The following is a 144,179-nucleotide window of genomic DNA, read 5'->3' as shown; positions in this document are numbered from 1 at the left end:
TACAATGCTTGTATAGAATTCTTGACACGTGGTACCGAAAAGGGAATTTCCCCTATAGTTGTCTGGATTTGATTTACGCCCTTCTTAGTGCAATGGATGGAGTATAGCTGTAGCTCAATGTTAAGACAGTTATTCTTTGTTCCAGATTTTTCACTGTATGTAGGTGTAATGATATCTTCACTGCTTCGGCTGCATATTTCCAAAGTTTCACAAATTTTTGATCTACTCCATGTGCCTTGTGGTTTTTGAGCTCTGTCAGAACTTTGTAGACTTGATTATGGGTGGGTTTACATTTTCTGCTGGTGTTTTAATAGCGGCATCTGTGTTTATTTGAAGGAGTTACAGGGGATCTTTGCAATTTACTACATTTTTCTGCTAAAATTTCTGTATTTTTTGTGCTGCTATGGGCCATCTTCCTATTTTTATCCTTTAACATCAAAGTTGTAGTAATCCTTTGTGTTTGTTCTCTCACTATTTGTTTCTATCTTTAGATATATGTCTTTTTGATTCAGGCATTTAACCCTTCTTATTATTGTTTGAGTTATCTTCTTTTTTTCTGTGAGTTCCCCATGTGATTCTTCTGTTTTATGACTCTGATGTCTTAACTAGGCTTGGTGTCTATTTACCACTTTTTATCACCTCATTGTTCCACCACTGGTATTTTTTCCTTGGATTTATTAGGCTACCAGTTCAACTATTTGTTTCAACTGGGGAACTAGATTATCTGCTATTTTTACATTCTTTGTTTGTTCTTCACATTACTCATTACTTATCAGTGTATTAAGGTCACTGGTTCTCTTCTTTTTGGGGTGGGATTTTTTTCTTTGTCGATGGGGTGAATTTAATTTTTATTTTTATCGTGTAATTATCTGATGCAGTATCTGTCCCTCTCAGGACTTTCACATTGCAGATTTCCCTGTGGTAATTTGTATCCATACAGTCATGGTCCATTTGCCATTCTCCTTTTTTACAGTCTGGATGTTTCCAAGTTTTGAGCTTGTTTGGTCTTCTCCTGAAATATGTTGACTTTTAGATCAAGTCATTGTTTCTGCTGAATTCCTCCAGTCTCATGCCATTCCTGTTTGTATTTCTTTGTGCTGGCCATTTCCCTATTACATCTCTATATCTTTTTTCTATTCATAACTGGGTGTTAAAATCTCCAATTAAAATTTTGGTATGATATCTATTTATGTTTGTTGTTGTCTGATCTAAAAGCTCCCACAATTCATCCACATCTTCTCTTTGTTCTTTCTTACAATTTTTATCATTAGTTGGGGCATGGACATTTATTATTGTATATATTTATTTGCTGCTTTTATAGTTAAATTCTGTTATGGATTCAGTTACTCTGAGACTGACCACAAATCCTATTCCGAATTGTGGACATTGCTTCATTACTCTTTTTCCTGACATTCCCATATAAATTCTATATCATTTTGATTCTATTGGTACCTGATCAGTGCTTCTCGTTTCTAGTAATCCAGTTATTAGAATCCCTTTGCAGTCTATTTTATCTGTCAAAATTTCGAGTTTCGCTGGTTGTACGATGGTGTTTATGTTGCGTGTTGCAACGTAATCTATCATGTCTTGAGCCTAAATTTTGATCTTCTGTCACTGTTGGGTATTTTCAGCTGCTCTGACACATATAAGTAATCTTTCAAGTGACTGTCCACCTTATCTGAGTGTGGTCTTCACTGTCCATTGCAAAACGATGCATTTTACCGTAAAAAAATTTCCTTCCATGTTTGACTTTCAAAGGTGGTCAGCCTTGTATGGGGCAAGCTCTGAGTTATAGCTACAGTTGTTAACTATAGAGGTTGTTGTGTGTTTGGCCTGTGAGAGCCATTTCATTTCGTTCAAGACCACCAGGTAGTTGGTGATGGCCCCCTTATCTGCCACCTGGGACATGCCACATTGGAGTATCACATTTCTTCCTGCTACAACAGCGTAGTGGGTTCACAGAATTATGTTATTACTTTTATTATTATTATTGTTATTATTATTAATATTATTATCAGACCGTAAAATAATAAAAAATTGTCAACCTATGCAAACTGACACATGTGAAATGTTAATGTAAGGGATCTTAGGGTGGCAGCACACTTCCTAAATGTCCTGTGCTAATTAAATAGTAGAGTGACTGAATAAGAAAAATATATGTAATATATGCACAGTCCTCAAAGAAATATTCATTTTCAGTATGGGGGAAGTAAAATAAAAAAAAAATTCCACAGTATTATAAAAAGCACTGGCATTGAACTACACCTTTGCGAATGTCATTACACATATTGTTGAAGGATGTAGAAAAGAGAGCCAGTGAGAATGTATGAATGGTAGAGTGGTATTTTAGAGAAAATAATTTATTGATCAACAAGATGGAAACAATGTGTACAAAATGTGAAACAAGCAGATCTAATATCTAAGAGGACTTTATTCTGAATACTGGGGATGCAGATTTAGAAGATATGCATAGTAATAGGTTTCTTGGAATAGAGGTGGACAAATTTCTGACATAGGAAAACTACATTGATAAGATCTTATAATGTTCTGCTCACATCATTACATTTAACATGACTTTCTATTGCCTCGAGTTCATTTGATGAAAGAATATAACAGTTTCTAACTTCACAAAATTTATTGACATCTGAACTGCATACTCATCATGTTAACAAAAACACTGACTGACATACTGCACAGATCTCTTTGACAGAGTTAATTCAAAGGATATTAATTACAGAGGAGGACATAAAAATAGATAACAAATGAAGATACATCACTTGGTAATAACTTTTAAGCAGGTTCTCAAGATAATGATGTTCACTGTGTCAACCCACCAATCAACTGCAATTAAGGTAATTAGAGGTGTCAACCACTTATGCCAACACTTCCACAGCCTCTTAATATTTGCCACCAGATATTTAACACTTCAATTTCTTGATTAAACATCTAACTCAGCACCTGTACATAAATTTGTTAATGACAACAATCCCCTGCCAATCATGTTAATATAAGTCCTTCCAGAACATTCTACATGCTTTCACAAGTCTTTTAGCAAACTGGACAGAATGATATTTATAAAGATACACATACAAGCCCCTAGGAAGCACTGACTCGTCCGACAGCCACCCGGATGCACACAAAAAAAAGTGGTATAAGTCTCTTCATTAGAGTCTTGGGGAAGGCTGTATCGTTATAATCTGTCAAAAAATAATTGAAATACATTCTTAATGAAAAATTTGTGCTATATAATGGACACAGAACCCTTGCTAAAATGTACTATGGACTTATCTATGCACGCATATTGTACTGTACACCAATATGGGGAGGAGCAGATTACAGATTAAAAGAATTTTAAGACTTCAAAAGAAAGCTTCAAATGCTTAGCAAAACTAATGCCACAGGAACCATGTAAAAATAAATTCAAAAAATTTTAGATATTAACTGTACTAAGTTTGCACATTTTGAGACAATACTCCTTTTTATGATAAATATGACCCAGTGAAGTAAATGATACAGCTTCTCTAAACAGAGATCTTCATGACTGCAATACAAGAACTAGAGAAAATTACCACATCTACAGCAAGAGATTGAAAATGACTGATACAGACCTTACAGATGCAGACAGCTTATTTTATAACATACTGCCAGTTAGCATAACGGAACTGAGCACCTTCAAATAAAAACTGAAGGAATATTTCATCTCTGGATGTTGGTTTAAGGTGAAGCAGTACTTGTAGGCAAATCAATAGAAAAATGTAAATATAAAGTTGGAAATGGAGTAAAAGACTTCCTTTTCCATGTGGAAACAAATTACCTGAAAGAAGGAAAACAAAACAAACTGTGATGCTGGAACTACAGTAGAGAACATATAGATTAAGTACATTAGTGCAAACATGGTTTAAATGAGTTTCCAGTATGTATAAATGTCTAAATATTATCTGCAGTATGGCTGAGATACATGACCTAAACATCAGTTTTTAGTTTGTAAAAAAAGTATTAGTATTGTCAGTAATAGTAGCTTTATTCATCTGTAGATCTCTTTTTACAAGGATATAGGACATGCCAAAGTATTTACAAGTTTAGACCAATTTAAAATAAGCTAATTCATATACACATATATTTACAGACTTCTAGTTAGAGACAATTATTAGATTTTACTCCTGGTATACAATACTTTTTTTTACAAATAACTTATTAAATAATGTAATGCCACACTGTTCAATCATAACAGTTCACTCACTACACACACACACACACACACACACACACACACATACACTGGTGATCCCTGAGCCATTTTCTGTACCGCAACTTCCCATATGCTATCCTGAAAAACTGAGTGAGCATCCCTTCATAATGAGTAAGATGTCGAGCTCAGAAAGGGGAAGAGGTGTTAGTATTGTGCTATGCATAGCTTGAGGGGAGAGTGTTTCTAGAAAGGAAAAAAGAAGGAAAAAAAACACAAAGTGAAGGTGTTATGTGGAATGTTGGATGTATTACAATCATTATTATTATTATTTATTTGTGCAACATTTTTTTTCAACCCCCTACTCTGTTTTATCTAAGTAACCCTTTGATGTATAAAATGTATTGCATAACACATACTTTTTAGCTGCCTTTTTAAATAAGTGTAATTTTTAAATTTCTTTAATCTCTTTTGGTAATTTATTGTACAGTTTTATTCCTTGGTAGAAAATGCTGTTTTGAGTTTTATGTTTATTTTTTCTTGGTAAATGTAAGTTGAGTCTGTCTCTTGTTGCATGGTCATGGACAGAGCTGTCTGTGCAGTAATTACCAATGTTATTTTTGATTTGGAAAATGGTAAATGTATTCACATGGAGCAGTTTAAATCCCCAGTGTTTTGAACAGATCTGTACAATGTACTCGACTAGTATTTTTGGTTATTATTCTTATGGCTCTTTTCTGGAGTTTGAAAATTGTGTTCCTATTTTGTGCATTTGTTCCCTAAAAAAGAATGCCATAGCTAAGAAATGAGTGTACATATGAATAATATGTAACTAAAAGACACTGAATGTTGCACACTGATGATAGGATTCTGAGGGCATAACATGCTGATGACATTTTCTTTGCAAGGACCTTTGTGTGTTCACACCACTTCAACTGAGAATCAATACTCATTCCTAGAAATTTTACATTTGTTACACAGTCTATAGAGGTGCCATCTACATTTAATTTAACATTGTCATTTTTCCTCTTCAAACTGAAATTCATGGCATTAGTTTTCTTTATGTTCAATGTCACTTTTTTGCTTATTGACCAATCGTAAACTTCCTTGAGAGTTTCATTTGGTTTCTCAGCAAGGAGTTCTCTTGTTTTCTGAGTGGCTATAATATTACTGTCATCAACAAAGAGAATTTTTCCACCATGAGTAACACTACTGGGAAAGTCATTGATGTATATCGGGAATAGTATTGGTCCTAATATGGTACTTTACAGAACCGCTATATTAATGTATTTTGGGTCTGATAAGTGTTTAACTAAATGTTTACATCTATTTGAAGTATGTGTTATCTCTGCTCTTTGTAGCCTATCTGCTAGGTATGATCAAAACCAGTCATTAGCTACCCCTCTTATTCCTAATGCTTCTAATTTATTTAATAGAATCTCGTGGTTGACTGTATCAAATGCCTTAGAAAGATCCAAAAATATGCCTGTAACACACTCTTCTTTATCAAGAGCATCAGGTACAACTTTTGTGAATTCTACTATGGCTAATTCTGTATATTTGACACTTTGGAAACCAAACTGTGATTCACTTAAAAGATTGTATTTATTCAGGTAATTCATTAATCTGTCTTTCATAATTGCTTCTATTATTTTTGAGAATGCTGACAGCAGGGAAATGGGCTGGTAATTTTCTATGTCTTCTGCATTACCCTTCTTAAGCAAAGGTACAACTCTTGCCTGTTTTAGCTGCTCTGGAAATGTCCCTGATGTGAAGGATTCATTTATTATATTTGTTAAGGGGCCTCATTTAATTCATATGCATTGTTTCAATAGAAGGTGTCTCCTGGAACTGCAGAGTATGCAGTAGGAACTTTTTGATTGGGAACAGGAAAGGAAAATCTATGCCCTTCAGGCACAGTTGAAGGAAGCAAGGAAGGAACTGATAAGGATCAAGGGAAATAGGGGGGAGGACGGGGGTTGGGAACTGGCAGCTGGTAGGAGGGTAGGAAGAAAGAGCGCACGATCTGACAGTTTTATCATCAACACCAAAAACAGGTATCTACCACTGCCAGAGTTAAGTGGAGAAGAGCCTCAGGTAGAACAAGGAGCAGGAAATGTGCAGCACACTTCAACCAAGGCCAAGAAGCCTAGGAATGTACAGCGTGTTAGGAAGAAGAAAGTGATGCTTCTAGGTTTTAGCCATGGGCAATGTGTAGGCCCTCAGTTACAGGAAAGTTTAGTGGCAGTGTACCAGGCCACCAGTATCTTCAAGCCAAATGCAGGGCTAAGTCATGTAATAGAAGACCTAGGCTCTTCATGTAAGGACCATGTAGTGATAGTGGGTGGGATGGGAAACAGTTTGGACAGCGATGGGGCATATGACATAGGTGGTGACCTGGACAAGATAGCTTCCCTGACTCATGGCACCAACGTACACTTTGTTGAGCTGTTCTGGCATCATGATTGACCATACCTTGATGTAGCTGTGAGGCGAATCAGTGTGGGGTTGGGGATGGCTCTGAGGACAGCCAACTTTGCTCATGTTTCTCTGGTGTCCATCAGGCATGGGTTTCACTAGGCATGGTCAACACATAAACAGGACTGATAAGGGAAGATTGGTACAACTGATTCATGAAAGTATAGGGGGTGGATCTCGGGCCACACATGGTCAAATACCTGTTGTCATAGGTAGGAAAAGTAGGTCTTTTTTAGGATAAATCCAGACAATTGGTTCTCCTGCCTAAAGAGTATCTCCAACAGCTGAAGAAATACTGAAACAATCATCACTAGACAGATTTTAACACTTCAAATATCACACATACCAGATGTCACAAGGAAGAACAAACCATTGGAAAGAGTAACATGGGGCATTTCACAGACTTAAAAATCTTCCATAAAAACATGCAATCAATAAAAAATAAAATAAAACTATTAGAAGTTGAGCTCCAATCTTTGAACTGCACAGCAGTTTGTATTACTGAGCACTGGTTTAGAGAGACAGAAATCCAACATGTAGTACTATCATTGTACGAAAGGGCAAACTCTTACTGCAGAACTACTTCAAGGAATGGAGGATCATGCATTTATATCAGAAAAGGAACACCGTTCAAATCAAGACATGACCTCAGTACAATAAGTGAAGACAAACACTTTGAAATATGAGCTATTGAATTAACAGGACTTGATATCATCAAGAAATTAATCATTTCGTGTGTGTATAGATCTCCCAGTGGTAGTGTGGGCACTTTTTTCAATAAATTGACGGAAGTTGTTGATAAAGTCCCAAGTACAAAGGTCAATGTAATTCTGTGTGGGGACATTAACATCAACACTAATACCATAAATGAATCCAGCAGCACCTTCATAAACATCCTTCAAAGTTTAGCATGTCCCTATTGGTTAATAGTGCAACAAGAGTTACCACAATGACTGCATTAGTAATTGACCATGTGGCCACAAATATGCACAGCGAAAAATGTGATATAGCTGTAAAAGATCTTGGACTATCAGACCATCTCTGTCAAATAACAACAGTAAAATCAGGCATCGAATCATACCCTAAACTACATGCCTACAAACAACATCTATCAGAAATCAAAATAAAAGATTTTTCAAAAGAACTAGAAAACAAAGCTGGGATGACGTGTATAAGGAAACCAATGTGAATATGAAATTCTCTAAATTCTCCACATTGTTTAAACTGAACTTTGAAAAGGTGTTCCTGTCTGTATCAACATCTCACAAAAACAGGTAGATAACAGCAGGTATTAAGAAGTCCTCCCAAACACTTAAACACCTTAGATCCATGAAAAAGATTTGCAATGATCCAGAATTCTTAAATTTCTAACATAGATACAAAATGACAAAATAATATATAATGCAGAGAACAAAAGCAAAGCAGTCTTGGATGTTATAAAAATGGAAACAGGGAGAGGCAAACTGTGGTGTCACCGCCAGACACCACACTTGCTAGGTGGTAGTTTAAATCGGCCGCGGTCCATGTAGTACATGTCGGACCCGCGTGTCGCCACTGTGATCGCAGACCTAGCGCCACCACCTAGGCAGGTCTCGTGATACGAGAGTGGACTCGGCCCCAGTTGTACGAGAACCAAGCTACCGCCCAGTTGTACGCGAACCTAGCTATCGCCCAGTTGTACGAAGCCTTTCTCTCTCATTAGCCGAGAGACATAATAGCCATCAGCTAAGTTAATGGCTACGAACTAGCAAGGAGCCATTTGTATCAGTGCCTATAGCGTACGAGTATTCAAGAGAGATGTATTACAAGGAATTAATAAAAGTTAAGTAAAAAGCATCTACATACTTTTCTTCTTATTCATTCATAAGTTCTCATGTTCCAGACTTCACGCCCGTCTGCTTATTGCCGTTCGTGCACCATCGGCCACAGCGTTAGTTTAGCATTCCTTTTCAGCAATCCACATCACGGTGTCGGTCCAGCTACCGACACTACACAAACACATGCAGAATAACATACTGCTAAGGGAGGGGGATAAGGTAATAAATGATCCACAACACTTAGCAAACTATGTAAATGAGCATTTTTCAAGTATTGCACAGAAGTTACAGCAAAAATTCCCCCAAACAAATATAACACCTGTAAATAATGTTGCACTAAATACAATAATGTTACTTCCAACCATGGAGAATGAAGTCAATTAAACTGTTCAAAAACTAAAAAATAAAAAGTCAGTAGGCTTAGATGAAGTACCAGTAGCATGGCAAAAACACCTAACGTTGTAGACATTCTATATATACATCTACATTTATACTCTGCAAGCCACCCAATGGTGTGTGGCAGAGGGCACTTTATGTGCCACTGTCATTACCTACCTTTCCTGTTCCAGTCGCGTATGGTTCGCGGGAAGAATGGCTGCTGGAAAGCCTCCGTGCGAGCTCGAATCTCTCTAATTTTACATTTGTGATCTCCTCAGGAGGTATAAGTAGGGGGAAGCAATATATTCGATACCTCATCCAGAAACGCACCCTCTCGAAACCTGGACAGCAAGCTACACCATGATGCAGAGCGCCTCTCTTGCAGAGTCTGCCACTTGAGTTTGCTAAACATCTCCGTAATGCTATCATGCTTACCAAATAACCCTGTGATGAAACGCGCCACTCTTCTTTGGATCTTCTCTATCTCCTCTGTCAACCCGACCTGGTATGGATCCCACACTGATGAGCAATACTTGAGTACAGGTCAAACGAGTGTTTTGTAAGCCACCTCCTTTGTTGATGGACTACATTTTTTAAGGACTCTCCCAATGAATCTCAACCTGTTTATCCTTATGTTTGTAAGACTGTTGCATAATTTAATGCAAACTATTAATGTGTGCTCATAACTGTCTATTATTATTGATTATTGGTTAGCATTATTATTACAAAACAACTATTTTATGTATCAATGACAAATTTCTAAAAACATTGTTTATTCTGTATAAAACTGGCAACATGACACGTCTAATGTTGTTGTTGTATGGAGATTGGCTTGATGCAAGTCTCCATGCTACTCTATCTCGTGCAATCCTCTCCATCTCCAAATGACTACTGCAACTTACATCCTTCTGAATCAGTTTACTGTATTCATGTCTTGGTCTTCCTCTACAATTTTTACCCTCTGCACTTCCCTCCAATATTAAATTGGTGATCCGTTGATGTCTCACAATGTGTCCTCTCAACCCATCTTCTTCTAGTCAGACTGGTAAAACTGTAGTGTACCACAAATTTCTTTTCTCCTCAGTTCTGTTCAGTACCCCCTCATTATTTATCTCGTCTACTCATCTAATCTTCAGCATTCTTCTGTAGCATCATATTTCAAAAGCTTCTATTCTCTCCCTGTACATACTGTTTCTCATCCATGTTTCATTTCCATACATGACTACACTCCATAAAAATATTTTCAGAAAAGATTTCCTAACACTTATATTTATATTTGATGTTAGAAAATGTCTCTTCTTCAGTAGTACTTTTTTTTCCATTCCCAGTCTACATTTTATGTCCTCTCTACTTTGGTCATTCTCAGTTATGTTGCTGCCCAGATAACAAAACTCTACTACTTTCAGTATCTCATTTCCTACCTAATTTCCTCAGCATTATTTGATTTAATTTGACTAAATTCCATTATCCTTGTTTTGATTTTGTTGCTGTCCATCTTTTAACCTCTTTTCTGGACTCTGTCCATTCCATTCAACTGCCATTCTGAGTCCTTTGCTGCCTCTGACAGAATTACAGTGCCATCAACAAACCCCAGAGTTTTTTATTTCTTCTCCCTGAAGTTTAATTCCTACTCCAGATTTTGCTTTGGTTTCATTTACTGCTTGCTCAATGCACAGATTGAATAACATTAGTGACAGGCTACAAATCTGTCTCACTTCCTTCTTCACCACTGCTTCCCTTTCACGGCTCTCAACTCTTATAACTTTGACCTGGTTTATTTACAACTTGTAAATAGCCTTTTGCTCACTGTATGTTACTGTGGTATAGTCAATGCCCACACCATGGTGCCTGCAGCTGTGTGGCCACAGTATTTATATCATACAGCCAATGGCCAGCATGCTCTCCTTATGCACAGCTCTGCACAGCTGTACAGTGCAGGCGCGGGCCTCACACACTGAGTGCCTCCACACTGTCATGGCAACCTTGGCCGGCGTCCTCCCGAGAGATAGTTACGAGAGGCCGCGCCACCAGTCATAACAGGATACAAAAAGTGGACTCGGTTACGGCGGGCGTATTCCTCCACCACTTGCCCTATATAGCTGCATATGCCACCACACCTGGCAGTCTTGTGTTGGGCTACCTACGTGCTATGTCGACGTCTCACCCAGGAATGACGCTACACTGTGCTACGACTGTTTACCAGCCCAGTCACTGCTCTTGATCAAGCACCAAGTTTTGTTAGCATTGTGGAACTGTTGGCAATAAACAGAATTTGGAACTCATGCCAATTGTTATTTGTTGTTTCTCCAATTACGGATACAACAAATTAGTGGCGACAGAGGCTGGTTCTGATTTTACTTCAGTAGCCGCATCCTGCGGCACCATTGTCTTTCAATCTACACTGCCGGTACGGCAGTGTCACGTATCTCAGTGCACCTCTGTATCTCATCACCTCCTTTGAGGGGTATTGTCTCTTCTCTGATTTTAGGAGCGGACAGTGATAACTTTGTGGTTTGGGAGTTCCTCTTTTGTTGTTTTTTGTGTACCTTGGTGCTCCTTTGGTTTTGCCATGTCTACCTCACAGACAGAGGAACCAGTATCATTACATGATATTTTTAAGTTTCAGGTGCTGCAGTTTCCACAACTGATGGAGACAGTGAAACAGCTGTTGGAGGATCATCACATACTGCAGCAGGCCTTGATTCAGCAAGCCACTAAGGCAGCAGACAGCAGCTACCAGCAGTGATCAGCACCTCCCTTCCACAAGTTCAATGCTACCACAGAGGAATGGATTGAGTACAAGTTGCAGCTGTTTCAACATTTTGCAGCCTACAACATCTCAGGTGATATCCACAAATCATATTTTTTTTCGTGGGTTGGCGTAGATATTTTGCGCATCTGTATCAAGTTGTTCCCCCACACGCAGCCTGAATTAGTCCCCTTCCCAGAAGTTATTGCTGCGTTAGACAAGTATTTCGACTCACAGGTCCTGATGGCGGCTGCGCAATATAAGTTCTTTCGAACAAAGTGCCAACCCAGTCAGTCATATAGGCAATGGCTCATGGAACTTCACATGACTCGTGCCTGCTGGTTTGAATGCACCTGTGGCGAGTCCTATGCGGACGCCTTGTTGTGTGATGCCATAGTCCAGAATGTTGCGGATTCCAGACTTTGGGCAGAAGTTCTCAAATTGTCTGATCCCTCGCTCAAGGATGTCATTTGAGTAATTGAGGCACAGGAGTTGTTTGACACTGCAGAGATGTAAATGTCACCACCTGTGGTGGCCACCACTACCAATCGCCACTCTACTTTGCACCGGGCTACTGGTCCCACTGGGCATTGTAAGCAGCAGACAGTATGCTCGCAGCAGCAACGTAGTAGTTGGAAATTGCAGTCCTGTGCTAAGTGTTACATCTCCCATGATCGAGACGACTGTCAGTTTCACAGAACGAAATGGTTATTTTGTAAAAAGATTGGTCATATACAGTCTGTGTGTTCCAAGAAACTACGGGGCCAACCCACAAACATGGCTAACAGCTGTTCTGAACCAATGGATGTCAGTCAGGTCGATTTTGACGATGCCGTGCTCCTACACCAGTCAGTTTCTGATGAGCCCGTAACAGTTCAAACCTGTTATAGCATTTCTGCCATCAACAAGCCCTCACAGCCCATCAGGTGCCCCAGCGGCCCTCTAAACTTGTATGTGAGCCAAAGAAACTTTTCATTCAGCTTAAAGTTGCGGACCAGACTGTGAAATTCCAGCTGGACACTGGGGCCTCTGTTACCTTGATCAATAGGCACACCTTCGAGACACTTGGCTCCCACAACTTCAACCTCCCACACAGGCCCTCAGTACCTACAATGGGGATCACATCGCCATCTTGGGCACATGCCTTCTACAGATGCAGTACCAATCTACGACCAAGGCAATTCCTGTCACAGTCCTGCAAACTTATGACAACCCCAAAATTTTTGGTCTCAATGCCTTCGATATTTTCGACCTCCAGATCTCCAATGATGTGTCAATAATCACTTCCCATGTTCTGCAGGAGAGCATCAGGAAACTATGTGACAAATATCACCATCTTTTTGAGGACACCTTAGGCAAAGCCGACGATTTTTTTGCACACATCACCCTGAAAGAGAATGAACGGCCAAGGTTCATAAAAGCACAAGATGTTCCTCATGCAATTCGGGATGAGGTTGCCACCGAACTAAGATGTATGCAGGAACTGGGTGTCATTGAGCCCATAGCTGCCAGTCAGTGGGCATCACATCTCATCACGGTCAGGAAACCCAATGGGAAGTTATGTCTTAGCGCTGATTTTAAATCCACAGTTAACGCACAGTGTGTCGTGGACTCGTGCCCACTCCCTCAGCCAGAACGGTTAATGGACAAGTTGCAAGGGGGTGTTTTCTTCTCAAAGAGAGATCTTAAGGATGCCTATCTACAACTTCCCTTAGATGATGCTACAAAATCCTTCATTGTCATCAATACTCATATCAGGCTGTTCCAATATCAGCAATTGCCTTTCGGCAGCACTTCAGTACCAGCCATCCTCCAGAGGTTTTTAGAGCAACTCATGTCCAAGGTCCCCTCTTGCACCAACTATCTGGATGACATCATCATATTGGGCAGCTCCTTTGAGGAGCACCTCCACAACCTGGAATGCCTCTTCCAAACCCTCACTGACGCTGGACTCAAATGCAACAGCAAAAAATGCAAATTCTTCTGTCATCAGATAGAGTACCTGGGTCATGTCATCAACTCCAGTGGTGTTTGACCATCTTCCAAGCACTTGGATGCTATCCGGAAGTTACCTGCTCCCAGGAACCTCACCGAACTGCAAGCTGTCCTTGGCAAGATTTCATATTATCTATGGTTCCTACCAAATGCGGCTCAGATTGCAGTGCCATTACATTTTCTTTGATGGAAACATGTTCCATTTCGGTGGTCAGACCAGCAAGAAACAGCATTCCAGACATTAAAAAAATGTCCTGCTGAGTGCCAGATGTCTCATCCACTTTGATCCAGTGAAATCTGTGGTCCTCACAGTAGATGCTTCCTTATATGGCATTGGCACAGTTCTGTCTCAAAATGTTGGTTCCACAGACAGGCCAATTGCGTTCACATCGAAGTTGCTCAACAAGGCTCAAGTAAACCACAGCCAATTGGAAAGAGAGGTGTTAGCTATCATTTATGGCATTTCCAAGTTCCACCAGTACCTGTATGGAAGAAAATTTTTTCTACTAACGGACCACAGGCCTCTCACCAGCCTATTGCATCCAGCCAACCAGTACCCACCCAAACTGCTCAAAAGCTCCAATGATGGGCACTTATCCTGGCCAGTTATAATTACGAGATCATCTACCACCCCACGACTCATCACGCCAATGCTGATACTCTATCAGATCTCCCTGTCGGACTGGACACGACTTTTGACTCTTCCGAGGATGCCTGCTTCCATATTGGCCAGAGGGATGAGGCATCACTATCTTCCTTCCCAATTGATCATCATCGCATCACCACCACCACAGGGCAAGTTGACATCCTGCTACCCCTTCGCCGGGTTATTTTAACAGGCTGGTCTGAAGATAAGACGCAACTTCCCAATGAGTCTCTACGACGTTGGTACCCACTGCGAGATGCCTTTACTGTCCAAATTGGAGTGGTGCTCTTGCATACACCCAATGATCAAACTCAGGTTGTGATTCCTATGCCTCTGCAGAAGCAAGGGCTCAAATTACTTCATAGAGGACATTGGGGCATTGTCCAGATGAAGCAGTTGGTCAGGTGCCATTGCACTTGGCTTGGGATGGACAAGGATATAGAACAAATGGTCACACATTGCAAGGAATGTGTAGAACACCAACCTGCCCCTCATCAACAGTTTTTCAGTTGGCCTCAACCAGCGGCTCCTTGGCAAAGTCTTCATATTGACTTTGCAGGGCCGTTCTGGGGTTCAAGGTGGCTGATCGTTGTGGACGCTTTTTCCAAATTTCCTTTTGTCCTTACTATGACTTCCACAACTTCAGCCAATACAATCGGGGCTCTGGAAACAATCTTTAACCGAGAAGGGTTGCCAACCACCATAGTGTCTGATAATGGTCCACAATTAACGTCATCAGAATTTGCTTCCTTCTGTAAGGCCAACTGCATCACACACATGTCGGCGCCATTCTCCCCCCAATCAAATGGAGAAGCTGAACGGTTTGTGCGTGCTTTCAAGGCACAGATGACAAAGCTGCAACAGTCTCACTCTAAAGAGAATGCTCTCCTCCTGTTCTTATCAACATACCGCACAACACCCCAAGGCGACATGTCACCGGCTGAACTTCTACGTGCTAGGTCTCACCGGACAACATTGCATCTTCTTCATCCTCAGCAATCTCCAGCTGCTTCTGCACCTTCAACCAAATTCTCTGCACATGCCAAAGTGTATTTCAGGATCTTCAATAAGAATCATGCTTTGGAACCTGGAATTGTCATCAATCCTTTGGGCAGGGCGAACTATATCATTCGGGACAGATCAGGGCACACCCACCACAGACACCAGAATCAGCTATGCTCCCGTGTAATTCCTGATCCTGCCATGGACCTTTTGGTTCCAGGGGCTGTTCCTGCAGAGGGCATCCCAACCAGCAGTCCACAGTGGCGGGATATGTGCCAGCTCTCAGGCGCCTCCTGCAGTGCACCCACGTTCCAGCCACGGCCTCCACAGCCTCGGGTGGTACAATCTTCCCCATCACGGTCCAGGTCGCCACCGCCACCAGAGATGCCTCGGATGCTGCAGATCCTGTTGCCACAGCCACAGCCGCTGCCTTCATCGCTATCAGCTACACCCATGAAATTGGACACCCTGACTCCAGCAGCAGATTATTCGGAGTATGCTGGGCAGGAGGCACATTCGACCTCCGGCTGTTCTTCCAGTCTCACTGGGACACCCCCCACAGCACCTGCGGGAATGCGGCTTAACACTGTTTGGACCAAGTTTCTGAATGGCCCCTGTCACCCAGACTCCGGCCTCGACCTCCCCATCGTCACCGTGGCCCATCTCAATCCACCATCACGGCGAGGCATTTTGGGGGGGGGGGGGGGGGGGAAGAGTGTGGTATAGTCAATGCCCACACCGTGGTGCCTGCAGCTGTGTGGCCACGGCCTTTACGTCATACAGCCAATGGCCGGCACGCCCCGCTTATGCACAGCACAGGCGTGGGCCTCACACACTGAGTGCCTCCACACTGTCATGGCAACCTTGTTCGGCGACCTCCCAAGAGATAGTTACGAGAGGCTGATGCCGCCATGCCTGGCAGTCTTGTGTTGGGCTACGTCGACATTGCACCCAGGAATGATGCTACGCTGTGCTATGACTGTTTACCATACCGGACTTGGACTCTGCAGCCCAGTCACTGCTCTTGATCAAGCACCAACTTGTGTTAGTATTGTGGAACTGTTGGCAATAAACAGAATTTGGAACTCACGCCAATCGTTATTTGTTGTTTCTCCAATTACGGATACAACAGTTACCTTTACTACCTTTAGGATTTCAGAGAGAGAATTCCAGTCAACATTGTTGAAAGCTTTCTGTATGTACAAATGATGTAAACTTAGGATTGACTTTCCTTAATCTATTTTCTAAGATAAGTCATAGGGTCAGTACTGGCTTGCATGTTCCTGCATTTCTCCAGAATCCAAACTGATCTTCCTGAGGTCTGCTTCTACCAGCTTTTCCATTCCTCTGTAAAGAAATCGTGTTAGTATTTTGCAATTATGACATATTAAACTAATAGTTCAGTAATATTGACACCTATCAGCAGCGGCTTTCTTAGGAATTGGAATTATTACATTGTTTTTTATGGTGTTTCACCTGCCGCATACATCTTGCTCACCTGATGGAAGAGTTTTGTTGTGGTGGGCTCTTCCAAGGCTATAAGTAGTTCTGACAGAACATTGTCTACTATCGGCACCTTGTTTTGACTTAGGTCTTTCAGTGCACTGTCAAATTCTTCTTGCAATATCTTATCTCCCATCTCAATTTCATCAATGTCCTCTTCCATTTCTATAATATTGCCTTCAAATTCATCTCCCTTGTATTGACCATCTACATAGTACTCCCAACTTTCAGCTTTCCCATCTTTTGTGAGGACTGGTTTTCCATCTGAGCTCCTGATATTGTACAGTTGCTTCTCTTTTCCCCAAAGGTTTCTTTAATTTTCCTGTAGGCAGTATCTATCTTTCTCCTAGTGAAATGTGCTTCTAAATCCTTACATTTGTCCCCTAGCCATTCCTGCTTAATGATTCTGCACTTCATGTCAGTCTCATTATTTAGATGTTTGTACTCCCTTTTGCCTCCTTCATTTGCTGCATTTTTCTATTTTCTCCTTTAAATGATTAAATTCAGCATTTCCTGTGTTATCCATGGATTTCTACTAGGCCTTGTCTTTTTAACTATTTGATCCTCAGCTGTCTCCACTATTTCATTTCTGAAAGCTACCCATTCTTCTTCTACTGTATTCCTTTTCCTTGTTATAGTCAGTCACTGCGTAAAGCTCCATCTGTAAGTCTCAACTACCTCTGGTTCTTTCAACTTATCCAGATTCCATTTAATTAATTTCCTACCTTTTTGCAATTTCTTTAATTTCACTGTACAGATCATAACCAATAAATTGTGGTCAGAGTCCACATCTGTCCCTGGAATGTCTTACAATTTAAAATCGGGTTCCAAAATCTCTGTCTTGCCATTATATAATCAATCTGAAGTTTTCTGGTATCTTCAGGTCTTTTCTGTGTATTCAACCTTCTTTCAGGATTCTTAAACCAAGAGTTAGCAATGATTAAATTATGCACTGTGCAAAAGTCTGAATAATTTCTTTCATCTCACCATACATTTCGTCAACCTCTTCACCATCAGTGGAGCTTATACTAGTGTGGTGAGTGTTGGGTTTGTGTCTGCCTTGGCTATTATAATGCATTCATTATGCTGTTTAGAGTAGCTTACCCACATTCCTATTTTCTTATTCATCATTAAACTTACTCTTGCAATCCCCCTATTTCATTTTGTATCTATTACTCCATATTTGCCTGACCAGAAGTATCGTTCCTCCTGCCACCAAACTTCACTAAGTCCCATTACATTTAACTTCAACCTACCCATTTTCCTTTTTAAATGTTCTAACATACTCATGAAATTAAGGGATCTAACATTCCATGCTCTGATGCACAGAACACCAGTTTTGTTTCTCCTTATGACAACATGCTTCTGGGTAGATCTGCCTGGAGATCCAAGTGGGGGACCATTTTACCTCCAGAATATTTTCACAAAAGAATGCCATCATCATTTAACCATGAAGTATAGCTACATGCCCTTGGGAAAAATTACAGTTGTAGTCCCCCCTCAGCCATTCACAGTACTATCACAGTGAGGCCAGATCACTCAATCATTAAGACTGGTGCTCCTGCAACTACTGATGAGACTGCTGCCCCTCTTCAGAAACCACATGTTTGTTTGGCCTCTCAACAGACACCCCTCTTTTTTTTTGGACAACATGGTTGTGAAGAGAAGAAGCTATTAGTATGATGAATCAATAATTCAAGAACAGTCTTAATCGCATTTATTATTGTTATAATACCGCCAACCGGTTTCAACCCGACGTAGAGGTCATCTTCTGGGCGTTTACACCATTGGTCGACTGCTGATGGTGTCACTCCTGTCTACATAATGTAGGGTTGAAACTGGTTGGCAGTATTATAACAATAATAAATGCGATTAAGACTGTTCTTGAATTATAGACACCCCTTTGTTGTGGTTAGATCTGGAGTACGGCTATATGCACACAAGCCACCCTACCAATGGTAAGATCTGTGGTTCATAGAGGTTGTGTCTAATATCATTGTAAAATATAAGGTATGAAAAAATAAGCTATACTATACTATTAGTTTCAAAACTAATATTAGTTTTGGATAAAATTTGCTTAGTCTTAGATCTGCCTGATATTCACCAGTTTTGTATCCAAGCTGTTGTACTTGCCCAGTAGACATTGAGATAGAATTTTGGATAGCTCAGGAAGAAGAGAAATCATAAATTATTATAATCAGTTCTGTTTCTTTCTTATATAATGGATATATCTATGCAGTTTTTGTCATCCAGTATTTTCTTAGTTTCCTAATGTGCAGAGTATTTTGAAAGATTCTTATGTATATTTTGGTTTTCAACAGTCTAATTTCCAAAATACATGGTGCCCTCATCTGGCAATCTTGTTTCTTGCATGGATAATTTACTAATATTTCATTCTTTACATGTTTCTTCTATATTATAGAATCTTTACAGGCTTTAGGATGGAATTAATGTTGGCTGTGCCAAAAAGCTGTTGGTTTTTGGCTTAAGTAGGACTCAGAGGATTCAGATTTCACCTCATTTGGGATATATCTCTTCAAGTGAATGAGGTAGGTCAAGTTCCCACTCTCACTACTATTCTCAGTTGTTGATTTCATGTTAGTAGCAGGCACTGAATGCTTTGTATAGAAAGTTGGCCAACACCAGAAATAAATAATGCCAATGTCATAAATTCTGAATAGAATTAGTACCAACAAGAAGGGTTGAATACCATGAATGGTAACATATTTAATGCAGTGGAGAACACAGTAAACCCTAATAAATAAAGAGTCATGATGCTAGATAATATGAGTGAAGACAATCATTGAGGCAGGCCCAAAATTGTAACCATATATTTGTTTAGACTATGCACATGAAGTTTTGAAGTGGTGCAATAGTGAAAAATAAATATTGGCAAATATTGTGAGTATTTTCCCTAATCATGCAAGATTAATAAGGAATACTTCACTCTGCTAGATGTATATTAGGAAACATACGCACTTTGAATCGAAGGCAGGGACCAAGATTCTTGTGATATACTAAATACATTTACCACAAGTTACTTTGAGCAGGTTCTTAGGTAACCCATTTCTGAGGGAAAGTAGTTACGTATTTAAACAATATATGTGCCCAAACCTGATGATTCAATGAGCACAGAGTTACAACCAGCAACCTCAATGCTACTAAATGCATTATTGAATTAAAACAACTGCTGGGTGGTCCTTGGTGCATGGGTACATGCTGCAATACATGTCCCCAACACATATAACATGTGCTTGAGGGGATTTAAGTTGGGAGAATGTGCAGGCCAGTCCATTTGCTGAATGTTCTCTCGTTCCAAGCGCTCGTCTAGCTGTGCAGTTTGATGCAGTCACACAACGGCATCCATAAATGTGAAGTCAGAGCTGAATGCACCCTGAAAAGTCACACATGGGTAAGGAGTGTCACAATAATGTTGATCACTATGTGTACTATGTTCAAAAATTTGGAGCTTAGTATGCCCATGAAACATTATGCCTTCCTTACCATAACACCTAGACCACCATAATGATTATGTTTGACAATGCTCATGGGTGCATTATGTGTTCCCACCTCTTGCTGCATAAGGGTGAATCCAGAATCACTACCCAGACCAAGTCTGATCTCAACAGAGAAGTACATGTGATCCCACTCCTTCACTCCTTGTTGGCCCAGTCTTTATGCTCTTGGCACCACTACAAATGGTGTTGTCAATATGTGGGTGTCAATGGAACACATTATCTTGGTCATCAGGTAAAGAGACCACTGTGATGCAGTTGCTGTGACACTGTGTAACATGAGATTGTGTGCCTTGCAGTCATGTTAGATGTAGTTGCAATTGCACCTTCTGTTTGATGTGAGTCTCTTCTTGTCTGTGGCACAATGTAGTGGTCATCTGTAGCTGTAGCTGACCATGGCTGACAAGCTCCTCTCCTTCAGGCAGTAACCCCTATGGTTTAGAACACTCCCTATGCACATGAAACATTTCTCTGAGCAGTATCAAACTCCTGGGCTACACCCGCTACACCTCATCTGTCATCCAGTTTCCTGATGATCCTTCCCCATATGAAGTCATCCAGACATTGTCTGCACACCACCACTGTGCATTGTAACTGCTTGCTAATTGACACACACTGTATTTTCCTGTTCCTTCAACTGCCTTGTGTTGCAGAGCCAGTCCCATCTGGCACTATAGTCATGCTGCCCTCAAGCCATGTGACATTCAACTTTCTGTGCATTACTGGGAGACTTCTAGATATTTACTCCCACAATTTCAAACTTTCACACTTTCATTGGTTTCCACCAAGTAGTTAATATGTTAAGTTACATTTTCTAGCTTGTCCTTAAGTTTGACAGAGCAGTGTATTTCTACTAAGAGCAACAGTATAATGGTTACAAAGTACCTGAACAGCCAACTGCAAATGTTCAGCTTTGGATTCAGGAGTGTGTGCATTCTGTGGCACAAATTCAGAAGTATTGTAGGCTGCATATTTGTGTTGTGGAAGATAGTAAGGCATGAATAGGTCCCATGATACACTGCTGACCATTAAAATTGCAACAAGGGAGCATGCAACAAATGTCAAATTGGAATGCAGTGTACTAAATATTGGATATGCAAATTGCTGGAATTCGGCATTGGCAGCAACTCTCGTAATACCAAGGGGAGGGGGTGTATGGGGAGGGGTACTTTGTGTCCACTTTCTGAAATTTTTGTAATCTAGTCTGGTACTTTATATTTTAAAATTATGAAAAAAAATTATTGTCTTTAATGATCTCTATATCAAATTCCATAATTGTTTTAAATTTTTAAGCAAAATTAAGCCAAAATTTAAGTCTTAGTATTCAATATGATTTTTTGCAACAAATATCATACTTATATTTTCAGATTCTGGATCCTTCTTACACATCTGTATAACATTAAAAAGTATGTTTTGAATGAAACTGAGTGACAAGTTATGAAATTTGTATTTTTAAAAATTTTTTGTGGTGGTGATAAAGTACCATTCACTCAGTGTAAACATTATGGTAAATGTGTTGGTGTTTCTAAGATTGTACAAAAAGGTATGTTCAGGTTCTCTACCCTACTAGTACATCAGAGCCTATTTATAATGTATGTTGTTAATAAAGTTCAGTACATTTAATGGATTCTTTTTTTTAGCTTTTTTTAATGGAGGGCACAATGTACCACCCACACTATTATGAGTTATGAAAAATGCATTGGTATAGCTAGGATTAAACAACAGCATTCATTTTTCTGTTTTGTTGACTTATTACAATGTTGTAACTATAGCCACATCTATATCTACATCCATACTATGCAAACCACTGTGAAGTGTACAGCAGAGGGCCTTTTAAATTGTACCATTTATTACAGCTTCTTCCTGTTCCATTCATATGAGAAGCACAAAAAGAATGATTACTTAAATGCATCTCAGTGCACTGTAATTAGTATAATCCTTTTCTTATGATTCCTATGGGAGTGATATGTGGGAGTTTGTAAGATATTCCTAGCGTTGTCATTTAAAGGTGATTCTTGAAATTTGATAAGAAGGCTTTCTCAGAACAGTTTGCATCTATCTACAAGTAATTGCCTGTTCAATTTCTTCAGCATGTGCATGATAATCTTCCTCAGGTGAAACAAACCTGGGAAGATATACACTGACGTTTTCTGTACATATTCAGTATTCTCTGTTAGTCCCATTTGGTATGAACCTCGCACACATGAACAATGCTCTACAATGGGTTGCACAAATATTTTGTAAATAAAACAATGGTAGCTCCTGGTGGTAATATCAACAACATGAGGAAAAGGATAGATTGCTACTCACTGTAAAGATGACCCACTGAATAGCAGACAGGCACACTGAAAAGTCTGTTACACATTACTGCTTTCAGCCAAAACCTTCTTCAGCAAAGAAGACACAACACATGCAAATTCACACATGCAAGCAAGCTCACTGAAATTCATTCTGGCCAGAACTGCCAGTGGTAGCAGTCATATATGTGTCTTTCTGTTGTGCCTACCTGCAAGTCAATGGGTTATCTTTATGGTGAGTAGCAATGCAGCCTTTTCTTAATATTGTTGTTTTGTAAATAATCTCCTTTGCTAATTCTACCAATGCCACCTGCCACCTGCTTTACCTATGACTGAGTCTTTGTGATCATAGCATTTTGTATCCATACCAATTTTTACACCAAGATAATTGTATGAATTGACTGATTCCAGTTGTGACCTGTTGATATTGTAGTCAAAGAATACTACAATTTTTTTGTTTTGTGAACTGCGCAATTTTGCATTTCTGAATGCTTAAACCAAGTTGCTTTTCTTTTGGACCGCTTTCATATTTTGTCATGATCTGATTGAACATTTGTACAGCCTTTCTCAGGCAGTATTTCATTACAAATAACTGCATCATCTTTGAAATGTTTGAGGTTACTGCTAATATTGTCTACAAGTTCATTAACACACAACATGAACATCAAGAATCCCAACACATTTCCCTGAGTCACACCTGAAGTTACTTTTACATCTGCCCATGACTCACCATCGAAATTACATGCTGTGTCATCCCTACCAAGAAATTCCCAATCCAGTCACAAATTTTGCTTGATATACAATATGATTGTGCTTCCAACAATAACCATAGTTGTAGTACTGAGTCAAATGCTTTTCAGAAATCAAGAAATACTGCATGTGCCTGACTGCCTAGATCCATGGATTCAGGAGGACATGTGGGAAAAGTACTAGTTGACAGTATTATGAAAAGAATAGTTTCTATTCACCATATAGCAGAGATGCTGAGTTGCATATAGGTAGAACAAAAAGACTGTCAGAAATTGATCTTTTGACCAAGGCCTTCATTGAAAATAGACAATATACACAGACACACACACACTGCGAGCGGCAGCAGCAGATGATGGAAGAGGCAACCAGATGGTGGGGGTAAGGAGAAGACTTGGGGGTTGGGGGGTGGGGGGTGAGGGGCTGGGTAGGGGTGAGGGATAGCAGGGTATGGCTGGGGGACACTAAAATGGTGCATGCAAGAGCGTACATGGATGAAGTGGATAGAGGGTAATGACAATGAATAACAAAGGCTGAGGCCAGGAGGGTTACAAGAATGCAGGATGTATTGCAGGGAGAGATCCCACGTTGGCAATTCAGAAAAGCTAGTGTTGGTGGGAAGGATCCATATGGCACAGGTTATGAAGCAATCACTGAAATGAAGAAGGTGTTGGGCAGCATGCTCAGTAACAGCATTGTCCAGCTGTTTCTTGGCCTCTGTTCATCGGTGGTCAATCATGCGAACAGACAGCTTATTGGTTGTCATGCCCATGAAGAATGCAGCACGGTTGTTGCAGCTTAGCTTGTAGATCACATGACCGCTTTCACAGGCAGCCCTGCCATTGATGGGATATATGATGCTCGTGATCAGATTGGAGTAGGTGGTGGGTGCTGGTGGGAGGGGTGTATGGGCCAGGTCTTGCATCTATGTCTATTACAGTGATATGAGCCATGAGGAAATGGACTGGGAAAAGGGGTTGTGTAGGAATACCACTGTGGGAGGGGTGGGGAAGGTGATGGGTAGGACATTCTCCATTTCAGGGCACTACAAGAGGTACTCTGCAGGAGAACATGTGTGTGTGTGTGTGTGTGTGTGTGTGTGTGTGTGTGTGTGTGTGTGTGTGTGTGCGTGCGCACGTGTGTGTGTTTTGATGAAGGACTTAGCTGAAAGCTCACTTTCTGATGATCTTTTTGCTGTGCCTATCTGCAGCTCAGCATCTCCACTATATGATGAGTAGCACTACACTTTTCATAGTACTGTTACATTCCATCCTGGATTTTCCATTGTTAGAAGTACTAGTTGAGCTGCACATGATCAGTGTTTTTGGAATTGATGTTGGTTGGTGTGAAGGATCTCACCCTGTTCAAAGTGCCTCATTATTTTTATTATTTTTGAGCTTGAATATGTACTAAGGTCATACAACAAATTGATTCCACAGATACTGGATTGTAGTTCTATGGATGACTTTTGCTACCCTTCTTGTAGATGAGTGTGACTTGTGCATTCTTCCAACTAGTGGTAACTGTTTTTTGTTTGAGGGGTCTATGGTATATTATAGTTAAAAACAGGAGATAACTCAGCCTCAAAATCAGTATAGAATCTGACAGGGATTCCATCCAGGGTTGTTTGTTTAGAGGTTTCAACTCATCTTTACAGTGCAGGAAGATTTAAATTATGGTAATATTCCTGGATTTTTTTGTAAAGGAACATTTGAGAATCATGGTCACCATTTCTGTTTTTGCTTCACTGCGCTTAATTTCAGTTTCTATCTCATCCATGAATTTTGGAAACATGAACAGGCCTTACCTATGATAAGAGCTTCTATAGGCTTTGTGAGAGATTTTTTGATAATATTCTGCTGCAGCAGTCATTGGAGGCTTCACACAGTGCCATGTTGACAGCCAAATGCTTACAGTCAATTTATAGCCATATGATTTGTTTTACATCTATTATAGAGTAGCCTCCTTTCCTTTAGAAGTTTATTTACTGTGGCTGTATACAATGGAAGTGTCTCTCATTGTAAACTGTTGTACTAGGTACATATCTATCAAGTACAGTGTCAGGTATTCTTTTAAACCCAAGCCACAGTTCTACATGCTCATTTCTAGATCTAAATGTTTCAAATTTGTTACTGGGATGTGGTGCTATTGGCTCTATATCTATTTTGCTGAAAATATAGATACTTCTACTTGTTTTAGTTGCATTTTAAAGTCTGATAATCATTGTTGCTACAACTGCCAAATGGCCACTGATACCTGGTACATTGTGGGCATTCTCAATGAAATCAGGTCTATTTGTTGCCATTAGAGGCAATATGTTTCCCTTATGTGTTGTCTCCTGAACTATCTGTTCTAGGTGGTTGTCAAAGAAGGCATTCAACACCTTCAAGAATTACTATAGATGCACAGACATCTATTGGCTATGTTCCCACAAACAAAAGAAGAGAAAATACACATAACCACCATAGAAGACCAAACAATTGGTCACAGAGCCCTTACTATGGAAACTGACATAGCACATGTAGACACAACAAACACTGAAACTTTTATACAAGGTGCATCTGAAGGGTTCAGTGAATGACCCCATATTTTACAGACCATGCTAGTTAGGATGAAGCATATCAACAACCATTCCCTATCACGAAAATTACCAAAGTGAAGCAGTGGTGCAAGCTGTAACAAAACTAATGGAGTCAGTGTGAGAACTTGTGTCATTGCGAAACTGAGTGCAAAGTGGACCACTGCATAACATGAATATTTGCCTCAAACATGGAAAATAGCAAATGGAGACTCATGGAATGTTAATGCAAGTGTATGGTGTTGAAAAGGCGAGTAAAAAAAGTGTGTTTTAGTGGTTTAAATGCTTTAGAAACAGAAAGGAAGGTATTGAGGTTGAGCTGTGTTCAGGTCAGCCTTCAACAAGCACAATCCCAGACAACACGAGGCAAGTGCAATGGATGCTTGTGGATGATCAGTGTTTGTCTTAGAGAATGATAGGAGAAGAGCAGAAGATAAGCAAAGACTGTGTAAGTAGTGTTATTCTTGAACATTTGAAGACAGAAGATTTTCGAGTAGTTCGTACCGTACATGCTGACAGATAAGCAGAAGAAAACTTGCATGTAAATGTCTGGAGATTTCATCGACATGCCTGAGCAAAATCCACAGTTTTTGGAAACCTTCATTACAGGAGATTACACCTGGTGCCACCAATACGGCCTGGAGACATAGCAACAGTCAATGGCATCTTCATCACCTCCGAAAATAGTCATGTGACAAAATTTAAGATTAAGACAATGCTGATGGCCTTTTTTGACAGTAAAAACTACTATCCAATGGTCAAACTGTCAATGTGGAAGTTTACAAAGGAGCTTTGAAATGCTGCTGCAATGAATTTGGTGGTTATGGCCAGAACTGTATTGAACTGTACAGGAAAATTTGGTCCTCAATAGTGCTCATCCACACACTACAATCTGCAAGCTCAACTTTCTCACTCCATGTGAGGTGGCTGTTCTTATTTCTCTTTTGGTGCTGGCAGACTTCCTTTCGCTTATCCATTCCACATTAGCCCTGAAAGGTGTAAGTTTCACAGACATTGTGGATAACTAACAATGTGTGACCATGGTGCTTTGAGTGATTCTGTTAGAAGCAATTGCTGACACTTTCCAACAGCTTTTCAGCCCATATCAGATGCATTGTAGCTAATAGTGACTACTTTGAAAGCCAGTAAAGGTATTTTGTTTGTAACTTTTGTTTCCTTTATTTTCTGAGACTGTTCACCACACTTTTCAGGTGCACCTTGTATGCAAAAGAAAATTTAATTTAGAGTAAAAGAAGTCTTTACTGAATGACAAATGAGAACCAGTATACAATGATGTATAGAAGTTTCATAAGCTATTGAAGGAAACCTTACACCAAACATTTTGTTGTTGTTGCCATCTGCAGTATGAAAACTCATTGGATGAAGCTCTCAATAGTAATCTGTCCTGTGCAAGGCTCTTCATCTCCGCATAACTGATGCAACATACATCCATTTGAATCTGCAGTAAAGCGTTGGTCTCCCTCTACAGTTTCTACCCTTCACACTTCCTTTTATTACCAAATTGACCATTCCTTGATGTCTCAGGACATGTCTTTTCAGCTAATCCCTTCACTTAGAAGAGTTGTTCCTTAATTTTTTCCCAATTCGATTCACTATCTCCTCAGCAGTTATTTAATTTACTCATTCAATTTTCAGCATTCTTCTACAGTACCACATTTCAAAAGTGTCTGCTATCTTCTTATTTTAATTACCTATTGTCCATGTTTCACTTTCATACAAGGATTTGTTTTAGACAAATGCCTTATGGAAACATTACCTAACACATACATTTATATTAGATTTCAACAAATTCTTCTTTTTCATAATTTCTTTTCTTGCTATTTCTGGTCTGTGTTTTAGATCTTCCCTACCCTGGTCTTCATCAATTGTTTTTCTGCCCAAACACCACAATTCATCTACTAACTTCATCACTTGTTTCTGAATCTAATTCCCTCAACACTGCCTGATTTAAATTGATTATAATTAATTACCCTTGTTTTACTTTTGTTGATATTCAACTCCTATTCTCTTTTCAAGATGTTGTTCATTCCGTTCAACTGTTCTACCAAGAACTTAGCTCTCAATTAAGAATTACAATGCCGTCAGCAAAACAAAACATTTTTATTTTCCTCCACATTTTTCCATGGTTTCCTTTACAGCTAGCTCTATGTACAGATTGAACAACAAAGGTGCTATGTTACCACCCTTTCTCATTTCCTTCTCAACTGCTGCTTCTCTTTCATATACTCTAGCTTTTATAACTCCATTCTGGCTCTTGTACAAGTTACAAATAATCTGTTGGTCCCTGTATTTTATCCTTGGTACCTTCAAAACTCCAAAGAGTGTAGATGACTTCACATGTAAGTATACTATATGCGATTTTAACATCAGTTTCTTAAGTACTAGTACAGGAAGAGAGAACTTTCTTAATGTCATCAAAATCACAACCTAAATGTAAAAACAAACTCCCAACCTGTGTAACAAAAACTAGTGTCATTGTACCTGACCAAGTCTGTGTAAATGTGGATAGGTACTCAGCTCAGACATTCAACACAAGATATAGTGATCATTGGGCACAGCTGCTGACTGTGCCCCTTAGTTGCTGTTCTTCTGTGGATGAATCCATTGTACATAAGAGGATCTTGTAATCTACCCTTCCCTCACATCATTTATGATTTTCACTGTCTTTATTGTTAAGTCTTTTAATAAGTTTTGAGAGGAGTAAGATTTACAATAAACTTTTTACTTACCTACTTTTCTCATCGTTGGCTCCAGCAATATCTTAAGTGAAACTGACAATTACTCCAAGATTTCAGTTATCTTCTTAGATTTAACATAGGCTTTTGATGTTATAGATCATTCAATTTTCTTAAAAAAAAATTTAATGTTATGGTGTGCAAAGTGCACTGAACAAGTGGTTGACATCCTACTTAAATAATTGATCTTATGCTACAGAAGTCAAACACAGACATGCTAGCACTACAGAATGCTATCTTTGGGTGGCATTCTCACTGTCACCTAGTGTATACATGAATCATCTGCACTCTTGTGTTAATAATCTTCCCTTGTGTAAAGAATGCAAAACAGCACTACTTGCAGGTGATACCAGTCTGCTTACTAAAGTGAAAAATAGTAAAGATCTTAATACTGCTGCCTCTGTCATTGCAGACAAAATTTCACAATGGCTCTATAGGAATAGGCTTGTCTTAAATCCACAAAAAAACTGTTACTCTACACTTACAGGCCCAGCAAAATAAATACACTGAAAAACCAGCAATTCACATGAAAAACAATGAAATTCAGAAAGTCACAGTGACAAAGTTTCTAGACCTTTGCCTACAAGAAAATCTGAAATGGAAGACCTACATATCATCCTCAAACTCCCAACTCTCTAAACTAACATATCTAATCAGAGTGCAATGCAATTCTTGAAACTATAAAAACTGTGTATTTTTCTTGGACACACCCACTGTTCAGATATGGTGTTATCTTTTGGAGAAAATATTCTCCTGCCATAACAACATTCAGGAAGCAAAAGAGAATAATCCAAATAATAAAAAGGTAAACAACAGAAATTTGTGTAAGCCTTTGTTAGAGATTTAAATATTCTCCTTTCTAACTGCATTTACCTAGAAATAATGCTCTGGAAAAACAGAGAGAGAGAGAGAGAGACAGAGAGAAATTTCTTTATCCAAAACACTGCTGTGCATGAGTATCATACTAAGATAAGAGAAAACATTCCTGTGAGTTATCCCCACACAAGTCTAAGATGGAGTACCCAAAAAACTGGAATTGTTTTTTAAAAGCTATATTTTTCAAATTGCTTACAAAACAACCTTATCCCTTTCAAAATACTCTCTATCACAACTCATGCATTTGTCCACCATCCTTCCTCAGTTCAAAACAATTTTTTAGGCATCTTTAGAAATGGCTGACTGTATCTCCCTCCCTTTTTCCTTGACTTCTACAATGTTGTCAAATTGATGTTCTTTCATGTCCCTTTTCATGCATGGAATTAAAAAAAGACACACAGAGCCAGGTCATATGAGCAAGGTGCATGGGGCAGTGGAAACATACCATTTTTAGCCAAAAACTGTGTAACAGAGATGGCTGTGTGTGAGCACATTTTCGTAGTAGAAGAACAAGTCTCCAGTCTGCCACAAGTCGAGTCTTTTTTGGTGAACTAATCTCTGATGGTTGATCATTTGTCTGTTGATGGTCTGTGAGCACAAGCTGTTGTGCAGTTGATGGATGTCCAGAATGAGATTTGTCATCAATCAACATGTTGCCATTTTTAAATTGAGGGAACCACTCATGCACTTGAGTTTTTCCCATAGTGTCATCTTGGTGAGCTGTTTTCAGCATTAAACAGTTTCAGTAGCATTCTTACCTAGTGGAAAACAAACTTTCACAGCTGCACCTAGTTCACTTAAACTCCCCATCATAAAAATGAAACAAGAACAAACCAGCACTAGCAAAAACAATCACTGCAGATGAACAGAACAAGCCAGGTTGACAACACAGGCGCCACTAAACTGGCAATGAGTTGCGCTACACACACCTAATGGCAGATATGCGTAATACATGAGCTCTGGCTACGGCATTGTTATTCAAGTTTTTTTTTTTTTTAGTACTTCCTCATATCCCAAAAGGGAGCTTATCACTTTAGTGTAACAATTTGCAAGAAGCTGCCAGAAATTATGAAGAATACCTCATATATAAATGCATTCCAAAAAGCTGCTGAAACTTTTTTATTAAAGAATTGTTCTACAGTTTGGCAGATAATATGAGTAACAAACTATAATAGTTGCCTAATGCTATTGGACTGTAAAATATGTTCAACATCAATAATATGTTGTATGTATATAAGATTTACTGCACCAATAACTAAGTAAACCTGCAATTACTAGATTGTACCCAGTGTCTCAGTAGTGGAAATTCATCACGCTGCTGTAAACTGGTTTTATGATAGATTCTAAAATAGACAAAACACAGTATTTAAATTACTTTCGCCATTTTGTGCATTTATTAACACTTGAAGCAACATGCTGACCAGTCTCGGTTCTGACACAAGTAATTGAGCACAGGTAGACACACAGAATAACTTCCAAACCACTCCAACAGTGACTAAATGTTTACAGCACACTATGAAATATTTAGGAATAAAGGAGATGACTTACCAAAAGGCAGAAGTGCTGCATCATTGATAGGCTTGTTTGTATACCTGTCAATGATGCAGGGCTTCTGCCGTTCAGTGAGTCATCTCCTTTGTATTTCTTTTGCCTACTTCATTACTTCATTTGTAGCAGTTTTATATTTTCTCCTTTCACCAAATAAATTCAATATCTCCTGAGTTTCCCAGCAATTTTTATTAGGCATTATCTTTTTGCTTATGTGATTCTCTACTGCCTTCCATATTTCATCTCTCAAAGCTACCAATTCATCTTTTGTTGTTCCCTTTCCCCTGTTTCAGTCCAGCACTGGGTAATGTTCTCTTAAACTCTCAACAATGTCTGGTTCCTTCAATTTATCTAGGCCCCATCTTCTTAATTTCTTACCTTTATGCAATTTCTTCAGTTGTGGTCTATAGTTCATAGCCAATAAATTATGCTCAGAGTCAACATCTGCCACTAGAAATATTTTACAGTTTAAAATCTGCCTTACTATTATATAATCCACAGATTTTTTCCAGCCTTTGTAGCCAAAGTCTGGCTTTTGCCAAAATCTTAGTGTGTAACAATCATTTTGCTCTGCAACTCAGTGTGTCATCTTTATGGCTGATATTCCAACCGCAACTTTCCATTGTTTTAAATACTTCCTTCTGCCATGGAGTACCCCTGATCTCTTGAAAATCACTGAAAATCTACCACTGCACAAAGAGGGAATAAAAATGACACATAAAACTACAGACCAATATTGTTAGCATCATCTCGTGATAAGTTGCTTAAGAAAGTGATAGTAATTCAAATTGAGGCACATTTCAACAAATATAATCTTTTAAACAATCAATATCAAGGTTTTAGAAAAGAAAAATGTACCACAACAGAAGTAGCAACATGTTTATAAAAAATATTCAACAAAGTGGATAAAGTGACACTTTTCTGGGTATAAGGCAGTAAACAGTGAGTTAATTTTTAAAAGGAATGCACAGTTGCTAACACATAAACCAACTTACAGGATACTTCAATATGGCATACCTCAAGGGAATATATTAGGATCTTTTCTGTTCCTTGTGTGTGTTAATGACTTCAGTGAACCCCAAAACTGCTGGGTCATAAGCTATCCAAATAACACATATGTTTGTCAGCTGGGTCTTTGACATGCAAACTGATACCAATAGTAATAGAATCAGTTACAACTGAGGCTGGTAATTGTGCTGAAGCCAGCTGCAACAAATTCTGTGGGGTGGAAGGACTGGACCTTAGGTTATTTGAAACATCATTCATCATTAAAATCAGCAACACCTTTATTTCACACTCAGAATTTAAAAAGATTGATAGTAACCATTTCAGACTTTAACAAAGATAACAGCTTAAAAGTTGCTTTCTAAATTGCAAAATGAACAATGGCAAAAGCCAAAGCAGAAGCAACTGCAAAACATCTACTGAGAGATTACCCCCATATGATCTGCCAACTTCTCAATACAAAACAATTTACCTTACAGCTAGCCAAGAGGTAAATCATTCACCAGGGTGAAGGCAGAACCGAATCAGCTTCCACAACATGCCAATGCTCGAGAAGGCACTATGACACAACCACCACAATCCTGAGCACTGGCCAAGCAAATACCAAATCTAACTGCCTGGCCATATGGAGAAGCATTCCATGTCTCTACTAACTTTTTGTCCACTTTCTCAATAGCTGCCTGTACTTGCCACAACAACCACATGCTGCTGCACACCACATAGGTGACTCAAGCAGCTGGAAATCAAAGAGCATGGCTCCTACTATAAAAAAAACTGATAAGAGCCATCACAGCTCAACAATATTCATTCAATGTGCCTTATTCCTAATAAGTTACTTGTGACAATGCATTTCCTGCTTAGATATAATCTAAATATAAATACTACTCCATTCATACTATCACTGGCACTCTGACATACAAGTAAACACAAAGTTTTATGAGTAACTGTGGATGGTCACCTGTCATGGAAAGGGCATATAGATCATACGCATAACCAAATCAATACTAATATAGATCTCGGCTTTTCTGAACCATGGTATCTTAAGGCAGATATATTTTGGATTGATAAATCTGCATCTTCAGCATGGTATTGAGATCTGGGATGGGTCACCAACAGTCTATACAGAGATGAATTTTAGAACAAAAGGCAGAGAGCCTTATAGATATATTTTCAGAAAATATAAAGTAATTTGGTAATTTATTTGAGTGAAACGTAATTAAATACATAGCAATTGGTAATACAATAGATACAACATTTTACAATACAAATTTATTTTATAATAAATGCTAAAGTATATAGTCTAAACTATTTTACATAATAATAAATTAGATTTTAGTTTCCATGGTAGGCTATGGTAGCACTGCTCAATGAGCACTGGCTTGAGGTGTTTTTAAATTTTTCAGTAGTTAACAGTTTCAATTTCCTAGTTACTGCATTGAAATATTTTGCTCCTTTAACGTATGGATTGTTTGCAGTTTTTTTCAGTCACCTGTTTGCCATTGAGTAGTATCGTGATTAAAAAATGTAATAAGGAATTAGTCAAAATAATCACCCACCTGGTAAGCTGCAGTATCAGAGAACATACATTTCCAAATGTATTGAAATGGAGCACAGTTAAACCAGTGCATAAAAAAGGATCCAAGGAAGAGGTTTCAAATTTCAGGCGCAATTTGTTGTGTTCATAATAGTTTGCTGTCTAGCGTATACTTAAGAATTTACACTCACTGCAGATTTGCTCTAATACAGTACTAACTTGTGATTCAACACAATTTTGCAAATCACCAACACTGAAAGAAATTATATTTGTTTTTTGAAGTTGACTTTAACATTGACATTTTCAAACTTTGCCTTTGCCATATCTATAAATATTTTTACCTCTATGTGTACATTAAATGTATCAGTTCCCCAACAAAGGCCTGAATGTCATATGCATACATTGTAATGAAATGTATTTGGGAGGTCACTGACATAGCATATAAAAAGGAATGAACCAATTATTGATCCTTGAGGCACACCAAGTTGAATATTCCTGCCCCTTGATGTGTAAATTTTTAATGTTTCTCTATTATTTTGTGGGACTGCAGTACACTGTCTTCTTTTTTTTTTTTTAAATAGGATGCAATGTGATGCAAAAGTTTTCCACTGATGACACCTCTCGCCAGTTCTGACAGGAGTACGTCATGATCTACCCTATCAAAACCCTCTGATAAATCCAGGAAAACTCCAGCTGCTTGCATGCCTTCATCAATTTTGTCAAGAACTTTCAGCATAAATTGTAGCGGCGCTGTTATGGTGCTATGGCCATTCCTAAAACCAAGCTGAAAATCTCCCAGGAGTCTGTGCATTTTATAACGCTCTATCATGTATTTCAGAATAATTTTTTCAATTAAATAACTAAAAATGCCCCCCCATGAACCATGGACCTTGCCGTTGGTGGGGAGGCTTGCGTGCCTCAACGATACCGATAGCCGTACCGTAGGTGCAACCACAGTGGAGGGGTATCTGTTGAGAGGCCAGACAAACATGTGGTTCCTGAAGAGGGGCAGCAGCCTTTTCAGTAGTTGCAGGGGCAACGGTCTGGAGGATTGATTGCTCTGGCCTTGTAACATTAACCAAAACGGCCTTGCTGTTGTGGTACTGCAAACGGCTGAAAGCAAGAGGAAACTACAGCCTTAATTTTTCCTGAGGGCATGCAGCTTTACTGTATGGTTAAATGATGATGGCGTCCTCTTGGGTAAAATATTCTGGAGGTAAAATAGTCCCCCATTCAGATCTCCGGGTGGGGACTACTCAGGAGGATGTCGTTATCAGGAGAAAGAAAACTGGCATTCTAGGGATCGGAGCGTGGAATGTCAGATCCCTTAATCGGGCAGGCAGGTTAGAAAATTTAAAAAGGGAAATGGATAGGTTAAAGTTAGATATAGTGGGAATTAGTGAAGTTCGGTGGCAGGAGGAACAATACTTCTGGTCAGGTGAATACAGGGCTATAAATACAAAATCAAATAGGGGTAATGCAGGAGTAGGTTTAATAATGAATAAAAAAATAGGAGTGCGGGTAAGCTACTACAAACAGCATAGTGAACACATTATTGTGGCCAAGATAGACATGAAGCCCACACCTGCTACAGTAGTACAAGTTTATATGCCAACTAGCTCTGCAGATGATGAAGAAATTGATGAAATGTATGATGAGATAAAAGAAATTATTCAGGTAGTGAAGGGAGACGAAAATTTAATAGTCATGGGTGACTGGAATTCGAGAGTAGGAAAAGGGAGAGAAGGAAACATAATAGGTGAATATGGATTTGGGGAAAGAAATGAAAGAGGAAGCCATCTGGTAGAATTTTGCACAGAGCATAACTTAATCATAGCTAACACTTGGTTCAAGAATCATAAAAGAAGGTTGTACACATGGAAGAACCCTGAAGGTACTAAAAGGTATCAGATAGATTATATAATGGTAAGACAGAGATTTAGGAACCAGGTATTAAATTGTAAGACATTTCCAGGGGCAGATGTGGACTCTGATCACAATCTATTGGTTATGAACTGTAGATTAAAACTGAAAAAACTGCAGAAAGGTGGGAATTTAAGGAGATGGGACCTGGACAAACTGATTAAACTAGAGGTTGTACAGAGTTTCAGGGAGAGCATAAGGGAACAATTGTCACAAATGGGGGAAAAAAATACAGTGGAAGAAGAATGGGTAGCTCCGAGGGATGAAGTAGTGAAGGGAGCAGAGGATCAAGTAGGTAGAAAGACGAGGTCTAGTAGAAATCCTTGGATAACAGAAGAAATATTGAATTTAATTGATGAAAGGAGAAAATATAAAAATGCAGTAAATGGAGCACACAAAAAGGAATACAAACGTCTCAAAAATGAGATCGACAGGAAGTGCAAAATGCCTAAGCAGGGATGGCTAGAGGACAAATGTAAGGATGTAGAGGCTTATCTCACTAGGGGTAAGATAGATACTGCCTACAGGAAAATTAAAGAGACCTTTGGAGAAAAGAGAACGACTTGTATCAATATCAAGAGCTCAGATGGAAACCCAGTTCTAAGCAAAGAAGGGAAAGCAGAAAGGTGGAAGGAGTATATAGAGGGTCTATACAAGGGTGATGTACTTGAGGACAATATTCTGGAAATGGAAGAGGATGTAGATGAAGATGAAATGGGAGATACGATACTGTGTGAAGAGTTTGACAGAGCACTGAAAGACATGAGTCGAAACATGGCCCCGGGAGTAGACAACATTCCATTAGAACTACTGACGGCCATGGGAGAGCCAGTCCTGACAAAACTCTACCATCTGGTGAGCAAGATGAATGAGACAGGCAAAATACTCTCAGACTTCAAGAAGAATATAAAAATTCCAATCCCAAAGAAAGCAGGAGTTGACAGATGTGAAAATTACCGAACTATCAGTTTAATAAGTCACAGCTGCAAAATACTAACACAAATTATTTACAGATGAATGGAAAAACTGGTAGAAGCCGACCTCGGGGAAGATCAGTTCGGATTCCGCAGAAATGTTGGAACACGCGAGGCAATACTGACCCTACGACTTATCTTAGAAGAAAGATTAAGGAAAAGCAAACCTACATTTCTAGCATTTGTAGGCTTAGAGAAAGCTTTTGACAATGTTGACTGGAATACCCTCTTTCAATTTCTAAAAGTGGCAGGGGTAAAATATAGGGAGCGAAAGGCTATTTACAATTTGTACAGAAACCAGATGGCAGTTATAAGAGCTGAGGGACATGAAAGGGAAGCAGTGGTTGGGAAGGGAGTGAGACAGGGTTGTAGCCTATCCCTGATGTTATTCAATCTGTATATTGAGCAAACAGTAAAGGAAACAAAAGAAAAATTTGGGGTAAGTATTAAAATCCAGGGAGAAGAAATAAAAACTTTGAGGTTTGCCGATGACATTGTAATTCTGTCAGAGACAGCAAAGGACTTGGAAGAGCAGTTGAATGGAATGGACAGTGTCGTGAAAGGAGGATATAAGGGGAACATCAACAAAAGCGAAACAAGGATAATCGAATGTAGTTGAATTAAGTTGGGTGATGCTGAGGGAATTAGATTAGGAAATGAGACACTTAAAGTAGTAAAGGAGTTTTGCTATTTGGGGAGCAAAATAACTGATGATGGTTGAAGTAGAGAGGATATAAAATGTAGACTGGTAATGGCAAGGAAAGCGTTTCTGAAGAAGAGAAATTTGTTAACATCGAGTATAGATTTAAGTGTCAGGAAGTCGTTTCTGAAAGTATTTGTATGGAGTGTAGCCATGTATGGAAGTGAAACATGGACAATAAATAGTTTGGACAAGAAGAGAATAGAAGCTTTCGAAATGTGGTGCTACAGAAGAATGTTGAAGATTAGGTGGGTAGATCTCGTAACAAATGAGGAGGTATTGAACAGGATTGGGGAGAAGAGAAGTTTGTGGCACAACTTGACTAGAAGAAGGGATCAATTGGTAGGACATGTCCTGAGGCATTAAGGGATCACAAATTTAGCATTGGAGGGCAGCGTGGAGGGTAAAAATCATAGAAGGAGACCATGAGATGAATACACTAAGCAGATTCAGAAGGATGTAGGTTGCAGTAGGTACTGGGAGATGAAGAAGCTTGCACAAGATAGATTAGCATGGAGAGCTGCATCAAACCAGTCTCAAGACTGAAGACCACAACAACAACAACAACTAAAAATGGAAGATTAAGTGAGTGGTCTGTAATTTTCTACAAATTGTTCATCACAGTTTTGGAGAGAGGTTAATCAATTGCTAATTTTAATATATTGAGGAACACTCCTTCTTTAAGAACACAGTATCAAAGGATGTTCTAGATTATGTTGGCTTTGTTTAAGTACAAATGGAGAAGGTTCATCCCAGCCAGAAGATTTTTTTGTTTTTGCATTCTCTGATGAGCTGCAAAACATCCTTGATTCAACTTCAGGGAGCTGATCAGGTTCGTTTCCAACATTTACTTTATCTACAGTACAAAAGTCAGTATCCTGAGTATTGGTGACAATATTGTTATTAGATATATGTATGTTGATGTTATTTTTTAGTTTTGTTTTATTGTCTATTATTTCATTTACTATGGACCAGCAGGTCTTTGAGTTGCAATATGAGCTTTGTATTTTTCAATTAATCTTTTCAGCCTTCAATCTTTTGAAATGCTCACTAAACTGGTACTTATATTATTTGTATTTATCCCTGTCCTCCTTGTCTTTTGTCTCTCTTTGTATCATATACATTTCTTCCAACTTTTCTTTCAGTTGTCTCATAAAATTATCATATTCTATGGGTCTTGACTGTAGTGCCTTATTCTTATATATATTTATCTTTCTGATAGGAATGGTCTCATTTAGATGAAAAGATAATGAATCTAGGAAGGCATCCAATTTACTATTTACTCCTTAGGCTTGTAATACTTAATGCCAAAGTTCCTGATTAAGGCTCTCTCTCAGTTTGGCAATGTTGGTAAACTACCATCTGCTATGTGTAAACCCTGCAGGCAATAATTTCTGTGAAGAACATACGGTAATGAATAGTGATATACGTAAGTATGAAACATGGGAAGAGAAAACTTTCACACAATTAAAAATTATGTTCTGTACAACAATAGAATCACACCAGCAATTGATATAGCACATAAGCAGGAGTCAGTAAATAGGGCAGAATGCTTCAAATTTTTGGGTGTACATATTGATGAATACTTGAACTGGAGGAAGCATATTACTGAGCTTCTCAAGCAGTTAAGTTGCTCTTCATATAACTGCTAATCTTGGAAGCAAGTGTACTTACCTCCAGACATATTTTGCATATTTCCACTCAGTAATATGATTTGGAATAATTTTCTGGGGTAATTCATCATTTAGGAAGAAAGTACTGATTCCACAAAAACAAGCAGTAAGAATAATATGTTGCATTCACTAAGGACATCATGTAATTATCGCTTCAAGAATCTAGATGTTTCATCTGCATCATCACGATACATATTTTCTCTAATGAAATTCATCATAAATAATCCATCGCAATTTGAGAAGAACAGTGATATACATACCTACAACACTGAAGGGAAAAATAACCTTTGTTACCTGTTGTTAAAGCTGTCAGTGGCTCCGAGAGGAGTTCGATACACAGCAATAAAAATTTTTGATCATTTGCTCAATAACGTAAAATGTGTGACAGGTAATGAAGCAAGTTTTCAATCTAATTTAAAATAATTTCTCCTGGATGTTAACACTAACCATGTATACATAGCCTGTAAACTGACTTGTTCCACATCATTTTGACAAAAGAACCATTCAAATGATTTGTGGAACATGGAACTAACTAAATATTAAATGGCTCCAGACTGCAGTACTCACATAATAGCCACGATTGTTTTACAGTAGACCATCCTCAGATTTTAAGACTGCTAATTATAATACATTTAAGAATAAACTGAAACTTGCCTTAATAGAGAAATACTGATCTTAATAGAGAAATACTCGAATTCAACAGAAAATTACAAATTGTAATGTCTCCTTGTAAACTGTTTGTGTATGTGGCCAAAACAGAAGTGCAGTTAGGGCAACCTTGCATCTCAATATACTTAAGGATGAGCTAGAAGTGGAAGGGTACAGAAGAGTGGGAGCACATTACCACAGGTCTCCCAGTGTTGCACTGTAATTTGGATGTCACACAGTGTGAGTTCAATGAGACTATAGTGTCAAATGGGGCTGGCCTCACAACTTGAGGCATTTTAAAGAACATGTAAAGGACAGTGTGTGTCACTCAGCAAGTAGTTATGGTGGACTATGGCAATATTGTACATTACAATTTAGCATGGAGATGACATTCGGATGACTTTGCTTGGTCAAGAATTATCAGAGAACTTTAAGAAGGACAAAATGTGACAAGTGTAACACAGGAGTTTGGTACTGCTCATAGTACTCTACAATGTGCATGTTCTGAATCACAGGCAGTGCTGCCTGAAGGACTGTAGGCAGCTGACCATGGTCAACTACAGCAGCAGAATGTGCAGAAGGCAAGACAGAACCATGTCAAACAGTGGGTGCAGTTGCAACAACATCTAACAGAACTGCAAGGCATGCAGTCTCACACTCCACAGTTGGACAGTGGCTGCATGGAGTTGGTCTCTTCACCTTAAGATGAGTACATTGCATTCTATTGACACCCACACATTGGCAGCGGTGTTTCTAATGGTGACATGTGCATTGGGGCTGGATCAACAAGGAGTTGGGTGGTATCCTCTTTTTGGATGAGAGCAGATTCAGTCTGAGTATTGATTCTAGACGTATACTCATATAGTGAGAGCCTGGAACAAGTAATGGATCCAGGAACACTGTTAACCATGATTGTTTTGGTGGCCCAGGTGTTATGGTGTGGGGAGGTATTATGTTACATAGGTGTATCGAGTAGTACACTCACCAGTCAGTGTTACTGTGACACTGTATTTCCTCCTGTAAAAAATCCCTATGTTTCACAATTTAAGGAATCAAATCATTGTGTTTAAAGCAGACTTATATCTTTGAAATCAAATAATATCTATTTTTGATTTTTGTTCATCTTCTGTTTTTGTAAAAATTAGTCTTCTTCTTGCTGTCTTTTGTCTCCACACCACAAAGCTGTAAGGTCCTGTGTCTTTTATTATCTGTAATTTGGTTTGAATGACTAAAATAATTAAGCTTATCTGCATTTTCATTTGATAATACCCTGGTTAATTCCATCTCCTAATAATATTTAAAACTTGTATCTGTGTTTTAGTGAGCTAAATAAGTTGGTAGTGATTGGTTTGGTGACGCATAATGTGCTTTGCTGTACAAAATGTATGATCTACAAGACCAATAAACAAATAAAACAAAATAAAATAATGCACAGAACCAACAGTGACTATCATGACTCTGACACAAGATCAGAACATGACTTGCATGTGGATGGAAAACTTGAGCCTAGTATAAAAAGGTGTACACTACTTAAGCAAAAAGGTCTTTAATGCACTTCCTATGAACATAAAAAATTTTACTAATGTAATACCACATTTTCAAAGTAAATTTAAAGAATATCTTCAGAAGTGTTCTTTTTTACTCTATTGATGAGTTCTTTGACATAAACACTTCTATATTCTAAGTCAGATATGACACATTGACTTGTAATAGTTGTGTTACCACTTTGTAACTGAACATGATGATCTATGTCAGAATAACAATGTACTTGGCTTCTAGAAAAGTTATAACTTAATATGGAATAATTGTGATTTATTATTGAATTGTTTTATTCCTCTGTTTTACTTTAGGAAGTGCCTAGGCTTGTAAATGTTAACATAATTTGTTCCTTTACACACATTCCAATTTGTATCTGTTAGCCTCTGTAAGTAGGCTACTGTTCTCATGTATAATTATGACTTGCTCCACATCCATACAATTCTCTTGTATACATGGAAGAACCCTGGAGATACTAGAAGGTTTCAGATAGATTATATAATGGTAAGACAGAGATTTAGTAACCAGGTTTTAAATTGTAAGACATATCCAGGGGCAGATGTGGACTCTGACCACAATCTGTTATGAACTGTAGATTAAAACTGAAGAAACTGCAAAAAGGTGGGAATTTAAGGAGATGGGACCTGGATAAACTGAAAGAACCAGAGATTGTACAGAGTTTCAGGGAGAGCATAAGGGAACAACTGTCACAAATGGGGGAAAAAATACAGTAGAAGAAGAATGGGTAGCTTTGAAGGATGAAATAGTGAAGGCAGCAGAGGCTCAAATAGGTAAAAAGACAAGGGCTAGTAGAAACCCTTGGGTAACAGAAGAAATATTGAATTTAATCGATGAAAGGAGAAAATATAAAAATGCAGTAAATGAAGCAGGCAAAAAGAAATACAAACGTCTCAAAAATGATATTGACAGGAAGTGCAAAATGGCTAAGCAGGGATGGCTAGAGGACAAATGTAAGGATGTAGAGGCTTATCTCACTAGGGGTAAGATAGATACTGCCTACAAGAAAATTAAAGAGAACTTTGGAGAAAGGAGAACTACTTGCTTGAATATCAAGAGCTTTGATGGAAACCCAGTTCTAAGCATAGAAGGGAAAGCAGAAAGGTGGAAGGAGTATATAGAGGGTCTATACGAGGGCGATGTACTTGAGGACAATATTATGGAAATGGAAGAAGATGATGTAGATGAAGATGAAATGGGAGATATGATATTGCGTGAAGAGTTTGACAGAGCACTGAAAGACTTGAGTCGAAACAAGGCCCCCGGAGTAGATAACATTCCATTAGAACTACTGACAACCTTGGGAGAGCCAGCCCTGACAAAACTATACCATCTGGTGAGCAAAATGTATGAGACAGGCGAAATACCCTCAGACTTCAAGAAGAATATAATAATCCCAATCCCAAAGAAAGCAGGTGTTGACAGATGTGAAAATTACTGAACTATCAGTTTAATAAGTCACAGCTGCAAAATACTAACGCAAAATATTTACAGACGAATGGAAAAACTGATAGAAGCCGACCTCGGGGAAGATCAGTTTGGATTCCGTAGAAATGTTGGAACACGTGAGGCAATACTGACCCTACGACTTATCTTAGAAGAAAGATTAAGGAAAGGCAAACCTAATTTTCTAGCATTTGTAGACTTAGAGAAAGCTTTTGACAATGTTGATTGGTATACCCTCTTTCAAATTCTGAAGATGGCAGGGATAAAATACAGAGAGCGAAAGGCTATTTACAATTTGTACAGAAAGCAGATGGCAGTTATAAGAGTCGAGGGGTATGAAAGGGAAGCACTGATTGGGAAGGGAGTGAGACAGGGTTGTCAATCTGTATATTGAGCAAGCAATAAAGGAAACAAAAGAATAATTCAGAGTAGGTATTAAAATCCATGGAGAAGAAATAAAAACTTTGAGGTTCGCCAATGACATTGTAATTCTGTCAGAGACAGCAAAGGACTTGGAAGAGCAATTGAATGGAATGGACAGTGTCTTGAAAGGAGGGTATAAGATGAACATCAACAAAAGCAAAACGAGGATAATGGAATGTAGTCGAATTAAGTCGGGTGATGCTGAGGGAATTAGATTAGGAAATGAGACACTTAAAGTAGTAAAGGAGTTTTGCTATTTGGGGAGCAAAATAACTGATGATGGTCGAAGTAGAAAGGATATAAAATGTAGACTGGCAATGGCAAGGAAAGCGTTTCTGAAGAAGAGAAATTTGTTAACATCGAGTATAGATTTATGTGTCAGGAAGTCGTTTCTGAAAGTATTTGTATGGAGTGTAGAGATGTATGGAAGTGAAACATGGATGATAAATAGCTTAGACAATAAGAGAATAGAAGCTTTCGAAATGTGGTGCTACAGAAGAATGCTGAAGATTAGATGGGCAGATCACATAAGTAATGAGGGGGTATTGAATAGAATTGGGGAGAAGAGGAGCTTGTGGCACAACTTGACTAGAAGAAGGGATCGGTTGGTAGGACATGTTCTGAGACATTGAGGGATCACCAATTTAATATTGGAGGGCTGCATGGAGGGTAAAAATCGTAGAGGGAGACCAAGAGATGAATACGCTAAACAGATTCAGAAGGATGTAGGTTGCAGCAGGTACTGGGAGATGAAGAAGCTTGCACAGGATAGAGTAGCATGGAGAGCTGCAGCAAACCAGTCTCAGGACTGAAGACCACAACAACAACAACAACAACTGTATCTGATGAACACGAATAAATTCATAAATAAAATTACAGCTTTGTATGTCAGCTTTATGATGATGTCCCATCATTTTGTTAATGGTCATAGTTATTGTGATACTTGCATTTAAATAGGACACTGCATGAAATGCAAAAAAGTTTCCAATGAGAAATAGAGGTCACTAGGATTTTGCATTTGGTCCACACTACGTAATATGTTGCTGTGTATGAAATTTATCTGACATACTGAATTTTTCTTCAGACTTGGGTAGAGGTCTCTATCTGTCACAAATCTCAAGAAAATTTATCTTATTTAGCTCACTCATTTGTGATTATGAGTGCCAGTGATAAAGCCAGAATGAAATATCTATAACATGCCTCATATCTCATAAATGGTTTGAGATATCAAAAATGAGATTTTGGCAAATGATAACATGTAATGAGGAGGTACTTTGCCATATTGTTATCAAGCAAAACTTCTTATGTACCATGTTCCACTAACTACAGACTTTTTTGATGAAAGAATGTAATTTTTAAGCCCATCAATAGCTGGTGAAACAAGAAATGCTGCAGGTTTTGGAACAACATAAGTGAAGAAATTACATGTTTATTTGAGTACCAGTTGTGTGCTTTTTCATAAACTATTGATCTTATTTGTCCTCAGTTCTTCACTTAATAAACTAAATAAAGCACTGCTTCAGGATTGTCTTGCAATGGCATCTGCATGACGTGTTAATGACATGACACTTGTAAAGCCCTTGCACAGAAGCAAATTTTACCATGTTATCAAGAGAAATGTAGATTTTATTCAAAATTTTGCCACCTACGATGCTTCTCTGAGAGCTACAAATGGTTAATAACTCTGGGAAAAATAAATTACAATTTTTTTGCATTTTTATGGAATTCTTTTTAGATAACAGCCAAAGCAGAGGTGACAGTAGATATTTTTGGATAGTGACTATGACAGTGTGCGAGTGGAGGGGCTTCACTTAATGGGCATAGGCTTCAATTTAGAAAGGCAATTCCCTTCCAGTGCTTGGCATTTCCCCTACAGTGTGCTGACTGCCTGCCCATAACCCCCACCGATAGTGCTCTCCCCACATTTGTGGATCCACCAGGTATGTTATTCTGTGCCCACTTTACAATAACTGGAATGAGACAAAACACACTTGCACAAAGATAATGTGCAAAACTGTAGGACTGAAGGAAACTGGAGGTGGTAGAATCCTGCTATGAATATCATTGCAGCAGTGGAAGAACCCTGCCCCACAACATCAGAAACAACAAACTTAGTTGGCCCCCTTGTGCCCTTAAATGTTGGCTGTAGGGTGGAAAGCGGTCCAGTTGCACTGCTGTCACTAAGTGCTCAGCATGTCAAATGTGGCCCACCAAGTGTTATTAAGATAAGGAAGGATGGTAACAAATATCAAACCAGTTACCATCGTGTCAGACAAGGACAATACAAAGATACAATAATTGAAATTAACAAAACACACTTCCACGAAGATCATGTACAAAGCTGTATGACTGAAGCAAACTGGTGATCACAGGACCTTGAATATTTTTGAGGTGGTGGAAGAAATCTGTCTCACAACATCAAATACAACAAACTACATTCAGCAACATTGTGCTCTCAAATTTGGCCATGGGCTGGACTGGGGGCAAGTAAAGTAACTCCGTAAATCTATTGCAATACATAAATGATATGGACATTACGGAATAATTAATGACTGACCATTACAAATGCCATGATCATAGTAAAGAAATTATTGAATCTACTGTACCTGCTATTATAGAGAAAGTACCAATTACAATTGTTTTAGAAATGAGATCTAGGATGAATGTTACATCACCCAATTTTTTTAGTAATATTCATAAGGTCTCAAAGTACATACATTTCATCTACAGAATTGTAAGATTATTGGAACTATTGGTGTTAAGTCCCAAAATATCAAAACGAAAACACAGATGGAACTTGGAATAGGATATGTGGTTATCAAATATCCAATGCTAATAGTAAATGGGTTGATTGTAGAATGCATTTTTGGTATTGATTTCCTAAGGGAAAAAGACACAATGATCAACTTCTCCTCAGCCAAATACTGATGGCCAAAATATAGTCGTTGACTTAGTAAAAACAAAGATAGAGGGTGGTAAATAGTGCCTGGGCTTAAAGGTAAAGCTCCTTAAAATGTAGACAGCATGCATTGGTAGTACACCTTCACACAGCAGTGCAATTAAGATTACTCAAAATCGAGTAAAAGATAAGGTTATACAGCTTACAACCATTGACTTCTTGAGCAAGCAGGGTTAAATAAATTGCTTTTTAAGTATGTAGCTGTATTTGAGGAAAAACCTGGTAAAATTAACACGTATCAATACCAAATGGAAATTTGCTGCCATGAGGTACACTTTCAGAATGCATACTCCATATCATGGACCAAGAGAGCAGTGGTCATCTATGAAATAAGGCAAATAAAGTGTGTTAAATCATATGCTACAAAGTCAACTATAGCAGGTCCAATCATTGTAAATAATTGCATACCCACGGCTGGCAAGCATGCCAACTTGCTGTCAGGCAATGCATCATTTGTTGACTGTGGGAAACATTTCTATATGAATATGAAATTAAACAAATTAGTAATATCATGATTTCACTGAAAAGAAAGCCCCACATTGCTTGTGGGATAGAATAGCTAGAGTTATTTGAACAGAATGCAAACAATTTGACACTGTACGCAGCACAATTCATTCCAGCTGAACTAGTATACAAGACAGAAGAGAAGAATGAATGGACCAACCCACTCCCACATCTTCAGAGAGAAGAATCCAGCCTTTTCACTCTCCATTGATGACTTTTGTGTCTGATGCAAGTCACATGTAATTCAACATGTACCAGTATTAATCAAATTTCAGACTATTACACAAAGCAGCAGAAATTTAATTCCATAAATTAATTTCAAAGCCTATGATCTTTTTCATAATAATATTATTCTCTTGCTACCCTTAATGTGATGCACCCTTATTTGGCAAACGATTATGAAATTCGCACAGGTGTGAGTACAATGTAGCACTATATGCATTCTCAGGAGTGTGTTTGGCCCTCACTTTATTTTTAACTATGTTAATGCACAACCATATTAAACAGTGCAGGTGGAGGAGCTCTTGGCATGAGAGAATATTCAGGAAATTGACTGGACTGGCCATTCCCCTCTTAAATTCCATTAAGCACATGTGGGATGCATTGGGGAGATGTACTGCAGTAAGTTCAGATGCACCAGTAACCTCCAACAGTTGTCAGTTGAGCTGATGGTGGAATGACACACCCTGCACAACAGCTCCTTGTCAACCTTGCCATGTAATGAGCCACATTGGCTCGAACATTGGTTATTCCATCAAAGTGTTGTCCCTCATGTGAATTTCTGCACTTTATTTTGTGGTATGTTCGTATTGATAATACCAAGTCCCATCACCCATTATAATTTCTTACACAAAAGAATTGTCTACATTTTGCATTTCAATCAAGTCACAGGTGTCCATGCATCATTGTTTTTGTTTGATCGTTAAAGTGTGTGGGACAAACTTTGCACACACTTTTCTCTTCTTCAAAACATTGTGGAGAGTATTTTTAATGCTTCATTTACAGAAGTTGCTTCATTCTGATTTGCAATACAACAATGTTAACACACTGTGGCTGCAGATCCACTACTTAACACTGCCTGCTCACAACTGACAAGTTGAATTAATATTTGTTGCTTATAGTTGTTAGTTCATAGTTACACCATAGTCACTGTGCAGACTCACATATACACCAGGAATAAAATCAGTCTCTTTGGACCAATTGCATACCCATGAGTGGAGACTCTGAGGAGACCAAGATTGCCAGATTGCATTCATAACCCAGTTCGTGATGTGTTGGTCTGTGGTGACTCTAGGTTCACAACACAATCACCTTTGGCTTGCGTAGCTAGTAACTAGGACAGCAACAATTGCGTGTTGATCATGGTGACTGTGCCCTGTCTTTAAGGTCTCTGTGATGATATTTTTCAATAAGATTGAGCAACACTGAATGTGAAAAGGAAAGGAGGAGATGGACAGAGGGTGTGGGGTGGAGGAGATGATCAGAGAGAAGAGGAGGAGATGGATAGAGAGAGAGGAAAGGAGGAAATGGACTAATGGAAAGTTGTAATAAATACATACCTAGGCAATGCTGATTACTGAGCTTTTCAGTAAATAAAACGCAGGCTACGAACTGTGGGTTTTCAGCAGCCCATGTCTCAACAGGCTTTGGTTTCTGGACTTATCATTAACAGAAATTTTTCCTCTAGTTTTTGTCAATACTATCTCTGCCAGAGTATGTGACACCTTTGCACACACTGTATAAGCTCCTAACAGATCAAAACGAAAATTTCTGTTCCGACACTGACAATGTTGAGTGTTTATGGAAAAAGTTCAAGGCAATCGTAAAATGCGTTTTAGACAGGTACGTGCCGAGTAAAACTGTGAGGGACGGGAAAAACCTACCGTGATTCAACAACAAAGTTAGGAAACTACTGCGAAAGCAAAGAGAGTTTCACTCCAAGTGTAAACGCAGCCAAAACCTCTCAGACAAACAGAAGCTAAACGATGTCAAAGTTAGCATAAGGAGGGCTATGCGTGAAGCGTTCAGTGAATTCGAAAGTAAAATTCTATGTACCGACTTGACAGAAAATCCTAGGAAGTTCTGGTCTTACGTTAAATCAGTAAGTGGCTCGAAACAGTATATCCAGACACTCCGGGATGATGATGGCATTGAAACAGAGCATGACACGCGTAAAGCTGAAATACTAAACACCTTTTTCCAAAGCTGTTTCACAGAGGAAGACCGCACTGCAGTTCCTTCTCTAAATCCTCGCACAAACGAAAAAATGGCTGACATCGAAATAAGTGTCCAAGGAATAGAAAAGCAACTGGAATCACTCAACAGAGGAAAGTCCACTGGACCTGACGGGATACCAATTCGATTCTACACAGAGTACGCGAAAGAACTTGCCCCCCTTCTAACAGCCACGTACCGCAAGTCTCTAGAGGAACGGAAGGTTCAAAATGATTGGAAAAGAGCACAGGTAGTCCCAGTCTTCAAGAAGGGTCGTCGAGCAGATGTGCAAAACTATCTCTGACGTCGATCTGTTGTAGGATTTTAGAACATGTTTTTTGCTCGAGTATCATGTCGTTTTTGGAAACCCAGAATCTGCTATGTAGGAATCAACATGGATTCCGGAAACAGCGATCGTGTGAGACCCAACTCGCTTTATTTGTTCATGAGACCCAGAAAATATTAGATACAGGCTCCCAGGTAGATGTTTTCTTGACTTCCGGAAGGCGTTCGATACAGTTCCGCACTGTCGCCTGATAAACAAAGTAAGAGCCTACGGAATATCAGACCAGCTGTGTGGCTGGATTGAAGAGTTTTTAGCAAACAGAACACAGCATGTTGTTATCAATGGAGAGACGTCTACAGACGTTAAAGTAACCTCTGGCGTGCCACAGGGGAGTGTTATGGGACCATTGCTTTTCACAATATATATAAATGACCTAGTAGATAGTGTCGGAAGTCCCATGCGGCTTTTCGCGGATAATGCTGTAGTATACAGAGAAATTGCATCATTAGAAAATTGTAGCGAAATGCAGGAAGATCTGCAGCGGATAGGCACTTGGTGCAGGGAGTGGAAACTGACCCTTAACATAGACAAATCTAATGTATTGTGAATACATAGAAAGAAGGATCCTTTATTGTATGATTATATGATAGCGGAACAAACACTGGTAGCACTTACTTCTGTAAAATATCTGGGAGTATGCGTGCGGAACGATTTGAAGTGGAATGAGCATATAAAATTAATTGTTGGTAAGGCGGGTACCAGGTTGAGATTCATTGGGAGAGTCCTTAGAAAATGTAGTCCATCAACAAAGGAGGTGGCTTACAAAACACTCGTTCGACCTATACTTGAGTATTGCTCATCAGTGTGGGATCCGTACCAGATCGGGTTGACGGAGGAGATAGAGAAGATCCAAAGAAGAGCGGCGCGTTTCGTCACAGGGTTATTTGGTAACCGTGATAGCGTTACGGAGATGTTTAACAAACTCAAGTGGCACTCTCTGCAAGAGAGGCGCTCTGCATCGCGGTGTAGCTTGCTCGCCAGGTTTCGAGAGGGTGCGTTTCTGGATGAGGTATCGAATATATTGCTTCCCCCTACTTATACCTCCCGAGGGGATCACGAATGTAAAATTAGAGAGATTAGAGCGAGCACGGAGGCTTTCAGACAGTCGTTCTTCCCGCGAACCATACGCGACTGGAACAGGAAAGGGAGGTAATGACAGTGGCACGTAAAGTGCCCTCCGCCACACACCGTTGGGTGGCTTGCGGAGTATAAATGTAGATGTAGATGTAGAACCTGTGTGTAGCGGGGGTGAGGGGGTCAGTGAAGGGGGTTGAATTGTCCACAGTTGTATTAATGCTTCATCGTGGCCCAAAAGGGCTCTTCATAGCAGTAGCTCCCACAACATGTGTTTCTCGACACCTCTTATGATTGCAGAATGTGCACCCTGTAAGTGCACCATAGTTACTGGGAACAAGCCCTTTGGGAGACGAAAATTTGCATTGGTGACGACGCAAAGTTCTGGAATTCGAAAATGAAAGCATTTTCATTTAGTCAGTGCAAGGCTGAGTCTAGCTGTGACATGCAGAATTTTGAGGAACAGTGTTACATCAAACATTATTGAACATAAAATGTGAACATCATGTACACTATGTGATCAAAAGTATCCAGCCACCATCAAAAACATACGTTTTTCATATTGGGTGCATTGTACTGCCACCTATTGCCAGGTACTCCATATCAGAGACCTCAATAGTCATTAGAAAACGTGAGACAGCAGAATGGGGCGCTCCACGGAACTCACAGACTTCGAACGTGGTCAGGTGATTACGTGTCACAAGTGTCATACGACTGTACGCGAGATTTCCACCCTTCTAAACATCAATAGGTTCACTGTTTCCGATGTGATAGTGAAGTGGAAATGTGAAGGGACATGTACAGCACAAAAGCATACAGGCCGACCTCATCTGTTGACCGAGACAGCTGACAGTTGAAGAGGGTCGTAATGTAGAAGAGCCAGACATCTACCCAGACCATCACACGGGAATTCCAAACTGCATCAGGATCCAGTGCAAGTACTATGGCAGTTAGGCGGGAGCTGAGGAAACTTGGATTTCATGGTCGAGCGGTTGCTCACAAGCCACACATCACGCCGGTAAATGCAAACGACGTCTCTCTTGGTGTAAGGAGCGTAAACATTGGGCGATTGAACAGTGGAAAAACGTTGTGTGGAGTGACGAATGACAGTACACAATGTGGCGATCCAATGGTAGGGTGTGAGTATGGCGAATGCGTGGTGAACGTCATCTGCCAGCGTGTGTAGTGCCAACAGAAAAAGTCGGAAGCTGTGTTGTTTTGGTGTGGTAGTGTTTTTCTTGGAGGGGGCTTGTATCCCTTGTTGTTTTGCGTGGCACTATCACGGCACAGGCCTACATTGATGTTTTAAGCACCTTCTTGCTTCCCACTGTTGAAGAGCAATTTTAGGAAGGCGATTGCATCTTTCAACACAATCGAGCACCTGTGCATAATGTACGACCTGTGGCGGAGTGGTCCCTGTAATGGACTGGTCTGCACAGAGTCTAGACCTGAAACTTATAGAACACCTTTGGGTGTTTTGGAACGCCGACTTCATGGCATGCCTCTCCGACCGACATCGACACCTCTCCTCAGTGCAGCACTCGGTGAACAATGGGCTGCCATTCCCCAAGAAACCTTCCACCACCTGATTGAACGTATGCCTGCGAGAGTGGAAGCTGTCATCAAGGCTAAGGGTGGGCCAACACCATATTGAATTCCAGCATTACCGATGGAGGGCACCATGAACTTGTATGTCATTTTCAGCCAGGTGTCCGGATACCTTTGACCACATAGTATAAATGATAGATAATCAGTGCAAATTGTAGGGTGGAAGAACGTTAACTGACAATAAAGAGGAGACGTTGGTAGTGTTCGAGTTTAACGTTAATGACCGCATGTGAGTGTCAGGAAACAGTAACTGTCCTATTAGATGTTTCGCCTAAACTCTGCTGATTTTCATGGGGAAGATTCTGGAATGGGTTTAATCAGAGTGAGGATGTTATTGTAAAAATTGTGACTAAGTTGAGCCCGAAGTGAGGCTGTGGGGGGATAAATGCTTCTTAAATAAACACTTTATGTACGGACTTGGCTCCTTCTTTGTTACTGAATACAAACGATGTGCATACTGTCATCTATTCAACTGCCACCAATAATAATGAAATTGCATTAAAACTGAAACAACTAAATAACTTTAGATGATCTCTAATTAAATTTATGAAGGCCTATGTCCATGAAATATAGGACAAAGAGTAGATAGAAGCTTACAGTCTCGATAGGAATAGGAGTGAACTGTTCTTTGCATTTTCATTTGTTGCATTAGATGGCTGCGTCATGATACCACACACAAAGTATTTATATTGCTCATTTACAACCTGAACACAGGCTTCAAGATTGCCTTTGTAGAGAATTCCCAATATACTCAAAAGCGCTCCTGTATACTGCTTCACATGTTTGCATAAACCTCGTCAGTATAGATGATTCATTATTGATAAGTTGCATTTGACATGAACGGATTTATGCCAGATGCGTAAGGAAGCACATAGTATACCTTTGTCGACTTACTGCTGGTGGTATGTCAGCCATTAGCCATGTCTTGTGTGGGAAACTTTCAGAGTTTGCCCCTGAAGAGTCATTTCGCACTACTTGGGGTCATGCCTCATAGCTCAGAAACTAACCATTTCAAGATTTACATTGATGAGACAAAACGTTATGACCACTGCCCATTCCTGTATCAAATGTTGGGCGCATGACGTGGTAAGAAAAGTACTGTATATAAGCAGAGCAGAGACAATGAGGAATCTTTCATTCTAGCAACAAGACGTGCTGTAAGTAGGGAAATCTAGTGATATAAGCGACTGTGATAATGGGCAGATTCTTGCTATGATCCGGTGCATAGGACTAGCACCTCAGAAAGGGCAACGCTGCTCAGTTCGCATGTTACTATCGTGAGAATCTACGGAAAGTGGATGGAAGGTTGTAAAACCTCAAGTACATGAGCAAGTACATGACAAAGTGTCGGATGCCCTCACTTCTTGGTAGAATATGGAGGTCGAAGGCTTAGCTGCTCTGTAAATGGGAATAGACGGCGATCTTTGGCAGGTCTGATGGCAGAGTAGAAAGCTGGTGCAGACTCAAGTCTTTGGAGCAGACCGTTCAGTGCACATGGTTTGACATGTGGGCTCACAGCAAATAAACCCTAAGTATTTCCACTGTGACCCAAAGAAATCGTCAAGTACATTTGTAGTCGTCATGTAAACATCGACACTGGAACATGTATCAATCGAAAAGTGTCGCCTGGTCAGATGGAACACGTTTCTCTTTTCTTGTTACACAACGTTGTTGGTAGTGTCCAGATACACCATCATCCAGGTGAGCGACTGGTCAGGCTGGTGGGGGTTGTATTATGCTTAGTGTTCACTTGGGCTTGCATGGGATCTGCGTTAGTATGAGGCATGTTCAGAAAGTAAATGTAGGCCTACTATATATATATATATATATATATATATATATATATATATATTTGCATGGGATCTGTGTTAGTATGAGGCATGTTCAGAAAGTGTAGGCCTACTACATTTTTATATTTTTTTAGAAACAAATGAATGTATTTGAATTGAATTACATGATATTGTTGATAAACTTGTTGCCTACTTTTTCACATAATCGCTATTCCGTTCAGTGCAGGTGCTTCTTTGTGCCCTCCTTGAAGAACTTTCCTGCTAGCTCCTTCCCCTACTTCTGGACTCTTGTTGCACCTGCTCTTCGGTTGAAAATTTAATTCCAGGGAGGTGAAAAGACGATAATCTGAAGACGCCAAGTCAGGGGAATACGGGAGGGTGGAGGTTCGAAGCATTCCTACCAAATGAATCCATAGCGCCCTGGTGGCTAAGGCTGTGTGAGGAAGTGTTGTCGTGCAACAACCACAATCCTCTCATCAGCATTCTCCTCCTCTTGTTTCCAGCGCTCCTTTTGAGTTTTTTAGGGTCTCACAATACCATTGCCCATTGATGATCTTCCCATAACGTAGAAATTCGCCCAGAACGACTCTGTTTCGATCCCGAAACAAGGAGGCCACGGTTTTTTTGCCCAAAATTGTGGTTTTGAATATTTTGTTAGTCGAGGAATTTTTGTGACGATTTTGTTTTTATCTCAGGCGTGTAATGAGACGCCCAAGTTTCATCTCGTCACAACAGAGCTCAGAAAATCCTCACCTTGCACTTCAAGTTGCTCAAGAAACTCGCAGGGGTTGTTGACCCGATTTTTCCTGTGCTGCTCTGTCAGCTGTTTTTGAATCCATCTTACGCACAGTTTCCGGCATCCCAGCGTTTCTCTGAGTCTCACTTCAACATACTAGCCCTGTTTATAACATGTTAGTCGTCAACCGTTTTGATCAGCGCAAATATTTTGGGACGTGTTATTCCTTCCCCGAGTAGGAAACGGGTCACGACACATGGGTCGCACTTGGCGGCATTTCTCACAGACGTTCACGCAATTGGACACTACGAAGTGAATTTACGTACTACCGTGTGCCTGCGATGCTCGCTGTGGTCAGGGAATCCTCCCCCCCCCCCCCCCCCCCCCTCTGCCACTCACCCTTACGACTCAGAGTTGCCAACTCCCAAAAATGCTACAGCTTGTTATGGTCACAGTACACTTACTTTCTGAACATGCCTCGTAATCGAAGGAACCAAGACAACAGTGGCGTATGTGAACATTACTGCGGACTGCCTGCTTGATGTTTTCCTCGATGGCTGTCACAACGTCCTGTAGGATTAATGTACCTGTCTCAATGCCACAAACTTGCTATAGTGGTTTGAGAAAAATGATAATCAACTCATGTTGACTTCTTGGTCACTGATTCACCTGATCTCAAACTTGATGGAACGTACCTGGGACGCGTTCGCGCGCCAGCAAACCACCGGCTCGTAATTTCTGGAAATTGTGTGTAATCGCAGAATCGCTGCTGTACTGCGTTCCAGAAGTGACCAAAAAGCTGTTAAGCAGGTAGTCGTAATGTTTTGGCTCATGTGTGTGTGTGTGTGTGTGTGTGTGTGTTGACATTGCCTTTTCTTCCTATTTTTACGTGAGGCATTCGGTCCTTAACTATTGGCTACTGCTCCTGAAACGCACTGCACGACGCCAGCGCTGTGCATGTAGGCTGAACGGGTGCTGATGGAGTCGCCGTTGCAACACCAGCTTGCCGGCCGAGACAAGCTAATGCGTTGCCTGTACAGCGTGCCAGATGAGCTGTAGCGCTACGGGTTCCGTCCTGCGACCGGGGAAGCACCATCTGTCGGGGGAACCCAGGCTGTGCCAGGGCCAGCGATACTGTTTGCACCACACTTACTGCCGCTCTTCAAGCTTGAGGCGTAAGGCGGACAAAGAGGTTTAGTGGACCTCCAGTCGCATTCCGCACTGGCGTGTTCCCTTGCCTAGCCAACTCTCTTGAAACTGAGTTGCGCTAAAAACTACCAAGTCAGGTCTCTCACAATGAAATAGTTACGTAAAAATGAAGAAATTTCCATGTATCTTTTTCATGAAATTCAATGTCTCGTTGTCGTGTTTTAACATGCAGTGGTGTGAAATATTTTTCGTAAAGGAGAAAACAATCTTTTAGATGAGCAAATGCAGTTCTCGACCTCACTGAAATTTTGACACAATGTTACATTCAAATATGCTCGTGTTTTTATGTACCTATTCTTTTACATACTTTAAGTACATAAATAAGTATGCAGTATATATAAGGGACAGATTTTACTAAAAATCTCTAAGGTTTTACATGATACTCTAATGAATATACAAACAGAAGTAGGCTATATATATATTTAATATGGTTAATAAGTAAGTAATATATAAAGAGGATACATTTTCTTGCCCAATATGTCAAAAAGTACCAGGTGGTTACAATCAAAGTGCAGCTATTGATGAAGTTGCAGTGTAAGCTGTAATTATCAAATGGCAGCGAAACTTGGTAGATATGCTAATGCATTAATGTTGTTGTTGTTGTCGTCTTCAGTTCAGACACTGGTTTGATGCGGCGCTCCATGCTACTCTATCCTGTGCAAGCTTCTTCATCTCCCAGTACCTACTGCAACCTACATCCTTCTGAATCTGTCTAGTGTATTCATCTCTTGGTCTCCCTCTACGATTTTTACCCTCCACGCTGCCCTCCAATACTAAATTGGTGATCCCTTGATGCCTCAGAATATGCCCTACCAACCGGTCCTTTTTTCTAGTCAAGTTGTGCCACAAATTTCTCTTCTCTCCAATTCTACTCAATACCTCCTCATTAGTTACGTGATCTACCCATCTAATTTTCAGCATTCTTCTGTAGCACCACATTTCAAAAACTTCTATTCTCTTCTTGTCCAAACTATTAGTCGTCCACGTTTCACTTCCATAAATGGCTACATTCCATACAAATACTTTCAGAAACGACTTCCTGACACTTAAATCTATACTCGATGTTAACAAATTTCTCATCTTCAGAAACACTTTCCTTGCTATTGCCAGTCTACATTTTATATCCTCTCTACTTCGACCATCATCAATTATTTTGCTCCCCAAATAGCAAAACTCATTTACTACTTTAAGCATCTCATTTTCTAATCTAATTCCCGCATCACCCGATTTAATTCGACTACATTCTATTATTCTCCTTTTGCTTTTGTTGATGTTCATCTTATATCCTCCTTTCAAGACACTGTCTATTCTGCTCAACTGCTCTTCCATGTCCTTTGCTGTCTCTGACAGAATTACAATGTCATCGGCAAACCTCAAAGTTTTTATTTCTTCTCTATGGATTTTAATACCTACTCCGAATGTTTCTTTTGTTTCCTTTACTGCTTGCTCAATATACAGATTGAATAACATTGGGGTTAGGCTACAACCCTGTCTCCCTCCCTTCCCAATCACTGCTTCCCTTTCGTGCCCCTCGACTCTTATAACTGCCATCTGGTTTCTGTACAAATTGTAAATAGCCTTTCGCTCCCTATATTTTACCCCCGCCGCCTTCAGAATTTGAAGGAGAGTATTCCTGTCAACATTATCAAAAGCTTTCCCTAAGTCTACAAATGCTAGAAACGTAGGTTTGCCTTTCCTTAATCTAGCTTCTAAGATAAGTCGTAGGGTCAGTATTGCCTCACGTGTTCCAACATTTCTACTGAATCCAAACTGATCTTCCCCGAAGTCGGCTTCTACCAGTTTTTCCATTCATCTGTAAATAATTCGCGTTAGTAATTTGCTTCTGTGACTTATTAAAGTGATTGTTCGGTAATTTTCACATCTGTCAGCATCTGCTTTCTTTGGGATTGGAATTATAATATTCTTCTTGAAGTCTGAGGGTATTTCGCCTGTCTCATACATCTTGCTCACCAAATGCTACAGTTTTGTCAGGACTGGCTCTCCCAAGTCCGTCAGTAGTTCTAATGGAATGTTGTCTACTCCTGGGGCTTTGTTTCGACTCAGGTCTTTCAGTGCTCTGTCAAACTCTTCACTCAGTATCGTATTTCCCATTTCATCTTCATCTACATCCTCTTCCATTTCCATAATATTGTCCTCAAATACATCGCCCTCGTATAGACCCTCTGTATACTCCTTCCACCTTTCTGCTTTCCCTTCTTTGCTTAGAACTGGGTTTCCATCTGAGCTCTTGATATTCGTACAAGTGGTTTTCTTTTCTCCAAAGGTCTCTTTAATTTTCCTGTAGGCAGTATCCATCTTACCCCTAGTGAGATATGCCTCTACGTCCTTACATTTGTCCTCCAGCGGTCCTTGCTTAGCCATTTTGCACTTCCTGTCGATCTTGTTTTTGAGACGTTTGTATTCCTTTTTGCCTGCTTCATTTACTGCATTTTGATATTTTCTCCTTTCATCAATTAAATTCAGTATCTCTTCTGTTACCCAAGGATTTCTATTAGCCCTCGTCTTTTTACCTTCTTGGTCCTCTGCTACCTTCACTAATTCATCTCTCTAAGCTACCCATTCTTCTTCTACTGTATTTCTTTCCCCCAATCTTGTCAATCGTTCCCTAATGCTCTCCCTGAAGCTCTCTACAACCTCTGGTTCTTTCAGTTTATCCAGGTCCAGTCTCCTCAAATTCCCACTTTTTTTTTTTTTTTGCAGTTTCTTCAGTTTTAATTTACAGTTCATAACCAAAAGACTGTGCTCAGAGTCCATATCTGCCCCTGGAAATGTCTTACAATTTAAAACCTGGTTCCCGAATCTGTCTTACCATTATATAATCTATCTGAGACCTTCCAGGATCTCCAGGCTTCTTCCACGTATACAACCATCTTTTATGATTCTTGAACCAAGTGTTAGCTATGATTAAGTTACGCTCTGTGCAAAATTCTACCAGGAGGCTTCCTCTTTCATTCCTTACTCCCATTCCATATTGACCTACTACGTTTCCTTCTCTTCCTTTTCCTACTATCGATTTCAATCACCCATAACTATTAAACTTTCGTCTCCCTTCACTACCTGAATAATTTCTTTTATCTCATCATAAACTTCATCAATCTCTTCGTCGTCTGCGGAGCTAGTTGGCTTGTGACAGCCAGAGCGAGAGCACCAGCAGCAGCGAGTACTGTTTGTATAAAGCGTTTATTTTGCATTTTGTTTACGACCTTCCACTAAGGAAGGGATTCTATTTGTGTTTATCTGCTCTGCATAGTAACTAACAGTTCTTGATAAAACTTTACGTAGTTTTCGTGTTAGATTTCTTAGTGTTTTCTTGATCGTTTAGAACAGAAAGCGCCCTAAAACCGTCTTTTGTTTGTTTCGCGGCCGTTAGCTACTAGTCACTTGAATCAGCAGTTGTCTTGTAACAGCCAGAGCAAGAGCACCAGCAGCAGCGAGTACTGTTTGTATAAAGCGTTTTTGTACTTATTTGCTGCGCTTAGCTTTTAAATAGTTTTTCTGGGAAAACCTAGCGTAGTTTTCGCGTCTCGTATTTCAGTGAGTGTTTCTTGATTATCAGAGTAGCTCATCAGAAGATTATCTTGGGAATTTGTCACCGTACAGAGTAGGGTAAACATAGTCATGTGTAGGGACTGTGGTTGTTGTGAGCGGACGCAAGGAGAATTGGCCACTCTTCGGGGGCAGGTGGAGGCTTTGTCTGTTAGGCTCATCGAGCTCGAGGCGCAGGCGTCGGCTCGTAGTGGCGTTGGGGCAACTGTGGTGAGACCTATGCCTACTTCGGTGGCCTTGGAATCACATGGAACCCCTGATGTCGCTGCGTCTTCCGGCAGTGAGCATCTTACCGGTCAGCCATCACTCCAGGGTGAATGGCGAACAGTGGTGGGCTCGCGCGTGCCTGGCCGAAAGGCGAAGGTGGGATCTGGCCGCGTGGCAGCTGCCTTACCCCTTTCCAACAGGTACGGTGTGCTTCCTAGTGGTGATGACATCGTTTCCGAGCCACCACAGGATGCCTCGCCTGTTGGGCCAGTGGCCGATTCTCCGGCAAGGTCCCGACAGTCACAGAGGGCGGGCCTATTAGTTATAGGGAGCTCCAACGTTAGGCGGGTTATGGAGCCCCTCAGGAAAATAGCGGGTAGGTCGGGGAAGAATGCCAGTGTGCACTCGGTGTGCTTGCCGGGGGGTCTCGTCCGTAATGTGGAGGAGGCCCTTCCGGCAGCTATTGAACGCACTGGGTGTGACCGGCTGCAGATAGTAGCACATGTCGGAACGAATGACGCCTGCCGCTTGGGTTCTGAGGCCATCCTTGGTTCCTTCCGGCGGCTGGCTGATTTGGTGAAGACAACCAGCATCGCACGCGGAGTGCAAGCTGAGCTTAATATCTGCAGCATAGTGCCCAGAGTCGATCGCGGTCCTCTGGTTTGGAGCCGTGTGGAGGGTCTAAACCAGAGGCTCAGACGACTCTGCGACTATAATGGTTGCAAATTCATCGACCTCCGTTATTGGGTGGAGAACTGTAGGGCCCCCCTAGACAGGTCAGGCGTGCACTACACACCGGAAGCAGCTACTAGGGTAGCAGAGTACGTGTGGCGTGCACACGGGGGTTTTTTAGGTTAGAGGGACCCCCCCTTGGGCGAAACGATAAAATACCTGACGGCTTACCAGAGAGGACATTATCATCGTTGATAAAGAACGTCCGTCCTCAGAGACCAAAAACAGGAAAAGTTAACGTAATATTGGTAAACTGCAGGAGTATCCAGGGCAAGGTTCCTGAATTAGTATCTCTTATTGAAGGAAATAGTGCGCATATAGTATTAGGAACGGAAAGTTGGTTAAAACCGGAAGTGAACAGTAACGAAATCCTAGACACAGAATGGAATATATACCGCAAGGATAGGATAAACGCCAATGGTGGAGGAGTATTTATAGCAGTAAAGAATTCAATAATATCCAGTGAAGTTATTAGCGAATGCGAATGTGAAATAATCTGGGTTAAGTTAAGTATCAAAGGTGGGTCAGATATGATAGTCGGATGCTTCTATAGACCACCTGCATCAGCAACCGTAGTAGTTGAGCGCCTCAGAGAGAACCTGCAGAACGTCGTGAAGAAGTTTCGTGATCATACTATTGTAATAGGGGGAGACTTCAATCTACCAGGTATAGAATGGGATAGTCACACAATCAGAACTGGAGCCAGGGACAGAGACTCTTGTGACATTATCCTGACTGCCTTGTCCGAGAATTACTTCGAGCAGATAGTTAGAGAACCAACTCGTGAAGCTAACGTTTTAGACCTCATAGCAACAAATAGACCGGAACTTTTCGACTCCGTGAATGTAGAAGAGGGTATCAGTGATCATAAGTCAGTGGTTGCATCAATGACTACAAGTGTAATAAGAAATGCCAAGAAAGGAAGGAAAATATATTTGCTTAACAAGAGTGATAGGGCACAAATCGCGGAATATCTGAGTGACCACCATCAAACGTTCATTTCTGAGGAAGAGGATGTGGAACAAAAATGGAAAAAATTCAGAAACATCGTCCAGTACGCCTTAGATAAGTTCGTACCGACTAAGGTCCAAAGCGAGGGGAAAGATCCACCGTGGTATAACAATCATGTACGAAAGGTACTACGGAAACAAAGAAAGCTTCATCATAGGTTTAAGAGTAGTCGAATCATAGCTGATAAGGAAAAGCTGAACGAAGCGAAAAAGAGCGTAAAGAGAGCAATGAGAGAAGCATTCAACGAATTCGAACATAAAACATTGGCAAACAATCTAAACAAGAACCCTAAAAAGTTTTGGTCATATGTAAAATCGGTAAGCGGATCTAAATCCCCTATTCAGTCACTCGTTGACCACGATGGCACCGAAACAGAGGACGACCGAAGAAAGGCAGAAATACTGAATTCAGTGTTCCGAAACTGTTTCACTGCGGAAAATCGTAACACGGTCCCTGACTTCAGCCGTCGCACGGACGCCAAAATGGAAAATATTGAAATAAACGATATCGGAATTGAAAAACAACTGCTATCACTTAGTAGCGGAAAAGCATCCGGACCAGACGAGATACCCTTAAGATTCTACAGTGATTATGCTAAAGAACTTGCCCCCTTTCTATCAGCAATTTATCGTAGATCGCTGGAAGAACGTAAAGTACCTAGCGACTGGAAGAAAGCGCAGGTCGTTCCCATTTTCAAGAAGGGTCATAAATCAGATGCGAATAATTATAGGCCTATTTCGCTTACGTCAATCTGTTGTAGAATAATGGAACATGTTTTGTGTTCTCGTATTATGACGTTCTTAGATAATACAAATCTCCTTCATCATAACCAACATGGATTCCGCAAACAGAGATCATGTGAAACTCAGCTCGCCCTATTTGCCCAAGAAATTCACAGTGCCGTAGACACTGGCGAGCAGATTGATGCCGTATTCCTGGACTTCAGGAAGGCATTTGATACGGTTCCGCACTTACGTTTAGTGAAAAAAATACGAGCTTACGGAATATCGGACCAGGTTTGTGATTGGATTCAGGATTTCCTAGAAGAAAGAACACAACATGTCATTCTTAACGGTTCAAAATCTGCAGATGTAGAGGTAATTTCGGGAGTACCGCAGGGAAGCGTGATAGGACCTTTATTGTTTACAATATACATAAATGACTTAGTTGACAACATCGGTAGCTCCGTGAGGCTATTTGCAGATGACACGGTTGTCTACAAGAAAGTAGCAACATCAGAAGACTCGTACGTACTCCAGGAGGACCTGCAGAGGATTAATGCATGTTGCGACAGCTGGCAGCTTTCCCTAAACGTAGATAAATGTAATATAATGCGCATACATAGGGGCAGAAATCCATTCCAGTACGATTATGCCATAGGTGGTAAATCATTGGAAGCGGTAACGACCGTAAAATATTTAGGAGTTACTATCCGGAGCGATCTGAAGTGGAATGATCACATAAAACAAATAGTGGGAAAAGCAGGCGCCAGGTTGAGATTCATAGGAAGAATTCTAAGAAAATGTGACTCATCGACGAAAGAAGTAGCTTACAAAACGCTTGTTCGTCCGATTCTTGAGTATTGCTCATCAGTATGGGACCCTTACCAGGTTGGATTAATAGAAGAGATAGACATGATCCAGCGAAAAGCAGCGCGATTCGTCATGGGGACATTTAGTCAGCGCGAGAGCATTACGGAGATGCTGAACAAGCTCCAGTGGCGGACACTTCAAGAAAGGCGTTACGCAATACGGAGAGGTTTATTATCGAAATTACGAGAGAGCACATTCGGGGAAGAGATGGGCAACATATTACTACCGCCCACATATATCTCGCGTAATGATCACAACGAAAAGATCCGAGAAATTAGAGCAAATACGGATACTTACAAGCAGTCGTTCTTCCCACGCACAATTCGTGAATGGAACAGGGAAGGGGGGATCAGATAGTGGTACAATAAGTACCCTCCGCCACACACCGTAAGGTGGCTCGCGGAGTATAGATGTAGATGTAGATGTAGATAAACTTGTACTATTGTGGTATGCGTGGGCTTCGTATCTATCTTGGCCACAATAATGCGTTCACTATGCTGTTTGTAGTAGCTTACCCGCATTCCCATTTTCCTATTAATTATTAAACCTACTCCTGCATTACCCCTATTTGATTTGTATTTATAATCCTGTATTCACCTGACCAGAAGTCTTGTTCCTCCCGTCACCGAACTTCACTAATTCCCACTATATCTAACTTTAACCTATCCATTTTCCTTTTCAAATTTTCTAACCTACCTGCCCGATTAAGGGATCTGACATTCCACGCTCCGATCCGTAGAACGCCAGTTTTCTTTCTCCTGATAACAACGTACTCCTGAGTAGTCCCCGCCTGGAGATCCGAATTGGGGACTATTTTACCTCCGGAATATTTTTCCCAAGAGGACGCCATCGTCATTTAACCATGCAGTAAAGCTGCATGCCCTCAGGAAAAATTACAGCTGTAGTTTCCCCTTGCTTTCAGCCGTTCGCAGTACCAGCACAGCAAGGCCGTTTTGGTTAGTGTTACAAGGCCAGATGCATTAATATGAAATTGATTTACCCTGGGGAAAATTATTTAAACTTTGGCTGCAAAGTGCAAATCCATTATGCCTTTCTCACTTGTTTGACCTTTTCCTCCCACGTCCCATTCCTAATCCATTACTGGTGTAGGTGGAAACATTTCTACACACTTGCTTGCATTCAGAACGTCAAATTTGCACCTGGTGGCCAAAATTGGAACTATTTTTTTGCAGCATAAACGGTTCCGCATTAACACATTAGAATATTTATCTCGTTTCACGTCCATACTACAGTTACAGCCCACATTGGACCACTGCGAATAGCTGGACTTTAATTATAACCACTCAGTACTCGACGATTTACTTCAAATTTTTACATGTTTCTGTCATAAATGTTTTGACATATGTAGACTGTATATTTTAATATATATAGTTATAAATAAAAATATGTAACAGTGAAATATTGTTAGCAAACAGAATAGTTGCATTTATGGTTTGTTGACTTGTTATTAGAATACTACTAATATTACTCAATCTAAGTTTGCAATAGTAGTAAGCAAGGCTGCAGATCAGAGAGAGGGGGAAAGGGGATATTAACAGAGGAGTGGTAGCAAATGGACATGGAGAGCGGAAAGGAGGAGATGGACAGAGAGAGAGGGCAGGAGGTGATAGAGAGAGAGAGAGGGAGGGAGGAGAAGACAGAGAAAGGGGAGGAGGTGATTGACAGAGAGGGGGGAGAGAGGGCCAGGAGAATATGGAGAGAGAGGAGGAGGAGATGGACAGAGATAGGCGGAAGGAGGTGGACAGAGAGAGGGGAGGACAAGATGAGAGGTGGAGGGGGAGGGAGGAGGAGATGGCCAAAGGAAGTGGGAGAATGAGATGGATAGATAAAGGGGGGAAGAAGGAGATCAGGATATCTATCTATCTATATATATATATATAAACCAGAATGACCCACAACAATGCGTGGCCAGGTACAGTTCGTTTCATATAAAACGTATGTCCTACCCCCCAATTAAGTTGCGATACTTGTCTCATAAAGAACACCTTATGGCCATTGATGATGAGCAGCAGCTCTGACCATAGGTACTGGGGAAACGGTCCTAATGATTGGCAGATTCGGCAGTCTCAATATTAGCCAACACAGCGTCGCTATGTTGTTACTGCGCCACGGCCGAAGGCAAGAGGAAACTACAGACGTTAAATTTCGGGACGACGCGTAGCTTGGTCCTGTAATGGCACCCGACTGTGTAAAATATTCCGAAGTTTCAAGTAGCATTTCCGTCGCATCTATGGTGGGACCTGGTAATGGAGATGCCGTCAGAAAAGATAGCAAACCTGGAGTAGGGCGGGTCGGAGTGTGAAGTGTTAGTTCTCCTAATCGAGTATCCAGGCTAGACAACTTGATAAGAGATGTATATAGAATGAAATTCGGTGTAGTGGGCATTAGCGAAGTGTGTTAGCAGGAAGAATAGGAGTCATCGCGAAATAAGTACAGGATTATCAACAGAAAATCACATGGCAGAAATGCAGGAGTTGGTGTAGTAATGAACAAGACAAATGAGAAAACGGCTGAGGTAATACGAAAAGCACACTGAACGGAACGACCCACCGCAGATTATGATGAAATTGAAACTTTCTGGCAGATTGAAACTGTGTGCCGGAACGAGACTCGAACTCGGGACCTTTGCATTTCGCGGGCAAGTGCTGCAAGTTCTGCAAGGTTTGCAGGAGAGCTCCTGCAAAGTTTGGAAGGTAGGAGACGAGGCACTGGCAGAAGTAAAGCTGTGAGGACGGGGTGTATGTCGTGCTTGGGTAGCTCAGTTGGTCAGCCGGCACGGTAGCTCAGCGTGTTCGGTCAGAGGGCTAGGTGCCCTCTGTAATAAAAAAACTGAGTTAATGGATCAACAACGAACTGAAACTGATGTCTTTCGACGTCCGCCCAGAGCAGATACAACGAACAAAATGAGATTAAAAAAAAAAAAAAAAAAAAAAAAAAAGTTGGTAGAGCACTTGCCCGCGAAAGGGAAAGGTCCCGAGTTCGAGTCTCGGCCCGGCACACAGTTTTAATGTGCCAAGTAGTTTCATATCAGCGCACACTCCGCTGCAGAGTGAAAATCGCATTCTGATGATGAAATTGTCTGTTCGTTAATAAAAACGGAAATTTAATTGTTTTGGGTGACTGGAGTTCTATAAGAGTACAAGGAGGAGTTGAAGAAATAGAAGATTATGGACTGGGGGAGAGGTTTACAGTTGGACGTCACCTTGTAGAAATATCCACATCAGCACAAATAATAATTAGTAACATTTCATTTAAGAATCATGAGGGAAGGTTGTTCGTGTGGAAAGACCTAGAGACAGCGGAAGGTTGCAAATAAATTTGAGGGCGTTACCATTTCTTTCAGTTTGGCAGCTTTGTGGCTAAAAAAAAAAAAAAAAAAAAAAAAAAAAAAAAAAAAAAAAAGAAACGTCAACACTTGACAGCGAAGTGTTGCTTGGGTTACAGTGGCTGTCTCCACTTCCGAAGCTCTTCCGACAATTTCCTGAGTGCGTGGAGAGTCCCTGTCTGGAGGCATCACCTGTTACGAAGGACGCCATAGTAGCGACCCTTTTGCTTAATGGCACCACTGACGTCCGAGCGGAATCGTCCGCGTTGACGAACAAGCGGCGTAGCGGCTGATTACACACGCATTAAGACGGGGACGTACTGGAGAGGCGACAGCAAGAGCAGTGGCACATCAGGCTTTGATGGGTCTTGGTAACAGATGATCAATGAGAGTGGCCTTACTAACGGCGTACCTCTTACAAGCATGTAAGGCATTTTTGGTAACTTAAAAATGTTTAGACTGGTTTGATGTTGCCCTACGTCTCTTCTTATCGTGGGGTAATCTAGTTGCACTGATGGAGATGTTATTCAGTAAGCACCTTTATCGAACGCTATCAAATTGATACTCCAGTTTTTTTCTTCTTGTGGGATATGCTGTTGTTGTTGTGATCTTCAAACCGAAGACTGGTTTGATGCAGCTCTCCATGCTACTCTATTCTGTGCAAGCCTCTTCGTCTCTGAATAACTACTGCCAACCCACATCCTTTGTAACCTGCTTGCTTATTGTACTCACCTCTTGGTCATCATCTACGACTTTTACCCCCCCCCCCCCCCCTCACACTTTCTTCCAGGGCTAAATTAGTGATTCTTTTATATCTCAGAATGTGGCCTTTCAACTGATCCCTTGGTTTAGTCAAGTTTGCCACAAATTTCTTTTCACCCCATTTCTATTCAGTACCTCCTCATCCGTTAAGCGATCTAATAAGCGTTCTTCTGTGGCACCACATTTCAAAATCTTTTCATCTTGTCTAAACTGTTTGTCGTCAGATATACTCGTAAAATGCAGGTTGGCAAAGGCATGAAAAGAGTTTCCGAAGAAGAGAAAAGTGTTATCATCGAATATAGATTTAAGTATTAGGAAAACGTTCCTGAAGGTATATGTCTGGAGTGTGGCCATATATGGAAGTGAAACATGGACGACAAACAAAAAATAGCTCTAAGCACTATGGGACTTAACATCTGAGGTCATCAGTCCCCTAGACCTAGAACTACTTAAACCTAACTAACCTAAGGACATCACACACATCCATGCCCGAGGCAGGAATCGAACCTGCGACCTTAGCAGCACGCGGTTCCGGACTGAAGCGTCTAGAACCGCTCGGCCACTAGGGGTGATTGAATCACACTGTGTACTCCATTCATCTCTTAGCTTTCCGTTCGTTGCTTAGTACTGCATTTCATCCTAATAAGGAGTTATTTTCAGTAGATTTAGTCCAGAAAAAAACCATTCCTGCAGATGAAGATGGTGTGAGTACATATTGGCTACTGGGTCCTTCTGACGTTACTGGAACTTCTCAGGAAATTGCAACACGTCTTTCGGACTTTGCGAACGGTCGAATCATTAGCATTAGCCGACAGATCGCAAGTGGACGTTGTACAGTGACTGTTGAACGGTTGGTGATCAGATGGACTCAGGACACCAGCGTGGCAACAATAATAGGCACGAGTCCATCCAGACGGACTACATCAAAAGAAGATGGTGGAATTGCTCGACTGGTTCTCACAAAAAGACGAACGACAACAAACAGAAATCCAGACAAAACCTACAGTCGCCAAAAAATAACAGGATCACATTACTGGAAGTTGGGTTGAGATCTCAGGTTGTCTTGGGTCGTTTACTGCTGGCACCATAGCACAGACATTTGCATGGGGTGGAGTCAGAGACCATTGGGACACTGAGTGGCATTCTGTGGTGTTCAGCGATGAGTCTCGCTTCTGTTCGTCGACGTCAGATTGACGCCGATGTTTCTGTAGACGACCCAATGAAAGGTCACAGGATGCAGTGGTTCTCCAGACCTACACCTCTGCACGCTCTGGAAGAATGATGTGGAGGGCTAGGGGATATGACAAGATAACTGATTTATTAGATAAATTATATGTTGCAGAGGCCCGCCAGGTTAGCCGAGAGCGCTAATGGGCTGCTTCCTGGACTCGGGTAGGCGTGCCGGCCTCGGATCGAATCCACCCAGCGGTTTAACGACGAGGGCCGGTATGCTGGCCAGCCTTGATGTGGTTTTTAGGCGATTTTCCACATCCCGCTATGTGAATACCGGGCTGGTCCCCACGTTCTGCCTTAGTTACATGACTCGCAGACATTTGAAAACGTTCGCACTATTTCATGGCTTACACTATGTGCAAACAGCTGGGATACACTACTTCCGTCCCAGGGGGTTGGGGTGGCGACAGGAAGGGCATCTGGCCACCCTCGGACACTAACATTGCCAGATCCATAGTAACAAAGCCGACCCCGCGTTGAAGTGGGACAAAGGCCCAATGAAAATGATGATATGTTGCAGAGACATTTTTAGTCTCAGCCTTATGTATGATAATGAATAGAGGCCGAAACAATGAATTAAAATTTGTCCCAAGGCAGGGTTTCCTGATCACTACGCAGATGCACTAACCACAGCGCCATCTTGGCACTGCACCTAACACAGCTGCACAGATTATCCTACTATGTCTACCTCCAATTCACGCCTCAGCCCATCTTGATGTTCTCCTTCCTGCACTTTGTGTGTATCTTTGTGTGTATATAATACACTGAAGGTCGTTCCGTTAGCTGGCCGTCTTGTGCGCATGTGTTTACTACAGCTCCTTCCAAATGGAGGTACATGGGAGGAACGACCTTTGCTTTAGCACGGTTGATTGGCGCCCGTCTGTCTGGCGAAGACAGCTGATAGGAACATTCTCTGAGGATAGTGAGGTAAAAGTCCACTGTGTGTGTGTGTGTCATGCAGCTGCTTCTGAGGGCCAGTTGCGTACAGTCAATCCAACATCCTAGGGCTGAAGGGTAAAAACCGCAACGGAAGACACACAGTGTACTTATACCAACTTGGAATAACTAAAAGCAATAAAGAAAGAGGTGTACGTAACCAAAGGCGTAAATATTGCCAGAAGTCTCTAAATTAAAATTCGCCTCCATGGTTTAGTATTTGCTGATGATACTGCACCCTATCCAGTAACAGACCAGAACTAATCGAGACACTATAGAACCTCCATGAAATAGCGGCAAAAACTGGGCTCCAATTTTCATAAGAGAAGACGTACTATATGGAAAGGGCCAGGTCAAGAGTCAGCAATCTACATCAAATTCGGCAAGTTCTCCCAAGGGCACAAATTCAAGTGTCCACGAGAAGCTGATGAACTGGCATTGTCACAATCGGAAAGTTAACAAAGAAAGAATTTCTATGTTACAAAGCGCATATAAACTCACTTGGAACAGACGCAACAAAAAGTCTGTATGACAAAAAGGAAAATTATAGCATTACAACACTGTTGTTAAAACAGCAGCTCTTTTCGCATTCGAATCCATGATAATTAATGGAAGATACGAAATAAAAATCGTTACGAAACAAGAAAGGAAACTTCTCACAAAAATCTGAGGGTCAAAATGCGACAATGAAATTTGGTTGGAAAAAAAATCGTAGGAGAACAATCAGGCTGCAGAGAAATCATAGATAACATCAGGAAAATGAGATCACAGTTCTATGGTCACCTATACAGAATAGACAACACCATCACAAAGAAAATTCTGAACTTAGCCTTATTGATGAAAAATCACAACAAATGACTGAAAGAATGTAGTGACAGCGTTAAAGGAATTAGTATTCATGAAGAAATCATCCAATATAGGACGATATAAGGAACCCTAATTCATGAAGACAAATTAGATTTCAATGTGGTGCGAAGCTTGGCAACTTACTTTAAATGTTGAGAGCCGTAAAATTATGTGCTTCACAAAAAGAAAAAAAAATTGGAGTATTTTATGATTATATTAACAATGATCAGCATTTGGAATCATTGGAGTCATACAAATGTCTGGGTGTAACATTGTGTAAGTACATCAAACGGAAGATTAAACAGGGTCAGTCGTAGGTGGACGACTTCGGTTCAGTGGTAGAATACTATGGAAATGCAATCAGTGTACAGAGGAGATTGTCTACTTGTGTTATCCATCCTAGAATATTGCTCAAGTGTCTTGGATTCATACCAAACAGGACTAGCGAATGGTGCTAAACGTATACAGAGAAGGGCAGCACAAAAATCACAGAGATGCCGAAGAAACTGCTCAAGTGGACGTTTAAAGACATGCTATCACAACGAAGTCTACTTACAACGTTTCAGGAATCGGTTTTATAAGATGCATCTAGGAATATACTACAACCCTCTAGCTATTGGTCGCGTAGGGATCGTGAGGAAAAGATTAGACTAATTACTGCGCGTACACAGGTGTTTAAACAGTTATTCGTTCCACATTCCATAGGTGAATGGAATGGGAAAAATCCCTAGTGTGTGGTACAGTGGGACGTAGCACATGCCATGTCCTTCAAAGTGGTTTGCATAGTATGGATTCCCGCGTCCGGCCGTCCTGATTTAGGTTTTCCGTGATTTCCCTAAATCACTCAGGCAAACGCCGGGATGGTTCCATTGAAGGGGCACGGCCGACATCCTTCCCTAATCTGATGAGACCAATGACCTCGCTGTCTGGACTCCTCACTCAAGCAACCCAAACCCATAGTATGGATGTAGATGTACTCGTAGATTTGCTGAGTGATCTACCCGACAAAATGTAGGATGGCCAGAAGAACGTAAAAAGAAAAAAAAAAGAGACACGGGGGGCGGGGGGGGGGGGGGGGGGGGGATGGGAAAATGTGGTAAATAAGTTCAGACGCAGTCCGTAGTTGGGCACAATGAATAATACACAGTCCAGTGGCATTCTTGTGACCACCCCGTGCGTTCGAGGTCAACGTGCAATAACCATGCACAGACGGGAGGTGGCAGCACTAACAATGGAGGATGTATAAAGCTAGTCGGAGGATGAGGAAAACAGTCTAATGCTGAAATGGAGGGATTTATTTGACGCCCAAAAGCACATGGTCACTAGCTTTCGGTCCAATGTTGGAAGTACACTACTGGCCACTAAAATTGCTACACGTCGAAGATGGCGAGCTACAGACGCGAAATTTAACCGACAGGAAGCAGATGCTGTGATATGCAAATGATTAGCTTTTCAGAGCATTGACACAAGGTTGGCGCCGGGTGGCGATACCTACAACGTGCTGTCATGAGGAAAGTTTTCAATCGATTTCTAATACACAAACAGCAGTTGACCGGTGTTGCCTGGTGAAACGTTGTTGTGATGCCTCATGTAAGGAGGAGAAATGCCTACCATCACGTTTCCGACTTTGATAAAGGTCGGATTGTAGTTTATCGCGACTGCGGTTTATCGTATCGAGACATTGCTGCTCGCGTTGGTCGAGGTCCAATGACTGTTAGCAGAATAGGGAATCGGTGGGTTCAGGAGGGTAATACGGAACGCCGAGCTGGATCCCAACGGCCTCGTATCACTAGCAGTCGAGATTACAGGCTCTTATCCGTATGGCTGTAACGGATCGTGCAGACACGCCTCTATCCCTGAATCAACAGATGGGGACGTTTGCAAGACAACAACTATCTGCACGAACAGTTCGACGACGTTTGCAGCTGCATGGACTCTCAGCTCGGAGACCATGGCTGTGGTTACCCTTGACGCTGCATCACAGACAGGAGCGCTTGCGGTGGTGTACTCAACGACGAGCCTGGGTGCACGAATGGCAAAATGTCATTTTTTCGGATGAATCCAGGTTCTGTTTACAGCATCATGATGGTCGCATCGGTGTTTGGAGACATCGCGGTGAACGCACATTGGAAGCGTGTATTCGTCATCACCATACCGGTGTATCACCTGGCGTGATGGAATGGGGTGCCATTGGTTACACGTCTCGGTCACCTCTTGTTCACATTGACGGCACTTTGAACAGTGGACGTTACATTTCAGATGTGTTACGACCCGTGGCTCTACCCTTCATTCGATCCCTACGAAATCCTACATTTCAGCAGAATAATGCGCGACCCGAATGTTGCAGGTCGCGTACGGGCCTTTCTGGATACAGAAAATGTTCGACTGCTGCCCTGGCCAGCACATTCTCCAGATCTCTCACCAACTGAAAACGTCTGGTCAACGGTGGCCAAGCAACTGGCTCGTCACAATACGCCAGTCACTACTCTTGATGAACAGCGGTATGGTGTTGAAGCTGCATGGGCTGCTGTACCTGTACACGCCATCCAAGCTCTGTTTGACTCAATGCCCAGGCGTATTAAGGCCGTTATTACGGCCAGAGGTGGTTGTTCTGGGTACTGATTTCTCAGGATCTATGCACCCAAATTGCGTGAAAATGCAATCACATGTCAGTTCTAGTATAATATATTTGTCCAATGAATACCCGTTTATCATCTGCATTTCTTCCTTGTGTAGCAATATTAATGGCCAGTAGTGTATTTCCAAAACGGCTAAGTTTGTAATGTTCACATGCTGCCACGGTTAAAGTACACCATGCATGGCAAAATGATGGAATCCAAAACCGGCGCTGAGGCAACTGTGGTGCACCATGAGCCATAGATGACAGGGATGAACGACGGCTGCAGAGATGTGTATGGGCTACTATTGAGCAACTGGCCGCCCAGATGAGCCAAGGGGCTACCATCGGTGTCTCCTCAGCAAGCGTTGCTGCGTGTGGGCCTCCGTAGCAGGCCCCTCGTTAATGCACCCGTGCTGATTGCTGTTCATCAAAGACGAAGGCTGGAATACGTACGCCAATACCGCAACTGGACGACTTCTGAGGGGGCGACAGGTGGCCTTCTCAGATGAATCACGTGTCCATTGGACAGATGGCTGTTGATGTGGATTGCCCTGCAACAACCGTCGGAAGCATCCAGACCGGAGGAGGTTGCGTTTTGATCTGCAGAACATTTTCGTGGCATTCTCTGGGTGATCTCGTCATTCTGGAAGGGACAATGGATCAACACAAGTATGTATTTATCCTTGGAGACCATGTCGACCCTTACATGCTGTCTGTTTTTCCTCGGCACAATGGCACACGCAAAGTGTTGATGTCGCAGTCTTGGTGGCCAACTAAGTGCATTGAAATGTTTATGCCTAGCAGCTGGCTTATGTTGATACTTCCCTGTGCTTGAGCAATATCGGGCCTTAGGGATCTCCCATTCACTTACTATATTAGTGCATAACAATAGGTATGAGTCACTCTTACCGTTGGAAAGCTAAGAGCAAGGAATAAGCACTCGAGATAAGAATGCAGCTGCTTATAATTTTTCAATAGAGAAAATAGGAGTGGTTGATCATAAGGCAAACATGAAAACTATACTTTAAAAAACCGTTGCAGCTGTAATTAGAATGCTCTGTTCTACCTGCTTTGCACTTACAGGGGATTGCAAGTATACCTCCAGTCAGTGCTGTTCTGTTCCAAGATCTTTTGTGGCAGTGTAGATAAAATTAAAAAAAAAAGAATGATAGGGAAGAGTGCAGTCAGAATACTGTACTTTCTCAACTCAGTGGCCGGGTGCACTTCTTTCAATTGAACACCACTTCAGTGACTTATGTGTTCCTAACTACCCCAATAATTCAACCGAGAAAAGGGGACCTGCAGTTTAACGTGAAATCCGAACATCGTGTCAAGCTTGGCGACTCCTCACATTCTCGAGACATGAAGGCCAGACTGAAAATTTCTGTAGGCTGACTAGGATTCAATACTTTGACCGCTAGTACGCCAGGCACGCACTTCACCGTTTGACCACCAGGCCCAAATGTCAAGTTACAAAGGAACATCTTGCAACACTGGTTTTTACACTTCGTGGATTTTTAAACTTACGAGTCTTATACATTTACTCCCTACCGGAATACGTTCTTCATAACAAGGTGATCTGTATAATTCATCATCGCAATGCTAAAAGTAAAACCTTCCACGTAGACTATGAATCCCTACGTAACCTTCAAAATGGTGCCTTTCAAGTATTTATCAGCTTACTACACTACTGGCCATTAAAATTGCTACACCAGGAAGAAATGCAGATGATAAACGGGTATTCGTTGGACAAATGTATTATACAAGAACTGACATGTGATTACATTTTTACGCAATTTGGGTGCATAGATCCTGAGAAATCAGTACCCAAAACAACCACCTCTGGCCGTAATAACGGACTTGATACGCCTGGGCATTGAGTCAGAGCTTGGATGGCGTGTACAGGTACAGCTGTCCATGCAGCTTCAACAAGATACCACAGTTCATCAAGAGTAGTGACTGGCGTATTGCGAAGAGCCAGTTGCTCGGCCACCATTGACCAGACGTTTTCAATTGGTGCGATATCTGGAGAATGTGCTGGCCAGGGCAGCAGTCGAACATTTTCTGTATCCAGAAAGGCCCGTACAGGAACTGCAACATGCGGTCGTGCATTATCCTGCGGAAATGTATGGTTTCGCAGGGATCGAATGAAGGGTGGAGCCACGGGTCGTAACACATCTGAAATGTAACGTCCACTGTTCAAAGTGCTGTCAATGCGAACAAGAGGTGACCGAGACGTGTAACCAATGGCACCCCATACCAATACGCCGGGTGATACGCCGGTATGACGGTGACGAATACACGCTTCCATTGTGCGTTCACTGCGATGTCGCCAAACACCGATGCGACCATCATGATGCTGTAAACAGAACCTGGATTCATCCGAAAAAATGACGTTTTGCCATTCGTGCACCCAGGCTCGTCGTTGAGTACACCATCGCAGGCGCTCCTGTCTGTGATGCAGCGTCAAGGGTAACCGGAGCGATGGTCTCCGAGCTGATAGTCCATGCTGCTGCAAACGTCGTCGAACTGTTGTTGTCTTGCAAACGTCCCCATCTGTTGACTCAGGGATCGAGACGTGGCTGCACGATCCGTTACAGCCATGCGGATAAGATGCCTGTTATCTCGACTGCTAGTGATATGAGGCCGTTGGGATCCAGCACGGCGTTCCGTATTACCCTCCTGAACCCACCGATTCCCTATTCTGCTAACAGTCATTGGATCTCGACCAACGCGAGCAGCAATGTCGCGATACGAGAAACCACAGTCGCTATAGACTACAATCCGACCTTTATCAAAGTCGGAAACGTGATGGTAGGCATTTCTCCTCCTTACACGAGGCATCACAACAACGTTTCACCAGGCAACGCCTGTCAACTACTGTTTGTGTATGAGAAATCGGTTGGAAACTTTCCTCATGTCAGCACGTTATAGGTGTCGCCACCGGCGCCAACCTTGTGTGAATGCTCTGAAAAGCTAATCATTTGCGTATCACAGCATCTTCTTCCTGTTGGTTAAATTTCGCGTCCGTAGCACCTCATCTTCGTGGTGTAGCAGTTTTAATGGCCAGTAGTGTAGTAACCTTCAGGCAGGGAACAGAATATCTCCAGATAATAAAAAATAAACCAAAAGATGCCTTTCATATGAGTATATGTTGTCTATTCTTTCAGACATGTCTGAAAGATGGAACATCTCTTGGGATCTGCAGTTTTGATCCATCTTATGCAAATTAATCGTGGAAGTGGGAGAAAGGAAAGGATAGAAATGATGATATCAGCTACATCAGGAGTTTATGTCATATCAGCAGCAACGAGTGAAAATGCGTGCTGGACCAGGACGGGAACCAGGGATCTCCTGCTTACTAAGCAATTGCGTCAACCACTGCGCCACCCGCACAGTATGTTAATCCCACCTCCACAGTCTATCTTGGTTCGCTCTCTGGCCGACCCAAATTACCACCTAGCTCCACCACTTACTCGCAATCCCTGTCCATGTCTTCCGTGCTCTCTACTTTTAGATTCCCGCTGGAGCTTCAGCGTAAATATGCGTCTGTACTAATGCTCGTAAATTCATAGCCCATCGAAATATATCAGTTATATGAGTGCATGCTGTCTGTTCTGGGTGGTGCTGTGGTTAACACAACTGTCTAGTAAGAAGGAGGTCCTGTGTTCCAACTGTGGTCTGGCACGCATTTTCACTCGTCGCTGCTGATTCTACATAAAGCTCTGTTGCACTGGATATTATCAGTTCCTTCCCTTTCTCTTCCTCCCCCCCCCCCCCCCCCTGCCACCTCCATCTCAATTTACATAAAAGATAGCTCATTGGCCACTGCTACAACTTATTAGAATAAGGTCTAAAATGTAAAAATATTATCTGTAATTTGCCACTATTGATATATTATGAGGGTGAGTCAAATGAAAACCTTAAATTTGTAATAACAAATCGAAATTTCGCGCCGTTATCCTGTAAGTTGGCAAGAGTGCTACAAATAGTGCGCAGAATGGCCTGTAGGTGGCAGCATAGTGCAGCTGCACACATACAAAAATGGTTCAAATGGCTCTGAGCACTATGGGACTTATCTATGGTCATCAGTCCCCTAGAGCTCAGAACTACTTAAACCTAACTAACCTAAGGACATCACACAACACCCAGTCATCAAGAGGCAGAGAACATCCCTGACCCCGCCGGGAATCGAACCCGGGAAGCCGGGCGCGGGAAGCGAGAACGCTACCGCACGACCACGAGCTGCGGATTGCACACATACCGTCGCAGTATCAGTATAAAGATGGCTGCCCTACTTGCGACTTGGACCAGGGAAGAACAGCGTTCTGTTGTTCGGTTTTTGCGTAGTGAAGAGGTGAAACCTATTGAAATTCATCGATGAATGGAGGTTCAGTACGGTAACGCGTATTCGTCACAGCAGCAAGTCTACGAATGGAGTAGAAGTTTGCAAATGGCGTGACTTCAGTGGAAGATGCTCCTCGTCCAGGTCAGGCACGAGTTGTGACTGCACAGAACATTGCAGCAGTTGAAGCCATAGTGAAGGAAAACCGCAGAATGACACTGAATGACATTGCAACATGTTTACAGATTAGTCATGGGTCAGCACACCACATTGTGCATGATGTGCTCCAGTTTCACAAAGTGTGTGCAAGATGGGAGGCACAGCAGCTGACTCCTGAAGTGAGAGAACGACGTGTTAATGCTTGTGAAGAACTTCATCGGCGCTTTGAACGAGAAGGTGATGGCTTCCTTGCAAGAATCGTTACTGGGGACGAAACCTGGGTTCACTTCCACCAACCGGAAACGAAGAGAACGAGAGAGAAATGGCGCCATTCCTCATCACCAAAACCAAAAAAGTGTCTAACAGAACCATCAGCAAGGAAAGTTATGCTGACTCTCTTTTGGGACGAAAAGGCTTAATTTTGGAGCATTACATGCCTAGAGGGACCACTGTCACCAGAGTATCATACACATATCTCCTAAAAAATCATCTGCGGCCTGCAATCAAGTCAAAGCGACGTGGATTGCTGTCAGCAGGTGTCCTTTTGCAACATGACAATGCAAGGCCCCACACTGCCCGTACAACAGTTGCAACAATCACAGACCTGCATTTTGAGTGTCTTCCTCATCCACCATCCACCACACCTTGCCCCAAGTGATTTCCATATGTTTGGACCACTCAGAGACGCAATGGGAGGAAAGAAGTTCCGTTCTGATGAAGAGGTACGCCACGCGGTGCATGAGTGGTTGCGCGCACTACCAAAAGAATTTTTTTCTAAAGGAATTTATGCACTTTGTAAGCGCTGGAGGACTGGGATTGAGCGTGGGAGAGATTATGTTGAAAAGTGATACAACTTTGTACCACTTCTGCTCAATAAATAATATTAAAAAAATATTTAAGGTTTTCATTTGACTCACCCTCGTACATGAATGAGGTGCTTTATTTGCCTTCCTGTAACTTCTTCAGGACAATATACGATAGCTTCGTACATGTCGCGTATAAGTGCTTGTTTGGACGTTGCTGTCGAAAATATTCTGAATTCTTGTAATTTCCTCCTCTTACCAGGAACCGCTGCGTCACTATCAGACGTTCATGTGAAAATGCTCTGCTCAAACAAGTATTTTGCCGTATTGTACGAGGAGCTAAGAGCGTCAATAGAGGATTTATCTGTCTCCCTGTCCATTCGCGAAGTAAAAATCACAACCGTTTAAGAAGCCACTGTCTAGACCATGTAGATAGTCTCCCCACCTCAAACCCTGAATTAGCGTTTTTTTTTTTTGAAATCTAGTTGCGAAAAGAGACTACAGCAGTATTTCAAGCACTACAAGATAGGGTTGTGACGTGAATTATCCTTTGTGAGAGTGTAGCCCACAGCGACCATCGTCTTATCTACTAACAGGCATCCTAGTGTAGCCGCCTGTCGCTAAAAGTTTCTTACTAGACTGACAAATGACGGGTTAGAGGTAGATTGAATCTGTTGCGAGGACGCTCCAGATTTGCGGTGGTTTACTAATTTGCACAGTCATCTGCGCAGATACCGGATGATTATAATTAAACTTTCACTACTCGAGCAGATCCCCACGAAAAACGAGTGAACGTAAGGCAATGAAACTTTGTGGAAAGATTTGTAAAGGCATACGGAAGAGTAGTAACGAATAAACGATCGTACGAAAATTTTAATTTCTTCATTAACATTTGTTAATTGCGTACCATGCTTATGGTCCACAGTACAAGCGTTGGTCAGTGTGACGACCATCTTCATCCACGACAGCGCGGAACTGAACTAGATGTGAATGTTGGCTACCTCCCTCGCTATGCTAATCTTCAACCTTCAGCGTGTGTTAGTACAAGTCCAGGTGAGGTTGGTTAGTGCCCCGTTGATAACCACTATCCTTTGGGTAACCCCACAGCCAGAAACCACACGTGTTTAAATCTGGTGAGCTTGGTCGCCACGCAGTTTGGACTCATCGGTAATTAGAACTACCGAATCTGCTGAAAATAAATTTCTCCGTATTCCTCTAATGCATCGATACTCGGGAAGAGCAGCAGCACTATTGCTGTTGTTTTGATAAAACATTTTCACGGGTAAAGTCCTGCTAACCTTTCTGGAACTGTGTGAGCGCTACAGTCGCAGGTTCGAATCCTGCCTCGGGCATGGATGTGTGTGATGTCCTTAAGTTAGTTAGGTTTAAGTAGTTCTAAGTTGTAGGGGACTGATAACCTTAGATGTTAAGTCCCATAGTGCTCAGTGCTAACCTTTTTCCAGACCCATTTGTCTGCCTGCAACTGTAAACTACGCTGGTGCTTGTGTTTCAACCCTAAGCCGCTGCATCAAGAACGGTGCCTGACGACAGGTCACCACACTAACACTACTAATACCGCTGATCCTGCAGCGCACAATCTGAACATCATTCCTATAATGTTGGGTATCCGTATGGTAAATAGTTATCTGTCTACACTGGCTCGAGTTTAATTATAACCATCCTGCTTCGACAGAGCTTCGTGTGCAGACCAGACTTTAGGGAACTGTAGCAACAATTTATTGGTTATGAACTGTAGATTAAAACTGAAGAAACTACAATAAGGTGGGAGTTTAAAAGAGATGGCAACTGGCTAAATTGAAAGAACCAGAGGTTGCAGAGAGTTCCAGAGACAGTATTAGTTAACGATTGACAAGAACAGGGGAAATAAATACAGTAGAAGAAGAATGAGTACCTTTGAGAGATGATATAGTGAAGGCAGTAGAGGATCAAGTAGGTAAAAAGACGAGGGCTATTAGAAGCCCTTGGATAACAGAGGAGAAATTGAATTTAATTGATGATCGGAGTAAATAAAAAATGCTGTAAATGAAGCAGGCGAAAAGGAATACAAACGTCTCAAAAATGAGATCGACAGGAAGCGCAAAATGGCTAAGCAGGGACGGCCAGAGGACAAATGTTAGGATATTGAAGCATATATCACTAGAGTTAAGATAGATGCTGCCTATAGGAAAATTAAAGAGACCTTTGGAGAAAAGACAACCATCTGTATGAATATCAAGAGCTTAGAGGGAAAACCAGTTCTAAGCAAACAAAAGAAAGCAGGAAGGTGGAAGGAGTATATAGAGGGCCTATAAAATGAGGGCAATGTTACAGAAATGGAAGAGGACGTAGATGAAGACGAAATGGGAGATACGATACGGTGTGAAGAATTTCACAGAGCACTGAAAGACCTAAGTCGAAACAAGGCCCCGGGAGTAGACAACACTCCATTACAACTACTGATAGCCTTGGGAGATTCAGCCATGGGAAAACTCGTCCATCTTGTGAACAAGATATATGAGACAGGCGAAATACCCTCAGACTTCAAAAAAATACAATAATTCCAACCCTAAAGAAAGCAGGTTTTGACAGGTGTGAAAATTACTGAACTATCAGTTTTATAAATCATTTTTGTAAAATACTAACACGAACTCTTTACAAACGAATGGAAAAACCTGGTAGAAGACGACCTCGAGAAAGATCAGTTAGGATTCCATACAGATGTTTGAACACACGAGGCAATACTGACCCTACGAATTATCTTAGAAGATAGGTTAACGAAAGGCAAACCTACGTTGCTAGAATTTGTAGACTTAAAAAGCTTTAGACAATGTTGACTGTAATGGTTCAAATGGCTCTGAGCACTATGGGACTTAACATCTGACGTCATCAGTCTCCTAGACTTAGAACTACTTAAACCTAACTAACCTAAGGTCATCACAAACATCCATGCCCGCGGCAGAATTCGAACCTGCGACTGCAGCAGCAGCGCGGCTCCGGACTGGAGCGCCTAAAACCGCTCGGCCACAACGGCCGGCTGTTGACTGTAATACCCTCTTTCAAATTCTAAAGGTAGGGGAGGTAAAATACAGTGTGCGAATATTTATTTACAGTTTGTAAAGAAACCAGATGGCATTTTTAAGAGTCGAGTGGCATGTAAGGGAAGCAGTCGTTGAGAAGGGAGTGGTACAGGGGTGTAGCCTATCCCCCCGATGTTAATCAATCTGTATATTGAGCAAGCAGTAAAGGAAACAAAAGAAAAGTTTGGAGTAGGAAATAAAATCCATGGAGAAGAAATAAAAACTTTGAGGTTTGCCGACAGCATTGTAATTCTATCTGAGACAGCAAAGGACCTGGAAGAGCAGCTGAACGGAGTGGACAGCGTCTTGAAAGAACGATATAAGATGAACATCAACAAAAGAAAAACGAGGATAATGGAATATAGTCGAATTAAGTCGGGTGATGCTGAGTGAATTAGATTAGGAAATGAGACACTTAAAGTAGTAAAGGAGTTTTGCTATCTGGAAAGCAAAATAACTGATGATGTTCGAAGTAGAGATGATATAAAAAGTAGACTAGCTATGGCAAGAAAGCGTTTCTGAAGAAGAGAAATTTGTTGACATCGAGTTTTGATTTAAGTATCAGGAAGTCCTTTCTGAAAGTATTTGTATGGAATGTATCTATGAATGGAAGTGAAACATGGATGATAAACAGTTTAGGCAAGAAGAGAACAGAAAGTTTTGAAATATGAGGCTACAGAATTATGCTGAAGATTAGATGGGTATATCACTTAAGTAATGAGCAGGTACTGAATCGAACTGGGGAGGAGAGGAATTTGTGGCACAGCTCGACTAGAAGAAGGGATCGGTTGGTGGAACACGTTCTGAGGCATCAACGGATCAGCAGTTTAGTATTGGAGGGCAGCATGGAGGATAAAAGTCGTAGAGGGAGACCAAGAGATGAATACAGCGAGCAATTCAGAAGGACGTAGGTTGCAGTAGTTATTCGGAGATGAAGTGTCTTGCACAGGATAGAGTAGCATGGAGAGCTGCATGAAATCAGTCTCTGGACTAAAGACCACAACAACAACGGCCACTAATAATTATTGTGAGGAAAGACACACCTGTGTCGCTTAGTATATTTCACTAGGATAACCGGTTTCTACATTTGATACAGGTCACTCTCAAATTCAAACATGCAGTTTGATGCACGGATCTGTTATAAAGCACACCTAGTGATCGAGGTGGTGACTTTCCTCACTATAACTTCTCAGAAGCATGGAGCATTCCAATGCCTTTCCTTGCACGCGGTGTAACGTTTTGTCGCTGCACGGTGCTGCTCCAGTGAGCGATCGTGGCGCCACCGGCAGTGGATTCAGAGCGTCCGCGTGGCTGTTCACGCTACGCCCTGAAACTGTGCCAGTGACGTCACAGCCCGGGCGTCAGCTCTTATTTAACCGTCGCACGCACGCAGGCTCGGGTCTCCGGGGATTCCCTTCGACGCCAAGATGGTAATAGCGGAGATAATGCACGCCTGAGTCACGTCGACGGTTTCTTTCTGCCTCCAGCTTTCCGTCTGAATGGCGTCAAACTGGCGTAGCCCGGTGCGAGAGTTCATTGGCTTGACAATACCAGTGCGACTACAGGAGGTGAACAGGGAGATATTTTTTCTACATGTTCTGAAGCTACGGGATTCAACGTGACGCAAAATATTTATCTTCCTGTGCTTGCGCGCGTCCTGCTGCGGTTAAGAGGAAAGTTTCGACAGTGATATTCGGCAACTTCCCAATCTTAGTTTCGGTTCAGTTTCCTGCGAACCCATATCTGCTGGTTACATCATATGTACCGTCCCTGTCGGGCTTCGCTGATGAAACAGTTAATAATTCATTTTGTTTCTTGCTGCAGAGCGCTGCAAAGGCGAATCTGATCCAGCGGCGGCTAGTGCTTCGCACGTTAGTCGAAGAGCTAGCAGGAAAGAAAAATACATGTACCTGAATTTACACAAGCTTATCATGATAATTCAGCTTTTCTATTTCTTGTACACCAAATCAATTCTTCCGTCCTTTAAGGCTGCAAAATTGTCGGTGACGTAATAGATTGCCTTTGTTTTTATTAATTGCGCTGGAATTTCTTTCTGAATTGAAATATTCGTTGAGAATCTTTGTTCTGAAATTGCGTTCCTGAGTTATACCTTAACACTTAAGACACGAAAGGCTTCGTACTCAGCGGCGCCGAGTTATAAAAAATATTATGGAGGGGGGCATACTGGGGGGTCTTGCCCCTTGAAATTTTCTAAATTTTAAATGAAAAATAGTGAGTTTTAAAGTTTTTTTAATCATTTTATAGTGATATGATCAACATTAGGACCCTGAAAACTGGACTCTCGATAACTCGACACTCCGGGAAACTCGAAACGCCTGACATTTTTTGGCTTTGAAAAAAGAAACAAAACATAAACACGCACAGTATAGTCGTAAAAAGCTAATTTAATTTACAGTAATAATCATGCTTATACACTATTACAGAGCAGTGAATATAGAGCTCTGAAAAGGCTGAAATTATATTTAAATAAATACTAAACTATCATTAAAAGAATAAAACAAAAATATTGCTGTAGCACAGTAACCGCACTTTGATTAATAAGTGAAATAGTTAATTTACGCTTGCTTTGGATAAGGTTCAGGGTTCATTAAATAAAAACAATATCTCAAAGTTAATGCTTTAAAACAGTTAACAAAGTTAATACAGAATGCCTAACACTTTCAGTCAAAAAGAAAGTAAATAGCGGGCTTCAATTGGGTCTTACACCCTAAAAATATCTAAGTATTTAAAAATAAATAATACAGTACTTTAGTAGTATTATGGTAGTACAGTACTAAACTAGTACTAATATTTCGAAACTGAAAATTTAACATTACTTATGTATTTAATTCTCTATTTCATAAAGATTTTTTATGTTGCTCTAAATGCCATTATTAGGGCTAGAGTGTCTTTGGAAAGGTGCAAATGTCGACCGTCTGACTGGATTACTGAATATGAAGTCGTTGATGACTGGTCGGATACCCATTTCATCCAAAACATCTCGGAGGGCATGAAGATCAGCCAAGTTGTTCAATCGCTTCTGTCCCAATGTTGATCGGAGATATGACTTCAGACGTGTAAGTACACTAAATGACCGTTCTGCTGTTGCTGGCCGGCCGGAGTGGCCGAGCGGTTCTAGGCGCTACAGTCTGGAACCGCGCGACCGCTACAGTCGCAGGTTCGAATCCTGCCTCGGGCATGGATGTGTGTGATGTCCTTAGGTTAGTTAGGTTTAATTAGTTCTAAGTTCTAGGGGACTAATGACCTCAGAAGTTGAGTCTCATAGTGCTCAGAGCCATTTTGAACTAGTTTTCAGTTAACCTGCTTATTACTGTAGTAATTATTTGTTTTAACTCATTATTGAATGTGTTTTAAAAGATAACTGTCGTCAAACAAGGAAAACAAAAATTCCACCATAATTATGTGATTTTACAAAGCATGTTGTTGTTGTTGTGGTCTTCAGTCCAGAGACTGGTTTTACGCAGCTCTCCATGCTACTCTATCCTGTGCAAGATTCTTCATCTCCCAGTACCTACTGCAACCTACATCCTCCTGAATCTGCTTAGTGTATTCATCTGTTGGTCACCCTCTACGATTTTTATCCACCATGTCCACCATGTCCTACCAACCGATCCACAAATTTCTCTTCTCCCTAATTCTATTCAATACCTCCTCATTAGTTATGTGATCTACTCATCTAATATTCAGCTTACAAAGCATAATATAACCAATAATTTTCTTGAATTATTGTGAGGTGGGGGGGGGGGGGGGGCTCCGCCCACCCAAAAGAATTTTTGAGGGGCTCGGGCCTCCTCAGGCCCCATAGAGTCGGTGCCTGTGTTCATTCCACAGCAGCTGTACTGTTGTACAAGAGATGGACAGAATAAGGGAGAACAGTTTATACAAACCCGTAAAAATGACTATCCGTAAAAGTGGATTTGCTCTCAGTCAGCATTTCTAACATCTTTCCGGCAGAAAGCTTTCTGTACGTCTCATCGGCACACAAAATTCATAGTTCGTTACTTACAAGTTGTGTTTTAGAAAATATAAGTCCAAAGAAATTTTGCAGGTTTTTAAGTGCACTAGAATGGAAACATATGTGGTAGTCTCCAAATTGTTTGGTATCGGCAAGGCAAACTGGGTGAATTTTTTCACAATCGCGAAGCTATCATCTATTTCCATCAAAAAGTGGTACAAAATGGTTCGAATGGCACTGAGCACTGTGGAACTTACAACATCAGAGGTCATCAGTCCCCTAGACTTAGAACTACTTAAACCCAACTAACCTAAGGACAGCACACACATCCATGTCCGAGGCAGGATTCGAACCTGCGACCGTAGCAGTCTCGCGGTTCTGGACTGAAGCGCCTAGAACCGCTCGGTCACAACGGCCGGCAAAAAAAGTGATTCAAAATTTCGTAATACAAGACTTGATAGAACGTGAGAATGGTGTTTATAATAAGATACGCACTACATCATAAGTAGAATTTATATTTGAATCATACAGTGCTAAACACACAACAGATAGAAGCGTGCTCCACACACCTCTACGACCATTATTTTACAGTGTGTCGCCTGTAACTGGAAGTAGCCAGGAATAAAATCTCAATCTACCACGCCTTATGCCCCTCCACAGACAAATTGAAGCTGATTACTTCACGGTTGCTATAGTAACCATACAGTTATCTCGGCCTGCAGCTCCGCACATGTGGCTGAGGTGCGAGAAAGGGAAGGAGGCTACCTCGCATCGTTGAAGTAACCGCGCGCTCGCTGCTACAAAAAATTCCGCGCGGCACAAAATGGGAAATACGTTTGGATTAAAGGCTAGCATACGCACAACAAACTATGGCAGCATGAACTATTGGAGAAGTGCCACCTCTCCTACAACTCCTCAATAAATCCATGATTACAAACGAAGACACAAACAGAAAGACGTACTACAGTCTGTCTTCACCGAACGAAGACGGAAACAAACACGTACTATACAACTTGTCTTCACCGATTGTTTCCAAATCGATGGATTGGACGAAGGAGACCTCTACGCTGGATGGCCCATTCAAAACTATGGCAGCATGAACTATTGGTGAAGTGCCACCTCTCCTACAACTCCTCCATAAATCCATGATTACAAACGAAGACACAAACAGAAAGACGCACTACAGCCTGTCTTCACCGAACGAAGACGGAAACAAACACGTACTATACAACTTGTCTTCACCGATTGTTTCCAAATCGATGGATTGGACGAAGGAGACCTGTACGCTGGATGGCCCATTCAATGGAGTTGACCTCCGTTGACCTTTCCCTCTAGAGGAACCTATAAAGCACTCTTTAGGATATACCACTACACCAAATGATATGAACTGCTGAGAAATTTCTGATGAAATGCTAGAAAGTGTGTATCAGTCTTTACGTGGCAGACTTGAAACCTGTATTGATGCTGGTAGTCGGCATTTTGGACACCCCCTTTTCTCTTTCAGAAGTTAAAGTATTTGTTTATCACTTTTTTCCTTACGTCAGAGCAGCTATTAGATGGAGCAATGAAGTGTATTTACGACTTTGAAACTGCGACTACTCGTGAACCAGTTGTATTAGAATCCTGAAAGAAAAACCACTGTCAACAGTCTGATTTACTTTAGTTTCTGTACATTTTTTAATATGAATGGCCATTGTCCTATTTAAAATTAAATTGATTTTCTGGATACATACAGCTTTGAGAGAAGGTGTTTCGGAGACATGTTCTCACGATCATATGGCAGTGTATGAACCTACAATAAATGGAATTCACATTAGAGTATTTAAGCGACAGTGGAATTCTGAGGTGATATGATCCGGACTTTTCTTCCTTGGTTGGATTCGAACTATAAGTTTTAGTGCATGGCAAACTGAATGGAAGTATTTATTGAACTATTTCAGACAATGCTATTCAGCTTTGGTGTATCACTTCTATGTTTTCAATAAAATTTGTAGTATCTGAATCTGTCCATATTTTAGGCGGCAGATATTTCCCTAACATTGCGGCACCTAGCTCCAGCATATAATCTTTGGTTTTATGTATCTCATACCCATAAAATTATTGGTTTTTCACTTTTTGCGTGTTATGTTCCTCAAAGAAAGACTGAGAATCTGACAAAATAAAAGCTCTTCATTCGACGTAACATCTTCAAGTCAACAAATGAAATATTTATATTCAATTTTTTGCGCTGTATAAAGTCAAAATTAGGGCGAGTTGCTTTCACGATCTAAGTTAATTCAAATGGCAAACAACATTTCAAAATAGAATGCAAATGGCAGCTAACAAGTAAAATATGTTTAGTTTAATAAATTGAAAATACTCTTTTTTGTTTTATAATTATAGAGTATTTAAATAGTGATCATTGGGAATGAGAACATAATTGCCATGATAACGGCAGTACCTTCTTGCATCAGCTGGCTGACGGCTAAATGTGTCGTTCTGACCGTTCACTATCGTGCTCCTGTCTCCGCTAGTTCAACCTGAACGAGAAATAAAACAACCGCTTTGTAATTCTTTCCAAATAATAACTGGCAGAAATTCATTAAATACATTACATGAGCTATTACGTCACTCAGGCGGCACAGATAGCAGTATGAACGAAAATTCTGTCACACAATTGATTTTTTTTAATTGTCATCGCCTTCTCTCTCCTACTCCAAATCGTTGCGGTGTTAGGTGTGCCTTATCTCCACAGTATTTACTAGCAGACAGTAAACTACATGCCTATTACCATAGTTCCTGTAGGCACTCGTTACCCCTATTCATGCTTCTTTCGAACCAGATGTTCCTCATTTCCCAGTATTGTTAGCTGCGCAGTTCCCTTAAATTTCTTTTCCCCAGAAAACAAAATTGTGTAAACCTGTAAACACTTTTTATATCTGCCACTTTAATAATAATTATTATTATTATTAGTGGTGGCAGCAGCAGTAGTAGTAGTAGAAGTAATTCCTGTATTAATTTTATTAGTCCGCAGTCAGTGTTATTTACTCATGTTATCACAATTGCTGCTCAAACCATTTTAAGTCTGTTTGTCATAATAAAATTGTTTCTTAGGTGACTATGATGTAAAAAAGGTACTTTATGTGTGAAACCCTGGTCCTATGTAAGAGAAATCACAATAACCCTAACCAGATCAGGGTAAATAAATAAATAAAATACTAAGTTTCGTTGAACTTTATTTAGATACTTCACAGTTATGCTTATGCGTCACTTCATTTCCTCCCCTACCCCCATCAGGCATTAAAAAGGGTTCCAAAACTGAACTCTTTAAGTCCACAGAGGATAGCGGAGTTAGCCAGACTATGTGCAGATCCTTCAGGAGCTTGTAGTAAATTGCAGGCTCTACATGAGAAAAGGAAATCAAAAGTTCGGAGACTTATCAGTTGAGTCATTTACCTTAAAAGCAACAGTATCTCTTGAATCTCTTGGAACACGCCAACACAGTCTTTTTAGTACTTTTCTCTCTACCCTTAAAGGTACAGCACGCTAATCTAGCTATGACTCGCTGAACAGTAAATTCACAGGCAAGTACTACACGAGTGAGTCCCGATGGGGAATATTTGGGAGGGGATATCCAGCACTGGCACTTCGCTTCACAACCAAGGCGAGATTTGGGGGATTGGAACTACTTTTAATTTGAATCTGGAACGACATGTAGTGATGTAAAAATATGAAGCCTAGTGTATTTGTTCATGGGTATACTGAGTAAAGATGAAGATGTTCTAGAAATGTAGAATCGCTCGAAACGTAAAGTGTGTGACACAAAAATATGGAGCCTAGTGTAGCCTGGTAACATTAAGAATGCAACGAGAATTCCACTGCTAAACACAGCGGAAAGAACAGGCATTTAGGAAGAGTACGCTGAAAGCCTCTATGAATGTTAGGGCTTGTCTGACGACCTAATAGAAGAAGAAACTGGAGTTTCTAAAGAAGACTCAGGGGGGTCAGTATTACACTTTTTAAAATAGCTTTGGAAGTCCTAAAATCAAATAACTAAGGAAAGACAGATAACATTCCGTCGGAATTTCTAAAATCATTGGGGGGGGGGGGGGGGGGGGGAGGAAGTGGCAACCAAACGACTATTCAAGCTGGTATGCAGAATCTATAAAACTGGTGAAGTACCATCAGATTTTCGCAAAAATGTCATTCACACATTTCCGAAGATAGCAAGGGCAGATAGATGCGAAAACTACCGCCCGATCAGCTTGACAGCTCATGAATTCAAGCTGCTGAGAAGAACAGTACACAGAAGAATGGAAAAGAAAATTAAGGATCTGTCAGATGACGATAAGTTTGTCTGTAGGAAGATAAAGGCACCAGAAAGGTAGTTGCGACTTTGCGCTTGGTAAATGAAACAAGATCGAAGGAAAATGAACATACGCTGCTACGACTTACAGATCTAGACAATGTGTTCGACAGTGTGCAACGCTGCAAGGTGTTCAAAGTTCTGAGAGAAACAGGGGCAAGCTATAGGCAAAGACTGGTAATGCGCAATGCATACAACAACCAAGAGGGAACAGTAAGATTGGAAGACCAAGAACGAACTGCTCGGGCTAAAAAGGACGTAAGACAGGGACTGTTCAGCCTATACTCGAAGAAGCACTGATAAAATAAAAGAAAGTTTAAAGAGTGGAATTAATAACCACCGTGAAATGACATCAATGATAAGATTTGCTGATGACATTAGCATCCTCGCTGGAAGTGAAGCAGAATTACAGGATCTATTGAATAAAATGAACAGTGTAATGAGTACGGCAAACGGTTTGGGAGTAAACCGGAAAAAGACAAAAGTATGAGAAGTGGCAGAAACAAATAGCGAGAAATTTAAAATAAAATTTTGTGGTTAGGAAGTAGGTGAAGTTGAGGAATTCTGCTATCTTGGATGCAAAATAACTCTTGACAAACGAAGCAAGCAGGACATAAAAAGCAGTCTAGTACAGGCAAAGAGGTCATTCCTGCCTAAGAGAAGTTTGGTAGCATCAAACGTAGGCCTTAATTTGATAAAGGAATTTCTAAAGCTATACGTTTGAAGCACATCATTCAAGCATTGTATGATAGTGAAACATGGACAGTGGGAAAACCTGAAGAGAATCCAAGCGTTTGAGATCTGGTGCTGCAGCTGAATGATGAAAATTAAATGGACCGATAGGATAAGGATGGACGAGGTTCTCTGCAGATTCGGCGAAGAAAGGAAACTATGGAAAACACTGACAAGAAGAAAGGGCAGGATGATAGGTCATGTGTTAAGTCATCAGGGAAAAATCTCCATGGTACTATAGGGGACAGTAGAATTAAAAAACGTAGGATAAGACAGAGACTGGATTGGAGTCAGCAAATAATTGAGTACGTACGGTGCCAGTGCTGCTCTGAAATGAAGAGGTTGGCGGGCGGCATCAAGCCCGTCAGAAGACTGATGACTTATCAGAAGACTGAGGACCTAAAAAATAAAGTTTTTTATTCATGTATTCACGTCTGTTCAAAAAATTACGAAATATTCGTAATTTCGCGCCAATGGTATGTTGGAGCGAAATGCAGTTGGCATCTCTGCACACCCCTGTGTTTAAAGCGTAACTGCAGGAAGTTTCATTGTTGTATACCTGTTAGTGTTCAGTGCTGTGTTGAGTAGAACATTGTGTCGTACAGTTTGCGAATTTCTAGATGGCAGAGTTAGAGGAGCAGTGCGTCTGCATTGAATTTCGCTTGAAACTCAAAAAAACACACAGACACACCAAATGATTCAGGAAGCCTACGGCGCTGTCTGCTAAAGCCATACCTGGTGTTACGAGTGTTTAAAAACGACCGGACGGAAGTTAAAGATGATCCTCGTTCAGAACGCCCTTCGACGCTCATGTCAGGAGCGTCAACGAAATTGTGCGACCAATCAAAGACTGACTGTCCGAGAGATTGCGGAAGAATGTAACACTTCAGTTGGGTCAAGTCATGAAATCCTGACACAGTATCTTGGAATGCATATTGATGCCGCCGGGTTGATAACACGGCTCATGAGTCAAGACCAGAAAGACCGTCTCTCCGCAATCCGTGAAGAACTTTTCGATCGCGCAAATGAGAACGAGATGTTCCTATAGAGGATCATAACAGGTGCTGAGATGTGGGTCAAGGGTATGTGGGTCAACGGTTATGATGCTGAGACGCTGAAAGGACGAAGATTTGCAGCGATAGACGAGATAAAAGAAAATTGGTAGACAGCCCTTCGCGCAATGCAGTGAAAGGGGTGTACCAAGGCTCCTTCTGGAAAGGCAATCGGGGTTGGGAGCGGTGTATCAATTGCGGAGAAGAGTATTTCGAAGGAGACCATGCACAATAAGTAAAAGACAAGCGTAGAAAAATGTTGTGGACAAAGTTCTAGAATTTTTTGACAGTCCTCGTATACTGAGAAAGCCGATAGCGTTCTTGAAATGTGGGTTGAGAATAATATTTAGTTTAAATATGTGACGATATCTCTAGGACTAGTCTGGTCCTGTTCATATATAATGATAGCCAACGCACAGCTGCGAGTATTATTTGTTTCAAAGTCTGAAGTAAACCTTTAAATGAACTGCATTTAAAACAGTAATAAAAGTTCCCTCCACTTTTTAGAAATTTATTGTAAGTTCATCCTCGTAGGGTAACTGTGCAAAGTTAATTGCCTATTGGATGACATAAATAATGCCTTCATTCAGCAAAATCACCTGTGTATGGTTAAAAAACTGATTTACTGTTACATGTGTGTTACTGGTATATTAATTTCTAGAATAGTTTGACATGTTCTTAGAATCTGACACTGCAGACAAACACTATGAACGCGGAAAATAAGTTCCAGAAACGAAACCCGGAATGTGTAGTGTGGGACTGATCCATTGCTTCAGCCCCGAATGAGAACACGAGCTTTCCTTCGCAGAATTCTGTGGCAGGAACAGGAAATGACCTCAGTGCGTAGGATGAGTCATCGCAGTCAACTTCCGCGAGCTGCGGTACCGAATCCTTCGCGGTTCGTCCGCAAAATGAAGAGTCTCTTGTTTACAAACAGCACTCCGAAATGTAGGCTAACCACGGCGTTGTGCTCCGGGTAATTTGTTTCAACTTTTAGTGGTACTGTGTTCATGATTTTCATAACGTATTCATCTCCTGTTCTTGGGTCTGGTGGATGTAGCCTCATTGTTACGCTTGTTAGTCTCTTATCTGTAGATAATATTTTTTTTTCCTTTTCATGCGTTACAGTTAACTTTGGCGTGTTTCGTTTCTTCGTTACTTTTGCCGTGACGCCGATAGTTGGTTGTTGCCACCATAGAAGATGGTCTATCACTGTACCTGAAATCTACACTGAGGTTGCAAAAGTCATGGGACAGCGATATACACATATACATATGGCGGTAGTATAGCGTGCACAACGTGTAAAAGGGCAGTGTATTGGCGGAGCTGTCATTTGTACTCAGGTGATTCATGTGATAAGGTTTTCGACATGATTGTGGTTCAAATGGCTCTGAGCACTGTGCGACTTAACTTCTGAGGTCATCAGTCGCCTAGAACTTAGAACTACTTAAACCTAACTAACCTAAGGACATCACACACATCCACGCCCGAGGCAGGATTCGAACCTGCTTTATATGTCAGGTTGATGACGATGTGCCCATCATTTCGTTAGTGGTCATTGTTATTGAGATATTTATTTGAAAATAAGACACTGCACGAAATTCACAAAAGTATGAAATGAAAAATAGAGGTCGTTATGATTTTGTGTTTGGTGCATATTACATAATATGTTGGTGCGTATGAAATTTAGCTAACACATTGAATTTTTCTTAGGACGTAGGTAGAGGTAACTAATGAGGAGGTATTGAATAGAATTGGGGAGAAGAGGAGTTTGTGGCACAACTTGACAAGAAGAAGGGATCGGTTGGTAGGACATATTCTGAGGCATCAAGGGATCACAAATTTGGCAGCGTAGAGGGAAAAAATCGTAGAGGGAGACCAAGAGATGAATATACTAAGCAGATTCAGAAGGATGTAGGTTGCAGTAAGTACTGGGAGATGAAGAAGCTTGCATAAGATAGAGTAGCATGGAGAGCTGCATCAAACCAGTCTCAGGACTGTCACCAATCTCAAGAAAATACATCTGATGTAGCACACTCATTTGCGATCGCGCTGCGTCAGTGATAAGGCCAGAGTGAAATATCAACAATTCTCATATTTTGTAAACGGGTTCAGATATCGAAATGAGATTTTGGTAAATGATAGCATGCAAAGAGGAGAGTATTTTACCATACGTTTATTATGCAAAACTTCATTATCTGCCGTGTTATTCCAATAACTACAAAGAAAGAATGTAATTTTTAAGAGCCCTCGATAGCTGGTGAAATGAAAAATACTATGGATTTTGGAACAACATACGTGAAAAAGTTACACATTTCTCTTGTGTCAAGGACGTGCTACTTCATAACCTACTGACTTCGCTTTTCCCCAGTTCCTCACTTAATAAACTTAATAAATCACTGTTTCAGAATTCTCTCGTATTTGTGTCTGCACAACATGTTAGTGAGGTGAGACAGTTAAACTCCGCTGTGTTTTGGCAAAAGAAGCAAATTTAGATTTGGCAACCAGAGAAATGTGTAGGTTTTACTCATAATTTGCCACTCACAACATTTATCTAAAAGTTACAAATAGTTAACAAGCCAGGCGAAAATAAAGCACTGCACTTCTGGTGAAATTCTTTTTAAATATTAACGAAAGCAGAGGTGACTGTAGATCTTTTGGAATGGTCACCATGCAAGTGTGGGCGTGGAGGGACCCCACTTAATACAGGGTGTTTATAAATGATTATCGGGGTTTTAGCGCTTTATATTTATTTTATTAAAATTACAGTTATAAATGATATGTCAAATTAAATACTAACTCAAACAGTTTTACCAAGAACCTTATAAATGTTCAATGTGAGCGCTTTTTGTCACACGGCACACATGAAGTCTATACCCCAGCGCTGGATAGGCCGCAAGATCTTGCTTGCTTTGCATGGCCTCCACGTTCACCCGACCTAACGCCATGCGATTTGTTTCCTTTGGGGCTTCATCAAGGATCGTGTGTACGTGCCTCCGCTACCAGCAGACCTCCCTGACTTAAGAAACAGGATTGAAACAGCTGTTGCTACAATCACTGAAGACACACTTACCAACGTTTGGGAAGAACTCGGCTATAGACTTGACAGTATTAACCAAAGAAGAAGTAGAAGGTCTGGAAGAGTTTGGAAACTTCTAGAGACCATCAGCTTCCTTTGTGAACCACACAAAGAGAAAACGTCTTGTAAATCATTGAAAATATTATTGAAATAGTTGTTGCATGAATAATGCATAGTGACAAACGATACTCGAAACACTCCAGATCTCTCACAGAGAATGCAACCCCGCAGTCCTCTTGAGATTTCACCACAGTCTAATGTATTTTAATTCCTTACTGAAATTTACGCATTACTGATGTCGTTGCTATCATAGGATCGCTTCTTGCAGCTCAGTCACTTTTGTACTCCTAGAGAGGCAGCCAGTTTTTTGGAACTTCCATATACCAGGGTAGCTTGATAAGTCAAGTAAGAAAACAAGAAAAACTGTTTCGTCAACTCATCTTACTTCCCGACATAGTCCCTATGAGGGATTTACATTTGGTTCAGGGATCCTCCACCTTTATTATCCCATCGGGAAATTAGGTTCTGTCAGACTGTGCAAAATACTCATTGACTGCAACTGTCACTTCTTCATTTGATGACAAACTTCCCAGCAAGCCAAAGTTCAAGTCACAGAACAGGAAGAAGACACTTGGGGCTAAGTTTGAGGAGTAGCCTGGATGAGGTGCCAATTCAAAGCCCAGGTCATCCACTTTTACTATTGTTATCGATGATGCGTGGAATGGTGCGTCATGCTAGTGAAAGAACACTTTTTTGCCAACCTTGGTCTTTTTTCAACCAACGCAATTTCCAAACGATCCAAAAATGAAGGGTACAATTATAGTTCTGTCTTTTTCCAAGTAAACAGTGAGGATTATTCCTTGAGAATCCCAAAAGGTAGTTGTCATCACCTACATATCATCTGTCAAAATGGTCTTTTTTCTTCTTTGGTGCTCTTTCATCAGTATCGGTCAATTGTTTTCACTGCCGTTTGGATTCTGGTGTGTAAAGATGAATCCAGATTTAATCAAAGGTCACAAATCAGCGTAAAAAATCTTGAAGATTGAGATTAATGATCTTCAGAGAGTTAGTTGCAATACTGTGCTGGATAAGTTTTTGTCGACTGTGAGCTAAAGCGTCACCCATTTCGCACACAGTTCCTTCATAGCGCTCTTTCATTAACATAATATCATGGATTCTGTCAATGGTTTCTTATGTGGTTACGTCAGTTGGACGACCAGTGCACGTTTCGTCTTCGGTGTTTAAATCCATTACTCCATATGTAAATGGTCTTCAGTGATGGTGTAGAGCCTGCGTGAACTTCATCCAGTTCTGTTTTGATCTGGGTGGCAGTCCAACCCTTCAATTCAGAATATTTCTTAACAACACGAAAACCAATTTTCTCAATTTTCAATCACAGATGACACACTGTCCACTTCAGAAGGCTATCAACAATAAACTGTACGCTGTACATCGTTGAAATTCCTTATACGACATTTGGAATAATCATGCTTACCAACCATGCAGGTACAACAAAAATGTTCCATTCTTTCATGGAAATTTACGACTTCTAAAAACACTCTCATATGTATCATATAGCTTCGGTATTATCAGAGGTATAATTTTATTTCGTCGGAGCGAGCGTATGTTCAGCGGAAAAATCACCTCGACTGATTACTGGAAACTTCGAAATTTCTCATTGGCATACTGCTTCTTGTATGTGGAGTTTGTCAACTGGGAGATGTCTACAAGCTCTTTGTAATGATTTAGACACTGCACCAGGTCGTGAGAATTTATGAAAGGATTGCTATTGACACTGCGCCATCTAAAGTGTTACAAGTTATTTAAATGGTTCCGAAATACTCCCAAAAATAAATTTATTAATATAGTAACTTTGATAAACTGTTTACGGGATTTTGGACGATTTAGTGAGATTTCAAAAGGGATATAATGGGAAATTATGCTGTAAAGATGGAAACACTCTGATAGAAGCGGCAGTTTGAGAGCACGGATTCGTAGTCGCTATTTTCGTAACATTTGTTGTGAAAATCTTGTTCGTCACGGTTGAAATACACGCTTCTGATTGTGTCTTAGCGTATTTCCAAAATGCCTCGTAAGTGTTGTATGCCCAGTTGTAGGGAAAATTATTACAACGGTCCTAAAGCTAGTGTGTTTACTTTTACATCTGATAAAGCCTTAAGACGTTAATGAATCTCAGCAGTCACAGGAAAGAGTGGGTCACCAGTAAATAGCTCGTTGTAAGTACACTATGTGATCAAAAGTATCCGGACACCCCCAAAAACATACGTTTTCATATTAGGTGCATTGTGCTACCACCTACTGCCAGGTACACCATATCAGCGGCGTCAGTAGTCACTAGACATCGTGAGAGAGCAGAATGGGACGCTCCGTGGAACTCACGGACTTCTAACGCGGTCAGGTGACTGGGTGTCACTTGTGTCACACGTCTGTACGCGAGATTTCCACCCTCCTAAACATCACTAGGTTTACTGTTTCCGATGTGATAGTGAAGTGGAAATGTGAAGGGACATGTACAGCACGAAAACATACAGGCCGACCTCATCTGTTGACTGACAGAGACCGCAGACAGTGAAGAGTGTCGTAATGTGCAAGAGCCTGACATCTACCCAGACCATCACACAGGAATTCCAACTGCATCAGGACCCACTGCAAGTATTGGGACAGTTAGGCGGGAGGTGAGAAAACTTGGATTTCATGGTCGAGCGGCTGCTCATAAAACACATCACGATCACGCCGGTAAATGCCGAACGACGCCTCGCTTGGTGTAAAGAGCGTAAACAATGGACGATTGAACAGTGGAAAAACTTTGTGTGGAGTGACGAATCACAGTACACAAAGTGGCGATCAGACAGCACGGTGTGGGTATGGCGAACGTCATCTGCCAGCGTTCAAAAATGGTTCAAATGGCTCTGGGCACTATGCGACTTAACTTCTGAGGTCATCAGTCGCCTAGAACTTAGAACTAATTAAACCTAACTAACCTAAGGACATCACACACATCCATGCCCGAGGCAGGATTCGAACCTGCGACCGTAGCGGTCGCCCGGTTCCAGACTGTAGCGCCTACAACCGCACGGCCACTCCGGCCGGCAGCGTGTGTAGTGTTATCAGTAAAATTCGGAGGTAGTGGTGTTATGGTGTGGTTGTGTTTTCATTGATGGGACTTGCACCTCTTGTTGTTTTACGTGGCACTGTCACAGCACTGACCTACATAGGCACCTTCTTGCTTCCCACTGTTTAAAAGCAATTCGAGGATGGCGGCTACATCTTTCAACACCTTCGAGCACCTGTTCATAATGCACGGCCTGTGGCGGACTGGTCCCTGTGAGGGACTGGTCTGCACAGAGTCCAGACCTGATTGCTATAGAACACCTTTGGGTGTTTTGGAGCGCCGACTTCGTGCCAGGCCTCACCGGCCGACATCGATACCTCTCCTCAGTGCAGCACTCCGTGAAGAATGGGCTGCCATTCCTCAAGAAACTTTCCAGCACCTGATTGAACGTATGCCTGCGAGAGTGGAAGCTGTCATCAAAGCTAAGGGTGGGCCAACACCATACTGAATTCCAGTGTTACCGAACTTGCAAGTCCTTTTTCAGCCAGGTGTCCGGATACTTTGGGTCACATACTGTATCTGTACATTTATCTTGAATAATATGTGTGGTTACTGTTTTTAATAATATAATGTTGCAAAACTGAAAATAGTAGCCAATAGGCCAACTATAATGAAGCATTAAAAACATTTTGTGCAGTTTTGAGTGAGTTTGCCTTTGTCGTTTCGCGTCCTATCTCTAGATCAACAGTATCATGTGTCCTCCTTTTTAGACATGCAAACTGCATTTCAATGCAGATGGCATTTTAAGGTGTACGAACGCTTATGAACAACTAACTAGAGTACTCATTACAGCATTTTTGGCCCGTCCATGTTTGAAGAAAGGTGGGTGAAAATTTATTTTGTACTTAGCAGGAAATACTTGTAAACATTAAAAAAAAATCATAATTGAAGTACCAATTCGTTAATTTTGTTCCGATGTTGACAGTGATCCCGCACAGACAAGTACCGTACATTATAAAAATTGCTGTATTAATGTCATGGTTATCTCTTTATTAAAGATGCTATCCCATTAAATTTGAAAGTATGCCGTACTTATTTGTTTTTGAAGCAGACACCTGCTCGAGCAACTCAGATAGTTATTGAGAACTTTGGGAAACAGGGCCCTCGAGATAGACACTCAGCAGAGTGCATAATCGCAGTGAAAAATGATTGGAACGATTTCATTTAATACGTTGAAGAACAAAAACCTAAATTGTGTGATTGTGAAAAGCACAGTGACTGAGCTGTGATAAAAAAATCAAACAGTTAGCGTCTTGTTGTTGAAGGCTGATCCTTATCCAAGGGTTGTGTGTTATGTAGTTAGAAATGCTGCCTTAATGATTCTCAAAGTATGCTGGAAAGATGAAGTGATATTCATGAATTTAATAATGTTCTGCGAGAAACGTATGTGGTGTCTGAGGCCCCCATTGTGGCGAGTTTGTCCCTTACTGAAGTCATTTTCAATAAACTGTTAAAAAGGTTACCTGGAAGAAAAGATGAAGTTAAATTTTTGAAGGAAGAAGTTTCATTTCTGATATGTAAAAGTTCAACATAGTTTAGGCATGGAAGTGATTTAACAGTTTTGTGGTTACTAATGTATTTAATCAGTCCATATGTGTGCAGGTTTTTGATAATTTCTTGCAGTTTTTCAATGCCAAGTCCAAATAATTTATCAAGACTGTGTAGAAAGCTTTCAACAAACCCAACCATTGAACTGCAGAATGACCACAACAACGATAAAGACTTATCTGTAAATGACAAAATTATTCTCCTATTGATTGATGAGATCCATTTGAAGTCCCAACTAGTCTATAAAGGTGGAAACGTTGTAGATGGTGCTTTTAACACTGTTAGGTTTTTGTGGACAACCAGTGGCTGTGTTTTTATGATACAGAGCATGAATTCAGTTTACAAAGATGTTACGCATATTCTCCAAGTTCACACAATTCAAGCTGATGTTCTTTTTTCAGTCATTAAAAATATAATTATTAAACTAGAAGCAGTTGGATTTGAGGTGGTGGGAGTAGTAGCTGATAATAATGCATTTAATAAGAAAGCTATTTCATACTTTTCTGACTCACCTAGTGTTAAGATAAAAAATGTTTAACCTGTGTAGTCTTCTGCAGACCACCCACTTTTCTATTTTGTGAATACTGTTCACATTTTAAAATGAATCTGCAATAACTGGTTTAACCAAAAGGATCAAAATCTGCTCTTTGCTGCCTTTAGTGATAGCTTGAATGGAGATTATACTTCTGTCTCTGCACTTAAGGAACTACATTTAATAGTAAAAGATGAACTGTTGTAATATGACAGAATTTTAACACTTAAATCCTTATATCCAAATTCAATTGAAGGGCAAAGTGTGAAGTTAGCATTGATTGTTTTTAACAACATGACAGTTGTTGCTTTACATCAGTTAGGCTCAAGGAAAGAAATTGAAAACTACAACAGTACTGCTACATTTATAAAACTATCAAGTCAGTGGTGGGATACTGTTAAATGTTAAAACATTGATTAGAGGTCAAAGGTTAAAGAATGATTTCCAGGAAACTGTAACTGTCAATTCATAACATGTTAATAATTTTTTGAGAATCTTTCTGTCATGGTTGCGTGCGTAGAAAGATTTTGCGGATGTAAGGAAATTGACCATAGAAACACACTTTGCTCTCAGATACACTAATGCAACCTTGATTGATTTTAGTAATTACTGGCTGTGTGAGACAAACTGAACGTATTTGCTTTTGGGGAAAATACAGACAGTTTAGAGGACAGGTTTGGGAAATACCAACAACTAAGGTGAGGAAATTACCACATCTCTTTAAGGCAAGTATTTGAAGCAGAAGGAAAACTAAGGGCACAGCATATGTTTTCTCTTGTAATAAAGTCCAGAGCGTTTGGTGATGTTATAAGGACTTTTGATGTTGATGCTCCTGGTTGTTGAATCCCGGACCTTAAAGATACAGCTACCCCAGAGCTTTTACATTTAGTAGTAGATGATAAACTTGGTCATTGCTTCATTATGTATCATGTTAGCGTTCTCACCAAGAGCTTAAAAAAGTTCATTGTACATACTGTAAAGAGTTTCTCTTACCTCAAGAAACTAAAGGAGCAGATGATTTAATTGTTATAATGGAAATAAGAGAGGTCTAACATATCCAAGCAATGATGTGCTCAGATGTCTTTTATATGTTTATTTAACTCTTTAAAAAATCCTCAAGGAAAATGAAACTTTGTTACTACAGCAAGCACATCAAAGAGGTGTGCTTGTAAAAGTAGCAGTCAATAATAAGCCCAACATTTGGTTCTTGCTTTTCATTTTATCTATCAAAAGTTGATTTGCAGTGCAGTGCAAATATTTTGTTAAATAGTTTTACAAAGCGAAAAAATGTAAATGTCACCAAATATACAGTTATTATTGCATAATTATGATTTCAAAGATTTGAGTTCAGAGTTACCTAATCGTAAACTCGAATCTGCAGCAATCAAATGCCTTAAGTCCTTAAAACACAATGCTGGATACATTGCCTTTGAAGACACATGGTGCTGGCTAACTCTCTTCATTTGATCATGTTAAAGGGATTTTTTATCTTTTACAAACCAGTCCAAGAGAGTACACAGTACTAGCATAGTTGTCGAAGGTCTCCTCGTTTCCATTCATGTCTGTCTTTCGTTCAACAGTGTTGAATCATCGTCTCCTTGCGTTTCTGGGAGTTTTGTTTTACAGTCAGCTGCAGAGCATGACGTCCAGTGTTGCCAATAGGGAAATAAAATTTTCCAATAAAAATCTTATTCTAAATCAGCAGAACCCAATACATTTTTACATGCATTTAATAAAACCACTAGAGTGCTACTTTTTAAAGCACTGAATATGTTGAGTAGCCAAAAAGTGAGGCAATTTGTTTTATTCCTTATGGTTAACGCTATAACAGTATTATGATACGTGTCACAGTGACCTTAGAGAAAAAGAACAGCTGCCGATCATCGACAACTTCCTCGACAGAAGGTTCAACACAAAAGGCAGGGGCAGTAGTGGATGGAGTACATTCAGATGTTTTATATGCTGTAGCAGTCCGTATCTGTTGGCATCTCGTAATTGTGCGAACAATGCTCCTTCTTTCTCATTCCGCTCAAATTGAAGGTAGCGAATTCATCATTTCTGAGTTCATCCTTTTAGTTTAATAAAACGTTTATCTTTGATACAAAGTCTTTTCACTTGGGCATTCGACCATGGTACACAAGTCTCCAATTCGTGGAATGGGTTGTTGTCACTTGCAGCTTTATATTTAGCTTCACACCAGAAATTAATAGTGTCTGTATCTTCGGACCATTTGACAAGAGTTAAATTGTGTCACTGAAAATCAATTTTTTTTATTGTAACAGAACCAATATTACACCTTTCAAGGATGGGAATCAATGGCTGTTTAACAATCCGAGGAGTATTGGAGACTGGAAGAAGTGAAATTTTCCTGAAAATTTCATTACTATCTGAAAGTCTGCCGACAAACTGGATGCATCTCTTATGTAGGGCGTGTTCTTACCTTGGGTGTAACTGAGATTTTCTCAATTCATCAATCTTTTTTTTCGAATTCATATACTAGATGTGGTTTGAGATCAAAGTGCTTCTCATGGTCTAAATGTAATTTATTTTGCACACAGGTCATGTGGGGAAACAACTTTCCTCATTAATATTTCTACTAACATAACAAAGTCATTTAACGGCTAGCATAGATCTCCTCTGCTGGATTCAAAGTGTTTATTAATCATCTGCAAATCTCAAAAAATCGGCTTTAAAAATATTAAATACGCCAAACTGCAGATATCAGAACACATTGCATAAAGCATTTCGCCAGTGTCTTTGTCTTGTCTTTGGCTCGAGTTATTTCAAAGTGCGTTCTTAGCTGTCCCCCCCCCCATGAACCATGGACCTTGCCGTTGGTGGGGAGGCTTGCGTGCCTCAGCGATACAGATAGCCGTACCGTAGGTGCAACCACAACGGAGGGGTATCTGTTGAGAGGCCAGACAAACGTGTGGTTCCTGAAGAGGGGCAGCAGCCTTTTCAGTAGTTGCAAGGGCAACAGTCTGGATGATTGACTGATCTGGCCTTGTAACAATAACCAAAACGGCCTTGCTGTGCTGGTACTGCGAACGGCTGAAAGCAAGGGGAAACTACAGCCGTAATTTTTCCCGAGGGCATGCAGCTTTACTGTATGATTACATGATGATGGCGTCCTCTTGGGTAAAATATTCCGGAGGTAAAATAGTCCCCCATTCGGATCTCCGGGCGGGGACTACTCAAGAGGATGTCGTTATCAGGAGAAAGAAAACTGGCGTTCTACAGATCGGAGCGTGGAATGTCAGATCCCTTAATCGGGCAGGTAGGTTAGAAAATTTAAAAAGGGAAATGGATAGGTTGACGTTAGATATAGTGGGAATTAGTGAAGTTCGGTGGCAGGAGGAACAAGACTTCTGGTCAGGTGACTACAGGGTTATAAACACAAAGTCAAATAGGGGTAATGCAGGAGTAGGTTTAATAATGAATAGGAAAATAGGAATGCGGGTAAGCTACTACAAACAGCATAGTGAACGCATTATTGTGGCCAAGATAGATACGAAGCCCACGCCTACTACAGTAGTACAAGTTTATATGCCAACTAGCTCTGCAGATGACGAAGAAATTGAAGAAATGTATGATGAAATAAAAGAAATTATTCAGATTGTGAAGGGAGACGAAAATTTAATAGTCATGGGTGACTGGAATTCGAGTGTAGGAAAAGGGAGAGAAGGAAACATAGTAGGTGAATATGGATTGGGGGACAGAAATGAAAGAGGAAGCCGCCTGGTCGAATTTTGCACAGAGCACAACATAATCATAACTAACACTTGGTTTAAGAATCATGAAAGAAGGTTGTATACATGGAAGAACCCTGAAGATACTAAAAGGTTTCAGATAGATTATATAATGGTAAGACAGAGATTTAGGAACCAGGTTTTAAATTGTAAGACATTTCCAGGGGCAGATGTGGACTCTGACCACAATCTATTGGTTATGACCTGTAGATTAAAACTGAAGAAACTGCAAAAAGGTGGGAATTTAAGGAGATGGGACCTGGATAAACTAAAAGAACCAGGGGTTGTACAGAGATTCAGGGAGAGCATAAGGGAACAATTGACAGGAATGGGGGAAATAAATACAGTAGAAGAAGAATGGGTAGCTTTGAGGGATGAAGTAGTGAAGGCAGCAGAGGATCAAGTAGGTAAAAAGACGAGGGCTAGTAGAAATCCTTGGGTAACAGAAGAAATATTGAATTTAATTGATGAAAGGAGAAAATATAAAAATGCAGTAAGTGAAACAGGCAAAAAGGAATACAAACGTCTCAAAAATGAGATCGACAGGAAGTGCAAAATGGCTAAACAGGGATGGCTAGAGGACAAATGTAAGGATGTAGAGGCCTATCTCAATAGGGGTAAGATAGATACCGCCTACAGGAAAATTAAAGAGACCTTTGGAGATAAGAGAACAACTTGTATGAATATCAAGAGCTCAGATGGAAACCCAGTTCTAAGCAAAGAAGGGAAAGCAGAAAGGTGGAAGGAGTATATAGAGGGTCTATACAAGGGCGATGTACTTGAGGACAATATTATGGAAATGGAAGAGGATGTAGATGAAGATGAAATGGGAGATATGATACTGCGTGAAGAGTTTGACAGAGCACTGAAAGACCTGAGTCGAAACAAGGCCCCCGGAGTTGACAATATTCCATTGGAACTACTGACGGCCGTGGGAGAGCCAGTCCTGACAAAACTCTACCATCTGGTGAGCAAGATGTATGAAACAGGCGAAATACCCTCAGACTTCAAGAAGAATATTATAATTCCAATCCCAAAGAAAGCAGGTGTTGACAGATGTGAAAATTACCGAACTATCAGCTTAGTAAGTCACAGCTGCAAAATACTAACACGAATTCTTTACAGACGAATGGAAAAACTAGTAGAAGCCAACCTCGGGGAAGATCAGTTTGGATTCCGTAGAAACACTGGAACACGTGAGGCAATACTGACCTTACGACTTATCTTAGAAGAAAGATTAAGGAAAGGCAAACCTACGTTTCTAGCATTTGTAGACTTAGAGAAAGCTTTTGACAATGTTGACTGGAATACTCTCTTTCACATTTTAAAGGTGGCAGGGGTAAAATACAGGGAGCGAAAGGCTATTTACAATTTGTACAGAAACCAGATGGCAGTTATAAGAGTCGAGGGACATGAAAGGGAAGCAGTGGTTGGGAAGGGAGTAAGACAGGGTTGTAGCCTCTCCCCGATGTTGTTCAATCTGTATATTGAGCAAGCAGTAAAGGAAACAAAAGAAAAATTCGGAGTAGGTATTAAAATTCATGGAGAAGAAATAAAAACTTTGAGGTTCGCCGATGACATTGTAATTCTGTCAGAGACAGCAAAGGACTTGCAAGAGCAGTTGATTGGAATGGACAGTGTCTTGAAAGGAGGATATAAGATGAACATCAACAAAAGTAAAACAAGGATAATGGAATGTAGTCTAATTAAGTCGGGTGATGCTGAGGGAATTAGATTAGGAAATGAGGCACTTAGAGTAGTAAAGGAGTTTTGCTATTTGGGGAGCAAAATAACTGATGATGGTCGAAGTAGTGGGGATATAAAATGTAGGCTGGCAATGGCAAGGAAAGCGTTTCTGAAGAAGAGAAATTTGTTAACATCCAGTATTGATTTAAGTGTCAGGAAGTCATTTCTGAAAGTATTCGTATGGAGTGTAGCCATGTATGGAAGTGAAACATGGACGATAAATAGTTTGGACAAGAAGAGAATAGAAGCTTTCGAAATGTGGTGCTACATAAGAATGCTGAAGATTAGATGGGTAGATCACATAACTAATGAGGAAGTATTGAATAGGATTGGGGAGAAGAGAAGTTTGTGGCACAACTTGACCAGAAGAAGGGATCGGTTGGTAGGACATGTTCTGAGGCATCAAGGGATCACCAATTTAGTATTGGAGGGCAGCGTGGAGGGTAAAAATCGTAGAGGGAGACCAAGAGATGAATACACTAAGCAGATTCAGAAGGATGTAGGTTGCAGTAGGTACTGGGAGATGAAAAAGCTTGCACAGGATAGAGTAGCATGGAGAGCTGCATCAAACCAGTCTCAGGACTGAAGACCACAACAACAACAACATTCTTAGCTGTAACCTATGGTCTGCAATTGTTGTTAGTGCAGGCTCTACGGACAACCACTGCATATCACAAGCACGTGGAATTTTCAGGGATTCTCTTCCTTCATCGACTGTCTGATAAACATCACTAACAGTTGGCGAGTTGAGGAACACGAAAACCAGTCATATTTTTCCCTAACTAAGAAGTCTGATTTCTTGTCGGCGTTTCACTTGCAGCAGAAGTAGCAAGCTGAATTGAATGGCATGCACATTTTATAAGAATCAAATGAGAAATATCTTTTTTCAAAATTTGAAGTACACCACTGTTACACCTACCACATTCGGAATGGCCATTCCTATACCCAGCAGCTTGTTTAGATCGAATCTGAATTCCTGAAGAGTGTCTTTAAGCACTAAAACAACATTCACTGACGTAAAAAAAGATACTACTTTAACGCCCGAACTGCAGGTATTACACACACAATATCCTGAGCCCTGGCAGTCGGCGGTGAACGTAAAAAAAGGAGGACTTAAAACTGCAGGGCTGGCAGCCAACGCTCTTGTTCTCCGCTTCTGCGAAAGATGGAATAACTTAATGGTCACATGGTTCTCTGATCCGTTCTTGTGTTGTGAGGGTCGTATTCGAACACCGCAACAGATCGAGATCAATCTCTGCATTCGTTTTAAAATAAGATCGGAAACAGCGAGCAATGCACAAACAAAGCAAAGCGGGTACGCAAAGCATTCGGTAACGGCTAAGGCGCAATTGTTTCTTGAAGTTTGCATTGTCGTAAACATGGTAATTCAGGTCCGACCTGTATCGGTATCTTACGCAACCATAGGCCTAACTCCCCTCTTTCCCCTCCCAGATTGCCAAGTAGAAGCGTTCGAATAATATGTACTATGCATGCAGATGGGTATTTGTTAATACTATAGTGCATAACAATATGGGTGCACAACGATATGAGAACGAAGACGGAATAACGTGTATTACATACATATATACATACATACATACATAAATACTTGTTCCACAGATCATGAATACGACATTTCGTAATGATGTGGGATGTGTTACTTTAACGTAAGTTTTATTTACACATTTTTTTTACAGTTACTACTTTATACCTAAATAAACGTTTATCTGATATAAATTTTAGCGCTACTAGAAGTCAAAAAATTAAACAGTGCTGTTTCTGTATGTTGCATAGATCAAGCGATTTTAAAAATAATTTTGCTGTAAAACTACCCAAATATTTTTAAAATCCACCACAATTCCCACTAGCCACTAGGTGCACAATTTGCACACCATGCAGGTACTTAAAACCACCAGATTTATGGGAAAACAGCAAACTTCGCGACACGAGGCCCACAAGAATCTTTCTTGTAGGCCTCGTTGGCGACACTGGTGACGTCACAACTTGCGCGCTAAGACTTTGTTTGTAGGTAGTGTTTATATTAAGCGCTGTAGACACAGGCGTATGAGTTGGTTTTCTCTAAATGTTATGTGTCAGACAACCGAGCTGCTCATAATTCACTGAATATTCACTGCAATGGTACATATTCTATGTACCTGTGCTCTCTACCCTGAATGAATCGAGTGCGTATCATAACACGGTAAATGTTTGATCTGTTCCTCGAGTGGGTGCTATTTACACTGTATTCTGAGGCCACAGTATTCCATTTATAGTTAAAAATTGAAACAAAGTTTACGTGAATCAGTGCTATGCAATGTGCTTATGTCTTGTAACTCTGAATGCCGTTATGCACCGAAATATAAATGCAAATAGAGAACTGTTAAATGGTTGTATCAGTATTTCTTTTTATGGTATTGAAGATGCAGTGAAAAGACGATTGGTATGTTACGATTTACAAGAAAACATGTCATTAAAATGCTCTAAATTTGAAGGTCAAGAGTTCATGCTGGGTGCAGTTCGTACTTTGCCACATTAACATGGGGCACTGCAGTGGAACTGTGGCAGTTGTGGTCAAGGAAGGTAGTACCCGTTACACACACACACACACACACACACACACACATGCGCATGCACAAAGGCACACAAATATAATTACATAGAAACAAAGAAAGAAGAGGTTGCAGAGCCTCCAGCAGCTTTGAAGCTTTATAACGGGCAATGTGCGCAGACGGTTTCCGTAGTGTAGTGGTTATCACGTGCGCTTCACACGCGCAAGGTCCCCGGTTCGATCCCGGGCGGAAACATTACTTTTACTTTCTTTTTTTCATTGGTAACAGACATTAATCAGTGAAAACGTAATTAAACATTAGTATTTCTGAAGGAAATGGACGCTCCATACTTCTTTATTAATTTGTTTTAGGTGTGTCGGGAAATTACTGGGACTACCTAGATTTCTTAGTTTCATAATGGTTTAAATTAATTATTCATTTTGCCAAATATTAAAGCAGTCTTATCTTTCATTCTGAAGATAACGTGACAAGAATGTTTCTCAGATCCATGTGTGTGGTCTTCCATTCTCTCTTCGCATTGCCCATTTGGCATCTCTTGATTGTTCTAATTTAGATGGAACCAGGAATAAAATTCACGTCTCAGTGATTGTAAACTTGGTGTTTCAGACATTTTGGAGGTTTGATTTAAAACTCTTGTTTAGTTTTCATACCGTTTTTAGTACTCTGTTTATACGGTATCTTTTGCTGTTGCCTTCAGCTGCCATAAATACAAAACCTCACTCATAGTTTTATAATCTCATTGTCAATCCATACTATTTTCTTTCTGTAAGTTGATTATACATTAGTTTAGAGTTGCTGCAATTATTATCACTTTCGGACCTAATTCCAATACTGAGTCAATTAAGTTGTTCCCCCCGTTGAGTTTATTTGCACTAAAGGCAAACGGCACAATGACATCAGCAAAATAAAGGTAATTTGGAAAAGTTTAATGAAGATGTCTTATTTTTCCCAGTTTGGGTTGCTCAAGACATGCTCTAGGGCTTTTGAGAATAGTTTCAGTGATATGGAATCTCCTCGCCTGACTCCTCTTTAAATTTTCATTTTCTCACTGTCCTGGTTAAATTTAACCCTGCAATTCCTTCTGACTGAGCCTGCGTGTTCCTGTAATATTATGAACCTGGTCTATGCTCCAAAATATACCCCTAGACAATGAATGTGACCCACTAACACGGAAGCTAAAAACAGAGAGCTTGTGTGGTGCAAACTATAGCTTTCGATGAAGCCGTCTTTGCTTTGCCGTCGTATATTCGAAATTCTACATTTGCGATGCTTTGCCTGAATTAGTGAAAAGTGCCTACAGAAGATAACTGTAAGCACTGTTTATGTATATACCATCATAGCATTGCAATAAAAGTGAATGGAGGACGCTTTGCATGTTGTATCTGAAGTATTCACACATGTAGATAAGGTGGAATTTGCGAAAATATGTAAAATAATAAATTCGCGAATGCCAAACGTATGATAGTGCATGAATAAACAAAGAATACAAAGTTAATCGTCATGGATAAATGCAAAGATCGTTTCAGATCGTTTACCATCACCTTCGAACATTACAGTGCAAGAATACGGAAAGATAAATTTACTAACTTCTGAAGAATTTCAGATCGTTTACCATCACCTTCGAACATTACAGTGCAAGAATACGGAAAGATAAATTTACAAACTTTTGAAGAATGTCCTTGCGAGAGAGAGAATCTATTTGCAAGCCACTTGAATTTATACAGATGATTGATTCATAAACGAACAGGGCCGCTGCAAATATTGTCCTCGTTTCCACGGGACAATCCTCAGTCTTCAAGCTTTGTCGTCAGTCCCTTTAAAACTGACAGGGACAACAAATGCCCTCAATTTCTTATTTTTTGTTCTCAATTTCTGAAATTTGTTTGAGGGAAGAAAATGTTGTTTTCTCGTACTGGGAGTCTCAGACACTCGGAGACAGACTTACAGCAAATACCAACTCGTATTTTTGTCTTGGTATGAGGAACTACACTTACCTTTTCCTCCTTTTAGATATGCTTGTGAATATGTGTTCGATTATCCACAGGAAATAACAGTATAAATGAAAACATCAGTAGAACCACTCAATACAACTGATGCTTGACAAATGATCTGCATAGACAAAAATAAAAAGAGAGAGTGAGGGAGGTATGGTATTAAGTCGCAACATGATCGCAAGCCAGCTATTGTGCTCCACTAGTTTCTCGACCGAGACGAATCATGGTCATGTTTGTTTCGTATTCAGTAGTAAGTGCCTTAGTTTTGAGGTAGCTAGAAGCAATGTGTTTACTTTTGTCGTAGTATCCGTTCCGTGTACTTTTGAAACAATGCGGTGTTTTAACTTTGCCTCTTTTTATTTTTCCTTGTCATTGGCTCAGCTTTTTCGTTGTTTGATTTGAAATTAAATTTTTGCACCTTTTGCGGCCCCTAAAAGCTTGTCGCCCTACGCGGCCACCTGGTCTTGCCTAATGGTAGCAACGGCCCTGGAAACTGATACTGACCACCACGTAATATTATATCAACTGCGAGAATAAAGACATAACATTATCCACGGCAAGTTTGAATGCAAAATGCAATGCAAAACGGCACGGTTTTGCATAACCCCAGTGATAAAGCAGAAATCTTTTGTTCATACCTCAGGTTCTGTTGGTGTTAGAAAGGTAGGATGGAGTGTTTTGGGTAGCCCTTGTGCTAGGGACCATTTGTATATACAACAGGCAGTGGCGGTAGCTGTGTAAGAGCACAAGAGCGCGTGAACACTCTAAATTTTGACACCTTGTAGATTTATTGTTTATTTTTCGTTGAATGCTTTTAAACCTAATGTAGATGCGGTAGTCTGAAGTACACGGCACTAAATCTACCGCGCTGTGCTACACATTGCTCCTCTAGACTCGGTGAAACTTGGCATCAGGGTCGCGAGCTTACCTTCACTTGTGCACGTTTTAAGTAGCTTCTGCGCATGCGCAACTGGCGTGACGTAATTTCTCGAAACAATGTGCACGGTTGATGGTGTGCACTGTTCACTGCTAGCACTTACCTCTCAGCTACAAGTTTGCATAAATGCGACCAGGTGGCAGCACACTGCAGCAGACATTTATCTACGTTCGCTTGGCATAAATCTCCCTAGGGGATAGTATGCTCCACAGATATGCGAATTCACTCACTATATAGTAAAATTAAATGGGACGTCAGTATATGTCATAGTTATACTAATAGAAAAACTTATTTTGTGGGATTCTGAATTAGATATAGTGCATTAAGTTTTGGATTTTATCAAACAGCAATCCATTTGAGGCACTGAGAACCATAAAGTACATCATCGTCGATTGTGAAGTTGTACCATTAATTTATGTTTCTGACATCTGTCGATCTCATGTTGGGTCAGGTTTATCTGTACTGTGGGTCCATATTGTATGTATATCTGAACATTCACGGAAAGCTGTCTTACTGGTTTCTCTGATATTTCTCGAAGAAAATGCACTTTTGGCCCTTGTGGCTCTCAGTGCCTCATTTGTATTCTAGTCAAGAGACCTTGTTCATAGATAGTACTATTTGAATTTAATCATGTCTGCAAACAGTTATTTGTGAATGGAGCTGGTTGTCTGCTGTGCAGTTATTGGCTTTCCTGTGGGCTAACTGAAAAGAAAATTACCAGTGAAAGTTAGCCGCAAAGAAACTAGGGCATTTCAGACCAGATACGTTATCTGAGAAAGTGACGAAATGAAATAAGTGTGACTGCTAGCGAACATTTAACAAAGAAGTGTATCATAAGCGTAAGTTGTTGTGTGGGTGCAACGTAAGAGTGCCTGATTTTCAGCCCAGAACTTGATTCGTTAACTAATACATGAATTAGGGATCTTGTGCATGTGTCTGAAAAAATAAAAAAGCACGAAGACTCCCATTTACACAAAAATGCGAAACGGAGTGTAACGAAAGCTTAAACGTCATTTCGGTCTTGCCATAAACTGTACTTAATTATGTAAAAAACAACAAAATTCCACAAAAACAATTCTTCCTTTTTTCACACAATTTATGCATATTATTGTTATTATTGACATCGGCTGAAGTTGTATAGATATATTGATAAGTATAGCCGTTACACAGCAAATACTATTAATTTTGCACCCTCATATTTATTTGAACTTAAAAATTTGTGAACATCCAAAATGTATGAGCCGCAACTGCAAACAGAAGTATCATCTCAGTGTCAGAACCCCACAGTACAGGGTCAAGGTATTAATATTACGCACTTCCTCCTGTTGCGGCAAATGAAGCAAACCTATTAACTCGTTTTGCATATGACGTGGTCTACGGTGAGGCTTAAGTGAATATTGGCGGCACCATTAGTTCATGGCCATTCCTTAGAAAACCCTGAAAAAAGTTTTTTTTTTACCTTTTTCGTACCAAAACCGTGCTGCGGATTCCGAGGCGGCTATGCACAACACAGGGTTGAAATTTTTACGATGTATTCCTGAGATCCCGATCTCGAACAACTCTGCAAATCTATCGATACCTTTATCTGTTTCCGAGATATATAGGTTCAAAGTTATGCTATTTGTACACGTAAAATACGCACGTAATATCCGGTAAGAGACGAAAACGTAGTTTGTAAAGTGTTGTAGCACGGAGAAATTTGCTGCAAAGTGTCTCTCTATCATCTGAAGAGGTCTGGGAACCCCATGTTGTAGTACTGGTGCATAAGCAAAATTTTTGTGCACATAGAATGAGTTTTGCGTTACTTTAGTTCCGCATAAGTAAACTCTGAAAATTTTACTGGCCCTTAAAGCTCTTTTCATATGGGCGACATGCTCTGCCGTGGCAGGGAAAAAAGGGAAGCAGCGGAAAAAGTGTTTCTAGCAGAACACAAAAATGGCGAGTATGCTTCTGTTTAAAAGACTGACTGGTAAGTGGGGCACAAGCTGCCTCATTCTACCTTCCTCAGCGCCTTTAAAATTTTTCCCAAAAATGCAGGCATGTCAACATATTCGCCACCCGACGGGTGGCCCTAGTCACATGACATTTACATTTTGTTTACCGAGTAATTTCACTACTTCCTGAGACACAAAAAATTCTATTCAAAGTTCTGTTAAATCGGCTATAGCCGCAAATAGATCCTTACGTAGGAGAATACCAAGAAGGGTTCAGAAACAGAAGATCATGCAGTTAACAGATCTGGAGCCTGAGAACAATATTAACAACAAGGAAGTCCAGGAACACCACAAGAAGGCCTAGGACTCCATAGATATAGATACGCTCTTCAACACACTAGAAAAAGTGAACGTGGACAAAAGGACCAGCAGACTGATCCAGGAAACATTATCAAATACAATGTTCAAAGTGGAGTTTATGAGAGAGATCTCGGAACCATTTGAAACCAAAACTGGAGTGAGGCAGACAGATGGCCTGTCACCCATTCTGTTTACCTTGGTCTTGGAGAAAACTATCAGGACATGGGACAAAGGAATCAATGGGGTAAAGATAGGAAAACACAAAGATAGAACCGTCAACATAAAATGTCTGGCCTTTGCCGATGTTATAACCACAATAACAAGTAACAAACGAAACCAAAGAAGGTCTAGAGACACTATACGAAATCTCAGCCAAAACAAGAAAAAACGCAACACATTGTCACAAAATCCACTAACAGACACCCATTGGTAACACAAGTAGAAAGTTTCACTATCTGGGAGACATTATACAGGAAACAGGACTAAACCCGACACCCAATGAAGTAAGGATCACAAAACTACAAAAAGCATACAGACTTGCATGGAACCATTACAACAAAATAAGTATTTCCATTAATGCCAAATTAAGACACTATAGTACGCTAGCTTTAGCAGAGGCCTTGTATGCCTCAGAAACAGCGGTAATCAAGGGAAGAACGAAAATCAGGGAGATGGAAAATCAAGAGAGGAAAATACTGAGAAAGATCTGAGGTCATTTCAGAAATAGGTAATCTCGATAAAGAGACTAACAAAAGAATTGCACGAACAGACAGAGACGATTGGAAACAACAGAAAAAGATGGGCAAAGTTCTACGGGCACATACATAAGTTGCAAGAAAACAGATTGACCGAGAAAATTTTTAGCTTAGTGACACCTAATGTAGTGAAAACCAATTGGGTAAACCGTGGAAGACCTCAAGAAACTGAACATCTCCGCAGAAGACATGAAGACATGGAAAAATACGGAGAAAAAAATCGGAAACCAGGAATTCCAGCAAATGACCAAAGAGAAGAAAATGGAAAGAAGTGGACAGAAGAGAAGACGAAGAAACACACTGAATATATGAGAGGATTTTGGGAAGAAAAACGAAAGAAAAGTGCAATGAAAATTGATTGTGTTTTAGCGCTCTGCTTAAAGGGGAATTAACCATAATATTAAGTTGAATGACGAAGTTTATGTAGCTCACCGAGTAAGAAGACTAATTTATTGGCGCAATGCAACTTACATTACGGCGTCTATAGGCTCTTTTACTGTTAAACACAAAATGGTGACTTATTTCAGACAATCTAATACTTATTTCATAACGGAGCAGGGGAAAAAAGAGAAGGCTGATAGCTATTCAAAATAAGCATGAGAAACTCTTTTGATTATTACGATTGCTATGATAGAGACTATTATTGCAGGCTACTGAGATTTATCTTAAGTGATATTACACCTTTTTAAGTGGCGTAAATAAGGAAACCGGTTCAGAGTTTGCAGGCGGCGCCTCTGGTTTGGTAGTGGCTGATACTGACGTACTGGTGCACCGGGGCTTGCGGTTATGACGTTGTTATCACTGTGGAGGTTGGACGTCAATGTTGTACGGCTCAGTTTTATCCTACTGCGTACTGTATTAAACTGATTTAGTATTCTGGACCACAGAGGTCGCCAGGAAGTGTGATGTAAACATATTACTTATCGTAATTTAAGAAGTATATTGCGGTGGTGAATTGTTCGTTCTTATAAATTATTTTGTATTTACCAGGTTACCTTGGGCTTTTGCAATGTAAGTGGGACTCCTCAGCATAGTAATATAATAAGATATTATTTTAATTTATGTTATTGCTAAATGTTGAGCACTGGTCTGATTGAGTTTGTTTAAAGGAATATTCTCCTGCATTTCATAATTAGCCTCTTCCTCACGGCTTCACCCACATATTCATTTCCGTAAGAGCGTGCAGAAATTTAACAGGACATAGAGGATGCTCCACTGAACAATTTGAGGTAGGGAACCTGGGGTGGGAGAATCCAGCTCAAAATTACATTACTGTGTACTTTTTTTATTTTCATTAATTACAGTTAACTGCAAATATCATAACTGACACAATGAAAGTACCATTTGTAGTGAATCTTACAAAATGTGCTGAAACTGACGGCCATCAGACTCAATGCAAGCATGACATCAGCGAACAAGGTTCTGACCATCCTAACAAATGTCCCTGGTGTGTTTCCAATCACATCACAGGCAGCTACAATTCTGGAAACGCGTAATTCCATCTCCATATCCACTGGGTCTCAAACACTAGTGACTTTAAATATCTCCATAGGAAATAATCAAGGGGCTTCAGGTCAGGTGACCGTACCGGCCATGGAATAGGACCTTCCCCTCTAATCCAGCGATCAGGAAATGCATCACTAAGATGGTTGCGGACATTCACATAGAAGTGAGGTGGAGCACTGTCATGTTGTATCCACATACTCTCACCGACAGTCAAGGGTACGTTCTCCAGCAACTCAGGTAGAAATTTTTGCACGAACCTCAAGTACAAGTCGCTATTGAGATGGCCAGGTAGACTTCCCAGAAATCAGGCTGATCCTGCTTGTTTCCTTGCAGGAAATAAAGAATGTACATTTACATAAATAGCACAGTACATTTAAACTTGTAAGTATGTTAGTTGCAAATAAGCTAGAAAAGCAGTAATGCTAGACAAAGCGGTAGTCAAGTTTACTTCCATACCTCCTTAAGCTGGCTTCTCTGACCCCAGGTTTCCTACCTCAAATTTTTCAGTGGAGCATTCTCTATGTCCTGTTACGTTTTTGCACGCTCTTACGGAAACACCTTGCATATTGCACATACCATCTCCCTCCACCTCTCTGCATCCACCTTTTCCTCCATCCATCTCTATGTCCACTTCATCCTCACACCTCTGTCTGTGTCCCTTTCCCCACTCTCTCTGTCTCTTTATCTGGTAATTCCCCTCTCTTTTTCCATCACCTCCTCCTCTTCTTTCTGTTCATCTCCTTCTCCACCTGCTTAGCTGGGTGGTAATGTACTTGCCTCCCGTGCATGTGGGCCCAGGTTCGATTCCCGGCCGGGTTGGAGATTTTCTCCATTCGCAGACTGGGTGTTGTGTTGTCCTAATCATCATTTCATCCTCATCACCGGCGCGCAAGTCGTCCAATGTGGCGTCGAATGAAATAAGACTTGCACTTGGCGGCCGGACTTCCCCCAATAGGGGCCTCCTGGCCAATGCTGCCATATGCTCATTCATTTCATCTCCTCCTTCACCTCTTCCTTTTGCACTTGCCCACGATCCCACTAGATCTTCCACATGTCTTCTACATATCCCCCTGCTCGACCTCTGTCTCTCTGTACATCTTCTCTTCCCTTACCTCTGTCCCTTCCGTCCTTCCACCTCTCTCTGTCTATCCCCTGCTGCCCCCTCTCTATGTCCACCACCTCCTCTCCTCTCCCTCACTATCCATCTCCTCCAGCATCCTCTCTCTGTTCACCCCCTCCTCTATACATCTTAATATTGCACCAACTGTGCCCATCCACATTTTTTGCCTCTGCAAAACAGGCAGGTAAAGCAGGCCAATAATATGCCCCCAACATGCCTGTTGGGAGCATATCAGTAGTTTAAAATGATTTTTTTTGTCCCTGACATACAAACTGCCATGCAAAGCAGGTCGACAATCTAGGCTGATACCATTTCAACATAACACACCTGTTGTGCAGGGCAGCCGACATATTGCGGACTGGAAAACCGCTTCTTTTCCCTGACATGTTGTTTGCCTGCAAAGCAGGTCGATGAGGCAGACTGATACTATTCCCATACAAAACATCTGCCATGCAGGGCAACATCTATGGCAGAGATGAAACACTCTTTTTTGCTTGTATCTCTTCATCCCTTGGAGCTGGAAGGTTTTAAACCCAACAGTGCTGATAGTCATGAAGTTTGCTGTTTGCCAAATTTGATTGAAATTAATCCAGGCATTTTGGAGGAAATCCCCGACATACTTACATACAGTCTGCATTATATATTAGTTTATTTCGCCAAATACGGTTTTGTGGCTTTGTTAATGTATTCTCAAAAGTTTAGGTTTGACTAAGGCAACGGTATGGGTACCACAGGCGCAAGTTATTTCGATAAGAACTGTCAGTATCTGTCTTGCCTAATGCTAATATTGTTTAGTTTTCGGATACCTTGAGTAACGTTCTTGTATGGCCTGCAACTAAGTGTCAGTATGGAACTGTAGTATTGATGAATTGTATCCTGTGGATACGCCCTCCGTTCAAGTAGCTACCAGTGGTACTGATTGTATTACTGTATTTTTGTAAATTGTCTTATTCTGTTCCTTGGCATATAAGCTTTGTTTCTTACAAATTAACTAACCGTATGTGTTTGATTTAGCAATGTTTGATTTGTCAGTCTCCACTTTAATAACCCAGATGCCACTCCACTACACCCTGTTGTACAAGAGATATGAAATGGAACGGTCACATAGGCACAATCGTCGGTAAAGTAGGTGATAGACTTTGATGTGGAAAATGCAGACAGTTTACAAAGGAGATTACTTGCGAAACACTCTTTCAATTCATCCTAGAATTTTAATCAAGTGTATCGTGTGATAGAATTTTACTGAACTTGCCACTCTTTTCTTAAATTGGAGATGTTTTGTGAGCATTCGATCTATTCCAAACCAAATGTTTCAGGTGAAAAATCTTTTGTGATGTATAGCCTATACTTCTATGTAATGAATTTGGTTCTGATGTAACGTAGCATACGCGATATAACTGGACACCTGGGCGCTAGAGCTCTGACGTGCCCGAGCTGGCTTCTGTTTGCTCTCCTTTGTACGGCTATAAACTTCTGCTACCGTCTCGACCTGTGTGCCTGTCTCTGTTTCATCCTCTACCTCATTATCATAATCACGGCCGCGACGTTGCTCTAAGATCGCGTCCGTCCGCAGCTCGCTCCCCGCGCCCGGGTTCCCGGGTTCGATTCCCGGCGGGGTCAGGGATTTTCTCTGCCTCGTGATGACTGGGTGTTGTGTGATGTCCTTAGGTTAGTTAGGTTGAATTAGTTCTAAGTTCTAGGGGACTGATGACCATAGATGTTAAGTCCCATAGTGCTCAGAGCCATTTTTTTAAGATAGCGTCCAAATCACCTTCCTCATCAATGATCCGGTTGCCCTGTCCTGCTAAAAATGTGCCCATCTCATCTCCGAACCTATCACCGTCAGTAACCTACCCCTTATCCACTAAGCTATTCTCTTCTGTTTTAGCTTCGCTCGCTAATAGTCGTGGCTTACTTCTCGTGATCATTCATGAAAAACAAATTTATCTAAAATGCACAATAAAAATAATCTACTCCCTGTATTTTTACACATAGACATAAAATTTCAACAACGCCGTTCCAACGCTGTAATCACGTGCACGATTTGTTGTGGTACAGAAACCACACACAAACCCGACGAAGTGTGATGTGGTACAGACACCACATCAAACAATGAACAAACAAAAAAATATATAAACTGAAAACAAAGAAATGTAACCATGCGGCGCTACTTAAAAACTAAACGCGTAACTACCAGAAAAAAACTTGGGTATTAATCATTAAAAAAAATTAAGTAAAGAAAATTTGAATGTTCCTACTGAGAATACTGCTTGCTTATCAGCGATTCACAGGAAAGATCCGAGGCTAAGGGTCACCATTTTATGCGAGGTGCCGGGGCTAGCACTGTATTTAAGAGTAGATTCATCTAGAATCTTCATATGGAAATGATGCTCTAAGCCCCTCCATTCTCTAACTCCGACGTTTGCTGCTGCACATGGATTAAGTAGAAACGCGAACTGACTAGAATCGACCCTGCAGGTGGAGTAGAGAAGACTTTGGCACCTGCAATAACTTAATTTGATAGAACTTAATTTGATAAAGGAAAGTTTCATTAACGTAATGAGATGAAAGGGTTGCTCTACCGATCCACAGAATGAAAGTTCTGTCCAAAATAACAATTTGATTTATTATGACCAAACTCAAAATAAAAAAACCACATGGAACATTTACAATACGTCAAATTGGAGACTCAAATAAATGTTGTGAAGGTGAAGTTGTCCATAAATTAGCTTGTGACATGTATGACCAAGTGGTATGTGGAGCCAATTCCTTGCAACTCAAATCTTAAGAGAAAAACCCAGCCAACCCAACATTAATTGCTGCTACAGTAGTGAGAACTCAGACAATGAACACCCAAGACCGAACCAGGACAGAAAAGATGGGAACAGGCGCGCTCTGCTGAGCTCTGATTATCACATAGCAAAATTCCCTAATCTGTCGGTGCTGCGGACATACATTACCAAGCTGTCTTCCTGGCTGCAAGGACACGATCTGGCGTACCGGAGGCGATGGCTGCTTGCTTCGACGTCCCATCGTGGTGATGGTAATGTCGCGAATATAGCCTGAAACAAATTATCCTGGTCTGGTTGTTCCAGACTGAAGACTTCCTAGCAATTCAAATACGCCTCTGAGGGAGACAAAGAAGGCTCGCCACACAATCACTAACGGTACAGTGATTGATTTTAACAAGTCAAGTCACACAGTAAGTCTGATACAGTCAACTTTAGCCAAAACTGGTCAAGACGGACAACATAGGCCGCTTGTACACAGATCGCTCAATTGCCATCTGTACTCGGAAAGTTACATTGAAGTCGAAACTTCAGCAACTTCGTCAAACAGGTACAATTAAATGAAAGTATGTTAGACAGCCAAGGTAGGCTGTCCAGAGCAGCGAGAGCTCAGTCTTGTAACCTACTCCGACCGAAAGGCGAGACTCGACTCTCCCAAGAGCACCCGTACAAGCCGAACACAGAACATTACCACCCCCACCACAGTGGCCGTGGTTAAAGGTGCCAATCAGCAACATGAAAACCAGTGGAAAGTTCCTCTCTATTGCTGAAGCACTACAATTGCACCAATGCAGATACTCGGCGCCAATTTCTGTGCCGATTTTGCTATTTCACGGAGCTATTCCCTGAGCAAGCCAATCATAGATATTCTTTTACAGAAAATGCGGGAATTTGCTCGCCAAGACTGCCTGGGAACTCACGCCGTTCCCACGCCTCGCTCGTGGCCCGCCAGAAGATGTGTTTACCAACTTTCCGCGAACTAACGGAAAATCTCACCCCAGACGCTCCTTCAGACCCTCCGTGGGCGTGTCGGCCCGCTCTTATGATAATGATGGCATTGGGGCAGCCTCCACTCTAGTCCCTCACACCAGCCGGCATAACCCTTCCATCCCGAGCAGAGCACTCCTGTCTTTTTGGACCACACAAAGGGCAAGAGACGCAGCGAGGGAAGAAATTGCAACTCTTCACCACAAGCAATTAGAGAGGAAAATATTCATATCTTCTGAGTTCTCAATACTTGCCTTGCAATGACCATACTCGGCTATACTTCCCCTAATCAAATTACTCGGAGTAAGGTACAAATATGAGAGGGGGCAAGTCACTGTGTGCATCGTAAAGGCATGCCACCTCTCATGTGTACTGAACTGTTGTTGTCATCAGCGATTATTTGCTGTTGAATCTGATGAGAACAACCCCATCACTGAGCTGTTCACAATAGCTCACTCTCTGCCCTAATTTTCTATTCAGAGCGAATCCTATTCCCTTTTCACCATTTTCTGCTGCTGGTGACATGCATCTGACCAGTAAACGTTAAATTTTTTTTCCATTTCACTTCAATGACTCGCACTACATCCAGATGAGCCTTAGCATTTCCCTTTTCTGATTTTCTAGCTTCACTATCAGATTCAAACTTCTGACAGTTCATGCTCCTACTTGTAGAATGTAACCATTTCCTTGGTTAGTCGATCTTTTTCTCGTGTTTGCCTCTCCCTGATGGTCCCAATGGAGGGCTAATCGGGATTTTTTTTCCACTGAATAGATCATAATGACATTATTTCAACTGCGAATGATGATTCTTCCAATTTTTGTGGGCAGTTTCCCTCCTTAAAAGCAAGACAGCGTCGGAAAACTCCTTCTGCTCCTTCGCCCTCTTTCACAAGACCGTTTGAATAGGGAAGGAAGGAAGGTGACGCCTTATGCCGCAAGTTCTTGGTCGTCATTACTGATGATTTCTATTTAAAATTTAATCAGAGGCTGGAATGAAAACTGCTCAGGTCCGTACACAGTGGGATGCCCATGGGCTCCGTGCCTCCCCCCCCCCCCCCCCCTCCTCTCACCGCCCAAAAATGTTTGGGCTTATACGAGATACAGTGGAAATTCGCTCGTAACAAAATACTTCCTTAATATTATTCATTCTTGATTATAACTGAAACTCAAGTGAAAGGAGTTTCAGATGTAAAGAAATCGATGAAAAATTATTATTTAACGTCACAGCGTAAAATAAGCTTTCCGACTTCACCCCTCTACCCGCGTCCCTCCCTCCCCCCCCCCCCCCCGGCCACCCCACCCCCTCCCCGAAAAATAATCCTGTCCTGTGTGCGGTCCTGACTGCCCCAGGACGTTTTGATTACTCGTCAAATACGCTACTCCCAATATCTTGAGGACAATATTATGGAAATGGAAGAGGATGTAGATGAAGACGAAATGGGAGATAAGATACTGCGTGAAGAGTTTGACAGAGCACTGAAAGACCTGAGTCGAAACAAGGCCCCGGGAGTTGACAACATTCCATTAGAACTACTGATGTCCTTGGGAGAGCCAGTCATAACAAAACTCTACCATCTGGTGAGCAAGATGTATGAGACAGGCGAAATACCCTCAGACTTCAAGAAGAATATAATAATTCCAATCCAAAAGAAAGCAGGTGTTGACAGGTGTGAAAATTACCGAACCATCAGTTTAATAAGTCACAGCTGCAAAATACTAACGCGAATTCTTTACAGACGAATGGAAAAACTGGTAGAAGCGGACCTCGGGGAAGATCAGTTTGGATTTCGTAGAAATGTTGGAACACGTGAGGCAATACTAACCTTACGACTTATCTTAGAAGAAAGATTAAGAAAGGCAAACCTACGTTTCTAGCATTTGTAGACTTAGAGAAAGCTTTTGACAATGTTGACTGGAATACTCTCTTTCAAATTCTGAAGGTGGCAGGGGTAAAATACAGGGAGCGAAAAGCTATTTACAATTTGTACAGCAACCAGATGGCAGTTATAAGAGTCGAGGGGCATGAAAGGGAAGCAGTGGTTGGGAAAGGAGTGAGACAGGGTTGTAGCCTCTCCCCGATGTTATTCAATCTGTATATTGAGCAAGCAGTAAAGGAAACAAAAGAAAAATTCGGAGTAGGTATTAAAATTCATGGAGAAGAAGTAAAAACTTTGAGGTTCGCCGATGACATTGTAATTCTGTCAGAGACAGCAAAGGACTTGGAAGAGCTGTTGAACGGACTGGACAGTGTCTTGAAAGGAGGATATAAGATGAACATCAACAAAAGCAAAACGAGGATAATGGAATGTAGTCAAATTAAATCGGGTGATGCTGAGGGAATTAGATTAGGAAATGAGGCACTTAGAGTAGTAAAGGAGTTTTGCTATTGAGGGAGTAAAATAACTGATGATGGTCGAAGTAGAGAGGATATAAAATGTAGACTGGCAATGGCAAGGAAATCGTTTCTGAAGAAGAGAAGTTTGTTAACATCGAGTATAGATTTAAGTGTCAGGAAGTCATTTCTGAAAGTATTTGTATGGAGTGTAGCCATGTATGGAAGTGAAACATGGACGATAACTAGTTTGGACAAGAAGAGAACAGAAGCTTTCGAAATGTGGTGCTACAGAAGAATGCTAAAGATAAGGTGGGTAGATCATGTAACTAATGAGGAGGTATTGAATAGGATTGGGGAGAAGAGAAGTTTGTGGCACAACTTGACTAGAAGAAGGGATCGGTTGGTAGGACATGTTTTGAGGCATCAAGGAATCACAAATTTAGCATTGGAGGGCAGCGCGGAGGGTAAAAATCGTAGAGGGAGACCAAGAGATGAATACACTAAGCAGATTCAGAAGGATGTAGGTTGCAGTAAGTACTGGGAGATGAAGAAGCTTGCACAGGATAGAATAGCATGGAGAGCTGCATCAAACCAGTCTCAGGACTGAAGACTACAACAACAACAACAACACAATATCTTTAATATCGTAAATAAACGCATTTATGCATAAACTGTTGTATTTTGTACTGTAACATTTTACGTCTCACGAAACCAACAGTGTAAACTGAGAAATTGTCAATTCACAGTAGAAGCTCATGAATGTACTTATGAATTCACTAATTTCTGCTATCACTTTTTAATCTCCTAACAAATCGAGATTTACTTCTTCATCTGTGACGCAGGAACAGCCTGACATATGAACAACTCCTGTCAGAAACCAGTGTTTGATTTAGCACACTGATTTCATTTCAGTGCCGAAATAACTGCAGTCTCACTGCTGGCCTGATATCTCTAGGTGTGTGTCTACGGTGGTGTTCTTTATCTATAAAATGTCTGTTTCAGTCTCTGACCACTTTTCTCTTAGTATTTGCTTCAAGTTTTATTAACCGAGAGTCGATATGTTATTGCAGTATTTTTGTACTTCATGCACAGAACGTTTTTCCAGCTAGTTGCCATTTCATTACTCTTCTCTTTCCAACTCTCAAAATACTCCACTCATAAGGATTATTAAGATTACGCTTAAAGCGGTGTTTCAGCAGGCATAAATGCGATCGCTATAGTAATGTACGGCTTTTTGGAAGTTTACGCAATCAAAAATTTGATGTTTTCGGCGTCTATGTAACCACTTACAGCACCCTGATGAAAATTAAGTCGTTCTGCTAATAATGTCGTTGCATGACCTGACAAATCCTCGTTCTTCAGATTTCGTTCAGGTTTCATCACACAGAAACTCTGCAGGTGGTCATCACAGGCGTCGTTGCTGATTCATATTATTTCCTTTCTCAAGAGCCTTGGAACCCACAGTAAACAACGTCTTTCGATGTATTTTTTATCATTTCATTCGTTCAATTAATGTTAATACCGATTCTTTTGTCGTGCTAGCGAACCCACGATCCGCGCCTGTGTCAGTTTGGGTTAGATGAGCAATGACTGGTGTGGATGTCGATGTATATAATCTATGTGAACGTGGCGTGCCCCAGGAGATGCACTCATCATACTAAACCTTTCGAAGGCAGCAAAATAGTTGATCATTTTGTGCCGCCAAGTCTGTCTAATATAAACGTAAATAAAAACCAGCACACCTTGTAAATGCTTTGTTCGCTTTTAAGTTCTCAGAACATGTAAGATTGTGTACACAAAACTGGCCTGATTAAAGTGCCCACTTATAAACTGTGAATACTGACCCATGAAAGTTTTATTTTAACTCCTTCTGAGTTCATTCATTTAAGAAAAAATTAACAGAGGGACCAGTTACAATGTGCATCAGTTAATTACTAGGCTTAAATGAATATTTAAATGCACCCTAATGATCTCGTCCCCTAACAATGAAATAACCACTTGACCTGCACAATGTGTAAATGATCTAACTTATAAATGGATCAAATGGCTTTAAGGACTATGGGACTTAACGTCTGAGGTCATCAGTCTCCTAGAATTTAGAACTACTTAAACCTAACTAACCTAAGGACATCACACACATCCATGCCCGAGGAAGGATTCGAATCTGCGACCGTAGCAGCCGCGTGGTTTCGGACTGAAGCGTCTAGAACCGCTCGGCCAACGCGGCCGGCTCTAACTTTTAGACAAAGCATGTGCCATGATAATGCTAAAATGGTTTAACGACGGATCCGGAGATGTGCACGCGCGACGAGGAATACAACCATTGAGCGAATGACTGCCCATATGAACCAAGGGGATACCAACAGTGTGTCCTCATCGTTGATCGTATGGGCCTAGGCAGGAGATGCCTGTTATGCAGCCATCCTGACTAATGTTGAGCGGCGACGAAAGATGGAATTTGTACGCCAGTGCCGGAAATGAATGTCCACTGAGTGGCAACAGCTGGTTTTTTCAGCCTAATCCCATTTAGTGCTCCATCGCTCAGACGGTCGTTGGCATGTACGGACCTGCATCAATTGTCGAGATGATCCAGGCCGGAGGATGGAGCTTTATGATCTGGGGAATGTTTTCGTGGAGTTCAATTGGTGATCTCGCCATTATAAAAGGCACAATAAATCAACACAAGTATGCAGCTATTCATGGGGACTGTGCCCACTTCTACATACAGCTTGTTTTCTCCTCGGCATCTCTCAGCAGAACAATGCAACATGTCACATCTCGCAGCGTACGTGCGTGGTTCGAACAGTAGCAGGATGACTTTCTCGTACTCCCCTGGCCGCCGGACTCAACGCATTAAAACCCAATCGAGAATATGTGCGATCGCACCATGAATTCTCATTCGAGAAACCTTGCGCAGCTGGCATGGCACTAGAGTTGGAATGGCTCCATATTCCTGTCGGTACCTTTGAAAACCTCACTGACTGTTTTCCTGCACATTTATTCAGGCTTTTGGCGGGTGGTCAAATTAATGTGACGACCGTGTGTGATACGTGACTCACACTGTGAGTTCACCAACATCCTTCGTAGCTAATTCTCACATAGTGGCAAAAATGTTCCGGTATGCATGTGTCTTGTTGGACTGTAGGTCAAATGAAGATGTTCGTTTAGAATTAAGCCGGTTCTGGCGCAATAAACACACAGAAAATATAGCTGTTGTGCTTTTTATTCAAATTTACAGCAAATTGCATTACGAGTTATGGATATATTTGCTCGTAATACTCCGTCTTCAGTCACGATGATACATTTTATTGTTTATGTCCAAAGCGTTTCGCAGCTACAACTCCATTCTCAACGAATAAATTGGCGTTTTTGGGCGTATCATTTGCTTCCGTTTATCATTTAGCATTAAACGAACGATGCAGTTGTTAGTTTTACGAGAAAACAATTTCAGACGAGATTAAAGGAGAAAGAAAGTGTTATTTGTAGTTACCTTCATCTGCGTTCGTGAATAACTACATTTTCAGTTACACTTAAAATGATTTAATGTGTTTATAATTGCACTAATTTATTCAAATGACGCTTTTTACTTTCTGATCAAAAGTTGGGACCTACCGAGCATTTGCCTAAATGAGAGTGAGAACTGCCTAAAAACCAGCCCACTGCCGAAATGATCCAGATCTGGCCGTTTCCCTGTATCGTTAGCTAGCGCGATGCGCATTGCGCTGTATGGGGAAATCTGCTTCCTGAAACAGAGAAAAAATCTTGATCTGTATTAGTTTCCAAGTGATCAATAACTTTACCGGGTGCTTATAATTAAAGTGCAGCTAGTCACACAGCTTCAGGATGGGCTGTAATTATCGTTTGACAGTTAAACTTGGTACATATTCTAAAGCATTAATACGGAACCGATTTACACTGGAAAAAATTAATTCCAATTTTGGCAAGTCGGTGCAAATTTGACGCTGTGAATGCAAGAAAGACCTATAGAAATGATTCCATATGTAATGGGTTAGGAACGGGACATGGGCAGGAAAGGTCAAACACTAAAAATGGTATAATGTCGGTTCATAGGCATCTAACCGGCTGCTGAAGACCAGTGGTTCTAGGCGCTTTAGTCCGGAAACGTGCTGCTGCAACGGTCGCACGTTCGAATCCTGCATCGCGCATGGATGTGTGTGATGTTCTCAGGTTAGTTAGGTTTAAGTAGTTCTAAGTCTAGGGGACTGATGATCTCAGCTGTTAAGTCCCATAGTGCTTAGAGCCATTTGAACCATTTGAATCTACATCTACACGGATACTATACAAATCACATTTAGAGCCTGGCAGAGGGTTCATCGAACCACCTCTATTATTCCAATCCGCATATAGCGGTTTGGAATAATAAAAAAAAAAGCATTCGGACAAGAAAGTTGGTGATTGGAATTTCTTGAGTAGATTCCTCCGCAATGAAAATCACCTTTGTTTTAATGATGTCCACCCTAAATCCTGCTGCTCTTCTTTGAACTTTTTCGATGTACTCCGTCAATCTTATCTGGTAAGGATCTCACACTGCACAGCAGTATTCTAAAGAGAACGGACAAGCGTAGTGTAGGCAGACTCTTTAGTAGATTTGTTACATTTTGTAAGTGTCCTGCTAATAAAATGTAGTCTTTGGTTAGCCTTCGTCACAACATTTTCTATCTGTTTTTTTTCCAATTTAAGTTGTTAGTAATTGTAATTCCTAAGTATTTGGTTGAATTCACGGGTTTTAGATTTGATTGATTTATCGTGTAACCGAAGGTTAACGCATTCCTTTGAGCACTGTAGATGACCTCACTTTTCGTTATTTAGGGTCAATTGCCAATTTTATTATTGATCTCTGCTTATACGGTTTGTTCAATATGAGCACCAGAGACATCGTCGTACAGCACCAGATTTGCACCTGGTGGCCAAAATTTGATCTAATATTTTTTTCAGTATAAATCGGTTCCGCATTAACGCATTAGCATATCTACCAAGTTTCGCTGCAGTACGATAGTTGCAGACGACACTGAACTTCCGTGAGTAACTGACTTCAGTTGTAACAACCTGGTACGAAAGAAACTGAATACTGCAATTTTGTCATATGACGACATGGCTGGAGACCGTGGCTGTTATTTGAAGACAAATGTTGATGGTGTTGAGACAGTAGCCGGCCACAAATTTAGTTTCAGTTCCTTTATTCAAAAGGTACCGTTACCGGTTTCGAATCATTACGATTCATCTTCAGACGGTTTTCATGCTTTTAGTACAACATTTGGTTCGTTTTTTTACAGATTAATTATCCTAAAACATAAATAATACATAATTATAAGCACGCCACACAGATGGTTGCGTTACAGATTTGCATTGGATGTGACTTACATGAAATGTCGGTTTGGAGTGTTTTTCACAGTTTTAGTCCAACAGATATGAGTAGATTCCCACTGCATTCTTATCGTTGCACACGTAAATTTCCAAACTGCTAGTGATGAAACATTGCGATGGAAACTGCGCGGGACGTACATTTGGGGTCGGTCACCTCGCAAGAGACGATTTGTCATCGAATAGATTTCTAACTTGCACCACATGCTTTTATACATACAAAGTGCTTACAACTGAATACTCATGGAATAAAAAATTAATCACTCCAGGGCACGCGCACAGATGACTCGTTAAGCTTTTACATGTGACACAGAGATCAATTCACGCGCTCAACCTCCCCCGCACTGCCACTACATGAGCATGAGGCAGTAGCGTTCAGGGAGACATTTATGTTTCAAGCGGGTATTGTTCGTAAACATGGATTAAAGTAAGAATATAACAAAGCGCCAAAAACAGACAATCGTATTTGGCAGTGCCCATGGCACGGTGTGTGAAGTTGTTGCATTTTTTGGTGTTTCGTGGCGGACTGTTCACCGTTATCTACAAACAGTAGTGGCTACGAAACACGGCGTCAGAATTGTGGACGGGAAAAGATCCTCACTGAGAGGGATGGGAGATGTGTTTCACGGCTTGTGAATCAAAATCGCTTCCAGACCCGACAGAAACTGCTGCAGGCAGTGACTGATGTCCCATCCCGCACTGCTAGTGATGGAACATAGCGCTGGGAACTGCGTGGGAAGAGAATTTAGGGTCGGTCACCTCCCAAGGGTCGATTACTGATGCACATAACGACACAGAAGCGAAGTTCATTGGGCTGAAAGAACATGTGAATGGTTTTTTGGCCACTCCCCCAGTGGCCTGCAAAATCATGTGACTTGGAATCCATAGAAAATCAGTGGGAGAGGTTGGAGCAGCAGGCAAAACGTCAACGCCAGCATCCCCGAAGTTCGGTGGAATTGTGAGGTCAAATCCTCAGCGAGTGGCTTTATCCTGTATGACACTTTGTGGACTCACCTCCTAACCGTGTTGAGGTTGCTGCCGACTCCAGTCACGATATTAAAAGATGCTTGAAATGATTTCTCTAGGGGTGACTACTTTTTTGTCCGGTGAGCTTACTTAATGTAATATCCATATTTTGCGGAGGGAATGAGTCATCTGCTTGAGTAAGCGTTGCAACATAATAGCAAGATTATAGGGAACGCGTCAACAAATACAAAGAGAGCTAAAAGAGCTGGATGATGGCGTGGCGAGCTCTTCGCCCACGCCGACCGGCAAGTGGTTCCCGGTTCGCGGCTAGCACGCCATCGCCGAATGCCCGCCTATCAGTGGGCGCGTCCTGTCGCGGTCACCACGTCCGCCTATGGCCACTCCAGACACGGATGTGGCCACCGCTTGTCGCTGCCCACGACTGACTCTGCTTGACTTCTATTCTTGCAGTTAATACAATTTATTCTGTGGCGGTGCTGATCAGACACTGCAGCAACATACAGGCCAAATCACAAAAATTGTTATTAGCTGGGTAGGCTACGAGTCGGATACGGTTACATTGCACGACAGGCGTTCAATAAGTAATGGAACACGTTTCCTTTTCTCGGCCAGTTTCGGTTGAAAAATGCGGAATTTGTTGTGAAATGTCGTGGAATATTCGCACTTGAGCCCCTGTAGTTTCATGCAGTTCGATAGGTGGCGGCTCTGTACGCAGCTTTCAAAATTGCGTCTGTGAAGAAGGTGCGTTCCCAGCAGAGGATGTCATTCAAGATTATTTATTTATTTTGGCGGAAAACAAGAGCACCGCAGATATTCATAGGCGCTTGCATAACGTCTACAGAGACATGGCAGTGAACAAAAGCATGCTGAGTCGTTGGGTGCGGCGTCTGCAAACATCACAACAAGGTCGCGAAAACTTGTCCGCTCTTCCGCGTGCCTCCCGGTCGCCGCAGCTGTGACTCCTGCAATGTTGGAGAGTGCGGACACTCTCATTCGAGGTGCTCAGCTGTACGTCTCGGTTGGTATTACTAACACACTTGTCCACCAGTCGCGTATGGGGTTCCTAGCCGACTAACAGAAGATCATATACAGCAACGAAGGACCTTCTCTGCGGAACTGCTTGCACGTTACAAGGCTCTGGCTCTGAGCACTATGGGACTCTTCTGAGGTCATCAGTCCCCTAGAACTCAGAACTACTTAAACCTAACTAACCTAAGGACATCACACACATCCATGCCCGAGGCAGGATTCGAACCTGCGACCGTAGCGGTCTCGCGGTTCCAGACTGTAGCGCCCAGAACTGCTCAGCCACTTCGGCCGGCTACGAGGCTGATAGTAACAGTTCTTTGTCGAACATCGTCACAGGCGATGAAACATGGGTTTATCACATCGAACCGGAAACAAAACGACAATGCTTGGAGTGGCGCCGCATCACCTCTCTTCAAAAATGGTTCAATGGCTCTGAGCACTATGGAACTTAACATCTGAGGTCATCAGTCCTCTAGAACTTAAAACTACTTAAACCTAACTAACCTAAGGACATCACACATCCATGCCAGAGGCAGGATTAGGATTCGAACCTGCGACCGTAGCAGTCGCGCGGTTTCGGACTGAATCGTCTAGAACCCTCGGCCCACAGCGCCCGGCCATCACCTCTCTTTCGAAGAAAAACTTCAAAGCCGCACCCTCAGATTAGTCATGGGGGCGGTCTTCTGGGAATCTAAAGGGGTTGTTCTGTCTGATGTCCTCCCTCAATGTGCAACGATTGAGTCTGAAGTGTACTGTGCTTTACTCAGGAAATTGACGTTAGTGTTCATCAGCCATAAAAAATGCAAATGAACGTTTCCATCTCCATGAGAATGCAAAGCCCCACACAAGTCTGCGCACCAGAGAGGAGCTCACTAGGTCTGTTCCTGCTCATCCACCCTACAACCCGGATCTCGCACCTTCCGACTACCATCTTTTTGGCCCAACGAAGGAGTTACTCCACCGGAAGCAGTACGTAGATGATGCAGTAAGGCGTGGGCACCGATGTAGACTAACAGAGTGGTACTATCGACATCTACATCTACGTGATTACTCTGCTACTCATAATAAAACGCCTGGCAGAGGGTGCAATGAACCACCTTCAAGCTGTCCCTCTACCGTTCCACTCCCGAAAGGCGCGCTGGAAAAACGAGCACTTAAATTTTTCTGTGCGAGCCCTGATTTTTCTTATTTTATCGTGATGATCATTTCTCACTATGTAGGTGGGTGCCATCAGAATGTTTTCGCAATAGGAGGACAAAACTGGTGATTGAAATTTCATGAGAAGATCCCGTTGCAACGAAAAACGCCATTGTTTTAATGATTGCCGCTCCAATTCACGTATCATGTCTATGGCACAATCTCCCCTATTTCGCGATAATACGGAACAAGCTGCCCTTCTTTGTTCTTGTTCGATGTCATCCGTCAGTCCCACCTGATGGAGATCCCACACCGCACAGCAATACTCCAGAATATGGCTGACAATCGTGTTGTAAGCAGTCTCTTCAGTAGATTTGTTGCACCTTCTAAGTGTTCCGCCAATGAATGGCAGTCTTTAGTTTGTTCTACCCACGACATTATCTATGTAATCGTTCCAGATTAGGTAATTTGTAACTGTAATCCCTAAGTATTCAGATGAATTTATAGCCTTCAGATTTGTGTGACTTATCGCCCAATCGAAATTTAGTGGATTTCTTTTAGTACTCATGTGCATAACTTACAATTTCCTTTATTCAGGGTGAATTGCCACTTTTCGCACCAAACAGATATAGTATGTACCAAAAATAGTGGGTAATAATATAGCATATTTGAATCCTGAATAAAAGCAACCTGCTTTCAGAAAAAAAGTGTGGCATTACTAATTGAGCGCCCTCGTACGAGAATAAGCGTCTAGGTTGTTACAGGTGGCTGATAGAATCAGTGACAACTTGTATACGGAGAAGAAGCAAAGTTGGCCTTTTACAGCATCGTTCAGAGAGCCGACTGCATATTCTGGTTTGGGCCGAGTTAAGGGTTTAAGCCAGTGGCTCACACGATTCTGTGACGGTCTTTGGAGGGCATTTCTCGATCTCCGTTATCACATGAAGAACTGTAGGAATCTCCCCGCCTCCTCCTAAACAAGTCAAGCGCACACTAAACCATGGAGTGAGCGGCTGCTGTGGTAGAAGAGTATTTGCTGCCTGGAAGTACGGGTTTCTTAGGACAGAGAAGCCCCTCTTTCCGCCTAATTAATTAAATACATAATTCTGTGAGTGATGAGATTTGATAATGAAGGAGGTAGGCGTTTGTCAATGAGATCAGAGAGTCAAAATGTTTATGTACTATTATTTAATTGCTGAATCGTCCATGAAAACGCCCGACAGCTGGGGTTCCATACCTCAGTCGGTAGGAAAGGAACCCTTATAGGATGACTTTATTGTCTGTCCGTCTGTCTGTCTGTCTGTCTATCTTCCGGCTGTTAAACATTCTTTTTCTCAGGAACGGGTAGACGCACCAAACCGAAATTTGCGCCACACGCAAAGGTCTACGATCCCTTGGCTGTGTAAGAAAAATGAAGCCTCTAATCAGTACAAGCAAAAGTTTAGGCCATTTATACCACATATTTTCATACTCGCCAACTCACTTATCAAAACCAATATGGTACTTCACATTGATCCAAAATCGTGAAATTTTGTGAGAAGCCGGGTTCACATTACAAGAAAAGGAAAAAATATCTGAAAATTGTTAATTTGTAATTATATCATACAAAACATATTTCTTTTGCCATTTGTTATACGACTTCAAAGTCGAAATGAAGACATTGTCGAAAGTCTTGAAATTCCCTGGCCGATACCTTGCCAGTATCAATGTCGGGATGAATGAATTGGCTATACAGGTAGTTAAGTGTGTACGAAACCCTCAGAGCGCAAGTTATACCCACGTCTGCTCAATTTTTTTCTGTCATTAGTCTTCTGACTGGTTTGATGCGCCCCGCCAAGAATTACTCTCCTGTGACAACGTCTTCATATCGGAGTAGCACTTGCACGCAACGAATTACTTGTTGAATATATTACAGTCGCCGTCTTTCCTTATAACTCCTATCCTCTGTAGCTCCCACAAGTATCATGGAAGTTCTGGCTGACAGGTTGGTTGATTTGGCGGAGGTCACCAAACAGCGAGGCCATCGGTCCCGTCTGATTAGGGAAAGATGGGGAAGAAAATCGGCCATGTCCTTTCAAAGGTACCATCCCGACATTTGCCTGAAGCGATTTAGGGAAATCACGGAAAGCCAAAATTAGGATGCCCTGACGCGTGTTTGAATCGCCGTCCTCCAGAATGAGAGTCCAGTGTGCTAACCACTGCGCCACATCGCTCGGTGAAGTTCTGTTTTCACATCTTATGTCCTATCTTTTTGCCCTTCTTCTTGTCAACGTTTTTCCGCACTTTTCTTGCCTCGTCGATTCTACCTGGTGGCTCTCCATTTCTCATCATTCCATCTAATTTTTAATATTATTCTATAGCACCAAATCTCAAACGCATCGAGTCTCTTCTTGCCCGGTTTTCCCAAAGTCCACGTTTCACTACAACAGAATGTTATGCTCCAAATGTACATTTACCCAGATTTCTTTCTCGAATTAACGCCAATGTTTGACGCTAGTAGGCTTCTTTTAGTCATGAATTCCCTCTTTGCCTGTGACAGATCGCTTGCAATGTCCTCCCTGCTTCTCCCATCATGTGTTATTTTGCTTCCAAGTTTAACACAATTCCTCCATTTCTACTACTATGTTATCTTCAATTTTGGTGTCAAGGTTCTCACTAATCTGATGTGTGCTACTCCTCATTAGCTTCATCTTTCTTCGGTTTATTCTCAGGCAGAGTGTGCTCACTGGACTTTCCATTCTACTCAACAAGTCCTGAAATATTACTTCAGTTTCAATGAGGATAGAAGTGAGATCAGCGAATTTTATCACTGGTCTCCTTTCACCCTCAAATTTTATTTTATTTTCGTCATTGCTAGTTTCAATGTATAGACTGAACAGTAGGGGCGAAACAGTATATCCATTTTTTATATCCATATTAATCCGAGCACTTCATTTTTGGTCTCTTATTTCTCGGTCTCAATTCTCGTACGTATTACCTGCATCGCCCCATAGCATAAACCTATTTTCCTGAGAATTTGTAAACTGTAGCAATGCCTACACAGTACTAGGAACAGAAAGAAAGTTGAAATGAAAAATGTACAGAAATGAAATTTTAAACTTGAAATGTATATCACAAAGACAGTCTAGACGCCTTTGGTGGAGCAGTATCTGTAGCCGTCAGCACGAGGGAGTGTTTGAAAGTGATGTCTTCAACCTTTTTATGTAAAAACTCTTAGAGATTTTTAAATAAAACAAACGTTTTTAGCATTCTACATCTTTATTCTTCATATTCACATAATTATTTCTCAAGACAGTCACTCCGGCGACGAACACATTTCTCCCGTCACTGTAGAACGTCTGACTGTTGACGGAGCCACAACCTCATTTCTGCCTTCACCGCTTCATCACTATTAAAGTGAGATCCTCGAAGGTGTTCTTTACGTTTTGGAAACAGAAAAAAATCGGATGGGGCTAAGTCGGGACTGTATGGAGGAAAATCGGTGACAGTGAATCCATGGCGTCGGATAGTTGCAGAATTCGTAGCGCTCATGTGTGCTCTGGAATTGTCATGATCAATGAACGGTTGCCCCAGGTGTGGATCAACTCTTCGAACTCGATTACAGCATGCTGTATCTCACACACCGACACAGTTACGTTACTCAACGCCATGTTACAAGTTACAATTCGGAGCACTGTAGCGGCAGAGGGTAGCAAATATGCAGACATAAAAAATGAAACTGTAGAATTTTAATAATGTTTGTTTCATTTAATAAACTGTTAGAGTTTTCACATAAAGATGGGAGGCATTACTTTTCAGCACGCCCTCTTAGTAGGATAATATATAGCGACCTTAGTAAACATTCCAGTTACGAAATAATTTAGAAGAAAGCACGTGTAGAAGATGGATCAATCATGGTAATCAGATGACTTTATAGACCACCAGTCTCAGTAGCCATAGTGGCGGAATCTTTCAGGGAAAACTTGGAGAAAGTCACTTATAATTTTCCTGATGAAGTTACAGTGTTATGGGGGAGAGACTTAAAACTGTCATATATACAGTGGGGGACTCAACTGATTAGAACGGATTCAAGTGATATTCCTTTAACGTCTTATCCGGAAATAACCCTGAACAGTTGATTAGACGGCCATTTCGTGACGATAATGTCTTTGATCCCGTTTTTACAAACAGGCCCGAACTTTTTGAGTCAGTTAACTTACTGTTCAAGCAGAAAATCGGAGATTTATAGCATCAGATTACTCAAAGTATAGCACTTATAAAAGAAACCCGAAAATTAAGTTCCTAAATATTCATATTCGAATCGAGAATTGTGTTCATAACACATGACATTACTGCGTCATTCTTAGCTTACCAATAGTAACAATCATAATAAGGATAGGAAGTAAATGGCTCATTATGTCAGGTTATTGTAAATGCTATTCCTCTCACGGAGCTGTACTCGTTGTGATAAAGAGAGGGATTATGAAGAGCAACGAGGACAATCAGGCTGGCCAACGGAGCTGTTTGTCCTTAAAGATATCTGTCTACGTGAGTAGCTCCATGTTGTCGGTTATTGTCGTATTGTAGAATGAAACCATAGTTTCAAAATTATTGAGGTTTTCTTGGCCACTTGTTAACATACTGACTATTGACTTTCGAACTCTTCGCCCGACGTTTGTTTGATAATTTATCTGGCGTTTCGCCAGCACGAATGGCTGGCATTGTCAAAGCCTTACCCTCCGTTGCTGGTGGCGGAGTCTAACCCACCGCTGGAGATTCAGGTATCTACCACGTCAACAGCTGAGGGCTTTTCCCTGGCCGTTTCCACGGTGCTACCTTGCTGTCTACAACGATCGTTCGCTGCCGCACAGGAATCCAAGACCCGTTTGTAATCTATACAGCTGAGGCCGTAGGGCTTCCATGTTGCACTGGTTATTCCATACATCTACCGAGAGACAAGATGCAGTGATTAACCCATACGAATTCGGTGATCCGCGCTTTCGGTATGTCATTGGATCTGATAGGTCCCGAATCTTCTGCTCATAATCCTTGGTTTTCATTTCAGTGGTTGCATTTCCCTTGTCGGCAGGCAGTATCAGTATACTCTTGTTAGCGTTAAGGCTATTGCTGGCTTTTAATTCTTTTTTCATGTTACACGCTGGTGGCTATGCTGGGCACAGTATCCTGACAGTTCAGTGCGTATTTCACATGGAAGGGCCAGGATGGCCGCTTCGGTGTTAATTCTTTACAAGTCATGTTCTGGGGATGACAGCAAAGTTCTGTCTTTTTTTAAGAATATGCGCTGCTCTGAGGTCAACAGTCGTTCACTGAGGTTGACCACTGTGCGTGACATCTCAGGAATCGACTTGTGGATCTTCTTTCGACATCTTGCAAAAAATTTTTTCTGTCGCGCGGTGTAGCGTTCGACTTCCTTGTGGATGCTCCTATGACTGATGCTGGGACTCAGTCGTCTCGATGCATGCTATCACAGAAATTATCCAAATGTTCCTCATCATTTCTCTCCAAGTCTCTCCATATTGGATGAATTCGCTCACGAAGTCAAGTTCATTCCATAGTGTCGTAGATATTATGTGCCTGAGCTCTGGTGATTAGGCGCCTTCATTTCAGGAACTTTTGTGTAACCCTTCCTTCCAGCACCGCGATAAAAAGGGGAGAGAAGAAAGCAAACGAGCTTTCTTTCTCACGAGCTTTCTTCCTCAATCGTTGGTCAAGGCATCGGTCAATCTTGGTATCTCCTCCCCGTAGAGACCAAACATAAAATTATTGAGACTTTAGTGGCCAATTGTTGACGTATTGCCTTTTAGTGTATGTCTCGGTTTCTTCGACCGTCGTTAGTTCGACGATTTTTCTGACGTTTGACCAACACGAGTGGCTGGCAGAGCTTCACTCTCCATTGCTGGTGGTGGAGTGGAGTCTAGCTCGCGGTCGGAGTTTATATGTACTTGTCACGTCAACGTCTGAGGGCTTTTCCGTGGTCATTTCCGCTGTGGTTTTCCCAGTACGAGCTTGAGGCTTTCCCCTTTCTTCTTGAACTTATTGTTATGTTTGCGAACTTCTATGATGTCCCTGTATTAGCGGGCGTGGTAGCGCTTCTCCATAGCAAGAACTTCCGTGTCGTCGAATTTTATTGTGTAGAAGATCTCACGCAGTGCGTGCGCCACTACGGCCGATTTGTTGCCACAGTCTGTTCGGTGGTCCCAGTGTTGATCGATCGTCCTGTCAATTCTGCATAGGCTTCTCCCCAAGTGCAAGGTATGCTTCATATTCCCAACATTGCAAAGGTGCTGATCTGAGACACTCTTTGATTGTCTTGGTTGGTTTTTAAATCGTCTCTAAGCCGTGTTTACACAATATACGGCCGATTCCGTCCGTCGAACTCGGGATGTCGGGAACAGCCTTTCTACCATACGTACCAGGAGCAACCAAGAAGATCAAAGAGTGCCTCAGATGAGCAGAGAACCAAAGAGGGCCACATGTAGTGCAGGGAGCATGCAGCATCCTTGTATGTTAAGTATAAGTGCGAATGACTGGACGGTCCATCAACACCAGGATCACCGAAAATGAACGACATTGCCGACTGGGGCAGGAGCAGAAATTGGCCGTGACGGCGCACGTGCTGTGTGAGACCTACCACACAATTAAATTTGCTGACACGGTAGTTCTCGCTGTGCAAAAGGGCTACAACGGCTGGTTTTTCTGTAAGGTCATAGAAATTCACGAACATGACAGCAGCCTCAATATGAAAAAGGAAAGCCTCAAGCTCATGCTGTAGCGAACGACCGTCGCAGATGGCAAAGGGGAGATGCACAGCGGAAATGAGCAGGGAAAAGCCCTCAGAAGCTCCCACGACACAGGGTGATTGTAATTAAACTTTCGCTACTTGAGGGGACTCTCGCGACAAACCAGTGAAAATTTAGGGGAACATTTGTAAGAACAAGAAGACTACTAACGTATTTAAAAGAAACACATTTTAATTTCCACAGGAGAGGGTAAAATTTGATAATAGCGTACCAAGTTTGCGTTTCGGGTTACAACCGTTGGTCAATGTGTCGACCATCTGCATTCGCGATAGCCTGGAAACGCACTAGAGGTTTTTTGAAAGAAATTTCCGCCACATGACTTTCAACAATTTATTTATTTCGCAGAATCATGATTTCGGCTTTATAGCCATTGTCAAGTGCATGTTGAAATGTTACAATATGTGTGACCCCTCTGTGGCATGCCACCGTCCAGAAAACATATTTATGGTCTTGTAGACCAGTTGTATTACATTATACAAGAAGATATAGAAGATACATAATACGGCTGACATTGTGCACGGTGAACAACCATTGACCCACAGTATGGCTTATGTAACAGCCGGTACTATCGTGTGTCCAGTATGCATCACACCTGTGTGTCAAATGTTGACATCAGCTGATGCACAAATGTGATGAATGTTGATCACAGGAGGGAATTGGCTGTTAAATACGCCATGCTGTGTGTCAATGGTTTCTCACTGTGGACGATGTCAGCCGGGTTATGCGTCTTCGATATGTACCCATACCACGTAGTAAGACAAATTCTGGTCTATTTGCAACATGCATTGGGTTGTTGTTGTTGTGGTCTTCATTCCTGAGACTGGTTTGATGCAGCTCTCCATGCTACTCTATCCTGTGCAAGCTTCTTCATCTCCCAGTACCTACTGCAACCTACATCCTTCTGAATCTGTTTAGTGTATTCATCTCTTGGTCTCCCTCTACGATTTTTACCCTCCACGCTGCCCTCCAATACTAAATTGGTGACCCCCTGATGCCTCAGAATATGTCCTACCAACCGATCCCTTCTTCTAGTCAAGTTGTGCCACAAACTCCTCTTCTCCTCAATTCTATTCAATACCTCCTCATTAGTTATGTGATCTACCCACCTAATCTTCAACATTCTTCTTTAGCACCACATCTCGAAAGCTTCTATTCTCTTCTTGTCCAAACTATTTATCGTCCACGTTTCACTTCCATACATGGCTACACTCCGTACAAATACTTTCAGAAACGACTTGCTGACACTTAAATCTATACTCGATGTTAACAAATTTCTCTTCTTCAGAAACGCTTTCCTTGCTATTGCCAGTCTACATTTTAAATCCTCTCTGCTTCGACCATCGTGAATTATTTTGCTCCCCAAATAGCAAAACTCATTTACTACTTTAAGCGTCTCATTTCGTAATCTAATTCCCGCAGCATCACCAGATTTAATTCGGCTGCATTCCATTATCCTCGTTTTGCTTTTGTTGATGTTCATCTTATATCCTCCTTTCAGGACACTGTCCATTCCGTTCAGCTGCTCTTCCAGGTCCTTTGCTGTCTCTGACAGAATTACAATGCCATCGGCGAACCTCAAAGTTTTTATTTCTTCTCCGTAGATTTTAATTCCTACTCCAAATTTTCTTTTGTTTCCTTGCCTGCTTGCTCAATATACAGATCAAATAACACGTTCGCTTTTCGAACTGGTGTAATCCAATACATTTTGACTGCTATTATTAAGAAAAATGAAATCTGAAAATAAACACTAAGAAAGTTCATTCAACAGCTTGGTCTCAATTCATATTCGGGTGGTGGCTATGAAATACAAAACATGCGAAGGCTACCGCGTATATGCCTTACATTGCATTTACCCAAACCGACAACTTCCTGTCATACGGTTTAACAACATACTTGTGCAGATTTTACGGTCACACACCAGCCCGACCAAAGCACCACAGTGCACAAGCAACGGAAATGCTCACCAAAATGATTGCAGTCTTGAGTAGATAACCAGGTGGTGTAATACATGCTCATTCCAGACACAGACAATTGACGTCAGAGTGCATGAAACTCAGAGCAAGGCAGGCCGGAGCCACATGGCACATCCCAATAACCATACAGATACTCGGTATACCATCCACGGTGGCTAAGCGCCCAAAATCTACCCGCACAGCTACACCTCAACAACTGTCCTGTTTCCCCACACTTGTCCGCAGCTCGTGGTCTCGCGCTCGCTTTCTCGCTTCCCGAGCACGGGGTCCCGGGTTCGATTCCCGGCGGTATCGGGGATTTTCATCTGCCTCGAGATGACTGGGTGTTTGTGTTGTCCTCATCATTTCATTATCGTTCATGAAAGTGGCGAGATTGGGCTGAGCAAAGGTTGGAAATTTGTACGGGCGCTGATAACGACGCAGTTGAGCGCCCCACAATCCTAACATCATCATCGGCGCGTTTCGTCACAGGGTTATTTGGTAAGCGTGATAGCGTTACGGAGATGTTTAGCAAACTCAGGTGGCAGACTCTGGAAGAGAGGCGCTCTGCATCGCGGTGTAGCTTGCTGTCCAGGTTTCGAGAGGGTGCGTTTCTGGATGAGGTATCGAATATATTGCTTCGCCCTACTTATACCTCTCGAGGAGATCACGAATCCAAAATTAGAGAGATTCGAGCGCGCACGGAGGCTTTCCGACAGTCGTTCTTCCCGCGAACCATACTCGACTGGAACAGGAAAGAGAGGTAATGACAGTGGCACGTAAAGTGCCCTCCGCCACACACCGTTGGGTGGCTTGCGGAGTATAAATGTAGATGTAGATCATCATCATCATCATCGCCGCACTTGCACTCGGTATGGCGGCTCGCTTCCCGGTGTCTAGCAGACCTGTCACTCCACAAATACACCGCTGGCCGTTTGGAGACTGTCTGACGACGCCCCCCCCCCCCTCCCCCCAACCACTCCGTATACAGCCTCTAGTACCCCTGCAGGTCACTCACGCTCCGAATCGTAGCGTGCAACGTGACGTTGTGTAACGTAACTACACCGTCCAACATTCAATCACATTAACGTGACCAACGCCTATGATCGACGTCAACATGGGATAATCGGTCCCAGGCGGGAGATGGCAGTAGAGTCTATATAAAGTGTCAGGGACACGAGGAAAACAGTGCAGCTGTTATTGTAATGCAGAGTTATCTGACGTCCAAAAGAGCAAGATCGTTGGCTTTCAGGCCAAGGGTGGAAGCATTTCCGAAACGGCTAAGTTTGCAAACTAGTCGTGTGCTCCCTGGTTAAAGTATATAGTGCGTAGCAAAATGGCGCTATCGAAGGCTGGCATCAAGGCACTATGGTGCACAGTGGGCAATAGATGACAGGTGTGAACGATGGCTGCGGAGATGCGTACGGGCGAAGACGCACGTTACTGTTAAGCAACTGGCGGGTCAAGGGGCCACCAATAGTGGCTACTCAATGGCGGTTCACGGAACGTTGCTGCGCGTGGGCCTGCATAGCGGCGCCTAATTCATGCACCCATGCTGACTGTTGTTCACTGGCGACGAAGGCTCAAATTTGGACGCCAATACCGCAACTGGACCTTCTCTGAGTGGTGACAGGTGGCCATTTCAGATGGGTCACGTTTTACACTCCATCGACATGAAACGTCTGAGAGCACACATCCTGATCCTGCATCAACCGCCGGAAGGGTCCACACCTGAGGGGAGAGTGTTATGGTCTGGAGAACGTTTTCGAAGTATTCCCCGAGTGATACCGTCGTTCTGGAAGACACAGTGAATGAACATAAGTATGCTTCTATTCTTGGGGACCATGTCCACAGCTGCATTCAGTCTGGTTTTCCTCGGTACGATGGCATCTATCAACAGGAGGTTGCAACGTGTCCCACTGTTCGCAGTGTACGTTGCAGACCACTAGTATTCGTTCATCTTACTTCCCCAGCCACTAACTCATCTGATTAAAACCCAATAGAGAATCTGTGGGACCACCATTGGTCCTTTGACGACAAACCTAGCACAGCTGGCCATAGCATCCCTGTCGGTACATTCCAGAACGTCACTGACTCTCTTCCAGTACGTCTCGCAGCAATCCGCCCTACAAAAGCTGGTTATCCAGACGTTTACAGGTGGGCTCATTAATGTGATCGGACAGTGCGTATCGAAGCGTGAGACACCCACGGGAAACTGAAAGCGCGAAGTCGACGAGTTCGTTCACACATGGAAAACATCTCCTTCAGCATGACAATGCTAGACCAAGCATGAGCATCTCGACAGCTACAACAATCCATTGCCATGAGTTCACCGTCATGACCATTATCCGTACAAACCCGACTTGGCTCATCCGATTTTCATCTGTTTCGAAAACTTAAGGAATACTCTAGAGGGTTTCACTTAGTGACGAAATATTCCAAGAAGAAGTGCGGTTGTAGCTTCGTCGTAAAGTCATGTATTCTACAGTGGCGGTATTAACAAAGTACTCGCTGGGAGAAATGTGTTCGTCGCCAGGGTGACTATATTGATAAATAAATATGTAGACATGAAGAATAAAGATATAGAATATTAATGAAGTTTGTTCTATTTAAAGAAGCTTTAAGAGGACAGAAATAAAGGATCACTAATTTGAAGCTAGTATTTCTCTCCCGTAGCAACAGGGAGTTTGAAATTTTGCTCCAAGGTATCTGTAACCTTATTCTGTAATGATGCAAAAGCAAGGCACCCTGCGACATCACCCTCGGGTTCGGCGGCGCTTCAAACAGCAAGGTGTCGACACATTACATACATAAAAAAAGAAAAAAAGAAAGGTCAGGGCCAAGAAGTTCGTGCAAGCTGTATTAAGGACGTTACGTTGGTACCACATTTCACCACAATTCCCCCCAACGCCGCCGTGGAAGTGTCGCAACCTCTCTTGCCCATATTTCACCCCTTCCTTTAACGCCTCTGAGATGGAGGCGCCTGGTGTTGAAATCACGTGGTTTTCTTATGGGTGTCCGAGGAAAACATTTCAGACAACCCATCGTTCAGGAAAGATACAAAAAGACCTCGGGTGTGGCATAAAGGGAGTCAATGAAACCACTCATTCCCTTGAGGCGTTGGATGCCTCACATTTCTCGGTCGAAAACAACAGTTTATAGTTCGATGAGGAACACGACGACATTCTTGACAATGTTTGACGCTGATGACACCTCTCGGACAATTCAACCCTTCTTTAAGGACATCGTGGGGCTGCAACCCCACTGAACATGATATGAGCCCTTCGTAATATAACACAATTGCCGTTTTTCCTCTAGCGTTCGTTCAAAACCATCCGATGAAATTTGAACATGATCCGAACAGCAATGGTGTTCACACTTTTCAGCCCTCCTGTTTTGTTCTCTCCTGTGGCGCGATTATGGGGTAGGTTGGGGTGGAAGCGGGAGTGCAACTGTGACTCATGCGTGAATAAATAAAATGGCAAAGGGTCTTTCTAAGACCGTCCAGTCTGGCAACACGTACCGACCTTTGTTGAGCCTTTAGTAACGTACCTCTGCAGAGACAAACTGTGACGGAGTCCTTGCAGACAAGCAACGCCTTGACACCCCCCCCCCTCCCCCGCCCTGATTCTGTATGTCTTATACCAGGCACAAGAGCAGGACCCTTGTCATAGTTGGTCTCTGTACAGGCACATTTTTAAAGTGATCACCAAAGCCAAATGGGTGTTGCCAGACTGGGCCGTCTTAGAGCGACCATTTGTTGTTTTATTTATTGAGGCACATGTCAATGTTGCAACCCCACCTCCCCATGATGGCACTGCAGGAGGGGCCGAAAAAGAAGGGTGAAAAAGCATATCCACCCTTTGTTGCTTTGGATCAAGTTCAGATTTCGTCGAATGGTTTTGAACGAACCATACTGGTCCACCCAGTATACTAGAGCAAAAACTGCGGATGCGCTACGTTTCAGATGGTCAGATCACGTTCAGTACAGTTGCAGCAGCACAGCATCCTCCTTCAATAGGGGTTTAATCGTCTGGAGGGAGGGGGGGGGGGTGTAGGGTGTCAGCAGTACCGAACATGGTCAAGATCTTCGTTCTGTTGTTCGTCACTGTGAACTGACGTTTTCGAAGGGGTGATTTCACTGACGCCCTGAAATGTTTTCTTCGGTAACCTGTAGGAAAACCGCGAGATTTAAACGCTGGGCGTCACAGTTCAGACCTCCATCAAAGAGGCGTCAAAAGAAGGGATGAAATTCGGGTGAGGGAGGTTGTGACGTCCTCTCTGGCGTGTGAAATGTCCACGGTGACGTTAGACAGAATTGTGGTGAAATTTGATGCGAATAGCACGTCATTAACCCACCTTACACCTCACATGAACTTCTGGGCTGTGGCTTTTTCTCGCATGTGTCGGCACCTTGCTGTTTGAAGCATTGCACCTTGGTGTTTGAATCACGGCGGAGCCTGAGTTTGAGGTCGCAAGGCGCCAACGCTTTTGGACCACTACAGAGGAAGGCTGTAGGCACCTCTGAGCCAAGTTTCAAACTAATGTCTTATAATGAGAGACAGTTGCGGAGTTGATCTTTTAATTGTTTTACACAATGTAGTAATAGCTACCATGCCTGCAAACAAGCTACACGACTCAGTTATATGACTGCTAAACGGAGGAAATTAAAGAAAGAGTACGTGCTGGAAGTGCTGATGGAACGAGAAGCGGCATGCAAAGTAGGTTGGCTCTTCCCTTGCTACTATCATGAGCTTCTATGGAAACAAGTTGAAGTATAGAAAGAGGTTGTAGATGAAACCACAAATAGGCAACAAGGTGATGGACATGCTTGGCTCATCACAGAACGTGGAGTCCGGTGACGCGCGCGGTCTGTAAAGCAGGATAGGCCGTGATATGTGACAAATATGGCGACAGAGTAAATGCTGGTGTAGACACAAGCTTTTTGGTGGAGGCCGTTCCGCGCACATCGTTAAACATGGACTCCGCAGCAGAGGATCTCCATGTGTTGTTATTTTTACCCAACGACATCGTCGGTTACAATTGCAGTGGTTTCGGGATTGGGTCATGGATCAGTGGAAATCTG

At 41.4% G+C, this 144,179-nt stretch overlaps 1 non-coding gene across 1 annotated transcript; it reads left to right on the top strand.

Annotated features, from left to right (window-relative positions):
- Positions 1 to 107,250: 107,250 nt before the first annotated feature.
- On the top strand, positions 107,251 to 107,323 carry Trnav-cac. Its single transcript has one exon. It is a non-coding gene; the product is annotated as a tRNA-Val (tRNA).
- The last annotated feature ends 36,856 nt before the right edge of the window (positions 107,324 to 144,179 follow it).

This window comes from Schistocerca piceifrons, chromosome 7 (assembly GCF_021461385.2).
Source record: "Schistocerca piceifrons isolate TAMUIC-IGC-003096 chromosome 7, iqSchPice1.1, whole genome shotgun sequence".
Classification (NCBI taxonomy): Eukaryota; Metazoa; Arthropoda; class Insecta; order Orthoptera; family Acrididae; genus Schistocerca; species Schistocerca piceifrons.
The sequence above is the reverse complement of the archived record's forward strand: the minus strand, read 5'-3'. Positions and strand labels throughout refer to the sequence as shown.